Consider the following 144,179-nt stretch of genomic DNA (forward strand, 5'->3'; position numbering starts at 1 on the left):
TTTGAAGCATCATCGATAAACTTTTGAATCCTGCAATAAACTTCAACTTATTTTATTGGTCCTGCAATAAACTTCAACTTATTTTATACAATAATCAAGCTTCTATGCATCTAGTTCTCCATTATAGGTTGGCAATTCAAACTTTATATCGTTTATGGCTCGAATTTGTTGAAGCTTCCGTTTATGAGGGGGTGAATCAAGCCCCCTTATATATTAGATCACCGCAAAATAGAAACTAAATAGTTAACTGCCCGCAAAGTGCTCAAACTTTCTTGTGGGCTATCATGGAAAGCGGGAGATGGGGTCTGATTTCGCCTCTATAAATGCAACCCACGACAAATATAGATTAGCATGGATAATGCTCTGTAATGGTGGAGAGTGTAGCTCGCAGGAGAGGTTTGGGGGTTCTAATCCCCGGTAAAGAAGCAATTTGTTATAAGTGAATCCTCCTGGATCACATGACTATCATTACTATGTATTGATTTCTATTAATTTTTCAAATTGAAAGGAAATCGCCATTGTTTTATTTTGTGAACTAAAACAAACCCACATTTGACTGCTACTAAAACCAAAACCGGACTCCACAGAAGGCTCCCATATATTGAAGACAGCTTTTATTTCATGGATTTTCTTGTTTTCCTTTGCTTCCATTTCTGCTATTGCAAAGTACAAACCAAAAAAAACACTTATAGATATTTTATGTATGAATGTTTTATTGAATAAATACTTAGTCCGAAACACGGGCTTTTAAACTAAGTTAATTTACTCACCATTGGCACTTCCAGTAAGAATGAAAAATAACAAAAACACACTTCCTGAAGAAAAAGAAGGCTAATAATATTTGCAAGGAGTTAACAGAACGCACTTCGAAGAAAAAGATACACTATTCAAATACACCAGAAAGTACATTTAAGTGCATATATTTTATTTCTCTGCTGCTGTGCAGCTCACACACTCGGCTTCATATCATTCATGCTTTGGGGCAAAAGTATTTCAATACGTACAATAACCAGCATTACCTCCAGGACCTCCATAATATATATGATGCCCCCAATAGTCATCTTGTTTCACATATCCTTTTATACCATAACAATGTCTTTTACTTAGGAAGTAATTCGTTTTTCTATCAGTTATAAGAGCACCATTATTAGTAAACAATCGTATGTTCCTGACAAAAGCTGCTTTCTTAAAACCTTTTCTAGCGAAGTCTCCACTACCCATTTCCGTCTTGGGAAACGGAGTTCCTCGCTTGCCAGATCTTATCACTACTTGTCCTCCAATTTGGGCCAAATTCCCATAAAATGTCAAGTCGTGGAAAAGAATTGCAGGCCAATGACCCACTAACTTGTCTTGTAAATATACTGCCCACACTAGATTGTTTGCATTATTACCCCTGGTTTCCTGAAAATTATATATAAACATTAGTGTCAGCCACTTTGTAAAGATGTAATTTAGTATGTAAATAATGTAGTTTTCTAACCCTTTATATTAAGGAAACTACAAATATACAGATATTTGTGCTTACTCTTCTTATGCTTATGGTGCTGTCCATCTGTGTACCATCATATGCAGAAATACCAGGAATTGGCATTCCTGGATAGTATTCTTTTCCTTCTTGAATAAAATCTTTACAAGATAGGTCGATGCAGTCTTTTTCCTCGCCCTCCAAAAGACACAGATACAATTTTAGAATAAACTTAAACAACTACAAAACTATGACAAAATTAAAAATTGTAAAAAACATTTATTTTATATATTAAATTATCTAAAAATCCATTTAAATCATTACCTTACGGAAAACCCTATGGGCAACATAAAATGTAACGCGTGGACTACCATAGCGACTGGGGTAAACCTGCAGGCGTTACATACACCTTAGTATCATTTCTACTAATGGAAAGTATAGAGCTAGTAGAAATAAACAAAGAAAGTAATTATTCAGACCATCCATCCAGCTTCCATTGCTTCGTTTATTGACTCATCAGGATTCTCATGGAGAAGACGCAATATAGCGGCGCTAAAAACTGAATTACTGGTGTCCACGGAAGGTTGCCATACGTTGAAAGAAGCTTTGATCTCATGGATCTCCTGGCTTCCCCTTGGACTTATAAATGCTACTGCGCTCTACAAAATATAGATAAAAGTAGTTCAGGGTGAAAATAAATAATTTTCCTTGACGTTTCTTTACTAATATAAAAATTTCATTAGTATCAAACCTTGGCTTCTTCATGAGTTTTCTGTGTGTTATCGTGCAATCCTGTATTTAAGTATTGTCTCAGAGATCCTGCTCTTTCAACACGTTCACGTGTGATCTCCACGATGGGCACACTTCCCTCTGGGCACTCTTCTGCCGACGAATTTTTGTACGCAAAATTATCCCTTGAACCTTTCTTCAATCCACAAACAAACTATGCACTGTGAGATCGATCTATCTCATACAAACAAATTGAATTAAAACAAAAAAGGTGAAGGCTGCAAAAGCATACGCTAGTGTTTCCCGATTGAAGGGATATCTGGTCTTCATATTTTACACAAAGTACTTTTTCTCCATTGCCGTTCTACAAACAAAACAATACAAATGCAAAAAGTTTAAATAAAAATGAATCTTATGAATTTATGCACACAAATGGAAAAATTATATTTCAGTAAAAATGAAACCTGAAATTTATGCACCGCTGGAGGATTGATGTAATTTATGTACTCATCAATGGTCATAGTTTGCAGCTTAGACAGCCCATTGATGGTATCATCGTTCAAATCAGCCGCCAATATCAAGGGTATAAATATGAAGGAAATAAATACTGAAAACACAGTGCCAGACGTCATAGTTGAGGAAAACCTCCCAAGTCAGTATCACTATCTGCAATAAACTTTCACCCAAAGAACACAGAGCTTTTCCCTGAGATTGTGATAGATTACAATGTACAAATGTCTTGTTTATAAAGGCAAGAGCGAGATGTGGTATGTACAATTACCTTGATGCAAATATTAAATGGAAGCGTGAAATAGTAAATGATCTAAAAACATTATTAGATAATGTTCATCTAAAACTAAAATATTAAATATTAACTTCTTAAGTAATAAATGTAAACTAAAATATTAAATATTGGCTTCTTAAGTAATAAATGTAAAATAGGTTATTAATAAGATTTACACTTCCTTTTAGTTAGTATAGAGATTAGTGCGTGATTTTATAGAAGATATTCGAAAACTAGTCATATTTAAATAATTCATATTGAATGTTTGATGTGGTTTATCAAAACCTAAACATATATATAAGAGATATTAAATCTTTCAATTTTTTATTATTTCAGTTAAATAATATAATTTTTTAAAATAAAAAATGAAAGTCTTCATATCAAAAAACTTTCTTTTTATATATAATTTAATATATTTATAAGCTAGTAGCATAGTAAACTATTAAAAAACAAATAAAAAAAAATATTTATTAAGTTATAATTTCAATAAATTATTTTCAATTAAATTTTAGTGAACTCTTATTAAACAAAATAAAAATTGAAATGTACCCATTATTAAAACTGTAATCCTAATTTTATCATAATCTTAATGCTACTACAATGGTAGTTGTAATCAAATATTAATTGCAGCCTTTTTTGAGCTCTAACTTAAATAGAAACCTAATCATAGTTGAACTTAGAGTGATTTTGTAGCTTAATTAATGTCTAAATTGAACTGATGAAATTAGGCTTGGAGTTTAGTTTAATTATAATGTTCAATTATAGGTTTAGGGTAAATGTTGGATTTAATTTAATGTTAGCTAAAGCAGTGAATTTGCTTTAGTTTTAGGGTTCAATTTGGTTTAATGTTACGCTCAGAGTTTAATTTAGTTAAATTCTTAATTAGGTTTAGGTGTAGGGCTCAATATCGTTTAGAGTTATAGTTCAATTTGATTTAAACCTAGGGCTAGGGTTTAATTTCGAGGTTAGGGTTGGTATTAAAATAGTTCACATAATGTAGTAATGGTTATGATTGAAGTGGATTTAGTGTTAGGTTAGGGTTCAATTTGGTTTAAGATTTAGCTTTAATTTTGTTTAGGGTTAAGGTTCAATTTAATTAAGTATTCAATAAAATATAAAATTTGGATTCAATTTTATCTATTGTTGGTTTAGTGTTAAGGTTCAATATTGTTTAATGTTAGGGTTGAGTATGGTTTAGTCTTCAATTATGTTGAGGGTTACATTTTAATTTAGTTTATTGTTAGGGTTAGAGTTATATTAGGTTTAAGATTAGACTTCTTGTTTTTTAATATTTAGGTTAGGGTTAAATTGAATGTTCAAATAGGTTTAGTCTTAGTAGTGAATGAGATTTAGGGATAAAGTTGAATTAGATTTATTATTAAATTTGGTTTATTGTTCAAATTCAGATTAAATCTAGATTTATAGTTAGGGTTAGGATCATAACACTAACTCTAATTTAATAAGGGTTAGTCTTCAATTTTATTTAGTGTTAAATTAGCTTTTAGTATCTACTTTGATTTGGTTTAGCGTTAGGTTAGGGTTTAATTTGGTTTAGGCTTAGGGTATCTGATTCATGTATATTTTCATGTTTTCATGTGGTTTATTATTAAGGTTAGATTTTAATTTGGTTCAAGGTTATGTTTAGTGCTTAATCTAGTTTAGTATTCAATTAGGTTTAGTGTTGGCATTCAAATTTGTTTGCATTTATTAAGGGTTAGGGTTCAATTTACATTAGGTCTTTATAAAGATTAAAGTTAGTTTGAGTTTTCATTTAAGGTTGATTTTATGGTTTAGTTAAATTTAACCATTTGGTACTAGTTTACTATTAAGATGCGGATTTAATTAGGTTTAGCATTAGAGTTTGACACATGTTTAAGAATGAAAAATAAAGCTAATTGAATAATTTATTTCTAATTAATTATTTAAATGAATAATTTCAATTATATATAACTGGTTTAGGGTTCTTTTTAATTTTATATAATATTTAATTAGGTTTAGGGTTATCATTCTATTTATTCTAGTTTTATGGTTTAATTTATTTTAATGTTAGGTTCAAATTGGTTTAGTCTTCAATTAGGTCGAGAGCTACATTTTAATTTGTTTTTTGTTTAGTATTCAACTTTGTTTATATTTTTTGTTTAGCGAATCTTCTAGATAATTTCCAAAGCTTGCAAAGCTTCAATTCATTGTTTCCAACATTCCTTGGCATGTGGCTGACCTTCACTCACCAATGCCACTATTTTGTCAACACCAAAGTGTCTAGCTAATCCTCCAGTATGCTTCTCCTTTATCAAAATTCCAGATAAAACTTCTCTAAATAACATCCCATCCTAAATGAAGTAATCCAACTACTTAGTTCTATCCACCATAACCGGCTCTCTACATTCTTTCTAAGGTTTTACGAAATCTGGGTCATTTGCATACAAGGTCTTCAACTCCTCAAATCCTAATACTTTCACACTCATCTCTATCAGCAAATTCCTCCTTCTACTCAATGCATCAACAACAATGTTTGACTTTCCACTTGTATACTTCAACACAAAGGTGTAACTCTGCAAGAGTTCTACCCATCTCATGTGTCTCTAATTCAACTTACTTTGATAGTTAAAATATTGAAAAGATTGATGATCATTATACAACACAAACTCCTTAGGCAACAAGTAATGTCTCCATTTATTCAAGGTTTGAACTATGACATAAAATTCCTGATCATATTACACACAATATCTCCTTCTTGCATCATTCAAATTCTCACTAAAATAAGCAACTTCTCTCCCTTCTTTACTTAAGACTGTTCCAATTGTATTTCTACTTGCACCATAGTCCACTTGAAACACTTTGCTAAAATCTGGTAAAGCTAGTATTGGTTGCTTAGTCACCTTTTGCTTCAACAATTAAAAACTCTTAGTTGCTCTAACTATCCACTTGAATTCTTTTCTATCTCCCCTCATTGTCTCAGTCATAGAGCCATAAACTGAACTGAAATTTTTGATAAGCTTATAGTAGAAATTATTCAATTTGTGAAATGATCTTACCTCTCCAATGCTTTCCAGTGTAGGCCATTCAACAATTTCTTTTACTTCTTCAGGGTCCATCTTCAATCCATCCATAGATATAACAAATCCCAACTATACCAATTCTTCCTTCATGAAGCTACACTTCTTAATATTTATCAACAACTTTTCTTCTCTTAGTCTCTGCAAAACTTGTCTCAAATGCAACATATGTTCCTCCTTTGTCTTATTGAAAATAAGAATGTCATCCAAATACACAATAACAAACTTACCCAATAATTTATTCAATAGCTCATTCATTAATCTCATGAAAGTACTTGGTGCATTAATCAACCCAAAAGACATCACCAAGCATTCATACAATCTTTCATTTTTCTTGAATGTTATCTTCCATTCATCTCCTTCCCTAATTTTGATCTATTGATATCCACTCTTGAGGTCTATCTTTTTGTAGTATTTGGCTCCACTCAAACAATTCATTATGTCATCCATCCTAGGTAAAGGAAATCGGTACTTCACTATGATCTTGTTTATTTCTTTAGAATCAGTACACATCCTCCATTCTTCATTCTTCTTAGGTGCTAACATGGTTGGTACTACACAAGGACTCAAAAAATTTTTGATCAGCGTTTCTTCAACAACTTTGGCACTTGTCAATTTAGCTCCTCATTCTCTATCGGTGTCATCTAGTGTGCTGCTTTGATAGCAAAACTAGCTTCGGGAATTAGGTCCATGCAATGACTGATAGCTTGTACGTGATCAATAATAGCTTATGAATCATGATATCTCCTCACAACTCTATCCCTCTCAAGAGTGAGCACCTGTACCTATGCCTTGAGCTGATATATTTGTGCTCTAAGGCCATCCATTGTCTCCTACTATGGCTCATCCTACTGGGCTACATCCTGCATACCCTCCTTACCACCCTCCTCTTCACTTGCTAGAGTTTGCACCCGAGTAGCTTTCATAATCTACCACTAAATGAGGAGCACATGATCCTCTGAATCCTCCTCCCCCTCATCCCAACCACCCTATGCCAGCATCACTCCCAAATTTAGATGGATCTGCCCAAAATCAATCCCCCTCCCCCAACCTCTATCTAATCCTCCACCTCTTCCTAATCTAGGAGAGGTTAATCCTCTTACTAATCCAATCCCTTCTCTACCTGCACTCTTCTTGCCATAGGAAGTGGCCTCCCAACCCTACCAACCTATCCAAAAGGTCCTCCTTGGACTCTAACTCGACCTCTTCTCCGTCCTCATCTCCCTCCTTGGTCATCTTCACCCTCATCCCCCTCATCTCCTCCAGCCTCATGAGAAACTCTAAGCTCTTGTCTCTATCTCCACCATCTAACAACAAGATCACATGAATCATCTTCCTCATCTCTTGAACTAGGAGGAGAATCTGTAGGATTAGTAATGCAAAGAAATGGGTGTGCAATAAGGTAGTGTGCATAATTCGATGTAATCCCAACATCCAAAATATGTGGTCTCAAATCCTATGCCACAATGGGAACAACCAAAACCTTTGCGTATGCTATCTCAAAAGACAATGAAGGACCCCAATCTCATCTATCCTTGTATCACCGTGCATACATCACAACAGCATAAGGCATGTGTTGAATGATACCAAACTATCTCAAATTGCGACTGAATAACTATCTCTCAATAATAAATGGAGTGCGACTAATCAGATACCTACTCTCCAAAATAAAATAAAAAATACGAGTGTCATCTAACCATGACTCACAATGAATATAAGGTCTCCAAATCATAGTATCCATGGAATCTAGTACCCATCTCCAATAGTCAATATTACCAGCTTAGGCTAAGTAATAATACCTTTGTACAAATACACATATGGCTGACCATCACCACAAACTCTGTCATGTATCAAATAAGTAAAAATAATGTGCACCCAACACCGGACCTCAAGAAATGTACAACTAGTAGAGAGACTAGCTCTGCCATCATAAACAACCTAATGTAAATCATGATACAGCTGAGAAAGCACACACACACCCCATGCATACCTAGTATGATGTTGCATCATGCTCTGCAAAATGCCTCCCATCGAATGACAAATCCTTGAGACCTCCAATCAGGACATATGAATCCACCAATCAAGCTTGGAAGTATCAATGGGAGAGTCTCATAGTGCATGATCATGTCCTCCCATCGAATCTCACAACCATCAATTCTCTAATCACCAAACACTGTCCTACATGCCTCTGTCCCACCTAGATCTTGGTAGTCATACTGGACAAGCTCGCCAGTCATAGGAATGTGAAGGATCCTATAGACATCCTCAAGGGTCACACTAATCTCACCAGTGGAGAGGTGAAACATGTTGTGCTCGCTATGCCATCTCTGAGCTAATGCGGTCAATAGACCCCTATTATATGTAATATTTGGAATGTATAATAGGTGACATAATCCATAGGCATCAATATGTCTAATCTCTCAACTTTGGGACTAAATGGCACATAGTCGAGAATTTTTCCCAACACTGGAGAACATCTAGTTTCTCCTATTTAATTAGACAAGTTTTATATCAATCATCTTTCCTATCAAATCAACATTTAATGAAATATATTCTATCAAGAAAATCAGGCTATCAATCAAATGATCAACAAATTAAGCTCTTTATCAAAGTTTAAATCAGTCTCTTTGAGCTCCTAATCAATTTATCAATCAGGGAAACAAACAGATATCCTATCGATCAAAACATCTATCAAGCAATCAATCAAGCAATCAAATATATTAATCAAATTTATCAAATAGTTGATCAATCATCATCAATTGTCTATCAATCAATCAAATTCACACATCAATGATCTAATCAGATTCATCTAATTGAACTTTAACATTGCCAAAATAAAAAAAGTTCAATTTTAAACAAAAGTGTTGTACAACAGAACAAAAGTGCTATCCTAATCACCACATGTGCTAAAACAAGCATTTGCGCTAACCAATTAAACATATGTGTGAATACACAAAGAAAAGGCACTAAATTAAGCAAATGCACTAACATAACGATCAAATACACAAGCATAATTCACATAGGCGCTAACCCAACATTTGCGCTATCATCTTTGACAAAGGCATGAACATACAAGATAAATATGCTAAATCATCAAATGCTTTAACCAAAATGATAAATGTGCTAAAATACCTAACAAATGTGAGAAACTACAATGTGAAAATCAGAAAAATTTGAAAACTAGCCTAAATCATGCGAAAAAATCAGAAAACTTGTATGGAAAATTCAAACCAAAGCTTGGGATAGGTCACTCACCAATGGGCTCTACTCAACACATCTCTGGTATTCGCAGACGTACTCAAATCAATGCCTCTTATACTGTATTGCCATCTTGCCAGCTCAACACCCCAAATTCTTTTTTCTCCAAACACTAACAAATTGCAAATGAGGATAAAATTGATCTATGTTAATTTTATTATTACCTTTTTTATTTTTGAAGGGGTAGTTATTTTTTCAAAAATGGGGAAATTTTATTTGTTTTACAAAAATGAATTTAATTGAGGGGCCTCTTTTCAAATCTTTTCAATCAATTATCATGAGATCAATTGCTCAATCAAATTTTTCAACAATTTCATGATTAATCTCCCAAGGGGGCACACAATCAAGATTTTTATCTTCATTAGGGGTATTATCAAGACTTGATTTAATCTTTGAAACAATGTTGTCTCAACATCTTTTCAAAGAGGGGCAAAATGTATACACATAAAATTGGCTAAGAGTAATTAAATAAATATATTATATTTATTTAATAATTATTCTTCTATTAAATAGTTAATTTGAAAAGATTAGTTTATTTAATTCATTTCATATTCTTCTATTAATTAATTTAATTGAAACATTTTATTAATTAATTCATTTATCTTCATTTATTCTAATCAATTAATTAAATATCTAATATTTAGTTAAACTTCTATCCACTATCCTATAGTCTCATCAGTTAAATAATTTATTAATTATTTAATCTTCCTTTTCCAACTCACCTCATTTCCACATCACTTCTTCTTTTCCACCTCATCGATCATGACTAAAGATATTAATATTTTTAATATTAATATGCATCATTATCTTCAACATTCAATTTATTGTCCAAATAATATGTACGTACACACATTTCTCAACCTTCCTACATCTTTGGAGGGAGTTGAGTACACCTATCCTCTTATCCCTAAATTTTCTCCAACTATCCTATATTCTCTCTATCTCATCTCATCCTCTTGCTCATAGCCATCCAAATTGCAAGATTTAATGAGCACTGTTCATCTCTATCACCTAGGCTTATGCACTAGAAAAGCTATGAATAGAAGTCTCTTAAGCCATTTTTGGAACTAATAGCTAATCTCATAGTCAAATTAGGAGTCTTTATCTTTGCAGCTATGAGTTCATTTGGTTAGCATTTTTAGAGTTGTTTTTTAGCAATTTAGCATAAATCATTATCATAGCTTAGCTTTGCACATCGTATCAATTATCAGTCCATTAATATTACAAGCTCCATTAATATTTATTATTCCTCATTCTTTATATTAGAAGTTCCATTAATATTTAAACCTAATGGATTTTCTATTACAAGCATGCATGGGTACAATCATGTCCATTTTAGATAGGTGGACAACTTCAATGGGACTATAAATATAAAGTTTATATAATGTTAATTTCTATCTTATTCTCATAAACTAATATTAAAAATAGAATGAACATGAAAATGCCTTCCAAATACAAAATTTGCCCTCAATAAACCAACTTGATCCTCATTATAGAGAAATAAGAAGCTTGAAAGGTGGGAAATAGCAATAACCTTATAAATGTTTCTTTTACTAATCAAAAACAAAAAAAAGTTGCAATAAATTTGTAATCAAACATGAGTAAGTCAAACTTTAAAGGTAGAAAATAATGCTAACACTACAGTAGCTAAGATTAAAAATTAGATATCTAAATGTAAGTTTGAACAAATAGATAAAAGCATACCATATTGAAACATTATGCATGTAAGAGAAAAATATTCATTCTTAACTCCGAGTATCTTTCCACCTAGTAAAAATCTTTGTGTGCACATCTCATTTTGTACATTAGTAAAGCTTTTATAGAACATATCAGTAGCATAAGCACACATTATGGACCATACTCAACATCTTTAATCAAGTTGAAGTTATCTTGAACATTCACAAAAATTTACAGAGATTTACAAATAAAGCCTTATAAATTTTGTAATTACAGCTATGTAAAATTCCATGCCATTTTAATGCTCCCAAAAATATCAATCAGTTAGAGTGTCAGCACAAAAGATTATAGATATTTACAAACAAAGCCTTGTATATTTTTCAATACCCTTCAATAGGAACTTTGTGATCGCAATCATCCTTAGTAGGTTCTGACTTTGGGTTATATAGAATGGTTTTCATAATTTTGTCTAATACAAATAGGTTAGTTGTCCATTATCCATAACCACATTGCTTAGCATAGAATTGCAAACAACAAGTTTAAATATAAATAAATTTAAATAAAATTTTGGTGTAGCTTAGAGGAAGAATCGATCTTTGAAAGAGATGGTAGTTGCATGTTAAATGCAAGATCTCTTTCCTTCCAAATTGTGGGGTGAAGCAATCAACCATGCTTCATACTACAAAATGAATCTCACAAATCTTTTACAGGTATAACACCTTTTGAAACTTGTAATTGGATTGGCTTACAACTAGAAGTCACCTATTTTTGCGTCTTTAGATCATGTACATGGGCCCACATTCCTACAAAAAAGAGGAAGGTTGTGGGCCATCATATTCGGGTTATTTGTTTGATAACAATTATTTGTAGGGACCCGAGACCCCCTTTCACGGACTTCCATAGAAATGTGGGATGGGGAGATTGGCGGTTTTAATCGCCACCTTCCAATTCGCATTTGATATAGTTCAAATAAAAATTGTTCACCGATAATAGGGAGTGGCTGTTCAAAGGTTCAAAGCCCACCATCTTGACATGATATTTTTTACTTAACCGCCTGTACCACATGGCGCCCGGGCATTGCGCCATATGACATAATAGTGTCATGCCCTGAATGGATTATATACCTCCCACATGTCCAAACAAGATTGGTCCGAATCAGCCATGTCAGTATCTTAACATTAATGTCACGTATCAAGCTCTCATGATGCCATGTCAGCATGATGACATCATCATTTGACTTGATCACATGATTCTTTTTGACAACATTGACCGGCCATAACTCATATGAACTCCGTTTTGCGCGATTCAAGCGAGCGACGTCGTAATGTCTCGATGAGCACTTTCAATTTGACGCTGAGTTTGACCAACTTGGAGATGACTAATTTTTCACCTTTTTTACACCTAGTTTGACCAACTTGAAGATGACCAATTTTTCACCTTTTGAACACCTAATTGGGCTGTTTGATCAAACTTTTGACTGCAAATAACTTCTGCATACGAATTTCTTTTGAGCCCGTTCAAGTTGCGTCAAGATCGTGTCAGCGACCTCTTTCCAATGATGTTGATTCGGATGATTTCAGAGACTGAATCTTTCAGGTTTTCTGGATCTACCTGGATCACTGCTTTCGTCTGGTTTTTTAATTTTCATGGAGGCTATTTACTTTGTAATCTCTTTATAAATAATGAAAAATAGTTTTTTTCTTGGCTCCTAATTTTTTCTTATATCCACCTGCAAGCTATTCTTTTCTAGCTAGATTTATCTTGTGCAGGTTCTGAGAAAAATTTACATGCTGCGAATCAGTTTTAACATAAAATTTTAAATCAAAGGACGGTAATGCCTTGGTCATCCAAACAACAGAAGCTTTTTACCAAAGAGCAGCGTGTTTTTCTCGGCCTCGTCGACTCATCCATGAACAGAAACACGACCGGCCAGCTTGTCATCAAATTCGACACATTCTAGAATGAATCTGATCCGGACAACAATCATGTGGGAATTGACATTCAGGGCATGATACCCAACATAACCATTGGTATGGGAGATCACGACATGGACTTCAAGGCCAGGCGAGCTAATTTAGAGTGCCTTGCAAGTGGCAAAGTAAAATTGAAACCCTGTTTAGATTATCCTCTAGAGAATCGTAGATTTTGTCAGCTATCAATTGTTGGAAAGAAGCACAAAGCGGTGAAAGCGACAAAGAATGGGATAGAAAGAAAATATTTTTCACAAAACATACCCGAATTTATCATAAAATGGGATTGAAAGAAAATATTTTTGACAAAACATACCTGAGTTTAACTGTGATACCTTGCAAATGTCCTAGATGATTTCCACCATCTATTGTCTGCTTCTCTGTAATTTCCTCTCTCTTTGTTGTTGGTTTTTAACAGATGGTAGAAGAGAAACAAGCAAACTCCATTTTCATAATAACTGATTTCACCCAGTCAGCGTTTAAAGACTCAACGCTTGCATAAGCAGTGGTCATAGCAATAGTCAGCAGGTGCATATGCAAAGTGGGCAGGTGGACATACCATAGTTTGGCAGCTACAGTATAACAAGAATGCCAGCAGGATGCGTTCGTCACTCCACGACACCGGTAGAAAGCTAGCAAGCAAGCAGACAGGCTAACACTTATCCGGTGAAAAGTTGAATTTTCTGGGAGCAAAGCTCCTACTTAGAGCCTATCGGCTAATTAATAGCATGTGGTGCCTCTCCATACGTTCTTGTTGCATTTGCATTAATAGAAGGTGACATTACATCATCCTTCTGAGCTCATTTATATGGCCTTACCATAACAGTCCACTTAAAAAGAATTCAATTCTTGAACAACTATATATATATATATGCATTGATCTAAATATTTTACAAATAGATATATAGATTTATATATATGTATATATCTGTATATATATATGTATGTATGTATGTATGTATATGTATATATAAACTTCATTTAAAGAGTTAATTGGTTTAATAATATTATTCATGTTTAAATTCACTTACTCTAAATTATGTTATGTTTTCTTAATTAACAAAGATGTTAAAAGTAAAAGATCAAGGACTGCTTAACTGATTGATAAGATCATGACATAACTACCCAAGACATAAGTTAATGAATTAATCTTTCCGAAGTTCAATTTATCTCTAGGTTCATGGCTCTATAGAAATTTGTTCCTCTTCCAAGATCTACATCCCTTTACTGGATGATGCTCTTAGTCCCTTTTCATGAAGACATTAAATTTCTTTCATCCACTTAAACACCGAAAGAAAGTTAGGTCTAATCTTAACCTTCCAAGATTTCTAAATATAATAAAACATTGTTTTCAATATCAATATACATTCATGCCATTAATTACATCTCAATTAGTATTCATAATAACCACAAATGTTTAGCAATTAATTCATCTCAAATACATAGTAAAACAAAATAAAATTACTAACATAAGAAAGGGAATGTAACATAATCAAAGAAGTTCTCAATGCAATCCTCTTATACAATAAAATAATCATACAACATCAATCTAAATTGAGTTATTTTCTTTGGTTAGAAAATCTATCCAACAAAATAAAATTTCCTATAATGACATATGGGAGAAAGTTTGCATTTCTAATGAGCTTTAAGTAGGTGGAAATAAAAATTTGGAAGCACAAAATAGAGCTCTAGGAGGTAAAATGGTATGGAGAATCTACTCCAAACCACATACTGAATAGTAAGAAATCATGAGATAACAGTACTTAAACACTTTGCATAGAGAAAATATCTTCACCTTGAAAACACTTCCTAAGGGATCCAAAATTCCTTAATATGGAGAACCTCATTACAAGAATAGAAAAGTAAGTTAAAAAATAGTTGTAGCATATCTTGATTATTATCTCACAATTTGAAAAAATAAAATAAAATGTTATTATCTAAATTTACACTTGGAGAACTTAAATGTCATTTTTGACATGTCTCCAAGAAATCACTCCAAATACTATTGATTATGCAATTATCTTCTTTACAAACTATCTAGATGTACTATATAAGGATCTCCTCTTAGCTTTCAAAAAAAAATGAGAAGAAAAAGAAAATTCTGAAAGAGTTGAATGCATCATTGGAAGTCCTTAAACAAAACAAACAAACAAAAAAACCCTTAAAATTTTGCATACTTTGGACTCATATAGCTCTACAACTCAATTTATATAAATTTTGCATACTTTGGACCCATATAACTCTACAACTCAATTTATATAAATTTTACTAGTGTCATTGCTACAAGACTAACTCTCTGTCTCTTAGAAGAGTAGATAGGATGATCCACTATCATCCTTTCTATTTATATTAATGGTTGAAGCTTTGATTAAAAGTATAACCACTACGGGTCTTATAGTTTCTTGGAAAGGTACTAGTATTGATAATTATCTTGTTTCAATCACACACTCACTATTTGCATATGAAACCCCTTTTTTTTTAAGAGCATCCACGGAGCAACCAAAGGAAGTGGAATTCATCATTACCATGTAGTTTAATCTCTCAAGCCAAGTAGTAAATAATACAAAGTCTAAAATTTACTTCATCAATGTCACTCCTCAAGTAAAGAACAGGTTTGCCATATTTTGGGGCTATTCAGTGGACAGTTTTCAATGTAAAATACCAAGGCATTCTTCTCTTCTTAGGCAATAAGAAGCCAAAATTATTGCAGAACATAATAACATGAATGTCAAATAGAATCAGCTCGTGGAAAGTACGATGGCTAACTCTAGGTGGGAAAATTCTTCTATTTAAAGAAGTTCTCAATGCAATCCCCATATACAATAAAATAATTAAGGTACTTTAATCCAATGTGAGATATTTTCTTTTGGTTAGACAATCTATCAAGGAAAATAGAATTTCCGATATGGGCCTCGGAGAAAGTCGGCAAAATAGAGCTCTGGGACCTAAATTGGTATGGAGAATCTACTCCAAACCACATACCAAATGGTGAGGAATCATGAGACAAAAGTACTTAGACACTTTGGAGCAATGAGAGGAGATCGGGGTATTTTGGAGGCCGGTGTGATTTTGAGAGATGATAGCAGAAATTAGCGCCCTCAAACTTAGTCTCTATTAAATAAAATGCATTTACTTTTTAAATTCATTGGCGTAATGTGAATATAGGAAAGCTAATCTAGATAATCTTTTTGCATGCATAGATGACAATGTCATAGCGCAATATGGATAGAATTACAAATTTCTTATATGTTAATAATATTTTTTTATGTCAATATTTTTGCATGGTATTAACGTTCTTGTTCATGGTTTGAAGGATTAGTATTATGAATTCCAATCTAGATGCTGTAGTGAGCTCCATTCTGGCAAGATACAGGTCTGCGTATGTTTAACATCCACTATGTGAATATTTTTGCATGGATGAGAGGATGTCTCTTAAGAGTCTCATTTTGTTTTGTTGCTACTATGAGCTCTATTTTCTTATGTTTCAAGAACACTTATTTTTAAGTGCTCAAAAGTAAGACAGTTGATGTTGGCTGTAACAAGCCTTGGGATAGATCATATCTGAATATTAACCTTTATGTCAAATTTTGTAAATTTATGCAATTGCTCAATATAACAATGGGTTATCCTCTTTACTAAAAAAGTTATTATTGTGAAGATAAATGGGTTAAAAATATGATCACAAGTTTATCGAAGTCAGAGCCAATTTAAGAAGATATCTGCAAATCAAGAAATCTAGGAACTCAAGGAAATTGCTCTAAACATGACTCAATTGGAAATAGAGGCCCTGGAGGCTTTAAAATTTTTGTACTAGTTTCTTCCTCTTTGCTGTCTTTTTGCTGGTCTTTTGAATTGGTATATCTTTGCGCAGCTATTTATGGTAGATCTTTGTTAAAGGGTTTTCTTGTTTTTTTTTAATCAAAACATTTATCCAATTTTTTATGATTGATACTTATTGTGATGCTTTTAAGTTTATTTAGACATAACAATCAATATTAGTAAATTAAAATATTTTGATTTTTGATTTTCTCTTGTAAGAAATTATTAGATTGTTATCAAATGATTGATACATGTAGGTATTTAAGATACTTTTGGCTAAGCAACCCATATAATGGCTATAAAGATACAAATGTTTAGTTATTGACTTAAAAGACCATAAATATTATCTCTTTGATTCTCCACGCCTTATATGAGAGCTTTGAAGCTATAACAAAAAAAACAATATTGGAATTTATTGCCTTGAGCCCCCATTTGCTCCTAATGTGAACAACAAGAATGCAAAGGAGTAAATGGAGGTAGTTGAGTTTGAATTTTGAATTTAAGGGAGAATTTTTGGGTTGATAGCTCTAGGACAAAAAAGGAGAATATTCAGAGTAGAGAAAAAAATTGTAAACAACAATAGCTTGTAGGTGTGTGTGTGGTTTGTCAGTTTAGCAGAGATCGCTCTTGATTGCTACTGACTATGTGTAGATCCAATTGAGCATTTGTTTGTGTGTGTGATTTATTAGTTGAGCAGAGATCACTCCTGATTGCTACTGACTATGTGTAGATCCAATTGAGCATTTTCTTCTAGTAAGCTCTGAGAAGCTTTGTTTTGTGTGGTTGAATGTAACTCCTAATCATTGCCTATAGATTAGAACTTAGTAGTTATTTTTGAGTTATGTATTTTATGTTATTTCCATCCCTTTTTGTATAATTTTCTCATGGTATAAGAGATGTAGAAATTCAATCCTTGTGAGTTGGGAATTTTTTTTTCTCCAAGTGTTTGAGTTTTGTGTGTAGGAGACATGGCTGAAGATGAAGAAAAGAGTAGCAATAGCCACCATCCTTTAATGGACAAAATAATGATGTTTGGGCCAAGAAGATGAAAACCATCATGGTTGCAAATAATTTATGGATATGACTATTCTAGGTCAGTATGCTAACCTCTCAAAAAATTAGAAGAACCAGTTGAGGGAGAAAAGGAGGAAAGATGCTAAGGTATTGAGTTTTATTGAAGCAGCCTTGACAAAGGCGATATTTCTCAAAATAGTTGTAGCTAACTATGCTAAGGAAGCAAGAGAAATCCTCCAAATTCGCTACAAGTGGACTACTAAAGTTAGATTGGTGAAGCTTCAAATTATTATAAGAGATTTGGAAACTTTTCAAATGAAGGACATCGACTCTATTTCAGAATTTTATATAAGTATTTGGTTTGTTGAACCACCTGAGGACAAATAAAGAAACCATGGAGGAACAGAGGATTGTTGAGAAAATTCTTTGAAGTTTGCCTTCAAAGTTTGATGCAATAGTGATTGTAATAGAAGAGGCAACGGATTTTTCATTATGGACAGTTGATGAGTTGATGGGTTCTCTTTAAAGCCATGAGAAGTATCTAAATAGGTTTTCTACTTCTTTCCAAGAGCAAGCTTTCAAATCTCAAGCCAATGCAAGAGGCAGGGGGAGAGGACAAAGAAATGGAAGGAGCTCAAGAGGAAGAGGCCATGGAAATGAAGATAACTCTAGATGAGAAAACAACCAAGAGGGAGTGAGCAACTCTCAAAATAACTCCAAACAAGGCAAGAAGAACAATAGTTTGAATCAAAGATATGACAAGTGCAATGTGGAATGTTTTAACTCCAATAAATTTAGTTATTATACAAGAGATTGCTAGAAAAAGCAAGGTAATCAATCAAAGAAAAATGCTAATGTGGTTGATGTGAATGTGGGTGAAAATAATCACTCCACAACCTTCAGCATGTGCAACATTGGTGAAGAAGGTAGCCTTGAGGTGTGTTATTTGGACAGTGGTTTCAGTAGTCACATGAGTGGTAATGAGAGTTCATTTTCTTTTATTTTAACAAAAATTCAAATCTGAGATAAAATTTGGGGAACAATGGAATAGTTCTAGTTGTAGGAAAAGGGTCTATTATGATTCACACGAAGCAAGGTAAGATGAAGGAGATTGGGAATATTTATTTTTCTCCAGGCATTAAACATAATCTCATGAGTCTTGGACAACTGATCCAAAATGGATACAGAGTACTGATGAAGAAGGGTGAATGTGTCATTTTTCACAAAGATTGGAGTAAGAAAGTTGTTACAATAGTACAAATGACAAAGAACCATATGTTTCCTTTGTGAATAGAGATGTGTTTCTCTTCTCATTCCATCACTGCACCTCTTGAGTATGCATGTATAGTAATACAACAGTTAATGGATCTCAAGAGAAACAATCAAGAACCCTCCAAGCTATGGAATCTTAGGCATGGACACTTGGCTTATGTTGGTTTGAGTTTATTGTCCAAGAAAAAAATGGTAGATGGTTTACCAAGGATAGAAGATCCTAGTAGCAAGTGTGAGGCTTTTATTTTTGGTAAGTAACATAGTTTGCCCTTTGATAAAGGAAACTCTAGAAGGGAAAGAGTGCCATTGGAGCTGGTGCATATTGATTTGGTTAGAACTACATGAAAACCATATCTATTGGTAGCAGTCAATATTTTATGACATTTATTGATGATTACAACTGTAGAACATGGGTTTATTTTTTGAAGCATAAACCTGAATCTTTTGATATTTTTTAATTGTTTGAAGCCCAAGATGAAAAGGAGAGTGGACATTGCATAAAGGTCCTAAGGTCAAATAGTGGAGGAGAGTATACCTCCAATGCCTTTATCAATTTTGAAAGCAAAATGGCATCAAGAAGGAGCTAACAACCTTTTATAATTTCCATAGCAAAATGTAGTGGCTGAGAGGAAGAATAGGACCATTGTGGAGATGGCAAGGAGCATGCTCAAAGAAAAAGGACTCCCAAATGAATATTGGGGAGAGGTTGTAAAAACATCAGTATATCTGATAAATAGAATTCCAACCAAGGCAGATCATGACAAGAATCCACAAGAGGCATGGTCTAGGCACAAGTGGACAATTGAGCACCTTAGATTGTTTAGGTGTATGGCATAAGCTCATGTACTGAAGGAGAAGAGGCAAAATTTTGATGACAAGGTTAAGGAATGCATTTTTATGGGCTACAGTGTTGATTCCAAGACATATAGAATGTACAACCCCATCACTAAGAAGATCATAATTAATAGAGATGTTGAGTTCATGGAGAATGAATCATGGGATGGCTCAGTGGATACCTTTTCATCCACCTCACAAAATGTGCCCATCGATTATGATGATGAGTATGAAGATCATCAAGATTATACAATAGTAGATAGTGGAAAACATCTCCTGACATCTCCTAATGTAGATAGGAAGTCAAACATATTGTCAAAGAATTCTCAAAATTCACTTATAGTGAGCTCTCGACAACTCTGGATAACTCCTGATAGAAATAGGTAGAAATGAAAGTAGCCCAACAATCGACTCTTGAAAGGTCCTGATGATGCAAATTAGAGTCTACATAGAAAAGAAGCAATATTTTTGAGAGTTAAAACCCCACTCTTGCCTCTTTTATTCCAAAAAAGACCAAGACTCTAAGGGAAATCTACCAAGGTGGAAGGTATGAAGAAGATTTTGATGAAAATGTGAACTTTCCATTATTTTCTCTTAGTGATCCAATTTATTTTGAAGATTCTATTAAAGAGTAGAAATGGTCTAAGGCAATGGATGAGGAAATAAATATAATAAAGAGGAATTATACATGGGAGCTTATTGATTTACCTCCCAACAAGAAAGCTATTCGGCTTAAATTGGTCTGTAAGAGAAAAAGTAATGGCAAGGGAAGAATAGAGTGTCATAAGGCAAGACTGGTCATCAAAGGGTATAAATAATAGTTTGGGAGATAGTATGATGAGATGTATGCCCCCATGGAAGGGATGGAGACTGTGTAGGTAGTCATAGCTATGGCAGCCCAAGACAAATGGAAGGTGGTTCAAATGGATGTGAAGTCTACCTTCCTTAATGGAGTATTAAAAGAAGAGGTTTGGTGGAGCAGTCACCTGATTATGAGGTTTTAGGTCATGAAGGAAAGGTATATAGCTTGAAGGAAGGCTCTTTATGGGTTGAAGCAAGCTCCATAGAGATGGTACAACAAGATTGACTCATTTTTTATGAGAAATGGCTTTGGCAAAAGCAATGGTCATCCCACTCTTTACATAAAGATAGTTGATGGTAAGATTCTTATTATTGTCTTGTATGTTGATGATTTAGTTTTCACTAGGGATGATGATTTTCTCATCGCTAATTTTAAAGAGGCCATGAAAAGAGAGTTTGAGATGACAAATTTAAGTCTCTTGAGGTTTTTTCTAGGCATAGAAGTAAACAAAATGCATGATGGTATATTTGTCTATCAAGAAAGGTATGCTAATGAGTTATTGAAGAGATTTAGACTACATAGTAGCAAGGTGTTAGGGGTTAGAAATATCTTGAGCAAATACAAATTAACAATTATATGTAGATACAAAACGTTACACAAAATAACATAGATGTTTAACGTGGTTCACCTAGAATGGGATACATCCACACAACACAACCATCGAAACTTTTCTTATTATCAATTAAATAAGTACAACATAATTCCAATGCCTTATGTATTCTATCTTCTTATAACATGCAGTTTTAGGGCAACATACAAAGTTCTCTAATAAAGGATAACCCTAAGCCTAAAGGAATATTCTCTTTATCCTTTCCTTGTACTCATACTCATATTCTCATACATGTATGATATTTTTTCTAGGTGTTCTCGTATTCCCATATGCTAGTATTCATGTTTTTCTAGGTGATCCATGTTGATGAGGAGAGTAGGAATAGTCTAGCTACGTTTTTCTAGTTCCACTCATCCTCATGTGTCTATGAAAGTTATGTCTAGTTACAAGTGTATAGCATCCCATATAAGATTTATTTTCTCTCATTTCAAGCATGCTTCAACATTCTTAAAAAATGTAATGAAAAATGCCAAGGGGCGAGTTTGGTTTTCAAAACATCTCATATAAGAGTTTGGTTTCTCTGGTTTTGAGAATGTGTAACCCAATGTAAGAGAAATATAGGCTTGGTTCGAGGACATCTAATGTAAGATTTTTTTTCTCTAGTTTCGAGAATGTACACCCCATGTAATACATATATCAATGTTACGTCTAGTTTCAGGCATGAAGCATCTTGTATAAGAGTTTGTTTTCTTTGGTTTGAAGAATGAACACCTTATTTAAGACATGCAAATATATATTAAATATAATATAAATAGGGAGATATATATATATATCTATATATCCCCCCCTTAAGATGTCAACATAGCCCTATGTTGATGTCTTAAAGAAGCTAGAAACAAGTGCACCTTCAACACTAGGGAGATATCCTTTTTGACAACAATGTGAATAAATCCTACCTAGAAAGGCAGTACTCCTATAAGGAAAGATAAGATGGCTAAAAAAGAGATATCTTACAACAAGTGTAGAGATGATCCTTGGATGAGAAGAGATCTTTGCTCAAAATATATCTACATCCAATAGGATTTTTTGAACAAACATAGAATCTTTTACCCAAAGAAGGGAAGGAGAACAAGAATGGCAACCTTCCTCTTATTGCTAGGTGAAAGGGATTCTTGATGAAGAATGAGACACTATTGACCCAAAGTGAGGGTTTTTTTTACAATAGATATACATTGGCAAGTGTAAAAGAGGTTGTAGTCAAGGATACACACCTCTTGATTAAGAGAGAATCCTTGACCAAACAACAACTTCACACATGGTATGACATCAAATCATAAGCAAACACCACTCGACAAGGAAAATGTGGATCTTTAGAAAGGATAAGAAAGATCAATGGCCCCCAAGCGTAGGGACAATGAGAAGAATTACACAACCTCTAAGGAGAGATGAGATATAAGCAAATGCACAATGAAGGAATATTAAATGCAAGAAAAGACATTAACATATGTAAATTCAACTCTAAAGAAGAGACAACTTTCAAAGAGAAAGAGAATTAGAAGAAGGATCACAAACTCCCTTAAGGAGAGCTTAATCATAGGAGATAAACAATTCCATGCAAGATAGGACATCAAAGTATGAAAAATCCGACCCCTAAAGGAAATAGTGAAACCATGAAAGAAGAAAGAGATAATATAGGATAATATCATTGCTCTTTAAGCATAGAGACAAGAATAAATAAACTATTATGTTACTAAGTATGATTGCACCTGAAATTGTACCACAATGAATGACAATGAGCCCCCAATAGGTAAGCTAACAATGTCACATAGTGATGAGCAACATAATAGAGACTTGAATGTTATTTGAAATTCTAATGGTGTGGTGAAAATGTGTGAATGAAAGATCTAGAGGAAAGCTACCCTTTCCCTCCAAGGAGAGATGAGAATTTCCCTACAAATTTCCCCTCAAACACTTTTCACGTATTACATTGGAAGAGGAGAGAAATTCACCAGATTCAACCTCTAACGAAGAAGATTGAATTTTGAATGAAATGATATGAGAATGATAAGAAAACACAGGTCTTCTTGGAATGGAAAGGAATTGATTGAATTATGTATTAAGACTAAGTGAAAAAGTGACAAGAACTGATTATAACTCGAGATCGAAGTGTGCGATGAAGCTATGAACTTGGATCAGGCACTAATATGTCGAGACAAAGCCACCCTGTGAATTTGAGGAAAAGTTTCTTGGACCATGGTGAAAGTGTACATGGTCCTCCGAAAAATCCATGAAATGAAAAGGGTTTTTCCACCTTTGCAAATGAAGTCCAAATCCGTAAGTATAACTCTGTACCTATAACCTACACATAGAAAAGAGAGGAAAAGGGGTTGGGATTGGGGGTTTGTCTTCAGGTCAAACACTAGTTTTGGAATTAACCAAATGATGAAAGAAAATAATTGGAAGTAAATGTAAATGAAAGATTGAAATATAAATCACCTCAAGGGAGGTTGGGATATAAATGTTGATAGAATTGCTTGTATAAAGTTGAATGTAGGAATGGATCTCCTCTTCAATGATTGAATCCTTGACTTGAATACAACACCTAGCCTTGAAGGGAGATTTGAGATGCTCAATGCTTGAAAGGATGCTTGAATGCTTGAATTTCTAACTTATGAATACCTTCTTGTTCTTCATATCATGCAAATGGGAAAGTGAATGCAACTTATCAATTAAGGTTAAAACGACTAATTTTCGTCAAAGGCCGACATCGTGGAAGTTTTTCTTGCTTAAAGTGCAATGTTCAATGCAGAGTTTGGAAGGGTCTTGCCCCAAAATAGGGCTGGGATAGGGATGCCATGCCCTTGTCTTGCCCTTTTCTCAAAACAAGAAGTAGTCTAGGCAATGCACGGAGCAAGGCAAGATGCAGATTCAAGGGTCGACCAAGTCTCTGGTCTCTGATAAAACTTGGGAATTCAATTTTTTTTTACGTGAGGACCCTAATGTGGTAAGAAATTTCTAGGGTCACAATTTTATAACACTACAAAAGTGATCATGAAGAATATGCCATCCATCATCACCTGTTACTTTTGTATTATTTTTATCGCCCTCAGAGCTACAAACTAGAAATATAGATTTTAAAACCCCTAATCATCCTCCAAGATTTATTTTGTAAGAACTTCTTTAGTAGGAGATGGTGTATTTTTCCAAATTGGAGAGAGGAATGCAGGAAATAACAAATTATATTGTGCTTCAATTTGTATATTTTTGTCAACTTCCAAAGCAAGCATTTCATTATGATATATGTAAGGAACTATGCGTTGGCATCAAGAAACACTGAGAGGGGGGGTTGAATTAGTGTTCTACAGTATTTAACATTCTTAATATGATTCTTTAGCCACTTAGAAAAAATGCATAAAAGTAGAGTGCAAAAACACAAAGCGAAAAACCACAACACTATAATACAAGGATTTTTACATGGAAAACCGATAAAGGGAGAAACCACGGTTGGATTGAGACCCACAATATTAATATGCCTTGTTATAAGTATGATAATATTACATGAGAGGAATTCATATGCATTTCGGCACACTGCCTAGAGTTCACTACTCAAATTACAATAAGGGATACAACCCTAGAAGGATCATTACCTTACAAAATAATTACATATAGTAATTGAAATGTCTGAACTAATAAGTGGCATCTATAAATGCCAAAAACAATTTTGGTGAAGCATAAAATCCTATACTCTACAATACTACTCTGTTTTGATATTCTGCTATATTCCATAGCACAAATCCTTCAAATGCCCATGTGAAACTACACACAATCACTCATACACACTTCATAGATAACCATCAATACACCAAATGATCATATCAATCGATCTTACATATCCGCATCAATATTTTAGGTCTTCATCATCTTGACCCAAAACCTCATAACACGTAAATGAAATATGTTACCCAAAGGCTCAATCCGATTCAAAACAACCAAGAAAACCAAAATAAATTGTCCACATGCTTCCCATATATCGTATCAACATCCTCAAACACACAAACAACCACCAAAATCATTCTACCTAATCCACACAACAAATCTCCACATGTTACAGCTGATGAACACTTATAACGAGAAACTTATCTATTGGATCTTCCAACTTACTCAATTCTCAATATCCGAGGCCAAAAAATTGGAATAAGGAATATTACATGATCATAATGCATCTCCAATATTCAAAATACCACATACTCAATATAATTGAACTACCAGTCAAATTATTGTACACTCTGCCAAATGACCCATTCTTTTCACTGGACCTTAATCAATCTTTTGGTATGAATGAATTATGAACTGCAGATTGGATATTTGACTCAAGTTTCCATCAATGACAACATCTAATCATCAATGTAGTGTCTCTTTCCAACAATCTCCCCCTTTGGCATTGATGGCAATATTTGGTGAAATGTGAGGACCAAAACCAAAACAATGTACACTACAACAAGAATCTATCAACTAGACTCAAAGAATCAGAAACTCCCCCTAAGATCAACATCTTTCACTCCTATACTCTCTCCCTTTGAAATCAATGGCAACTATAGAGTTCTGAAAACCAAAAATTCAAGCCAAAAAAATGCTATATGCATATGTACACACAACCCTTACATTCTCACAAAAAAATGAATATGTCTGCATATGAATTATTCAATGTGTCTAGGTGGTTGTCCCAGCCCTCCTATAGATTCTCCAATATTGTTATGAATTCACTAAACAAATAATCTTGTGCCTTAGCTATTTTTACATCTTTCAAATCACCGCTAGCCAGAGCATCTTGAGTATCCTTGAGAGCACTCAGCGTAATGGCTAGCTTAGGAGCAATGAGACTCCTAATTTCTCCAAATCTACCAATTACTCTCATCGTGTCTTGATTCAAGCTTCTGGTTTTTTCAAGTAATGATATGACCTAATTTTCATGACTTCTCAATGATATTGATAGGGGATCAACTGATTGATATATGCATTCAAGCTCATTCTCATGTACCTTAGACCTCTTCTCAATGTATGCAATACATTTAGACTCTGATAAACATTATTTGTATAATTTTCCTCCTTCAGATAATGCATCTTCTATGCTCTTCACATAGGTATCTTGAGTGACTTTGTCCTTGGCAATCATCCTTTTTAAATTCCAGAGCCTCTTTGCATTGAATTAATTTTAGACCTTCTCCTTAGTAGACTTTTCAAAAGACTCAAAATATTCATCTATAGAATTCATCAAAATTTTCAATTGCTTTAATGGAGTATTTGAAGTATCTTTTTGGAATGAGGGCATCAACTTCTTAAAAACACTAGTTGTTGAGGTTAGCAACATACGATCATCAGTGTGAGATTTCAAAAGATCATCATTGGCTTTTTCTTGAGAAAATGATGTAAGATGAAGCTTTTGAATTGGAGACAAAGAAGCAACATTGATCAGACCTTGGATAAAATCCAGATCATTAATGACTTGCTTGCCTTTCACTGTCTCCGCAATACCTTTTGCTGTAGTCTTGACTTCAACTTTAACCTCTACCTTTTCCTTTTTAGCATTATTCTCAAGAACTAGAGGATTAGCAGCATCAACCAGAGGATTCTCAACCTTGTCATTTCCTTAATCTACATTCCTAATTTCATGCTCCAGAATGCCATTGATTTTTATTGCCTCTTGATTAAATTTTGACCCTGTTTCATTAGTCACAAGGTCATTCTGCACATTTTTTAAAGATGATAGTTCTCTGGATGCACATAATCGAGTTACAACTTGAATAACTGACTTGGCAATCTTGTGAGTCTTGTCTAACCTTATAAATTCATCTTGTACTTGGCTCAATATGAATTGGATCCATTCATATTCATAGAACATCGAAAACCTAAGGAATTGTGCAAAACCCTTGTTTTCCAATTCTTGATATTCTAGTTTCAACATCAAATTCAATCGGAAAGCTGATTATTGTATAGATTGAACATTTACAAACTTCCCAGTTCCTCAATAAAACAATGAGTATAAACCATTATGTCTTCAATATGCAATACTCTGTAGGGCACTAATGAAAACACTCTCTTAGGATCATCTTACATCAAAATGAATGGATGATTCTTGAAACTTAGATGGACACACTCGGTGACTTTAACAACCAAAGGAGTTGCAGTACCAAATGAAACCATCTTATCAAATTCAAATTTTAAACTTTCAACTGAAGGGGGTTTCATTGTTAAATACCTTTCAACAAGATGCAACATCACACACCAAATCTGGATGTCACTCAAAATCTCTACAAATTCTCCTTCACTTCTCCTCTCTTGTTTCAAATGCAAAGTGAGAAATGAAAGGTTAATTCTCTTTTTATCTTTTGCATACCTAAATTTTGAATGCAATAAATGCACATAACACTAATACTTATGGATACTATGTATCTCTCAAGAATTCTTCTCTAGATCTTCAAATCTGCTCGAATTCTCTTGAAAATATATCATAAACATTTTTGAGAATTAAATACACCTCTACAACCGATCAAAATCAGGTATAGATCTCAAACAAGGGGTTTGAAAGCTTTTCATCAAAACCTCCCCTAAGGCTGGATCCCTTAGCTTAGTTACTAGATGAGGTTTGGGTACCAAAATCTAGTAGACCCATTCACTGCATTATCATCACTCTTCTTCACCCAATTCTTCTTCATTTGTTCTCTGATCTCTTAAAATTTTGCTTTACCCATCTCATCTGCCTTCACATTCTTGTTCTTGTATTCCAAACCTCTCATATTCACATTTGTTCTTCTTCAATACTTAGAAATGTGATGCGATTTGTTGCAATCATATCAAATAATATTTCCTTGAAGGTCTAAATTTCAATTGATTTCCTCTTGATCTGCATTGATTAGCAACATGTCCAAACCCACCACATGCATAACATTTGATATTTTTCCTATTCTAAATATTATTCATCACACTTCTACATACGTTTGCCTTATGACTATATTTATTACAATTGAAACATTGACTAGTAAAAGATTATTAACCATCCTATTTATGTATTGACTATCCATATGACCAAATTTATTGCAAGCAAAATAGTTACCATTAAATTTATGAGCATTAGGTTGCCTTACAAGAGGTCTTCTTCAGTTGTTCTTGTGTTGTGCTACTTTGGAGCTTTGACCCTTGTCAAATCCAATACCTTGAGTGTCATTGGGATTATTTTGGCTTACAAGCATCTCATCAAACTTGGCTAAGCTAACCCAAAACTTCTCCTTATACTCATATGGAATATCAATATCATATCTAGTAAGAATGATCTACCTTTCAAGATCTTCCTCATGTTGTCTAGAATCTTGCAAGTCAAGCTTCAATTGTCCATTATCACTCTCAAGTTTGTAACAATCTTCATATTTATCTTTCAAGGATTGAGCAAGCTTCTCCTCATTCTTATTCCTTTCTTTAATCTCTTTTGTCAATCTCATCACAATGGCTTCCATCTCATTCTTCTGGAATGTATTAGCTCTAGCAAGTCTATAAGATGCTTCAGTATGTTCGTTTAGAGCTTCTTCATCAATGCTTTGACTTTCTTTGTGCTTAAGCTGATTAACAAGATCCTTTCTCTTCTCCCTTGACTTGTCCAACTGATTCTTCAATTATTCAATGAATTTCTCAGCATCCTTAAGGTTTACTTTCACTTGCTAGACCTCGGCTTGGGCTTGGGCTTGTTCAAGATCCTCAAGTGCTACAACAAGATGTTGTTTTAGATGATTGGAATCCATGAATTCACTTTCTTAGATCCTCCTCAAGCTATTAGGCTTTTTTCGAGGAACTAAGCTCTGATACTAATTGTTGAATTAAGGAACATTGAGAAGGGGGGTGAATTAGTGTTTTGCAATTTTTAAGATTCTTAATTTGATTCTTAAACCACTTAGAAAAACTAAAAAAAATGAAAGTGTGAGAACACAAAGAAAATAACCACAACACCATAACACTAGGATTTTTACATGGAAACTCAGTAAAGGGAAAAACCACACTGGGATTGAGACCCACAATATTAATATATCTTGTTAGAAGTATAATAATATTACATGATAGGAATGCACTTGCATTCAAGCACATTGGCTGCAAGTCACTTCTCAAATTACAATAAGGCCTACAACCTCAGAAGGAAGACTTCCCTACAAAATGATTACATATAATAATCGAAATGTCTAAAATGATAAGTAGCAAATACAAATGCCAAAAACTATTTAGATTAAGCATAAAATAATCTGCTCTGCAATAGTTCTTTGTTGTAATATTCTATTGTATTCCAGAGAATAAATAATTCAACCACGCACGTGAAACTGTTAGATTCTGTGAGAAGCGAGAACTGAGATAGGATCTGATGTCATTTGTAGATTATATGCAACTCCAAAAAATAGATGATCAAATATCAAAATAGTCGAATGAAGATAAATCTTATATGAGAAAAAAATAGAGACAAAACAATTTTGGAGAAGACTCTCACTGAGAAATCACTGAACTAGTGAAGGTGAGAGTATAATGCATTTTATATTGGAAAATAATAGCATATACATCCAACGGGTGCACTAACTCCTATTCCTCATAAAAAGTGGGAGGTTTTAAAATGTAGCTGATTCAACTTGCAATGTTTGCTGAAGAAAAGAAGAATATTTTAATTAGCTCTGCAAGAATGGAAAGTGTTCATTTCCAGCTTTCTGTCAAATATTTGTTTGCAAAAATTTGACACCCGAGGCAAAAGTTATGCAACTTTTGAGAAATGTTGTTGAATTTCCCTACTAGAAAAATGACTTAGGCCCTAGTCAACCTCAATATCTACAAAAAGTATTAATTTTTTGGGAGCACCATCAGAAACCTATAATTTTTTCAATGTTGGGATGAAAAATCAAAAAGCATTTTTCTTGAAAATGAATGAAAGTTGGAACACTAAAGACAAAATGAAAATAGCTCTAGTAAAAATGTTTCACTCTCATTTTTTACTATATCCTCCAAACTCTGATTTTGGTGAAATAAAAGTCACTTTTGACTTTCTCAAGCCCTCTTAATACTTTGGAAATGTTGATTAAGCTTCCAATATTACCAAAAAAGTACATTCACCCAGATCTCAAGGAACACATATATATAATAAACCAGATTAATTTAGAAGCTATTTTACTTTAAACTGTTTTGATTCTCCAAGTCACATGAGAATGTAGGAGAAGAGAATACTTGGTTTTTAAGGAAAATATTAGCTATATAATAGTCTCAAATCTCTCAAATAAATTAAAAAACCAATGATCTATACGAGACAAGACGGCTCTGATACCATGTTAGATTTTGTGAGAAGCGAGAACTGAGCCTGGATCGAATGTCAGTTGTAGATCACATACAACTCCAAACAACAGATGATCGAATATTAAAATAGTTGAATGAATATAAATCTGATATGAGAGAAAAAATAGACACAAAAAAGAAGTTTGGAGAACACTCTCACCGAGCAATCACTAAACTAGTGACAGTGAGAGTATAATGCTTATTATATAGAATATACATCCAAGAGGTGCATTAACTCCTATTCCCCATAAAAGGGGAGAGATTTTACCCTCTTGGTAAATGCCAAAACATGTGGCATAACCTCCTTACATGAAAACAAGAAAGGAGCTGAGAAAGTTAGCACATAAGGTCAAAAAAGGGTGAGAAACCCAACTACCCCATAACCCAAATCGCAAACAAATTATTGGTTATGAGAGGTGGCACACCAAGCCAAAAGAGGATGTGTAACTCAAATACCCATGTGAGGTGGAAAGTTACACATGTAGATGAAGTATTTTGCCCTATATCCTCATATTAACCACTCCTAATAACCTAAACAAGCTTAATAAAACAAGTGTAGGAAAAATAAATACCCCCTAACATAAGGAAAATAAAAAACCTACAGTAATAGAAACTACACACAATCGCTCACACACACTTCACATATAACCACCAATACACCAAATGATCATATCAATCGGTCTTATATATCCACATCAATATTTGAGGTCTTCATCATGTTGGCCCAAAACCACATAACACACAAATGAAACATGTTACCCAAGGTCAGCTCAATCTGATCCAAAACAACCAAGCAGACCAAAATAAGTTGTCCAAACACTTCCCATATGCTGGCTCAACATCCTCGAACATGCAAACAACTACCAAAATCACTCTGCACAATCGCACAATGAATCTCCATAAGTTACAATTGATGAACACTGTTCTAACCAGAAACCTATCTACCAGATCTTCCAACTTACTCAATTCTCAACACTAGAGGCCACAAACTTGGAATAAGGTATATTACATGATCATAATGCATCTCCAAGATTCACAACACCAAATACTCAACACAATTGAACCACCAATCAAATTACTATACACTCTATCAAATGACATGTTCTTTTCAGTAGACCTCAATCAATCTTCTAGTATGAATGCATTATAAACTATGGGTTGGATGGATTACTCAAGTTCCCATCAATGACAACATTTGATAATCAATACAGTGTCTCTTGCCAACAATATGATAATCTGGCTGACAAGTCACCCCATCATTAACAATAATTTTAGGTTCTTCAACAACATGAATAGCATTGATTAGATCTATGTTAGGTTCTTCATCTTTAGGAGAGAGAGCATTTAAAATCTGATGGAAAACCGTATTATCATATTGTTATAAATTATCTTCATGAAAAACCTAAGGAAATGGAAAATCGTGTCTTATTGATTCTCCATCTCTAGGGGGAAGGATATTGAAATGAATAGAAAGTGAAGTGTTATTAAAGGAATTCTCACTAATATGAAATTATTTTACCATAATATCATCCTCTTTCACCAAGCTACCCTGATGGGGAGGGGTTCTCAAACAGAGTCTCACCTTGCTCAATAGGAAGTTTGAATGATATGTTAGTGGGATCCTTTAACTCTGCACTAGTTTTCCAACAAACCAAAACACTCAAACTCTCTAGGAGTGCTCCCTATCAAATTATGCTCAATAGTTGCTCAGGCATGGTTGAGATTCACAAGGGTAAATCCAACCTCAAGGCTATGCAATTTTCTAACATATACTTGTAGGGGTTGTAGTAAGTTTTCTTAATGTATTCCCATGAAAATCAACTGGTTTTACAATTGGCTTTCCTTCATTTCTTCATCGCTCCCTCTTTCTCCTATTTTCTAGGCCTAGTAGCCCTAGAGCCCCAATTAGTCCTACCTAACCGGTTTTTGGGGAATTGCTCAAAAATAACTCAAAGAACCTAGAAAAATATTTTATGATCTAAATACCCTTTTGGATGAAATTTTGAATCCATCAACTGAGAAATTGAGGTCTATCCGTACAGGTACGGAACCCAAAAATGACATTTATTAAGGGTTTTGGGACTTTGTTGTCTTCTTCAAAGGGTTTATTGTCTTCTCTGATCTGTCACACCTCCAACCTTCCACATAGGCTCTTCCACACCTTAATTACTTATTCCAAACACTTGGCATCTGCATAACTGATCATCCCTGCAAGCATATGCAACTTTTCACTCATTTTCCTAATTGGCCTATAACTAAGCTCGCCTAGGAAATGATACCAAATAGCCTTTCAATGACTTCCAGGCCAAAAAAAAACAAATTTACAATGTACAAGGGTGCCATGTCTCAATTCTAAGGGATTATTGAGCAAAGCTCAAGGGATTGCAAGATGGACCCATAATTGGGCTCTTAAACCCTTGCTCAGGTCGAGAGCAATGTAAAATAAAATACACACTTCGAACTTGCACTAAAAACTATTTCAAACACCTTTTGATTACTACAATAGCACGTACAAAGCAATCAAGAAAGAATAGTATTAATATAAATCCATTAAGTATAGACTGTTGCTCAAAATTAAAGAAAATTCAAGGTAAAATCTGGAAAAGTCTTCACAATGTATTACAACTTGCTCAAGGTGTTTTCCACCATGCTTACATTCATTCTCAAAGCATTTTATATTCCGTATGGATCCTAACCAACTCTTCATCAGTTTTCTAACCACCGATATGCTCAAAGATGTAAAAATTTGCTCAAAAGTTGTAAAATGTTGTCGAGCAACAATGAGAACTTTTGCCAAAATGTGCATTTTTACATTTCATGCATTTCCACTCATCCTAAACCTCTTAAAATGACTTATAAAAACTAAAATGACATGTCTAAATGCCAAATGAGGTGTTTCAAGACATTTTACACCAAAATGCAACTTTATGCCATTTTAGGCTTACAAGGGCTCATAAGCCAAATTTGAGTAAATACATGATCTAGTTGACATCCATCCTTCAAATTTATATCCAACACACGAGTGGACCTATGAGAAATCCATTATTCACAAACCTAAACCAAAATAAAGACTAGCACACCAAAATCTAGAAAATGCACTCAAACCTAGGTGCTCCTGCACCATACCCTCATGGAGGAGGAACATATTCAAAGAATAATCAACACCATCCTCCAATGGTTCATTCCAAATAGGGAGATCATTGAGAGAAGTGTTAAAAGTATTTTTTTGCATCAGTATGTCCTCTTTAAGGAGATAAAATTTGCGAGATGAATCACCAAAAGGGTCATAAAGGGAATTTTCATATAACTTTAATCCATGCAGCTTAAGAACATCCTATTGTAAAATTAAATTTGACATTTTTATAATTTAAGAAAAAAGAAACTTGTAATGAAATATAGAGGCATAAATTGGAACTAGGGTTTCACCAAATAGGATAAGGCCACTAACGAACCAAATTAATCTTTACATTGAAAGATGGGTGAACCTAATAAATATAGCCTCAAATCAACAAGGATAGGGCTGAGAATTCTTATTAAATTCAGCTGGTTAGGGTTAATTATCCTCTTTCTAAGATGAATTGCTAAAATGTTGAAATTAGCCAAATGTGCTGAAATTGAAGAGATTATGGATAAATATCGAGCTATAGTAGTCAAATAGAGCCATGAGCATGGATCTGAGCAAGATTTGAATGTTTGGATTTGTTCTCAAAAGTTCAACCTAAATTGAAAGAGAAGAAAAATTATTGGGAAGAGGGGTTGTCCTAAGTCAAATTGTAGTATGGAATCAACCTTGAATAAAATAATATAAATACTGAAATAATTACTTAAGGGAATATACCTTAGATCTAATGACGATTCTTTGCTCTTTGGATGTAATCACATATATTGTATGAAATGGCATATACATGACAAAACCATAATCACACACACATGCTTGTATAATAATGATGTAATTTTGCTCCACAAATCAAGAATATGCAACATTGAAGATCTCTAAAAATGCTTGTTAATGCTTCATGTATGCAAGGATGCTTGCTTGCTTGTTGACATAATGGATGGATAGATAGATAGATGAAAAATGAGTTGAGAAAGATGTCTTATATAGTGATTTCATCATTGAAATCATCTCTAGGACAACTTAGAATCAATATATTTTCACACGGAGCTAAATTTGAATAGAATAAGACCGACCAATTACCCTCCTAAAATTTGGGGAAACAAGCATGGCACTAAAATGTCAGGTGCCCCTGGTCCTGACAATTGTTTTTTGAAATTGTAGAGATACAAGTTATCGTGATTCTAATGCTAAATCAAGCTCAATGGCTCAAACCAAGATGTGTAGATATGCAAAATATGATTTGATAGTTGAAATTAAGATAGGATTAAGGATAAATTCAGATAAAATGATAAAGGGCATATCTAGAATTAAGGGCCCAAATAAGATTGTGATGATGTAATAAAGTGAAATAAGACTCATAATATTGAATTAAATATTAATTCATTATAATTAAAGTCATATAATGCATAGAGAAAAGGGAAATACCAAAATAGGTGCTAGGAGAGTGTGAAATTGGATAGATTAATGAAGGGTGTATAATTAATGACACTAGACTCTACAACATAGTTTAATTTCGCCAAAGTCATTGCTACAAGACCTACTCTCTATCTTCCATCAATAGTTTGAGAAGAGAAAGGTGGATTCTTCTCCTCTACATGACACACAAAACAAAACAGGTTGATCCACTATCCTTATTTTTATTCATTCTGATGGTTGAAGCTCTGATTAGAGCTATAACACTTGTGAGTCTTAGAGGTTCTTGGAAAGTTATTTGTATTCATTATCTTGGTTAAATCACATACTCACTATTTGCATATGACACCCTTATCTTTTTAAGAGCATCCATCAAGGAGCCAATTTAATAGAAATCATCATTACTACATACCATAAAAGGCAAATAGTAAATAATAAAGTCTAAAATCTTCTTCATCAATGCCCCTCCTTGAGTAAAAAATAGACTTGGCACATTTTGCAGTTATATAGTAGAAGATATTCCATGTAAAATACCTAGGAATTCTACTCTTATTAGGCAATAACAAGCCAAAATATGGAAGAACTTACTAACATTAGTCTCAAATAAAATCAGCTCGAGGAAAGTAAAATAGCTAATTCTAGGTGGGAAAATTCTTCTAATAAATGTAGTTCTCAATGGAATCCCCATATACAATAAAATAATCAAGGAACTTCAATCTAAAGTGAGATATTTTCTTTGGTTAGACAATCTTTGCACTTCCAATGAAATTTGAATAGGTGGAATTAAAAATTGGGAAGCAAAAAGTAGATCTCTAGGAGATAAATTGGTATGGAGAATCTACTCCATACCACATGCTTAGAAATTTTTATGTCTTTTGTTGGTCATTTAAAATCTTAAATTTATTTGAAATAATCTTAAATAAATTTGAAGAAAAATAGGCGCCTCTAAAAAGATATCTCTAGGCTTATTCTATATATATTATTAAATATATATAAGCTAGTTACAAATCACTCAAATTAATAGTAGCAACATTTCAAAAACTACATATTATCTTCTATATGTTTCAATTTTAAAATTTATTCTATCAATTTATATTTTTTTAAATCTTTTAACTATATCAATTTTTAGTTTTCTTATTTATATCGCTGCCTGAAACAATCCCCTCTCCATTGTAGATGCCATTGAACTACATAAAATAGTAATAGCATTATCAACATTATCAAATTCTTCACAGAGTAATAGCTTTTTATATAAAAAACAGTACTCGTAGACAACCCATAAGGTAATCGTATAATTTAGAAACAGAGAAACTCTTAAAAGATGAAGCAAGAAATATATGCTTCAATTTTCTTCGCCATTAAAATAAGAGGGGTACTGAAAACTAACATTGTCGTCAATAAGTATAATGTTTAATTTAGTTAATGCCCGTACGTAAGGTAATGCCACTCGTATTTTGTTGTGTTGTATTTTTATATTTGGGTTTAGTAATTTTTAGAGATACCCAGACTTGATATTTTATGTTTCATCAATGATTTTCATCTCAAGCCTCATTTGAAATTGATCTAATTAGTGTGCTAAGATTAATTCACTCCTTCAGTCGATTAACATATTTATTGGTCAGCTTATCTCTTATTCTCACTGAAAGATTTATTTTCATAATATTAAAAATTATTTAAATAAAATCATTAAAGTGATTCTTTTTTATTCTTATTAATTTGAAAAATTATATTTGAAACTTTTTATAAAATCATATTGTAATATATTTTTCAATTAACTAATAATATTAATTTTTATTATTATTCAGGTATAATATTTTGTTATTTTTTCAATACAATATCAACGAAAATACTATGGATGTTTCATTCTACATGTAACTACTATTATGGCGCGGAGAGGAATTTTCAATTCTGGTGTAGGCGGGAAGTCTTGTGTTGGCCATGCTATCGAGGATGCAAGCAGTAAGGAAGGATCACAAGATGCACCTTAGACTGTAGATCCTCAGGCGGATGGCAAGGATCCATTTGTTGGGGACCCACAAGGGGGTGAAAATCCCTTAGATCCAAGTGGAGGGGGAACGACACGTGGTGGTGGTACCCCAAGACAGGAACCCAATCAAGTGGATGTTTTCCGCCCCTAGTCCTCTTTGTTTCATGTCAAACCAAGCAGAAAGTCCTCTTTCCCTAAGGTACATAATATCTTTGATCCTACGCAAGGGAGATTTGCGATAGAAATTCCTGATCCTGTGATTGATCACAATATTGCTCTGATGGCCTTTTCTTTGGTTGGTAAATTCCTGGGTCCTAGACCTAATATTGATGTTGTTAGGGCATATGCTAGAGAAAAGTTTGTTCTTAAGGGACGGGTTGAAATTACTGCTATGCCAAAAGGAACTCTTTCCCTCACTTTTTATTGTGAGGAAGACATGACTAAGAGAAGACATGACTAAGATTCTTTGTGGCAGCCCTTGGGTGATAGGGAAAAATGCTCTGATGCTTCATAAGTGGTCATCATTGATGGATCTTAATGAATCCTTATTTGCTCAAGCCCTTGTGTGGGTAAGACTCTTGGGTCTTCCCTTGGAATTCTGGGTTGAAGATGTCTTTAATGGACTGGAAAGCTCTTTTGGTGAACTCATAGCCATTGATCCAACAATAGCTGCTAGAGGAAGACTCACCTTTGCAAGAATGTTGGTGTCTCATAAGGAACAGATATGCCTCTCTCAATAGAGGTTAACTCCAGGCTCGGGAAAGATCCAATAGTTGCAATATGAGTGTCCCTTTTGCATGCTTCCACTGCAAAAAGGCAGCGCATATTGTTAAGAAATGTCCATTCTAGGATGAAAAAGAGAAAGCCAAAAAATGGAGAAAGATGTAATGGAAGGCTAAAAATCCCAGTAAGAAGGTGGAAGAAGAGATACAAAATTTTATCATTCCCAATACCTTTGATCAAAAGAAAAATGCAAATAAGGAAGGTAGAGAGGAATCAAAGAAAGAGAATAAAGAAGGAGCCTAGACTAGAATAAAAGAAGGAGAAAATCCAAGCCCCAACTATGAAGAATAGAAGGAAGAAGAACTGGAGGAAGGGGAAATCCACGTGGTTCTGTAAGTGAATGATGAGGAGGAGGATTCGATCTCAGTCATAAAGGACTCGAATAGTGACGACATTCTTCCCAACTTCGAAGATGCCCAAGAATGCAATATTCTTAGAGGGGTTTCTTCCTCTGAGTCCCAGATGTTGATTAAGAATGTAAAGTCTACCTTTTTGACGTCACCAACAACCTCTCTTCTTAACATAAGCACTAAATGGGCGGATGAAGAAGGAAAAAATGCTATTATGCATAAAGTTGTTGCCTAGATCTTTCTAGATGATGAAATCTAGCATAATGACGCCACTGAGAGAAAGCAGGAAGGGAAAAAGGGTTCTAAATCTACTCCCCAAACTACTCCTGTAAAAATGAGCGGAAGAGCCAAATCTGATGTGGGCTCAATCCTATCAATACTAGGAAGGAAATCAATGAATTAAATGAGGGAATTGGAAGACAATAAGAATATTGCGGATGGTACCCATCTGGCCATCCCTGAGGTATGCTCTCTCAAACGAATATTAAGATTATTTCATGGAACATTCACAAACTTAATTGTCTACATAAACTGGGTTCTCAAGAACCTTGTTATGGATCATAAACCTGATATTGCTTTGATTCAAGAAACTAAAATGTCTAAGGATAAAGTGGAAAAAAAAAAATTGTTTAATAATTGTGGGGCCTTGGAAGGTAGCTTGGATGGTGCCTCTGTTGGCATAGTTCTCTTTTAGAACCTCCAACATGTTTAGGGGAATCTTGTTTGGTTAGATAATAACATGGTATTTGTTAGATTTCATCATATTAAAGATTGTACATCTTGGCTTTTATCTGATATCTATGCCCCGCATACTCGACAAGGGAGAAGCAAATTCTGAAAAAAGCTAGAATCTATCAATCTCAATTCAATACTGAAGATGGCTGGTCATGGGAGACTCCGAGTACATGGGATGAGAGCTTGCCTTGTGTGCAACATAACTATAACCGTGCCCTTCAAAGTTCTACAAGGCATAGTCCTTTTGAGGTCTGTCTTGGGTATAAACCATTGGCACCTATGGATATAGCTCTCCCTACCTTACAATTTGATTGTGCATTTAATGCTGGCAAGGAAGAAGATAGGGCAGAGAAATTCATTGATAAAATCCGACACTTGCAACAACAAGTTCATGAGGTTTTGGAGCAAAGCAACAAAAAGTATAAGGGTAGACATGATCAACACCGAACTCCTCATCAGTTTTCGGTTGGTGACAAGGTGTGGTTACAAATGTAGAAGGAGCGTCTTCAAGGACCAAGCAAGAAGCTTTCGTACCTCCGTTATGGACCATATACCATTATCAAGATAGTTGGTGAAAATGCTTTAGAGCTAGATTTACTACCATTTTTAGGATTGTATCCGGTTTTCAATGTCGGGCTGCTACGTCCTTATTTTTCCCCTTTGTTGGATATTTCCCAAGTTTCTGAATACCTCAATACTACAGAACTGAATCCAACTGCCAAGACTCTACTTTAGCGTGACTGTGTCAGTGAGGTTATTGTGAAGACTCTCATGAATCAAAAGATCCCTCTTTATCGGGTCGTTCGGGCTGACCGGTCTTCTCGTTAGGGCAAGTGGTTAAGTAAAGAACAGATTGAAGCACAATTTTCTCATTTGTTGCAATAGATTAGTGTAATGGGGTCCATTGCTTGTCAAGGAGGGAGGAATGATATGAAGGTTCCAGAGATGCAAAATTAGTTCAAAATTAAAATTAAAATTTTCATATTAAAATATTTCACTCTTTTCTAATAGCCAGCTTACCATTTCGAATTCTGATGGTTGTGACTCTTGGTACTCTTGGTGTTCTTGTAGTTGTTTATATTCTGGATTTTTGAAATGAGAAGTTAGTTTTTTTTTTGCTTACAACTCTATTTTCTATTTTGCATCCTTCTTGTACTGAGAATAATACCGCAGTTTCCTACACCAGATATTATTTCTTTTGATATCGTTTGAACTCCTACCTCAATTGAGATCGTCAAATATTATTATAAGTGACCTCATGTTGAGGTCACATGTCTATCCAATTTCTAACGTGTAGATTTAATCATCTTTTACTAACATATGTACAAAAGGGTGCAATGGTCAATCAATAGTAATAAGATATGCATTAACTAACATAATAATTTCTAGTATGACACACTAATTTTAGTCTTAATATTAATTAAATCTTAGGAATACCAATTCTAATTTTAATTGGATTCTAATGCTAACCTTAATCTTAATTTAATTATAATCTTAACTCAAGTTTTATTCTAGAATGGTAATCCTATACTTGAATCGTAATGCTAACTCAAATTTTTAGTGAACCCTCTAACCTTAATTTAGATAAAACAAGGTACATATTATTTAATTTTAATATATACTATTTAATATTTATATAATTCAATTCATAAAACATCATATTTTACAAATTGTAATAAAATAATTTATACATTTTCTAATTATTTTATTATTCAAAAATCATTGCTAAGTCTTTTAAATTTTCAATATTTTAAAAATATTTAATAATTCTTTTTAATTTTATAGAATTATCAAATACAACATATAATTATAAAGTTTTTAAAAGTGGCAACAAAAAATATATCAAACGAATTTTGTGACAATAGAGTTAAAACTATTATTAATATTTACTTTTTACAACAAAATATCATTAAGTTTAATTATTACTTTAAAAAAATAGTAAGATAGTAAGATAGTTCAAATATTGTAAAGATCAATATAAAATAATTGTATTAAAAAAATTAAATTTATATATTTTGAAAAAAAATTATTATTTATTTTAAATAAAAAAATGTTAAAGATATTTTTAGAACAATTTATACACAATATTATTTTTAATATTTTTCTTACAATAATTAATTAAAAGTTAAATAACATCAACTCTAATGTAATTGAGTGCTAATACTAACTCTGTCTTAAAATTTATCTTAGAATAAAAACTTTCATTTAACTAACCCTTAACATTCACATAAGTTAGCCTTAATTAAATTGAGGATTGTAATTAAATTCATAAATATGGTAATCTACATATTTTAATAAAATATTTTTAAAAATTTCTAATAAATTTTTATTGCAAAGTAATTTTTATATGATTTAAATTCTTAAAATATTTAAGCTCCACTTCTTTATGTCTCTCTCTACCCAATCCTTCAAATGCAATCTGGAGCTAATCTAAGTTTGCAAATTACTATCTATCATATCTTGGCATTCTCTAAACATCTTAACCATGATGGAAAACATTAATGCTAAAAAGGTCGCACAATCAAATCCAGAAACAACAAAGTTAAAGAAAAACAGAAAACTAAAAAGAAAATTGTACAATAGGGGAAGAGCACCAGTAGCCGTCATAGCTAACTTCACGCACCCACACATCCTAAAGGGTACGTCGGATTTTGATTTTGATTTATAGCTATTGATCTGGCTTCTGGGTAGTAACGATGCACGTTGTGGAATCAGTTATGCGCATAGAGGTCAAAAAGTACACAAAAATGATCACCTATTGATACAAAACAAATTTATTAATAGTGTTTTCACTATGACGGCTATTGGAGGGTCAACATGACAATAAAGTGACGGTTATTGAAACTATGTTATCTATTGGTGCTCTTCCCGTAATGCAAAATCTGAAACCATAAAAATCCAATGACAACAGGAGACTCCCGCCCAAAGGAATAATTAATTAATTAAAAATTAAAATACATCAGCTTTTTTTATTTTCAAAGAACAACTGATTTTTATATTCATTTAATTAATAAATAACGTCATCTGTGAATCCAATTAAGGGCATCGAATTAAATACATAGAGTGGGTGAATCCAATCTACAAGCCAGTCATGCATGCATAACATGGATCGTGATGGCCGTGGGGAAATGATTATGTAGAAACATAAGACATTTCTACGACACCAGAAAGGAAATAAAATATGAGATAAAAAATTATGTAGGATCCAAAGTTCTTGCACAGAGGTTTGTTGGCACAATCAAGTGCCAATAACAATCATCTAGGGCTCACCCACCATTAGTAGTGTCTTCACAGCCAAGATGGACTTAACATTTTCAGTGAAGATTTCATTTTGCATTTATTTCTGTTTTTTAAAGCTTAAATTTTATCAAATTGCAAACTTAATGCTGATACACATATAACAAACAAAGCAAAAGATAATCAAATGAAGAATATTATAGAAATTTAAAAAAAAAACATTATCGAAGATTTGATAAGCTAAATTCAGGAGGAAGATCATTTCGTACTTACCCCAGATTCTCTTTCTTAATTATGTCGCCAGTAAAAAGGGAAGCTTGTTGGAGTGCCTGTTTGCAACGTTGCAGTTCTGAAGGGTATCTGCTCAGGTGGAACATAATACAAGCAAAACGCAAAAAAACTCATCTCAACTCAGCTTCGATATAAAGCCAAGTAAATCACTTTTAAAAAAATTAATAATTGAGAACATTAATTAACAAGGTGCCGAATGAAGAGCATTACAGTTCTACCTTTTCCTCTCTACATAATCAGAAAAGGCACCTTTATAAATTCCTTTTCCTTCAATCGCCCATCTTAAATCAGAAGGATCAACATGATAGAAAATGGGCATAAATTTGCTGGGGGTTTGTAGCATACAAAACAATTGGGCCAAACACCAGGGGGATTGTGCATAATGTTCAGAAAATATGGCGATATGAAGAGAAGAACTTTTGATTGCTTCTTCTATGGCTTTGGGAAAGTAATCCGCAAGATCCAACTCATCTTTATCCAGAAACACTTTCAATCCCGTGGCATCTAAGGAATCGTAGATCTTGCTGGCGAGAGTGTGTTTGACATCTTGTCCACAATGATTTATGAATATATCATAGGGCAAGAGTTTGGTTCCAGATGAGGATGCAACAAAAGTAGAAGCAGATGGCATTTATTGCATCAAAAGTACCAGCAGTGTAGGAAGAGGATACCATTAGATAATATTGAAACATTACTGCATCAAAAGCACCACTACTACGATAAGAGTATGCCATTCGATACAATTGAAACATTATTGCATCGAAAGCACGAATACTGCTAGAAGAGCATGCCACTAGATACAATTGAAACATTACTGCATCAAAGGCGCCACTACTGCTAGAAGATGTTGCCATGAGATATAAACTAAAACAAAGAAAAATGCTTCACAGCTAAGGTTGAGGCTTTGCTATAAATTAAGGCAGACAGAAAACAGACAAAGCTGGCTTAACGCAGAAATGATTGAAAGAGAAGAAGCTGATGGGAATGGTGTAGAGCAGATGGACTTGAATTGCATATTAAAAAAGAAGAAAGAATGCATAGCAGAGAATGAGTGGACAATATTCGCGCGGGAAAAGGGAACGTAACTGACTAAGCCCACCAAACCGTAGACGCTTCTTTTTAAGTTATCAGCTTTTGCTTTTGCCGAAGGCGTTTGGAAAGAGGAGACGAGTCGGTAGTGGAGAATAATTTTTTCCCCTTTTCACTGTTTTTGCCCAGTAAAGCGCGTTGAAGGCCGTAGACGATATTCTTTCCGTGTCTTCAAAGAAGAGAAAAATAGATTAACTGGTTTACTAATACGAAAGCACTCCTTAAAAGTCGCAACTTTCACTCTCACAACTCAGTCTTGTCCCCTCACGACTACACCAAACAATCCTCCAGTGAATAAAAAAACTTGCGTAGGGATGAGGTTTGATTGTATAAAGTTTTAGATTTCCTTTTTCTTTTTTACATTTAATTTTAACTTTGTTTTTTCTTTAATATACTATTTATGGCATTTATACTTTGAAATTATTTTATTTCAAAATTTTATTTTTAATTTTTATTATATACAATAATATTTTATAATATTTTGTATATTTTAAATAGAATAGTGGGTCTCATTTTGTGTTTTAGATTATCTATACTTATTGTTTAAATTTAATAATTTAAATTGGTTCATAGATTTTTAATCTAAATATTTTTTAAAGAACTTAGAATAGATACATCTAGTAGAAATAAAGATCCATGCATAAATGTTAGATCTTTTTATTTTTATATAAGGATAGCAAGGATTGGTTAAAAATTTCTTAATGTATATTGGATTGTCTTTCACCAATCTTAGTAAGGATAGGTTAAGAAACATCATTATTAGTAAGCCTATAGTATTACATGATTAAAAATAATGGAAGCAATCTTTTGGACTTGCATTTACTCTATTACATGAGAGTGCATTTACTAGGTTAGTGAAGTAAAATATGAGTCCCACTCTCACAAAGGAAAAGACTACTGAGTAGGTCACACTTCATATAAAACAACCATCTAAATCTTTCAATGAATACTTTTGCACCTCTAGAATATCTACTTTAAGTATATACATGATGGATATTAGCAAATTAGAGAGCATGAAGATGGTTAAAAAGAGAGAACTTAGGCACAACTATTATTGACATTTCACTTCACTTCAAACATGATTTCTTGTTGAGAAGATATTTCAAGTAAGATCTTATACTCAAATAATTGGACATAATCACTCCCCTCTTTACCCTATTCAAAAAAGTGGAGCTTATTCATTAGCAAAAGATATCATTGTAGGTTTCATGTGCAACATCAAATTACCCTCACCTCATCATCATTGTTGCCTCTAGAAAGTCCTCTTTTATTCATACAAATCAATATAATCCCCAAGATCCAAAAATTGAGAGTTTTGAAATTTATGCAATCAAACAAACCATCACTTCAAAAAATTTATTATATGAATAATGTCTACATTTTCTAGGGTTTTACTTGCTAGCATGAAGGGTTTTATTTGTTTTCCCTAGTCTAAACCTTAGGTGTTTAATGGTTCTATGGCTTTTGCATTTTAATTTGGCATTGACTTGCTAGCTGAAGTTGCTGATAACTTAAGTTATAATTTAAGTCCTTTGTTTCGATTGAGTTATTTGTCCCCATTCCTCAGAGACTAGCTATTGGAAATTTCCCTCATGCTCTTTAAAAATTCTTAAATCATCTTGTATGCTTTATGATGTTAGTCATTGTCTTTATCCTACGACAAATCTAGATTTTTATTTATTATTGCATTATTCAATGTTAAGTGATCATGGGTTTGGTTTTGATAACATGTCTATGTTTGTGATTTTGCAATGTTTTGCCACCTATATATGTCAATATCTCCACGTGGTTGAGCCCCTATCTAGTTAATGCATGGTATTGTCTCTCAATTATATTGCATTTTCACTCTTCATCATAGGCTCTCATCTATAAAATATCATCAATTTGCAACATGAGAGGGTGGTGATGCATGTCCCATTATGTGAGAGCATGCCTTAGAGTTTAGCTTTTCTAGCAAAACAAGTGGCCCCACCATTCTCAAGGTTGGCATCCACATGTCAAACTCTAATTTCATTTCAGAAGGATGAATGAATGAAAGATTTTAATGTTGTCCACGAGACTAAATAGTCTATGGGACCAAAGAAGATTGGTTGTTTGGTTAATTTTGTCTTCCTCAAATAATTGGTGTATGTTATCAACTTTTAAGCGGAGCATTCCATTATGAAGTGCCAAATTGTTCAGTTTATGCTACCCCCTTCTTATATAAATCACACAAACTCACTCTTCCTAAGTTTCGTTGGGTATTTTTCCTTAGAAAGACCTAAAATTATGAAACAATAAGATTTTGATGTGTGTGCGATAGAATTCCATGTGTAAAGTTATCCATGTGTCATATTCCTGCAAACCATCTTTACATCATGTGTTTGACATGAAATGAAATTAATCCACAGGTCCATGTGGGACCGTTAGGCTGAGGCATAAGTTGTCTTGTCACTTAATTAAAGAAAAGTTTTTTTTCAAATAAAGAATTATGCAACGACCATTATTTTGTTGTGATCGATGAAGATCTTTGGTCCAAAGCCAATGTTGCAAAAATAAAACTAGGTGGTTCACGTGTATAGCCTTTTATAGTGAATTCCATTAATATTTATCAAGTTTACCCAAAATTTTGATGCATCTATAATCAACTAAGTTCTATAAAGAAACAAAAGGAGTCTTGTGTAAATAATTATCAGAATTCAACCTATCTAAGTGCTTACACAGAAAATTTAGAATTGTCAAAAGCGGTAATCCGTGAGTGAAGTGCTCTTCCATAAATTGTTTTATATTCTTTTGTTAAATTATTGTAGAACAGATTATAAAAATTATAAGCCTCTATCAATTTCATATAAGAAAAGAAGTTTTTCTAGAAAACTCAAAAGCAATAGCTTTCTACTTTAAACCCATGTCTTAGCAATATGGATTTGGAGATAAACTCATGTTTGATTATTCTTGATTTTAGGTTCATTTTTAAAAACTTGATGCAATATCCTATTCATCTTTCTCCTCGTGGACTATGATGCCCAACAGCATTATTCTAGTGGAATAGTGTGCCTAGCGCTCCCATCCAAATAATTGGGCTGCAAATTTTTAATTATAATGTTTGACTTTGCAAATATTGGGAAATTCCCCCCTCGATATTAGCCTTCCCCAGATATTAAACCAGAAAAAATGTAAGTTGCATATAAATATAACTTCCTCTCTTATTTAAATTTGAAGTATACATATAAATATAACTTCCTCTCTTATTTAAATTTGAAGTATACGATTCAATTCCTATGAGCTTTCAATCAAGCTTAATTGAGTACATATTTGTATGAACAAGGAAGTCAAGCATTCAAAATTCAACAATCATGATCAAGATTTATGAATTCCTTAATAATGAAGCCATGCATTAACATTATTCAAGAAACATCAAGCCAAGGGTTTCATTTCTTTGCTAAAAATATGCAATTCAAGTATTTCCATTAAAGTTTCAATTTATATCCTTTTTAAGGATAAGCCCACTTTTCATCAATCATTGCTATAGTGGAGGTAGGAACACCAACATGAGGTTTGACTTAGTCAAGCCCCTATACAAATAAATAATTTTCTCTCATTTTGTGTGTATAGGTTTAGATCCGATCGAAGAGAGTGCTCTAGTTATGAAGAGAAGATAATGATAGATGATCCCAATTTTTGAATAGGAAAACACACCTACACTAGGGTTCCTTCCAACCATGTCCAATGCTTTTTGGCTGAATTTTGGAGAGGGAGACCTAGGGGACCTTTTGATCTTGATTCTAAAATTTTATACACCCTCCAACTATGTCAGACAATTTTGAGCCCAAATATCAACTATAGGTTCCTCTTTGAATCCTCTTTCTAGATCTGAGCTACTTTGTTATTTTTTTGTTATGTATTTCATTGTTATTGTTGAAATTCATCAATTTGTTATCATTATACTAGATTCAATTTACAATATCAATTCCATTAGAAAAAAATAATTATAGAACCTTAGCTTTTATCTCTCCTATTAAGACTGCAGATGAACATATTTCTAGTTCTAATGATATGCCATAGAAATTTGAGATTTTAGTTTACATTTATAGGCTAGGATCTCATTTCTCATCAGTATCAATATGGAAAACTTGACATCTTGCATTTATTTTGATTTGATTTTTTGAATGAAGACTCTATATAATAAATAGAATTATGCTATTTTGATCTTCATAATAAATAAAATGAGTAATAGTTTTTTTTTAAACCAAAGAAATAACAAACAATATCTTTTTTATGTGGTGAAGACATTCTATAATAACATGAATACATCCAAAAGCTACAATAACTAGAAAATAAAACTTTTAAATTATCATATGAATATACAATATTTACTATAGCTTTAAAAATAAAATCAAACAATTAAAAAATAATCAATAGTAATTTTTTTTTATCAAATTACACACAAATATAATAAAAATTCAAATAAATATAAAGTAGACAATATGGTAAAATAAAATAATCCTTAATAAAATTTAAAATTTATGTTTACTCTTGATTTTTTCTGGATTCAATTATGTATGTATTTTTTATCATCAACATTTCGAATTGCAATCCGTGATTCATCATCGGGATGAGAAATTCCAAGGAAATAAAAAATAGTGAGTTGCAGATTTGAGAGAGATTAAAAAGAGATGATGGGTAGGAGAGGGGACGGGGATCAAGGGAGAACAATAATAAAAAAACTAGAAAAATAAAGGAGAAAAAAACCAAATAGCCAAAGAGACCACCTACAAGCTAGAGGACAAACAACCTACAAAATAACAATCAAAAGAAAAAACAAATTAAAAAGGACAAGGGGAAAAAACCACAAGAAAAAATAACAACAAAAATAAAGACACTAACAAAATTAAAATATTAAAAAACCATATTAGCTTTTACTTTATTAGCTTTTTATTAGCTATAAATAAAGTAAAAGCTTAATAAAAAAGACACGAATATATATATATATATGAAAATATGAAAAAATAACAAAAAGAGAACAAATACACAAATGTAAATATAAATAAAAATAAATATAAAAAAGAGTAAAAACAAAGATCAAAGCTACACACTGAAAGAAAAACAAAAACATTGATAAAAAAGCTCCTCAAAAGAGAGAAAAACCTAAGATGAAGAGAAGAGATAAAACCCCAAACAAAGGGAGAGACACAACAAGAGAGGGGGAGAAAAACAAAAGAAGAAGAGGGGGGTGGGGAATGAGCAGAGGAAAATGACCAAAGAAAAGGGGGGAGAAGTCAAGGAGGGGTGCGGTGATGATGTTTGAGGAATGAAAGAAACGGGTGCCAAAAGATAATGAGGTTCAACCCATCATCACGATTAAGATTGGATGGATGATTAAAAATTTCAATAGCCTTTTTTAATTTCCTTTTAAAAAATTTGTCCTCCCTACACAATATCTGAGTATCCTCCAAACAAATATGATTCTTGGTGGTTGACGAATTCTCAATTAAGGTCAATTTGAGGAAATAGAACAAAAATAAAGGAGAAAAAAACCAAATAGCCAAAGAGACCACCTACAAGCTAGAGGACAAACAACCTACAAAATAACAATCAAAAGAAAAAATAAAGAAAAAACAAATTAAAAAGGACAAGGGGAAAAAACCACAAGAAAAAATAAATTAAAAACATATTTAACCTAAGTCTAACTTAACACAAACTTTAAACAGAACTCTAACTTAATCATAATCCAAACTTAATTTTTGGATTGTATTTAATATATAATGTATTTATTAGTATATCATCATAATAAATGTATAATATAATAATTAAACACAATAATATAAGAATCCTAATGTTTATCAATATGACACTAACCCTAACTTAATCTTAAATCTAATTATATTTTTAATTGAACCTTAACATATTTAACGAAAGCCTAACCTAGCACCAACTTTAAGCATAACCCTAATTTAACCATAATCTTATCTCTATTTGAAATGTGAACTTAATTTTTGTAGTGTATTCAATATATCATACATTTATTAGTATGGAATATAGAAGATAGCTAAAATATTTAAAAATATTAAACAATCATAAAATTTGAATTATTAATGTCAAGAGGCATTCTACAATGGTAGAAAGGGGTGAAGTGTAATGGTGTGAGTGTGTTAACGTTTTACCTTTTAGCTTAGATTTAATAATAATTCACATGTCAAAATATTAATATTAATTCTAAAGATAATATTTTCAAAATAAACACCATATAAAATAAAATATATTCTCATCAAAATTATAAGTTGTATATAGAAAAATTAATATAAAATAAAAACAAATATATTAAAAAAATCTATCATTTCATAGTTACAACATGTAGAAAATTTTATATTTAAAATATTTTTAAAATGATCATAAGTGTAGAATTTAAATGTAAAAAATTTGATGCCAGTTATCAAAAGAAAAATTTGTATTAGAAAAAGAAAAAAAAAATATGGATGTTGGCAATATTCTGGATTTGGTTAAGTGTTGTCATTGATGTCAACACTGTATCCTAGTTGGAGACTATCCCAGTTGGATCTATCTCAGTTAGTCTTGGTGATCATCTTGGTTTTGGCTGTGATTCTGATCAAGTATGATCAGATCTTTGGAATCAATTTTCGATGCTTATTCTGATTGTAATAAGCTTTCTATATTCTGGTGGTTCATGATTTGGTTATCGCTTTTGGTATGTACCAGTACCCAACTAGCTTTTGGCTTTACCGGCTTGCCTAGCGTTCTCGGTTAGCTTTACCTGTATGCACTATTTGGTGACTTGGTTAGTGGATTTTGGGTCCGGCTTATGGAATCCATTTCTATCAAGTTGTTGGTGCTTCTTGATCATATCTTGATCTTTTGGTGACTTTGCATTAGATGATGTGTTATTATGATGGTCCTATTTGAATCTAGTTAAACTTTCTATTATTTCACTAAGGGTTTCTACTGGTTGGTGAAGCATGTTGTATTTTGGTCTTAACAGAATTTCCGATGGATATAATTGTTTGGATATTTGATTTAGGTCTGTGTTATGTAATGAAAATCATAATATTGGTATAGTGGTATCGTGTGATGTAATTTTTATAATTATGGGTTAATGGGTTTAGGGTTTATCTGACCTTGTCAATAAGGTTGATGATCTGTATTTATAGGTAACTTATTCATGTAATTTAGGTATGCATGGTTAGGGGTGGTTATGCCTGCACTATCATAGAAAGATTATGTGCGAATAGAGTCATATCATTCTAGTGAAGGTTTGTAGGGTTTTGTATTGCAAAGAAGACATCAGTGCTTAACCGGAACTATTTTAGGCATTAGTAGATGCTACTTTCATAGTTCACTTCTTTCTAGATTGTAGTTCGATGTATATGTAAGTCAATGAGACTTCCCTTTGTGATGAGCAATGTACTCTAGGTAGTTGGCCTATTTGCAAGTGCAGACACCATTCTAATTATTCATAATACTACTGTAGAGTATTCATCTGATTGTGGGTAGGGTTTCCCGCTATGGTTTTTCCCTTTCCGGGTTTTCCATGTCAAAATATTGGTTCTATGTGTGTTTTGCATTCATGTCATGTATCTTTCATTGTGTTGTGCTCTAGTATAAGTTTTAAAATTGAATTGAATGTTGTAACTGTTAGTAAATAGATTCACCCCCCCTCTCAATTTACTACTGGTATCAAAGCAAGGTCCTCTCTACAGAAGCTTAATCACTTGAGGAGATTCGATGGCATTAGCATCTAGTTCTACATTCAATCCCTAGCAGAAGGAGAGTCCCAGATTTGATTCTACAAATTATAAAATATGGAAGGAGTGAATGAAGATTCCTCTTAGATGTCTTGGAATTGAAGTTTTCGAGATAGTGGAGAAAGGGTATATACATCATGATCCTAATTCTAGAACACCAACACTTGCTAATGAAAAGAAGAGAGCCCAAAATGATGTGAGAGAAAAATAAGAATTGTTAAGTGCCCTATCTAATGAAAAGCTATTGAACGTCATAGAATTGGAGAATTTTAAGCAGATCTGGTTGAACCTTCAAACTCTTTATGAAGGTGACCAGGCAGTGAAGATTTCTAAACTTGAAGGTTTTCGGGTAAGGTATGAAACTTTGAAGAAGAAAGAAGATGGGAAGATAATTTCTTTCATGGATAGAGTCAATGAGATTGTCATGGGTATCAAATGCTATGGTGGATTAGTCAGTGAGGATAAGATAGTGTCAAAAGTTTTGAGAGTTCTACCTCCAACTTACAAGATAAAGGCTACTATTGTCAATGAACTCTCGACAATGTCAAGTACCCCTGTGACCAAAGATACATTACTTGGGAAATTGACTGCTTTTGAACTTGAAGAACTTGGAGATCAGAGTGCTACTAAAACTAAGACTACATTTAAAGCATCTGCCTCTGGTAAGAAGAAGATAGATTGGAAAGAAGTATTAAGGAAAAGTCCCTTTTAAATATTTTTCATGTAATAAGATTGGTCATTTTGCATCTAGATGCCCTGAAAGAGCTACTAGGAATCATGAAAGATTTATGAAGAATTATAAGCCTAATCCTAAATATCAGAGCACACCTAGATTCAAAAGAAATAAGGATAAATCATGTTATTAGGTTGGTGATTATTTCAGTATTACTGATGATGATGATGATGATGATGATGACCCTATGAGTGGATCTTGTAATGGAGCCTCATCCAGGAAAGATTGGGTCTTTATTGCTATTAAGGATGATTCTCCAAAATCTGTCATTGAAACAACTCATACTGAAGAAAAGGCTTAAGCTACAAAAATTGAAGAGAAGGATGAATGGGTTATGGATAGTGGTTTCTTGCATCACATGACTGGTGACAACAGAAACTTTTTTACATTGCAACGATTTGATGGTGGATTGGTCAAATTTGGAGACAACAAGGCATGCAGGATCAAAGGCAAAGGAACAATATCATTGGATGCTAAGACAAATAGCGATAATTTTTATTATGTTTAAGTGCTTAAAGCATAAAATTTTAAGTGTAGGTCATATGGTGGATAAAGGATTTCATTTGCAATTCAAAGATGGAAAATGTAATATCGTCAATAAATTTGGATTGGAGATTGCTTCCGTAACTCAGACCAAAGTTAATATCTTTCATTTGAACTCCAGTGAGAAGGTTGCTTGATTTCTCAGATTGACGAAAGTTGTTTATGGCATGAGAGGATGTGTCATGTAAATTTTTATTGCATAGTGAAGATCAGTTCAATATCGGCTATTAGGGATTTGCCCAAAATTGTTAAACCATATAATCTGATATGTAGAGAATGTCAAATGGGTAAGCAAGTTACAACTTCTTCCAGAAGTATACATGATAAATATAATGAAGTTCTTGATCTTATTCATACTAATTTGTGTGGACTGGCAAGGGCTAAAAGTTTTCTAGGTGATAGACATTTTATGTTACTTATTGATGACTATTCTAGAATCATGTGGGTAGCATTTTTGAAAGGAAAATCTAAAGCTCTGGAGAAATTCAAAATCTTTAAATCTATGGTTGAGACTGAGATAGGATTGAAGATAAAATGCTTGAGATCAGATCACGATGGTGAGTTTACATCTGGTATGCAAAACTAAATCACTCTGAAGATCAAATCATTGGAGATAAAAGGAAAGGTGTGGTGACTAGGAGAAGGTTGGCTACTGAAGAGGTAAGTTTAATTTCTCAAATTGAACTGGAATCATTTATTGAAGCAAGTAAGGATGAAAATTGGATAAAAGCAATGGAAGGGGAATTAGATCGGGTTGAAAAGAATAAGACATGGGAACTAGTACCTAGACCTAAAGACAAGAACATTATTGGAAGTAAATGGTTTTTCAGGAATAAATTGAATGAGTAAGGTCAAGTTGTAAATAATAAGGCTATATTGGTTTACAAAGGCTATTCACAGGAAGAAGGAATTGATTATGGAGAGACTTATACCCTGGTTGCTAGAATTGAAGCGGTAAGACTTTTTCTTGCTTATGCTTCACACAAGAACTACAAAGTATATCAGATGGATGTTAAATGTGCATTTTTGAATGGATATCTTGAAGAGGAATTTTACATTGAATAACCAGATGGATTTTATTTATCAAAAGAAATGACATGGTTTGCAGATTGAAGAAAGCTTTATATGGACTAAAACAAGCCCCTAGAGCATGGTATGCTAGATTGGATAAGTATATTTCAAAACTTGGTTTTAGCAAAGGTAATGCTAATAGTAACTGATATTACAAAATTGAACATGATGATATACTGATTATTGAAGTCTTTGTGGATGATATCATTTTTGGAGGAGAAGAAGGTGTATGCATGAAATTTTCTAATGATATGAAGAATGAATTTGAAATGTCTATGATTGGTGAGATAAAAGTTTTCTTAGGTTTGCAGATTACTCAGACTGATAAAGGTATTTTCATTTGTCAAACTAAGTATGTGAAGGAGTTACTTAAGAAATTTGGACTTGAGAATTCTAAACATGTTGGTACTCCTATGATAACTAGTTGCAAATTATCAAAGGATGATGAATCCCCTAAAGTGAATCCGAGTATATACAAATCATTGATTAGTGGTTTTTTGTACCTAACTTAGACAATACATGATATAATGAATTTTGTTTTCATTAATTCTATATTTCAGGTAGATCCTAGATAAACTCATGATATTGTTGTCAAGAGGATATTCAGATCTTTGGCAAGTACAAGAGACTTTGGGTTATGGTATCCTAAGGATGATGACTTCACATTATGTGCATATATAGATTCTAATTAGGTAGGAGATGTGGATGACCGAAAGAGCACTACTAGTGGTGCATTACTTCTTGGGAAGAATTTGGTTTCATGACATAATAAGAAACAATCATGCACTTCATTGTCTACTGCTGAAGTAGAATATGTTGCAGCTACTACAAACTGTACTCATATTTTATGGCTGAAACAAATGTTAAAGGATATAACGGTAAGTTATGATGAGCCTATTGTTATTCACTATGATAATACTATTGCTATTGATATGTCAAATAATCTAATAATTCATTCCAAATCAAAACACATTTCTCTAAGGTATAATTTCTTGAAGGAAAAGGTTGAAGCAATGGAAGTCGGACTGGTTTATGTGCCTACTAAGGAACAAATTGTTGATATTTTAACCAAACCATTTCCTAAAGACACTTTCAAATATCTTAGAGATCAGTTGGGGGTTACCCACCCTCCGAAAGAGACTTAGAGATGGAGGGATGCATCAATATGGTGAGCTAGTGTTGTGATTGATGTCAATAGTGTATCCTAGTTAGTCTTGGTGTTCATCTTGGTTTTGGTTGTGATTCTGATCTGGTATGATTAGATATCTGGAATCGGTTTTGGATTCTTATTCTGATGGTAATATGCTTCCTATATTCTATTGGTTCATGATTTGGTTATCATTTTTGGTATCTACCGGTACTCGGCTAGCTTTTGGCTTTACCGGCTTGCCTAGCATTCTCGGTTAGCTTTACCGATATGCACTATTTGGTGACTTGGTCAATGGATTTTGGGTCCTACCTATAGAGTCTATTTCTATCATGTTGTTGTTGCATATTTATTGTATTCTAACCTTTTCGTGACTTTGCATTGGGCAACGTGCTGTTATGATGGTCCTATTTAGATCTGATTAAACTTTATGTTATTTCACTAAGGGTTTCTACTAGTTGGTGAAGCATGTTGGATTTTGGTCTTAGCAGAATTTATGGTTGATATAATTGTTTGGATATTTGTTTAAGGTCCATGATATGCAATATAAATCATAATATTGGTCTGGTGGTATCATGTGATGTAATTTTTTTAAATATGGGTTAATGGGTTTAGGGTTTAGCCGACCTTGTCAATAAGGTTGATGATCTGTATTTATAGGTGACTTATTGATCTAATCTAGGTATGGATGGTTATGGGTGGTTACATTTGCATTATCAGAGAAGGATTATGTGCGAATAAAGCTATATTATTCTAGTGAAGGTTGGTAAGCTTTTGTATTGCATAGCATACATCAGTGCTTAACCGGAACTATATCAGGCATCAGTAGATGCTACTTTCACAGTTCACTTCTTTCCTAATTGTAGTCCAATGTATATGTAAGTTAGTGAGACTTCCCTTTGTGATAAGAAGTACGCTCTAGGTTGTTGGCATTTCTGCAAGTGCATACCCTATTGTAATTATTCATAATACTACTGCAGAGTATTCATTTGATTGTGGGTAGGGTTTCCCAATGTGGTTTTTCCCTTTCTGGTTTTTCCCATCAAAATATTGGTTTTATGTGTGTTGTGCATTCATGTCATATCTTTCATTGTGTTGTCTTTCGGTATAAGGTTTATAATTGAATTGATTGTTGTGACTATTGGTAAACTGATTTACCCCCCCCCTCTCATTTTAATGTCGGTATTAGTGCATTCTAACAATGGACACAAGGATAAGTGCACCAAGATGGGGGACCAAAAAGTTTCCAATTTGTTTTTGCCCAAAAGTAGCCATTTAGTGCATGCCAAATAAGGTACTCACAATATTTGGCATGCACCAATAGGTTTGGCATGCCAAACCTAAGGTTTGGTCATGCCAAATATATTTGGTTTGTGCTAAATAAGGCGAGCACCAAATTTGACACTAGCTAAATAGAATTGCATTTCCATTTTGGAAAGTGCAAATTGTCTCTCTTTCACTCACTCTCTACAAATATATACATGTAATATAACATTTGATTCTAACTCAAGATGTATATATACATGAAATATAACGTTTAAGTATAAGTCAGTCACTTTCTCTTATACTTTAAGTCATATTTAATGTATATATTGGCAAGATATTTTGAGAGTGGTTTTTGATCTCTAGGAGTTACAATGTAGATTCTAGTTTTAGATGGTCATTTAAATTTTTAGACTTAGTCAAATTTCAGTAATCAAGATTCTTGTATTAGAATTTTCTCATTCTCTCTATCTCATTGTCTTTATCTCCCCTTAACTCTAAACCTATAGATTTCTCTCTATCACTCTTCCTCTATACCATTTATACCTCTCTCTATCTCACTCTCTCCTTTAAATCTTAAGATCTAACACTACCTCTTTACCTTTGTTTACTACCCTTCACTCTCTCTCTCTCTCTCTCTCTCTCTCTCTCTCTCTCTCTCTCTCTCTCTCACACACACACACACACACACACACACACACACACACACACATACACACACACACAACCTTTATTTCTTTAGCTCTCTCTCTCTCTCCATCTCTCTCACTTGGTCTCTCTATCTCTCTCTCTCCCTCCCTACCTGTCTCCCTCCCTTCCTCCCTCTCTCTGAGTTGGTTTCTCTCTCTCTCTTAACTTTTTCCTTCCTCCCTCCCTCTCTCTCACATGGTCTCTCTCTATCTCTAGTCTCTACCACTATTTCCATCAACCTCTCTCTATCTCTCTCAACCCTTCCCTTCCTTCCTCCCTCTCTCTCTCTTAGGTCACTCTCTTTCCCTCCCTCCCTCTGTCCCCCCTCTCTCTCAAGTATCTCCCTCTCTTTTTCTCAACCCTCACATTTCTCTTTCTTTCTCTCTCTTAGGTATATCTCTTTTTCTCCCTCCCTCTCTATCTTGGTTACTCTCTCTCTCTCTTAAGTCTCTCCCTCTCTTTATGAAGGGTTTCAGAGAGAGAAATAGTTCCCAAGTGAGAGAGGGAGGGAAGGATAGAGAGAGAGAGAGAGAGAGAAAGAGAGAGAGAGAAACTAGAGAGAAGAGATGATCTTGAGTGAGAGGAAGGGATGAAAAGAGATAGGGGAAATAGAGAGAGAGGGAAGAAGCGATGGAAAGAGAGGGAAATACCAAAAGGAAAGAGAAGGAGAGACTAGAGAGAGAGAGAGACTAAGTGAGAGGGAGGGAGGAAGGGAGGGATTGAGGCCGAGAGAGAGACACAATAATAGAGAGACAGAGGTAGGAAGGTAGGAATTGAGGGAAAGAGAGGGAGAGACTAGAGAGAGAGGTTGATACAAAGATAGGGAGAGACTAGAGAGTGAGAAGGGATTGATAGAGCCCAAGTGAGAGAGTGGGAGGGATGAAGGGAGGGGTTGTGTGTGTGTGTGTGTGTGTGTGTGTGTGTGTGTGAGAGAGAGAGAGAGAGAGAGAGAGAGAGAGAGAGAGAGAGAGAGAGAGAGAGCATGGGTGTGTGTAACTGAGAGAGACAGAGAGAGAGCACGGGTGTGTGTAAGTGAGAGAGACAGAGAGAGCACGGGTGTGTGTAAGTGAGAGAGATAGAAAGAGGGGCTGAGGAATGTAGGAAAAGAGAGGGAGAGATTGTTAGAATTCTCTGATATCGATAGTAAACTGAGAAGGGGAGTGAATTAGTTTACTAATAGTCCAACAATTAATTCAATTATAAACCTTATACCAGAGCACAACACAATGAAATATATGACATGAAAGTACAACACACATAACACCAATAATTTGATGTGGAAAACCTAGAAAGGGAAAAACCATGGTGGGAAACCCTACCCACAATCAGATGAATACTCTACAGTAGTATTATGAATGATTACAATGGGGTTTGCACTTGTAGAAAGGCCAACAACCTAGAGCACACTTCTCATCATAAAGGGAAGTCTCACTAACTTACATAAACATCATACTATAATCAAGAAAGAAATGATATATGAAAGTAGCATCTACTAATGCCTGATATAGTTCTGGTTAAGCACTGATCTACTCTATAACACAAAACCTTTCCAACCTTCACCCGAATGATATGACTCTATATGCACATAATCCTTCTCTAAAAATGCAGACATAACCACCCATACCCATCCATACCCAAATTAAATGAATAAGTCACCTATAAATACAGCTCATCAACCTTATTTACAAGGTTGGCTAAACCCTAAACCCATAAACCATTAATTTCAAAAATTACATCACACGATACCACTAGAGGGTATGTGCACCAAGTTGTGGTACCAAAAGGGGGTCTTAAGATGCCATTTTTTTCTAAAATCAGCAAAGTTTGAACTTCAATGAAAAATTGAAGATAGTTACACTCCAAATTTGAAGATGCATCAAGAACAAGAGTCAAAGTGCTTTGAGTCTAATTTATAAACTACTAATTTATTCTAAAAATGGTGGAGATTAAGGGATTCAAAATGGGGGGCCACAAAAAGTGGTCTTGTTTTTATGAAAAAAACATAACATAGCGTCTTTTGTGGCCCTCCTAAAATGTCAACTTTTTTTAAAAAACATTAAAAAACACTTCAATTAGAAATTAGCTAAAATAGAGAGAGAGAGGGAGGTTTCTATAGATGAAATGGACACACTAACAAAAGAAATTATAGATGAAAGCCTTAATGAAATAAAAATGCGAAAAAAATTATATGCTTGGATAGCTAAGAGACATATTGCGGTTTCTATGGTGTTTTTTTTTTAGTTTCATTGAAACATGTGCAAACTTGATGGAGAGCATGGCCAAAAATATGTGAATTTTTTTAATCTTCTGATTAAAACATGTCTCATGCCTGAAATGGTCATCCAACCCTTTGGGTTGGATGCTCAAGTACAATCCAACCCAAAGGATTGGTGGTTTCAAATCCAAACCATTTGGTGAGCGCAAAATATGGTGCTCGCCAAATGCAAAATTTTGAATTTTCACATTTGGCGCATGCCAAATTTGGCACTCGCCAAATGTGAAAAGTCATTTGTTTGCATTTGGTGAGTGCCAAATTTGGCATGCACCAAATGTTTAGCATTGTCCAATATGAAGGTTTTGTGAGTGTGTAGATTTTCCAATCTGGGCACAAGTTAAATGCACCCTCAAAGGAGAATATATACATGAAATATAACATTTAAGTATAAGTCAAATTTCAATATGTATTTTTTCAGCTCTATGGGACTTATAATGTAGATTCTAGTTTTAAGAGGATCATATTAAATTTTAGACAGTCAAATTTTAGTAATCAGCATGCTCCTATTAACATTCTTTAGCTATGTATCTCTCTCTTTATCGTCCCCAAACTCTAGACCTATCTCTATCCCTCTCTTGTCTCTCTCACTTATCTCTCCCCTCTCTAGGTAAACCCAGCCTCTCTACCTTCCATTCTTTCCTTAACCCCATATTTATCTCGGATTCCCTCCCTATCTCTTCTTCTCTCTCATTCTATTATTGTTTCACTCCCCTCCCTCTCCATTCTCTTGGCCACTACCTATCCCTTCTATCTGCTCTCTCCCCATATCTAGGTCTCTTTCTCCCTCCATATTCACCTCACTACCTTTCCCTCTCTATATTATTACCCACCTCTCTCTCCCCCTCTAGGTATCTCACCTAATTAATTGTCCACCCTCTAGTTCTCTTCCCCATCTCCACATTTCTCTCCATCTCCCTTACCCCTATCCATTTATGAACTCTCTCCCTCTATTCTCTTTCTCCAAACCTATCTATCTCCTCATTCCTTAGGTCTCTAAATCCCTCCATGTCTACCTCTCCATCCATCCCCTCTTAGTCATCTATTTTCTCTTATATCTATTCCCTCTCTCAATTGCCTAGGTCGTCACGTCTCCCTCCTACTCTCTCTACCTCCCTCTCTCAAATTTCTAGGTTTCTCCCTCATTACCTCTCCAACTCTATACTTATCCATTAATGTCTCATTAGGCACCTATCTTTAAGTCCCTCTATCTATCTCTCCTCTATCTCTCCTATCTAGTTATTTAACCTCTCTCTCTCATGCTCTACATATCACATCTCTCTATTTATCCCCTCCCTATTTCTCTCCATTCCTCTCCACCTCTCTCTCTCCATCACCCCTTACCCATCTCCCTTTTTTAACTCTTTCCTCTTATCTCTCTCATTACCTCTTTATCTACCAAAAAATATAGACCTATTACTCCCCCTTTCTTCTCTCTCCCCTCTCTAGGTCTCTCCTATACTCTCTCCCTCTCTGTCTCACCTTCTCTCCCTCCATCTCTCTTCTCTCTCTATGTGTTCTCTTAATGAATACCTCTACCTCCTAACCTCTCTTTCCATACCTATTTTTTTCCTTCTCTCCATCTTTACATATCTACATCTCCCTCTTTGTCTCTTAATCCCCCTGTATCTCCTTCACCTCTATCTTTCCACCTAAGGTATCTCACCTCTCTCTTCCTAGGCTCTAGATCTCTCACCTCTATATCTCTCTCATCTCCAATTCTTTCCTTTCTACCTCCTTACCCCTCTTTATCTCTTTGTCAACTTATCTCTCTTATTTTATTCTCTCTCCCTCACCTATCGACTCTTCCCTCTCTAGGTCTCTCAGCCACTCCCTACCCACCTCTTCCTTTCTTCGTAGATCTCTCTTTCTCTTTATTCTTCCCTCTCCCCTCCTTTTTCTCCCTCCCCTATATAGGATTTAGATAATAGTTTCCACGATATAAGGTTTACGGTATGGGGTACAAGATTGATGGAACATTGTTTAGGATAGATAGGGTTGAGGGTATTGGTTGGCTTGATGCTCATGACACCATATGACCCCTTAAGACACCATATGACCCCTTACAATACAATATGACCCCTTACAATATCATATGACCCATTAGGATACCATATGACCCCTAACAACACCATATCATGTCCTAAGGGGTCATATGGTGTCGTTAAGGGTCATATGGTGTCCTAAGGGGTTATATGGTGTCTTTATGGGTCATATGGTGTCATATAGTATTCTATGACACCTTAGGACACCATATGACCCCTAATTACACTACATGGTATCCTAAGGGGTCATATGGTGTCCTAAGGGGAAATATGGTCTTCTATGACCCCTTAGGACACCATATGACCCCTAATGATACCATATGGTGTCCTAAGGGGTCATATGGTGTTTTATGGCCCCTTAAAACATCATATGACCCCTAACAACACTATATGGTATCCAAAGGGGTCATATGGTGTCCTAAGGGGTCATATGATCCCTTAGAACGTCATATGACCCCACACGACATCATATGAACCCTAATGACACCATATGGTGTCCTAAGGGGTCATATGGTGTTGTTAGAGGTTATATTATGTCCTATGGGGTCATATGGTGCTCTATAACCCCTTAGGACACCATATGACTCCTAACGACACAAAATGGTGTCCTAAGGGGTCATATGGTGTTCTATGACCCCTTAGGAAACCATATGACTCCTAACATCACCATATGGGGTCCTAAGGGGTCATATAATTTCCTAATGGGTCAAATGGTGTCCTAAGGGGTCATATGATGTTCTATGACCCCTTAGGACACCATATGACCCCATGCAACACAATATAATCCATAAAAACACCATATGGTGTCCTAAGGGGTCATATAATTTCCTAATGGGTCATATGGTGTCCTAAGGGGTCATATGATGTTCTATGACCCCTTAGGACACCATATGACCCCATACAACATAATATAATCCATAACGACACCATATGGTGTCCTAAGGGGACATATGGTATTCTATGACACCTTAGGACACCATATTACCCATAATGACAACATATGGTGTCCTAAGGGGTCATATGGTGTTTTAAGACCCCTTGGAACACCATATGAGCCCTCAGGACACTATATGACCCCTAAAAACACCATATGGTGTCCTAAGGGGTCATATGGTGTTCTGTGTCCCTTTAGGACACCATATGACCCCATATGACACCATATGACCCCTCATGACACCATATGGTGTCCTAAGGGGTCATAGAACACCATATAACTCCTTAGGACACCATATGACCCCTAATGACATCAGATGACCCCTTAGCACACTATATCATGTCGTTAGGGGTCATATGGTATCCTAAGGGGTCATAGAACACCATATGACCCCTAACAATACCATATGACCCCTTAGGACACCATAGTGTCCTTAGGGGTCATATGGTGTCCTAACGGGTCAGATTGTGTCCTAAGGGGCCATAGAACACCATATAACCTCTTAGGACACCGTATGATCCCTTAGTACACCATATAACCCATAACGACACCATATGACCCCTTAGGACATGTCATATGCTGTTGTTAGGGGTCATATGGTGTCCTAATGGGTCATAGAACACCATATGACCCCTTAGGACAACATATGACCCCTAAAAACACCATATGACATGTCTTAAGGGGTCATAGAACATTATATGACCCCTAAGGATACCATATGACCCCTAAGGACACCATATGACCCCTTAGGACACAATATGACCCCTAACGACACCATATGAACCTTAAAGACACCATACAACCCCTCAAGACACCATATGGTGTTCTTAGGGGTCATATGGTGTCCTAAGAGGCAATAGAACACCACATGATCCCTTATGACACCATATGACCCCTTAGGATACCATAGGACCCCTAACAACACCATATGGTGTCGTTAGGGGTCATATGGCATCCTAATGGGTCATAGAATACTATATGACCCATTAGGACACCATATGACCCCTAACGACACCATATGGTGTCCTAAGGGGTCATATGGTTTCCTGAGGGGTCATATGGTGTTTGATGACCCCCTAGGACACCATATGACCCCTTTTAACATCCTAGTACATGTCATGACCACTTGTGACACCATATGAGCCCTCAAGACACAATATGTTATCGTTAGGGGTCATATGGTGTTCTAAGGCATCATATGGTGTCGTTATAGATCATATGGTGTCCTAAGATGTCATATGGTATTCTATGACCCATTAGGACACCATATGAACCCTAACGACAATATATGGTGTCCCAGGGGTTATATGATGTTATTGGGGGCCATATGCTATCATAAGGGGTCATATGGTATCCTAGTGGGTCATAGAATGCCATATGACCCCTTAGGAAACCATATGATCCCTAATGACACCATATGACCCCTTAGGATGCCATATGACCCCTAACGATACCATATTGTGTTTTGAGGCATCATATGGTGTCGCAAGTGATCATGTCATGTACTAGGATGTTAAAAGGTGTCATATGGTGTCCTAGGGGGCCATAGAACACCATACGACTCCTTTGGACACCATATGACCCCTTAGGACCCCATATGGTGTTGTTAGGGGTCATATGGTGTCATAAGGGGTCATATGGTGCCGTTAGGGGTCATATGGTGTCCTAAGGGGTCATATGGTATTCTATGACCCATTAGGATGTCATATGACCCCTGTTAGAGTTATCTTGTATTAGCTAATAAATATTTATTTAATTATTAGTCTATTATACTTTATGCTTAAGCTAAACTTAGGCATTAAATAATATTGTAGTTATTTAATAATTATTCTAATTATTAAAAATTCTTTATCCCTTTAGGGTTTCTTTTTGCATGTGAACTAACAGATAAAATTGTTTCTTAAGTGCACTTGTAAACTCAAACCAAGAAGAAATTATTTTACCATATCGGCTAAGATCTTCCTGAGTTCTGCTCTCCCACCCAATTAAGGTTGTGCCTCCGATGTCAAGAGTGGGTAACTAGATCTTTGGAGCATCATCGATAAAAGAAACTGAATCTTGCAATAAACCTCAACTTGTTTTATCCAATAATCAAGTTTCTCTCCACCTAGGTTTCCATTATAGTTTGGCAATTCAAATTTTACATCAAGTTTCAACAAAGGTGAGTTAGATTTGGACTGTACAGATTATTTCTTTTTGGGGGAAGAAGCAGAAGAAGTAGATAAAGAGGATGAAGAAGAAGTCCAGATGAAGAAGACGGGGATGGAGGTTCAGGAGAGTCACTACCAACTCCTAATCCTTTGCCTTTGTCATATTTCGAAGGGGATTCACCTTCCTTCTTCTTTTTGTCCTTTATTTCCTTTTTCTTCTGTCTATACTTGCACAACTCTTCCACCATCATCTTCATGTCTAGGAATACTTTACAAAATTGTTCTTCATTCTCAAAGAGTTTAGGACTAACATGTTTTCCTTCTTTTGTTTTTCCATGGTTGATCTTTGAGTAACTCGCCTCGATCCGATCTCTGGATTAAACTATTCAAGTACACCTTCTCCTTGCTTTCATTTCAACCTGTTTAGCATCCACCACTTACAATTTCCTCAAACTGCTCTGATACCACTTGATCTATAATTAAGGCTTACAAATTAAATTTAAATAGATTTATCCTGATCGCAAATAAAATTACGTGGTTATAGTTTTTTTATCCATTGAAATTAAAAAAGCTACATTCACTTAATTGTTGGCATAACAAAATAAAAGAAACAAGGAATCAAAACTTAAAGAAAATAAGAGAGAAGAGAAGAAGAGAGATCACAAGCTTGATAACGGAGTTCACTCAATATGAGCACAAGCTTTATTGATGACGCCAAGTATTAATCACCTTATTACATCATCCAAGATTTAAACTTGCATTAAAATATCTCCAAGAGTCTCCTCTTTCACTGAAAGACTTCTGCGTACTCCTCTGTTTGGATTAGGCTTCAATCACCTCACGACGCAATTACACTCAAAGACAATGTCTTAGGGATTACAAAAATCTGCACACAAGAGAAATTATCGAATGTGTTATCCCAAAAGAATTCTCCTCAACTCCCTATCTAATCACCAATGTCCCATTACAAAGAAATTCCCCCTTTTATATATTATTTTACATGCTAAATAGCGGATAACAATATAATAATTGACTTACCCCTAATTCAAACCTTATAATCTTTTAACTGAGGCTTAATATCGTTTATGACTCGAATTGGTTGATGTCTCGATTTATGAGGGGGTGAATCAAGCCCCCTTAAATATTAAATCACCGCAAAATAAAAACTAAATAGTAAACTGCCCACTAAGTGCTCAAACTTCCTTGTGGGCTACAATGGTGGAGCATGGAAAGTACGAGATGGGGGTCCGATTTCCCCTCTATAAATGCAACCCATGACAAATATAGATTAGCGTGGATCATGTTGTGTAATGGTGGAGAGTGTAGCTCGCAGGAGAGGTTTGGGGTTTCGAATACCCAATCAAAAATTTGCACCAATGAAACTGCAATAGCCTGACCGGTAAAGAAGTTGCCACGTCAGATTCTTTTTTTGCAAATTTGTTATAAGTGAATCCTCCTGGATCGCATGACTATCATTATTATGTATTATTTCTATTAATTTTTCAGATTGAAAGTAAATAGCTACATAGCATCACATGACTATGATTTTTATTTCTATTATGTATTATTTCTATTAATTGTTTCTTTTTGAGAACTAAAACAAACCCACATTTGACTGCTACTAAAACCAAAACCGGACTCCATAGAAGGCTCCCATATATTGAAGACAGCTTTTATTTCATGGATTTTTTTGTTTTCCTTTGCTTCCATTTCTGCTATTGCAAATTACAAACCAAAAAAAACACTTATAGATATTTTATGTATGAAAGTTTTATTGAATAAATACTAATGTGGGTACCCCGTACATCATAAAATAAATCTCCTCGTTTTATTTTTCTGCTGCAATGCAGCTCACACACTCGGCTTCATATCATTCATGCTTTTGGGTAAAAGTATTTCAATACACACAATAACCAGCATTACCTCCAGGACCTCCATAATATATATATGATGCCCCCAATACTCATCTTTTTCCATAGATCCTTGTACATTATAACAATGTCTTTTACTTACGAAGTAATCCATTTTTCTATTAGTTATAAGAGCACCATTATTAGTAAACAATCGTATGTTCTTGACAAAAGTTGTTTTCTTAAAACCTTTTCTAGCGAAGTCTCCACTACCCATTTCCGTCTTGGGAAATGGAGTTCCTCGCTTGCCAGATCGTATCACTACTTGTCCTCCAATTTCGATGAAGTTCCCATAAAATGTCAAATTCTTTGCATGATAAGCTTGATTCTAGATGACAGGCAACCATGAAACAAGATAGAGAATTTATTGAATTTATTCTTAAAAACTTGCAACCTGAAGCCACAAAGGAGGAGATAGATGAAATTCTTGCAAAGGCTTAATCATCTTTTAGATCCAAGAATAGATTGATAAGATTGTTACTTGGTGAGACCCAATAAGTTCATATGGAAACTAAGTTGATATTGAAGAAATTATTGGTTTTGATTCCTCATGAGAAAGAGCAACCAGATAAGTTTGAGATAGAAGATATTTCAAACGTTGTTGATATCAGTGATTTTACACTTGATGATATTGTTATGGGAAACCAACCGATAGACGAAGGAGAAAAGACATAACCAGTAAATGTTTAAATTGAAACAGTTATAATTCTACATGATGATACCGGTACTGATGAGGAAAGGAAAGATCATACTGAGGATATATAGGTTCAAGATGTTCTTATGACTGAACAACAAGATTTCTATTCTGTCGATAGTGAATCTTGTGGGTACTAAATCCCACCATCGTTTTTCTCTTTTGGGTTTTCATGTATAATTCCTTGTGTTATGTGGAGCTTGCTATATTGGGTGTTGGCTTATATGCTGATATTTCTCTTGTGTTTATTAAGCTCTAAGTTATTTAAAGTGGTGATCAGATTTGTGTTGTGGTTTTTGCTTGTACTGATTCACCTCCCCTCTCAGTCGCTTATAATTTTATCAATTTTTGCCCAATTGAGAAGTTTTGGACCACCAAAAGGTCCGCTTTACATGGATGTTAAGTGAGCGCATTGTCACCTCACTTGTCTAATATCATGTGTTCAATCCGCTGGAATTCTGAGCACCTAACCCATGCCAAACAAAATGAAAAAATAGATAGCGCTGCTGATACAATTAATAATATATTCATTAATATTCATTGTCGCATCCACCAACCACATAGAACTAACTAGTAGAATAATAAGCAACAGTGCTGAATAGAATGATGCCAAATTAAAAGTATCAACATCTTGGATTTCCTCAATAGGAACATCATTAGAAAATGAATCATTCAAACCCTCTTTTACCACATTGGGATAAAGTCTTAAATGTGGTTGCAACTAATCCTCACACTGTGCTTTCTATGATACTTTATCATGATCAGGGATTATTTCATCTTTATGCTTGATATCACTAGCTGTTACAGACATAAGGGTTAATGTATTGCTTATATTTAAAATAATCTTCAAATGCCCTATGTTTACAATAGATCTATCATTCTTCATGCAATGAGCTTTCACAATGAGTTCAATTCCATCTTTGAACAAATGATACATGTTATGTTCCCTATAGAAAATGACCTTTCTATCATACAAATAAGGACTTCCTAGAACCATCCCACAGATGTCAAGTGGAATTACATCTAACTCTATCTCATCTACAAACTTAGACATGATTGCAAATTAGAGTTTACATTGTTTTGATACATGTAGCTAAGCATTATCATGCACCCAACCCAATGGATATGATTTAGGATGAGGTGTTAGTTTGAATCCAAACTGCTTAACGACTTGTTCAGATATTAAGTTCACTTGTGATACACTATCTATGAGTGTATCATTTTTTCTTTGTTTTATAATATCCCTTATATGAAACAGTTCCTTTTACTTTTAACAGGGATCTCATTACACTTTATAGAAGAAGCATGGGAACTAGAAATGGCAACAAGAACAATACCTTTTATACCCACAACTATGATCTTGGTTACATCATCAGGATGCAATTTCTAACACTTTGCATCCTTGTACCCTTTCCTTTTGCAGTGTGAGTAGTAAGGTTTCTCCACATCTTTCCTCATAGAAGCTACCCGTTGTATTTTTTCCTTCTCTTTCTTGCTCCCTTTCTGTTTATCGGATTTCATTAAAAGATTGTCATGGCTATTCCTTGAGATTTTTTCCAAATGGATAGCTTGTACACTAACTTCATCAAGGTTAGTTGGATTAAACATAAGTATTTAATGTCTCAAATTCTCATGTAATCCACCTATATAATTTAACAAAGTTTCTTGAGTGTATAAAAGAATGCCCAAAATTAAAGCTCTTTTCCTAAACTCCTCTGTATATTCTTGCATAGTTTGTCCTTTCTCTTGCCTTAATGATTGTCAATTCATTATTGTTTTTTACATGTGACTTAATGGATAAAATTGTTTCTTAAGTGCAGTTGTAAACTCAAACCAAGAAGAAATTATTTTACCATATTGGCTAAGATCTTCCCGAGTTCTGCTCTCCCGCCAGATTAAGGTTGTGCCTCCCAAGTGAATAGTGGCTAACTAGATCTTTGAAGCATCATCGATAAACTTTTGAATCCTGCAATAAACTTCAACTTATTTTATTGGTCCTGCAATAAACTTCAACTTATTTTATCCAATAATCAAGCTTCTATGCATCTAGTTCTCCATTATAGGTTGGCAATTCAAACTTTATATCGTTTATGGCTCGAATTTGTTGAAGCTTCCGTTTATGAGGGGGTGAATCAAGCCCCCTTATATATTAGATCACCGCAAAATAGAAACTAAATAGTAAACTGCCCGCAAAGTGCTCAAACTTTCTTGTGGGCTACAATGGTGGATCATGGAAAGCGGGAGATGGGGTCGGATTTCGCCTCTATAAATGCAACCCACGACAAATATAGATTAGCATCGATAATGCTCTGTAATGGTGGAGAGTGTAGCTCGCAGGAGAGGTTTGGGGGTTCTAATCCCCGGTAAAGAAGCTGCCATTTCAGATTCTTTTTTTGCAAATTTGTTATAAGTGAATCCTCCTGGATCACATGACTATCATTACTATGTATTGATTTCTATTAATTTTTCAAATTGAAAGGAAATCGCCATTGTTTTATTTTGTGAACTAAAACAAACCCACATTTGACTGCTACTAAAACCAAAACCGGACTCCACAGAAGGCTCCCATATATTGAAGACAGCTTTTATTTCATGGATTTTCTTGTTTTCCTTTGCTTCCATTTCTGCTATTGCAAAGTACAAACCAAAAAAAACACTTAGATATTTTATGTATGAAAGTTTTATTGAATAAATACTAAGTCCGAAACACGGGCTTTTAAACTAAGTTAATTTGCTCACCATTGGCACTTCCAGTAAGAATGAAAAATAACAAAAACACTTCCTGAAGAAAAAGAAGGCTAATAATATTTGCAAGGAGTTAACAGAACGCACTTCGAAGAAAAAGATACACGATTCAAATACACCAGAAAGTACATTTAAGTGCATATATTTTATTTCTCTGCTGCTGTGCAGCTCACACACTCGGCTTCATATCATTCATGCTTTGGGGCAAAAGTATTTCAATACGTACAATAACCAGCATTACCTCCAGGACCTCCATAATATATATGATGCCCCCAATAGTCATCTTGTTTCACATATCCTTTTATACCATAACAATGTCTTTTACTTAGGAAGTAATTCGTTTTTCTATCAGTTATAAGAGCACCATTATTAGTAAACAATCGTATGTTCCTGACAAAAGCTGCTTTCTTAAAACCTTTTCTAGCGAAGTCTCCACTACCCATTTCCGTCTTGGGAAACGGAGTTCCTCGCTTGCCAGATCTTATCACTACTTGTCCTCCAATTTGGGCCAAATTCCCATAAAATGTCAAGTCGTGGAAAAGAATTGCAGGCCAATGACCCACTAACTTGTCTTGTAAATATACTGCCCACACTAGATTGTTTGCATTATTACCCCTGGTTTCCTGAAAATTATATATAAACATTAGTGTCAGCCACTTTGTAAAGATGTAATTTAGCATGTAAATAATGTAGTTTTCTAACCCTTTATATTAAGGAAACTACAAATATACAGATATTTGTGCTTACTCTTCTTATGCTTATGGTGCTGTCCATTTGTGCACCATCATATGCAGAAATACCAGGAATTGGCATTCCTGGATAGTATTCTTTTCCTTCTTAAATAAAATCTTTACAAGATAGGTCGATGCAGTCTTTTTCCTCGCCCTCCAAAAGACACAGATACAATTTTAGAATAAACTTAAACAACTACAAAACTATGACAAAATTAAAAATTGTAAAAAACATTTATTTTATATATTAAATTATCTAAAAATCCATTTAAATCATTACTTTACGGAAAACCCTATGGGCAACATAAAATGTAACGCGTGGACTACCATAGCGACTGGGGTAAACCTGCAGGCGTTACATACACCTTAGTATCATTTCTACTAATGGAAAGTATAGAGCTAGTAGAAATAAACAAAGAAAGTAATTATTCAGACCATCCATCCAGCTTCCATTGCTTCGTTTATTGACTCATCAGGATTCTCATGGAGAAGACGCAATATAGCGGCGCTAAAAACTGAATTACTGGTGTCCACGGAAGGTTGCCATACATTGAAAGAAGCTTTGATCTCATGGATCTCTTGGCTTCCCCTTGGACTTATAAATGCTACTGCGCTCTACAAAATATAGATAAAAGTAGTTCAGGGTGAAAATAAATAATTTTCCTTGACGTTTCTTTACTAATATAAAAATTTCATTAGTATCAAACCTTGGCTTCTTCATGAGTTTTCTGTGTGTTATCGTGCAATGCTGTATTTAAGTATTGTCTCAGAGATCCTGCTCTTTCAACACGTTCAGGTGTGATCTCCACGATGGGCACAGTTCCCTCTGGGCACTCTTCTGCCGACGAATTTTTGTACGCAAAATTATCCCTTGAACCTTTCTTCAATCCACAAACAAACTATGCACTGTGAGATCGATCTATCTCATACAAACAAATTGAATTAAAACAAAAAAGGTGAAGGCTGCAAAAGCATACGCTAGTGTTTCCCGATTGAAGGGATATCTGGTCTTCATATTTTACACAAAGTACTTTTTCTCCATTGCCGTTCTACAAACAAAACAATACAAATGCAAAAAGTTTAAATAAAAATGAATCTTATGAATTTATGCACACAAATGGAAAAATTATATTTCAGTAAAAATGAAACCTGAAATTTATGCACCGCTGGAGGATTGATGTAATTTATGTACTCATCAATGGTCATAGTTTGCAGCTTAGACAGCCCATTGATGGTATCATCGTTCAAATCAGCCGCGAATATCAAGGGTATAAATATGAAGGAAATAAATACTGAAAAAACAGTGCGAGACGTCATAGTTGAGGAAAACCTCCCAAGTCAGTATCACTATCTGCAATAAACTTTCACTCAAAGAATACAGAACTTTTCCCTGAGATTGTGATAGATTACAATGTACAAATGTCTTGTTTATAAAGGCAAGAGCGAGATGTGGTAGGTACAACTACCTTGATGCAAATATTAAATGGAAGCGTGAAATAGTAAATGATCTAAAAACATTATTAGATAATGTTCATCTAAAACTAAAATATTAAATATTAGCTTCTTAAGCAATAAATGTAAACTAAAATATTAAATATGGGCTTCCTTAGTAATAAATGTAAAATAGGTTATTAATAAGATTTACACTTCCTTTTAGTTAGTATAGAGATTAGTGCTTGATTTTATAGAAGATATTCGAAAACTATTCATATTTAAATACTTCATATTGAATGTTTGATGTGGTTTATCAAAACCTAAACATATATATAAGAGATATTAAATCTTTCAATTTTTTATTATTTCAGTTAAATAATATAATTTTTTAAAATTAAAAATGAAAGTCTTCATATCAAAAAACTTTCTTTTTATATATAATTTAATATATTTATAAGCTAGTAGCATAGTAAACTATTAAAAAACAAATATAAAAAAATATTTATTAAGTTATAATTCCAATAAATTATTTTCAATTAAATTTTAGTGAACTCTTATTAAACAAAATAAAAATTGAAATGTACCCATTATTAAAACTGTAATCCTAATTTTATCATAATCTTAATGCTACTACAATGGTAGTTGTAATCAAATATTAATTGCAGCCTTTTTTGAGCTCTAACTTAAATAGAAACCTAATCATAGTTGAACTTAGAGTGATTTTGTAGCTTAATTAATGTCTAAATTGAACTGATGAAATTAGGCTTGGAGTTTAGTTTAATTATAATGTTCAATTATAGGTTTAGGGTAAATGTTGGATTTAATTTAATGTTAGCTAAAGCGGTGAATTTGCTTTAGTTTTAGGGTTCAATTTGGTTTAATGTTACGCTCAGAGTTTAATTTAGTTAAATTCTTAATTAGGTTTAGGTGTAGGGCTCAATATCGTTTAGAGTTATAGTTCAATTTGATTTAAACCTAGGGCTAGGGTTTAATTTCGAGGTTAGGGTTGGTATTAAAATAGTTCACATAATGTAGTAATGGTTATGATTGAAGTGGATTTAGTGTTAGGTTAGGGTTCAATTTGGTTTAAGATTTAGCTTTAATTTTGTTTAGGGTTAAGGTTTAATTTAATTAAGTATTCAATAAAATATAAAATTTGGATTCAATTTTATCTATTGTTGGTTTAGTGTTAAGGTTCAATATGGTTTAATGTTAGGGTTGAGTATGGTTTAGTCTTCAATTCTGTTGAGGGTTACATTTTAATTTAGTTTATTGTTTGGGTTAGAGTTATATTAGGTTTAAGATTAGACTTCTTGTTTTTTAATATTTAGGTTAGGGTTAAATTGAATGTTCAACTAGGTTTAGTCTTAGTGTTGAATGAGATTTAGGGATAAAGTTGAATTAGATTTATTATTAAATTTGGTTTATTGTTCAGATTCAGATTAAATGTAGATTTATGGTTAGGGTTAGGATCATAACACTAACTCTAATTTAATAAGGGTTAGTCTTCAATTTTATTTAGTGTTAAATTAGCTTTTAGTATCTACTTTGATTTGGTTTAGTGTTAGGTTAGGGTTTAATTTGGTTAGGCTTAGGGTATCTGATTCATGTATATTTTCATGTTTCCATGTGGTTTATTATTAAGGTTAGATTTTAATTTGGTTCAAGGTTATGTTTAGTGCTTAATCTAGTTTAGTATTCAATTAGGTTTAGTGTTGGCATTCAAATTTGTTTGCATTTATTAAGGGTTAGGGTTCAATTTACATTAGGTCTTTATAAAGATTAAAGTTAGTTTGAGTTTTCATTTACGGTCGATTTTATGGTTTAGTTAAATTTAACTATTTGGTACTAGTTTACTATTAAGATGAGGATTCAATTAGGTTTAGTATTAGAGTTTGAAACATGTTTAAGAATGAAAAATAAAGCTAATTGAATAATTTATTTCTAATTAATTATTTAAATGAATAATTTCAATTATATATAACTGGTTTAGGGTTCTTTTTAATTTTATCTAATATTTAATTAGGTTTAGGGTTATCATTCTATTTATTCTAGTTTTATGGTTTAATTTATTTTAATGTTAGGTTCAAATTGGTTTAGTCTTCAATTAGGTCAAGAGCTACATTTTGTCAACACCACTCACCAATGCCACTATTTTGTCAACACCAAAGTGTCTAGCTAATCCTCCAGTATGCTTCTCCTTTATCAAAATTTCAGATAAAACTCCTCTAAATAACATCCCATCCTAAATGAAGTAATCCAACTACTTACTTCTATCCACCATAACCGGCTCTCTACATTCTTTCTAAGGTTTTGCGAAATCTGGGTCATTTGCATACAAGGTCTTCAACTCCTCAAATCCTAATACTTTCACACTCATCTCTATCAGCAAATTCCTCCTTCTACTCAATGCATCAACAACAATGTTTGACTTTCCACTTGTATACTTCAACACAAAGGTGTAACTCTACAAGAGTTCTACCCATCTCATGTGTCTCTAATTCAACTTACTTTGATTGTTAAAATATTGAAAAGATTGATGATCATTATACAACACAAACTCCTTAGGCAACAAGTAATGTCTCCATTTATTCAAGGTTTGAACTATGACATAAAATTCTTGATCATATTACACACAATATCTCCTTCTTGCATCATTCAAATTCTCACTAAAATAAGCAACTTCTCTCCATTCTTTACTTAAGATTGTTCCAATTGTATTTCTACTTGCACCATAGTCCACTTGAAACACTTTGCTAAAATCTGGTAAAGCTAGTATTGGTTGCTTAGTCACCTTTTGCTTCAACAATTAAAAACTCTTAGTTGCTCTAACTATCCACTTGAATTCTTTTCTATCTCCCCTCATTGTCTTAGTCATAGAGCCATAAACTGAACTGAAATTTTTGATAAACTTATAGTAGAAATTATTCAATTTGTTAAATGATCTTACCTCTCCAATGCTTTCCAGTGTAGGCCATTCCACAATTGCTTTTACTTCTTCAGGGTCCATCTTCAATCCATCCATAGATATAACAAATCCCAACTATACCAATTCTTCCTTCATGAAGCTACACTTCTTAAGATTTATCAACAACTTTTCTTCTCTTAGTCTCTGCAAAACTTGTCTCAAATGCAACATATGTTCCTCCCTTGTCTTATTGAAAATAAGAATGTCATCCTGTAGCGTCCTAAAATTGTGACACTTACAATTTTGACTGCATTTCGGTCTTCACGATGGCGACGCAACACGGAACCTGAATGGAGACCCCGAAACTTGCTCACGACACCAAAAACTGCATTTTTCAAGCACCCTGGCCTGAACCTCCTTTGCACCCTACTGGCCCGGGAGGTGGGACCAGAGCGCCTAGCGCCCTGGTCCCCCAGGACCATGGCACCCAGCGCCCTGGTCCCTAGCCCTATTTTGGGCCCGGTCTCCTATGGGACTTCGGGTCTTTTTGTTTGCAAAATGGAAAATATCATTTCCTGGTAGCCCTAAGGTCGGGAAAATCAGTCTATTAACCCTAATTGACAAGTATATAAACTACATTTTCCTCTCTCATTTGGTAAGATGGAAAAAGCGTGGAAACAATATTCAAGCATTCAAGCATTCTTTCAAGCTATTGATCATTCTAAGTCTCCATTCAAGGCTAAGTGTTGCATTCAAGACAAGGATTCAACCATTGAAGAGGAGATCACTTACTACATGCTACATACTACATACTACATACAACATACAACAAACAACAACATCTATACCTTCACACATAAGGATACAAACATCCTTACAAAAACGTATTAGTACATGTTTTACATTACAATCATTTACATTTATAGCATTTCTCATTTCTTGGTTAATTCCAAAACCGGGGTTTGACCTAAAGGAAAACCCCTAATCCCTAACCCCCCAATCATCTTCGTTTTTCTGTGTGTAGGTTGCAGGTATGCGGTTGAAATTGGAGATCTGGAATCCTTGTGCAGAGACGAACAGATCCCCCTTCATTTCGCGGATTTTTCAGAGGACCGTGTGCACGCCGGGCACCATCGTCCCGTCAACTTTTGCTCAAATTTGCAGGATAGCACCGTATCGACATTTTACTGCTAATTCCAGGTCCACAGCTTCATCCTATATCCCTATCTCAGCTAATAAGCGAATCTTTCTCACTTTCTATGCATTCCTAGCTTAATTCTTCTATCAACATTATTTACAAAAGAGGGTAGCCTTGCTGTCTTAACCCTTGAAACACATTTAGAATCCAATCTTGCATTGTGTGGGATTGGATCTTGTGGGTTTCAACCCCTCTTTTGAATGTAAAGTCTCCCCAAAGTGAAAACCGTCAACCCTAGTAACCTCCCTTCTCTCTCCTTGGAGTTGGAAGAGGCGAGAGCAACTAGGGTTCGATCGATTTTCCGCTTTACATTTTGGTGAACCTGACATGAACATCCTTTCTAATTATTCATGGTTAGATCTGAAAATTGTCTGCCTTGATTACATTTCCATGTTTAATCTTTTGCAAATTTTAGAGGTTAATTGCATAAAAACCCTAAATTTTCTTTTTAGTAATTGAGCTTGCGAAATGTTTAATTGTTAATGCTTGCTTCAGATCTGCCCTTCTATTACAAATTATCAATTCATATTTGTGCTTTAATTTTGAAAATTAAGTGGTTAAGTGTCAAAACCCTAATTTTTGAAACCCTCTTGATTCAACCTTTGTCCGACAATTTCACTGATCAAAACATCTCCAAATCAGCTGTAACTTTGGATTCCAAAATAAAATCACAATATCTTTCATCCCTGATAATTTGGAAAAAAGTTGCGAGGACCATGTGCACTCCGAGCACCATCGTCCTCGACATTTTTTCCGAAATTTCAGGAGCAAGATCTTACTGTATTTTCCTGCTAAAATCCAGAATTTTGGCTGATTTTATCAATTATAACACTTTCAAAATTATAATCAAAGTTGGTCTTGTGATTGCTTGGTTTAAGGCTCCTAATCATTCAAAAATCATTGAAATTGAAATTTTGTGTCAAAATTGTGTTCTTACTGTCTTAAATCTGAAAAGTGTGTTTGCATTCATTCGAAATTTCAGTGCTTTATTCAAATTCTTGCAATTTGTGACTTTTGAAATTAAGTACTTAATTACAACAACTTTGATTTCCGCTTTCAAAATTGAATTTTGCGTGAAATTGAGTCAACTTTTAAATTTCAAAACTTGCATTGCCTTTGGTATTCCCTCTAAAATCATAAAATTCAAAATTTCAGTTTCCCTCTCTTTTTCAAAATTCAAATTTTGCATTTTTCGACAATCTGGGTAGGGTTCAATTTTGAGATTGCAACTTTAATTTGGCCTATCTACAGATCATAAAATCACTCAATTTTTTCAGATTAGCTCTAAAATCATCATAACTTTCATCCCTGCAAATTTCAAAAAAAGTTGCGAGGACCGTGTGCACTCCGAGCGCCACGGTCCCTGACATTTTTTTTGAAATTTCGGGAGATTTTCGTGATTGCATTTAACAGCCTAAATCTAGAAGATTGGCTGATTTTACTGAAAATTGCTACCTCTAAAATTCAAAATTTTCTCTCTCTCTCTAGTGCACGAGTTTTACAACAATAAGCCCTACTTACACCATTCCCATTAGACGAAGCCATAGAATTAAGTCATTCCAAGGTTTAATTACTAAGGAGATGGAACCTAATTTGAGTAGTCTTTTTAACGAGGACATGGGTAATTCCTCTAATCCTCCTAATGATGAAGAAGCTCTCCATGAGGTTTCTGTAGAACAACTTGCGAAATTGGATAACCAATTTGACGATTTTCGACAATGGATGTCTCAATAATACCCCGATAGTCAAGCTCTTCCTTTAATTGAGGGTCTAAAACATATGCTTCAAAGTGATAAGAATGGAATTGATATTTTGCGTGGTATTGCACACATTGTGGATTCGAATGTGATGCCTATGAAGAGTTGTGCCGAATCTTTAGGTTATACACAACTTCCCACTCAAGTCAATCATTCTATTCCTTTGACAACTTCTATTACTAGCATACCTACCTTTACATCAAACATAATGGCTACTTCAATACAAGAAATTCCTCCTATGATCACCAGTCATGGGGGCAATCCTTCTTCTTCAATTAACCCTCTTCCTTCATTTAATCCGACTTCTTCATTCATTCCTTTAATGAGTGTTCCTATTACATCTCCGCAAATGAACATGACGCAAGGGGGCAATTCATTCAACCATTCCATTCCTCCTTGTAGTGTTCCTCTTGTCCAATCCTCTCCTATGACTAACTATCATAGTGTCCTGCCACCTTACTCTTTACCTTCTTTCAATAACATAACACCTCCATCTCAATCTAACACATCTAATATGAACTCTTCGACTGAAGCGACCATTAACAATCTTGCACAAACCGTCTCTTCTTTACAGCAACAAATTGCCTCTATGAATCAATCTAAGTTTAGTGTGCCCACATTTGATGTTGCGAGCCCACTTTCTCTTGACATTGTTCGAGCTATTCCCCCTAAACATGTTGAAATCCCGCATTTGGAGCTTTATAATGGTAAAGGTGATCCTCTAACACATGTTAAGACTTTTCAAACAATTTGTACCGATTTTGCCTATGACCAAAGGTTGCTTGCAAAACTGTTTACTAGAACATTAAGAGACAAAGCCCTACAATGGTATTGCTCATTGCCTTCTTATTCTATTACTTCTTTCGAACAACTTGCAAATGCTTTCATTCAACAATTTCAAAACAATATAAGTCCTAAAGTTACTTTGATTGATTTAATGCATTGTAAACAAGGTGTTAAAGAAAAAGTGACTGATTTCATTGGTAGATATAAGCATTTGTATGCTCAAATTTCTTTTCCAGTGCCTGACAATGATATTCAAAGAATCTTTATTTCTAATTTACAAAAAGATATTCGAGACAAACTTCTGATTTCTGAGTTTACTTCTTTCCAACAGTTGTGTGCAACTCTTCACAATTATCAACTGACTGTGAGTCAAATGGAACAATCACATCCTATGGCTCCGAGTGATAAGGGTGATAGTAGTCAACAACCATTTGGGAAGTTTAAACCGAACAGAGATTCCATCAAATTCAATGAAAACATCATCAACAACAATGTGAATGCAGCATCAGGTGTGCCTCCTATTGCTAAGTTTTTCAAGAAAGAAAGAAAGTATACTCCTTTGAATGAATCATTGCATAGTATTATGAATAAGTTATTGGAACAAAATGTGCTTACTCTTCCTCCTATAAGGCAAATTGATCCTACAAAGATTACTTCACCTTATTTTGATAACAAAGCTTTTTGTCAATTTCATCGTCAGCCTGGGCATGATACTGAAAAATGTTTTTCTCTAAAGGGTAAAATTCAAGATTTGATTGATAATAATACTATCTCTATTTCTGGAGTGAATGATAAAGGCAATACATCTGTAGCTCCTCCTAACCAAAATTTTCAGATTTTTACTGATCTATTACCTTCCCATACCTCTAATGCGATTGAGACTAATGATTCCTCTTTATCATCTGATGGTCTTGTGTCTATGACTCCGAATGTGATTAACTTTGTAGAGCAGCAAGAAAACCCTAAAGAACCTTCCATCACATTTGATTCTAGTGAAACTATCAGGGCACCTGATTGTCCTTTATACATAGTTGCAAAAGTTAAGGATACACCTTGCCGTGGAGTGCTTATTGATCCTTCATGCATGGTTAATGTTATTACTGAAGAATTTCTTTTTACTTTGCAATTGAATCAAGTAACCTATGACAAAACAGATGTGGTTGTGAAATTATTTGATGCATTTTCTTCTCCTGCAATTGGTTCTATTACATTACCTATTGAGGTCCATAACAAATCCCTTGATGTGAACTTTTCTATTATTCCTTCATCCGAACAATTTCGTGTGAAGCTTGGCTATCCTTGGCTATCTTCCATGAAAGCTATTGCTTCTCCTATTCACAAGTGTTTAAAATTTCCCCATAATGGTGAAGTTGTTATCGTCAATCATAGTCTCTTTAAACCAGCTGAAAGAACTTCTAGCGTTCCTATTGATTATTTTTGGCCTAAACAATTCCAGTCTCTTCCTCCGTGAAGTGATCATCTTTTCAAATCTTATCAAAAGTGGAAAATAGATATGATCTTATCTCTAAGTGAACCTAGAACACCCAAACTTGATATTCCTATCATTCTTGAGAAGGAAGTTCTTCCTTTGAAAGATAAAACTAATGTCTTTCCTCAAGAAGATTCCCAACCCATCCCTATGGATGTGACTATGTCTATGCCTAATAAACCTTCTAAAAGTAGACCTATACCTCCTCGTCATGATGGACTTGGTCTTCTTCCTAAACCAAAAATTCCTCCTTTATATGGAGTAGTTCCTCCTCCTTCCTTCTATAGAGAGAAGAGACCTTCTTCTTCTCCTATTATCCAGCCTAAGAGACCACAACCTAAACACCCAAGTGATAAGGATGAGAACATTCCTCCTCCTCAATCTTCTCCACTTCCTACTAAGACTAGACAAAATCGTTCTGCACGTGAACACCGACGAAAGCGTCATCTTAGAGCTCAGGCAGCTGCTTCTCAAACTTTGCAATCTCCAAAAACACCTTCAACAAGCATTATTCCATTTTCTCCAAAATCTCCTAAACATAAGATGCATGATGGTCTTGATCCTATGCGAGTTAAAGATCCTATTTTTATAAATCTTGATGATGATATAGATGAAAATGTTATTCATGATGAACATGTTACTCCTCTTGCTTCTGATAGTGAATATGAACTTGTTGATATTGATAACCATTTATCTAACGAATTTTCTAAAGCACTTATCCTAGCTCCTAGACAAGAACAACGCGGCTTGGAACATGAACATAGCCCTTGCTTGGATGTTGTGATAGCTTCATCTGCTGTGTTGGATGTTCCTCCTCTAGCGTGTTCCCTGCCTTCCCGAAACATTGATCAGCAAGATTGGGGGGTAGATGACTTGCTAGACTAGTTTCATTAGCATAGCAGATTCCCTCCTCCCCTCTTTCGTTACTTCTTCTATGTGTTATTCTCATTCTTCTATTTGTTGTCCTTAGTGTTGTCTACTTGAGGACGATGCAAAGCATTGAGATCTCTTTTGGTCTCTCTCATGCTGACTCAAAAGACACATGTGTTCCCTTCTTCTAGGTGACCTTCCTTGATTGGGGAATGAAGAACAATTATGCACACATACATATGATATATATACATGACTTATCATACAGCATACTGACCCCGAGGAAAGCGAAGTCACCTCGTGCTTTGTGTTTTGTGTCTATTATCCTTGGGTTTATCTCATACTTGGGGGGCTAAATCTTTGTGATAACGTGCTCCTTTCCCTTCTCATTTCTTATGTGTATCACTACATTAAAGCATTCACCCCCGTTGAGGCATGTGCGATCACTTTAACGTAGGGGGGCATACACCCCATTTATCCCTTCAGGATACTTGAAAATTTCTTGGCGAACTTAGCTTTGCCTTGAAAATTTTCGGTATTTCTCTTGCATGACTCATAGTGAGGGAACCTTACTACTGACAGTCATGGTTCTCCCTCGTGATCTTCCCTTTTACTTTGTCAATCGAAGTCGTAAGATCCTTAGTCCACTGGGGGCTTGGTGTGTCTTGCCTCCTTGACATGGTGAAAGTCTTTCAATGTTGTTTCCTTGTACTTTACTGGAAGTATGAGCATACATACTCCCGCTAAAGTGGGGGCTAAATGTAGCATCCTAAAATTGCGACACTTGCAATTTCGACTGCATTTCGGTCTTCACGATGGCGATGCAACACGGAACCTGAATGGAGACCCCGAAACTTGCTCACGACACCAAAAACTACATTTTTCAAGCACCCTGGCCTGAACCTCCTTTGCACCCTGCTGTCCCGGGAGGTGGGACCAGAGCGCCTAGCACCCTGGTCCTTTAGGACCAAGGCGCCCAGCGCCCTGGTCCCTGGCCCTATTTTGGGCCCGATCTCCTATGGGACTTCGGGTCTTTTTGTTTGCAAAATGGAAAATATCATTTCCTGGTCGGCCTAAGGTCAGGAAAATCAGTCTATTAACCCTAATTGACAAGTATATAAACTACATTTTCCTCTCTCATTTGGTAAGATGGAAAAAGCGTGGAAATGATATTCAAGCATTCAAGCATTCAAGCATTCTTTCAAGCTATTGATCATTCTAAGTCTCCATTCAAGGCTAAGTGTTGCATTCAAGACAAGGATTCAACCATTGAAGAGGAGATCACTTACTACATGCTACATACTACATACTACATACAACATACAACAAACAACAACATCTATACCTTCCCACATAAGGATACAAACATCCTTACAACAAGGTATTAGTACATGTTTTACATTACAATCATTTACATTTACAACATTTCTCATTTCTTGGTTAATTCCAAAACCGGGGTTTGACCTAAAGGTAAACCCCTAATCCCTAACCCCCCAATCATCTTCACTTTTCTGTGTGTAGGTTGCAGGTACGGGGTTGAAATTGGAGATCTGGAATCCTTGTGCAGAGACGAACAGATCCCCCTTCGTTTCGCGGATTTTTTGGAGGACCGTGTGCACGCCAGGCGCCATCGTCTCGTCAACTTTTGCTCAAATTTGCAGGACAGCGCCGTATCGACATTTTACTACTAATTCCAGGTCCCCAGCTTCATCCTATATCCCTATCTCAGTTTATAAGCGAATCTTTCTCACTTTCTATGCATTCCTAGCTTAATTCTTCTATCAACATTCTTTACAAAAGAGGGTAGCCTTGCTGTCTTAACCCTTGAAACACATTTAGAATCCAATCTTGCATTGTGTGGGATTGGATCTTGTGGGTTTCAACCCCTCTTTTGAATGTAAAGTCTCCCCAAAGTGAAAATCGTCAACCCTAGTAACCTCCCTTCTCTCTCCTTGGAGTTGGAAGAGGGGAGAGCAACTAGGGTTCAATCGATTTTCCGCTTTACACATCCAAATACACAATAAAAAACTTAGGCAATAATTTATTCAATAGCTCATTCATTAATCTCATGAAAGTACTTGGTGCATTAATCAACCCAAAAGACATCACCAAGCATTCATACAATCCTTCATTTTTCTTGAATGTTATCTTCCATTCATCTCCTTCCCTAATTTTGATCTATTGATATCCACTCTTGAGGTCTATCTTTGTGTGGTATTTGGCTCCACTCAAACAATTCATTATGTCATCCATCCTAGGTAAAGGAAATTGGTACTTCACTATGATCTTGTTTATTTCCTTAGAATCAGTACACATCCTCCATTCTTCATTCTTCTTAGGTGCTAACATGGTTGGTACTACACAAGGTACTACACAAGGACTCAAAAAAAATTTGATCAACCTTTCTTCAACAACTTTGGCACTTGTCAATTTAGCTCCTCATTCTCTATCGGTGTCATCTAGTGTGCTGTTTTGATAGCAAAACTAGCTCTAGGAATTAGGTCCATGCAATGACTGATAGCTTGTACGTGATCAAGAATAGCTTATGAATCATGATATCTCCTCACAACTCTATCCCTCTCAAGAGTGAGCACCTGTACCTATGCCTTGAGCTGATATATTTGTGCTCTAAGGTCATCCATGGTCTCCTGCTGTGGCTCATCCTACTGGGCTACATCCTGCATACCCTCCTTACCACCCCCCTCTTCACTTGCTAGAGTCTGCACCTAAGTAGCTTTCATAATCTGCCACTGAATGAGGAGCACATGATCCTCTGAATCCTCCTCCCCCTCATCCCAACCACCCTATGCCAGCATCACTCCCGAATTTGGATGGATCTGCCCAAAATCAATCCCCCTCCCCCGACCTCTATCTAATCCTCCATCTCTTCCTAATCTAGGAGAGGTTAATCCTCTTACTGATCCAATCCCTTCTCTACCTGCACTCTCCTTGCCATAGGAAGTGGCCTCCCAACCCTACCAACCTATCCAAAAGGTCCTCCTTGGACTCTAACCCGACCTCTTCTCCGTCCTCATCTCCCTCCTTGGTCATCTTCACCCTCGTCCCCCTCATCTCCTCCAGCCTCACGAGAAACTCTAAGCTCTTGTCTCTGTCTCCACCATCTAACAACAAGATCACATGAATCATCTTCCTCATCTCTTGAACTAGGAGGAGAATCTGTAGGATTAGTAATGCAAAGAAATGGGTGTGCAATAAGGTAGTGTGCATAATTCGATGTAATCCCAACATCCAAAATATGTGGTCTCAAATCCTATGCTACAATGGGAACAACCAAAAACTTTGCGTATGCTATCTCAAAAGACAATGAAGGACCCCAATCTCGTCTATCCTTGTATCACCGTGCATACATCGCAACAACATAAGGCATGTGTTGAATGATACCAAACTATCTCAAATTACGACTGAATAACTATCTCTCAATAATAAATGGAGTGCGACTAATCAGATACCTACTCTCCAAAATAAAATAAAAAATACGAGTGTCATCTAACCATGACTCACAATGAATATAAGGTCTCCAAATCATAGTATCCATGGAATCTAGTACCCATCTCCAATAGTCAATATTACCCAGCTTAGGCTAAGTAATAATACCTTTGTACAAATACACATATGGCTGACCATCACCACAAACTCTATTATGTATCAAATGAGTAAAAGTAATGTGCACCCAACACCAGACCTCAAGAAATGTACAACTAGTACAGAGACTAGCTCCGCCATCATAAACAACCTAATGTAAATCATGATACAGCTAAGAAAGCACACACACACCCCATGCATACCTAGTATGATGTTGCATCATGCTCTGCAAAATGCCTCCCATCGAATGACAAATCCTTGAGACCTCCAATCAGGACATATGAATCCACCAATCAAGCTTGGAAGTATCAATGGGAGAGTCTCATAGTGCATGATCATGTCCTCCCATCGAATCTCACCACCATCAATTCTCTAATCACCAAACACTGTCCTACATGCCTCTGTCCCACCTAGATCCTGGTAGTCATACTGGACAAGCTCGCCAGTCATAGGAATGTGAAGGATCCTATAGACATCCTCAAGGGTCACACTAATCTCACCAGTGGAGAGGTGAAACATGTTGTGCTCGCTATGCCATCTCTCAGCTAATGCGGTCAATAGACCCCTATTATATGTAATATTCAGAATGTATAATAGGTGACATAATCCATAGGCATCAATATGTCTAATCTCTCAACTTTGGGACTAAATGGCACATAGCTGAGAATTTTTCCCAACACTGGAGAACATCTAGTTTCTCCTATTTAATTAGACAAGTTTTATATCAATCATCTATCCTATCAAATCAACATTTAATGAAATATATTCTATCAAGCAAATCAGGCTATCAATCAAATGATCAACAAATTAAGCTCTTTATCAAAGTTTAAATCAGTCTCTTTGAGCTCCTAATCAGTTTATCAATCGGGGAAACAAACAGATATCCTATTAATCAAAACATCTATCAAGCAATCAATCAAGCAATCAAATATATTAATCAAATTTATCAAATAGTTGATCAATCATCATCAATTTTCTATCAATCAATCAAATTCACACATCAATTATCTAATCAGATTCATCTAATTGAACTTTAACATTGCCAAAATAAAAAAAGTTCAATTTTAAACAAAAGTGTTGTACAACAGAACAAAAGTGCTATCCTAATCACCACATGTGCTAAAACAAGCATTTGCGCTAACCAATTAAACATATGTGTGAATACACAAAGAAAAGGCACTAAATTAAGCAAATGCACTAACATAACGATCAAATATGCAAGCATAATTCACATAGGCGCTAACCCAACATTTGCGCTATCATCTTTGACAAAGGCATGAACATACAAGATAAATATGCTAAATCATCAAATGCTTTAACCAAAATGATAAATGTGCTAAAATACCTAACAAATGTGAGAAACTACAATGTGAAAATCAGAAAAATTTGAAAACTAGCCTAAATCATGCGAAAAAATCAGAAAACTTGTACGGAAAATTCAAACCAAAGCTTGGGATAGGTCACTCACCAATGGGCTCTACTCAACACATCTCTGGTATTCATAGACGCACTCAAAGCAATGCCTCTTATACTGGATTGCCATCTTGCCAGCTCAACACCCCAAATTCTTTTTTCTCCAAACACTAACACATTGCAAATGAGGATAAAATTGATCTACGTTAATTTTATTATTACCTTTTTTATTTTTGAAGGGGTAGTTATTTTTTCAAAAATGGGGAAATTTTATTTGTTTTACAAAAATGAATTTAATTGAGGGGCCTCTTTTCAAATCTTTTCAATCAATTATCATGAGATCAATTGCTCAATCAAATTTTTCAACAATTTCATGATTAATCTCCCAAGGGGGCACACAATAAAGATTTTTATCTTCATTAGGGGTATTATCAAGACTTGATTTAATCTTTGAAACAATGTTGTCTCAACATCTTTTCAAAGAGGGGCAAAAGGTATAAACATAAAATTGGCTAAGAGTAATTAAATAAATATATTATATTTATTTAATAATTATTCTTCTATTAAATAGTTAATTTGAAAAGATTGGTTTATTTAATTCATTTCATATTCTTCTATTAATTAATTTAATTGAAACATTTTATTAATTAATTCATTTATCTTCATTTATTCTAATCAATTAATTAAATATCTAATATTTAGTTAAACTTCTATCCACTATCCTATAGTCTCATCAGTTAAATAATTTATTAATTATTTAAACTTCCTTTTCCAACTCACCTCATTTCCACATCACTTCTTCTTTTCCACCTCATCGATCATGGCTAAAGATATTAATATTTTTTAATATTAATATGCATCATTATCTTCAACATTCAATTTATTGTCCAAATAATATGTATGTACACACATTTCTCAACCTTCCTACATCTTTCGAGGGAGTTGAGTACACCTATCCTCTTATCCCTAATTTTTCTCCAACTATCCTATATTCTCTCTATCTCATCTCATCCTCTTGCTCATAGCTATCCAAATTGCAAGATTTAATGAGCACTGTTCATCTCTATCACGTAGGCTTATGCACTAAAAGAGCTATGAATAGAAGTCTCTTAAGCCATTTTTGGAACTAATAGCTAATCTCATAGTCAAATTAGGAGTCTTTATCTTTGCAGCTATGAGTTTATTTGGTTAGCATTTTTAGAGTTGTTTTTTAGCAATTTAGCATAAATCATTATCATAGCTTAGCTTTGCACATCGTATCAATTATCAGTCCATTAATATTACAGGCTCCATTAATATTTATTATTCCTCATTCTTTATATTAGAGGTTCCATTAATATTTAAACCTAATGGATTTTCTATTACAAGCATGCATGGGTACAATCATGTCCATTTTAGATAGGTGGACAACTTCAATGGGACTATAAATATAAAGTTTATATAATGTTAATTTCTATCTTATTCTCATAAACTAATATTAAAAATAGAATGAACATGAAAATGCCTTCCAAATACAAAATTTGCCCTCAATAAACCAACTTGATCCTCATTATAGAGAAATAAGAAGCTTGAAAGGTGGGAAATAGCAATAAACTTATAAATGTTTCTTTTACTAATCAGAAACAAAAAAAAGTTGCAATAAATTTGTTATCAAACATGAGTAAGTCAAACTTTAAAGGTAGAAAATAATGCTAACATTACAGTAGCTAAGATTAAAAATTAGATTTCTAAATGTAAGTTTGAACAAATAGATAAAAGCATACCATATTGAAACATTATGCATGTAAGAGAAAAATATTCATTCTTAACTCCGAGTATCTTTCCACCTAGTAAAAATCTTTGTGTGCACATCTCATTTTGTACATTAGTAAAGCTTTTATAGAACATATCAGTAGCATAAGCACACATTATGGACCATACTCAACATCTTTAATCAAGTTGAAGTTATCTTGAACATTCACAAAAATTTACAGAGATTTACAAATAAAGCCTTATAAATTTTGTAATTACAGCTATGTAAAATTCCATGCCATTTTAATGCTCCCAAAAATATCAATCAGTTAGAGTGTCAGCACAAAAGATTATAGATATTTACAAACAAAGCCTTGTAGATTTTTCAATACCCTTCAATAGGAACTTTGTGATCGCAATCATCCTTAGTAGGTTCTGACTTTGGGTTATATAGAATGGTTTTCATAATTTTGTCTAATACAAATAGGTTAGTTGTCCAATATCCATAACCACATTGCTTAGCATAGAATTACAAACAACAAGTTTAAATATAAATAAATTTAAATAAAATTTTGGTGTAGCTTAGAGGAAGAATCGATCTTTGAAAGAGATGGTAGTTGCATGTTAAATGCAAGATCTCTTTCCTTCCAAATTGTGGGGTGAAGCAATCAACTATGCTTCATACTACAAAATGAATCTCACAAATCTTTTACAGGTATAACACCTTTTGAAGCTTGTAATTGGATTGGCTTACAACTAGAAGTCACCTATTTTTGCATCTTTAGATATGTACATGGGCCCACATTCCTACAAAAAAGAGGAAGGTTGTGGGCCATCATATTCAGGTTATTTGTTTGATAACAATTATTTGTAGGGACCCGAGACCCCCTTTCACGAACTTCCATAGAAATGTGGGATGGGGAGATTGGCGGTTTTAATCGCCACCTTCCAATTTGCATTTGATATAGTTCAAATAAAAATTGTTCACCGATAATAGGGAGTGGCTGTTCAAAGGTTCAAAGCCCACCATCTTGACATGATATTTTTTACTCAACCGCCCATGCCACATGGCGCTCGGGCATTGCGCCATGTGACACAATAGTGTCATGTCTTGAATGGATTATATACCTCCCACATGTCCAAACAAGATTGGTCCGAATCAGCCATGTCAGTATCTTAACATTAATGTCACGTATCAAGCTCTCATGATGCCATGTCAGCATGATGACATCATCATTTGACTTGATCACATGATTCTTTTTGACAACATTGACCGGCCATAACTCATATGAACTCCGTTTTGCGCGATTCAAGCGAGCGACGTCGTAATGTCTCGATGAGCACTTTCAATTTGACGCTGAGTTTGACCAACTTGGAGATGACTAATTTTTCACCTTTTTTACACCTAGTTTGACCAACTTGAAGATGACCAATTTTTCACCTTTTGAACACCTAATTGGGCTGTTTGATCAAACTTTTGACTGCAAATAACTTCTGCATACGAATTTCTTTTGAGCCCGTTCAAGTTGCGTCAAGATCGTGTCAGCGACCTCTTTCCAATGATGTTGATTCGGATGATTTCAGAGACTGAATCTTTCAGGTTTTCTGGATCTACCTGGATCACTGCTTTCGTCTGGTTTTTTAATTTTCATGGAGGCTATTTACTTTGTAATCTCTTTATAAATAATGAAAAATAGTTTTTTTCTTGGCTCCTAATTTTTTCTTATATCCACCTGCAAGCTATTCTTTTCTAGCTAGATTTATCTTGTGCAGGTTCTGAGAAAAATTTACATGCTGCGAATCAGTTTTAACATAAAAATTTAAATCAAAGGACGGTAATGCCTTGGTCATCCAAACAACAGAAGCTTTTTACCAAAGAGCAGCGTGTTTTTCTCGGCCTCTTCGACTCATCCATGAACAGAAACACGACCGGCCAGCTTGTCATCAAATTCGACACATTCTAGAATGAATCTGATCCGGACAACAATCATGTGGGAATTGACATTCAGGGCATGATACCCAACATAACCATTGGTATGGGAGATCACGACATGGACTTCAAGGCCAGGCGAGCTAATTTAGAGTGCCTTGCAAGTGGCAAAGTAAAATTGAAACCCTGTTTAGATTATCCTCTAGAGAATCGTAGATTTTGTCAGCTATCAATTGTTGGAAAGAAGCACAAAGCGGTGAAAGCTACAAAGAATGGGATAGAAAGAAAATATTTTTCACAAAACATACCCGAATTTATCATAAAATGGGATTGAAAGAAAATATTTTTGACAAAACATACCTGAGTTTAACTGTGATACCTTGCAAATGTCCTAGATGATTTCCACCATCTATTGTCTGCTTCTCTGTAATTTCCTCTCTCTTTGTTGTTGGTTATAACAGATGGTAGAAGAGAAACAAGCAAGCTCCATTTTCATAATAACTGATTTCACCCAGTCAGCGTTTATAGACTCAACGCTTGCATAAGCAGTGGTCATAGCAATAGTCAGCAGGTGCATATGCAAAGTGGGCAGGTGGACATACCATAGTTTGGCAGCTACAGTATAACAAGAATGCCAGCAGGATGCGTTCGTCACTCCACGACACCGGTAGAAAGCTAGCAAGCAAGCAGACAGGCTAACACTTATCCGGTGAAAAGTTGAATTTTCTGGGAGCAAAGCTCCTACTTAAAGCCTATCGGCTAATTAATAGCATGTGGTGCCTCTCCATACGTTCTTGTTGCATTTGCATTAATAGAAGGTGACATTACATTATCCTTCTGAGCTCATTTATATGGCCTTAGCATAACAGTCCACTTAAAAAGAATTCAATTCTTGAACAACTATATATATATATATGCATTGATCTAAATATTTTACAAATACATATATAGATTTATATATATGTATATATATGTATATATCTATATATATATGTATGTATGTATGTATATGTATATATAATCTTTATTTAAAGAGTTAATTGGTTTAATAATATTATTCATGTTTAAATTCACTTACTCTAAATTATGTTATGTTTTCTTAATTAACAAAGATGTTAAAAGTAAAAGATCAAGGACTGCTTAACTGATTGATAGGATCATGACATAACTACCCAAGACATAAGTTAATGAATTAATCTTTCCGAAGTTCAATTTATCTCTAGGTTCATGGCTCTATAGAAATTTGTTCCTCTTCCAAGATCTACATCCCTTTGCTAGATGATGCTCTTAGTCCCTTTTCATGAAGACATTAGATTTCTTTCATCCACTTAAACACCGAAAGAAAGTTAGGTCTAATCTTAACCTTCCAAGATTTCTAAATATAATAAAACATTGCTTTCAATATCAATATACATTCATGCCATTAATTACATCTCAATTAGTATTCATAATAACCACAAATGTTTAGCAATTAATTCATCTCAAATACATAGTAAAACAAAATAAAATTACTAACATAAGAAAGGGAATGTAACATAATCAAAGAAGTTCTCAATGCAATCCCCTTATACAATAAAATAATCATACAACATCAATCTAAATTGAGTTATTTTCTTTGGTTAGAAAATCTATCCAACAAAATAAAATTTCCTATAATGGCATATGGGAGAAAGTTTGCATTTCTAATGAGCTTTAAGTAGGTGGAAATAAAAATTTGGAAGCACAAAATAGAGCTCTAGGAGGTAAAATGGTATGGAGAATCTACTTCAAACCACATACTGAATAGTAAGAAATCATGAGATGACAGTACTTAAACACTTTGCATAGAGAAAATATCTTCACCTTGAAAACACTTCCTAAGGGATCCAAAATTACTTAATATGGAGAACCTCATTACAAGAATAGAAAAGTAAGTTAAAAAATAGTTGTAGCATATCTTGATTATTATCTCACAATTTGAAAAAATAAAATAAAATGTTATTATCTAAATTTACACTTGGAGAACTTAAATGTCATTTTTGACATGTCTCCAAGAAATCACTCCAGATACTATTGATTATGCAACTATCTTCTTTACAAACTATCTAGATGTACTATATAAGGATCTCCTCTTAGCTTTCAAAAAAAATGAGAAGAAAAAGAAAATTCTGAAAGAGCTGAATGCATCATTGGAAGTCCTTAAACAAAACAAACAAACAAAAAAACCCTTAAAATTTTGCATACTTTGGACCCATATAACTCTACAACTCAATTTATATAAATTTTGCATACTTTGGACCCATATAACTCTACAACTCAATTTATATAAATTTTACTAGTGTCATTGCTACAAGACTAACTCTTTGTCTCTTAGAAGAGTAGATAGGATGATCCACTATCATCCTTTCTATTTATATTAATGGTTGAAGCTTTGATTAAAAGTATAACCACTATGGGTCTTATAGTTTCTTGGAAAGGTATTAGTATTGATAATTATCTTGTTTCAATCACACACTCACTATTTGCATATGAAACACTTTTTTTTTAAAGAGCATCCACGGAGCAACCAAAGGAAGTGGAATTCATCATTACCATGTAGTTTAATCTCTCAAGCCAAGTAGTAAATAATACAAAGTCTAAAATTTACTTCATCAATGTCACTCCTCAAGTAAAGAACAGGTTTGCCATATTTTGGGGCTATTCAGTGGACAGTTTTCAATGTAAAATACCAAGGCATTCTTCTCTTCTTAGGCAATAAGAAGCCAAAATTATTGCAGAACATAATAACATGAATGTCAAATAGAATCAGCTCGTGGAAAGTACGATGGCTAACTCTAGGTGGGAAAATTCTTCTATTTAAAGAAATTCTCAATGCAATCCCCATATACAATAAAATAATTAAGGTACTTCAATCCAATGTGAGATATTTTCTTTTGGTTAGACAATCTATCAAGGAAAATAGAATTTCCGATATGGGCCTCGGAGAAAGTCGGCAAAATAGAGCTCTGGGACCTAAATTGGTATGGAGAATCTACTCCAAACCACATACCAAATGGTGAGGAATCATGAGACAAAAGTACTTAGACACTTTGGAGCAACGAGAGGAGATCGGGGTATTTTGGAGGCCGGTGTGATTTTGAGAGATGATAGCAGAAATTAGCGCCCTCAAACTTAGTCTCTAGTTTGCTATAAGTGGAGACATCAAGAAAAAGAAAAGGAGACTCCATGCTAATAATTAGTATTCATTCAAGAGAAAGCTCATCAAATGCCACTTTGAACGAGTGAAATAAATTCTTGAAATTTTTTGAGAATATGAAAAGAGCCAAATACTTTGGCAGATGCTCTGGCTAATTTCTAATTTACAACAATCACACCTATAAGGAATTGAGTATTCAAGAAATTTGAGATATCACTATCAATTCTCAAGTTGCATACATCTCTATGAAAGAACAAATTGTGGATTATGGAATTTCAGTGCTGCCAAAGGCTAATAATCTTTGTAAGGAGTTAACAAAACGCACTTCCCGAAGAGAAAGATACATGATTTGATTACAACAACAAGTACATTTAAGTGCATATGTTTTATTTATCTGCTACTGTGCATCTCACACACTCGGCTCCATGTCATTCATGCTTTTAATCATAAGTATTTCTTCAGATATTCTTGTTCCTGATTTATAATTATTCATTCACACATGTACTAAATAAAATGCATTTACTTTTTAAATTCCTTGGCGTAATGTGAATATAGGAAAGCTAATCTAGATAATCTTTTTGCATGCATAGATGACAATGTCACAGCACAATATGGATAGAATTACAAATTTCTTATATGTTAATAATATTTTTTTATGTCAATATTTCTGCATGGTATTAACGTTCTTGTTCATGGTTTGAAGGATTAGTATTATGAACTCCATCTAGATGTTGTAGTGAGCTCCATTCTGGCAAGATACAGGTCTGCGTATGTTTAACATCCACTATGTGAATATTTTTGCATGGATGAGAGGATGTCTCTTAAGAGTCTCATTTTGTTTTGTTGCTACTATGAGCTCTATTTTCTTATGTTTCAAGAACACTTATTTTTAAGTGCTCAAAAGTAAGACAGTTGATGTTGGCTGTAACAAGCCTTGGGATAGATCATATCTGAATATTAACCTTTATGTAAAATTTTGTAAATTTATGCAATTGCTCAATATAACAATGGGTTATCCTCTTTACTAAAAAAGTTATTATTGTGAAGATAAATGGGTTAAAAATATGATCACAAGTTTATCGAAGTCAGAGCCAATTTAAGAAGATATCTACAAATCAAGAAATCTAGGAACTCAAGGAAATTGCTCTAAACATGACTCAATTGGAAATAGAGGCCCTAGAGGCTTTAAAAATTTTGTACAAGTTTCTTCCTCTTTGCTGTCTTTTTGTTGGTCTTTTGAATTGGTATATCTTTGCGCAGCTATTTATGGTAGATCTTTGTTAAAGGGTTTGCTTGTTTTTTTTTTAATCAAAACATTTATCCAATTTTTTATGATTGATACTTATTGTGATGCTTTTAAGTTTATTTAGACATAACAATCAATATTAGTAAATTAAAATATTTTGATTTTTGATTTTCTCTTGTAAGAAATTATTAGATTGTTATCAAATGATTGATACATGTAGGTATTTAAGATACTCTTGGCTAAGCAACCCATATAATGGCTATAAAGATACAAATGTTTAGTTATTGACTTAAAAGACCATAAATATTATCTCTTTGATTCTCCACGCCTTATATGAGGGCTTTGAAGCTATAACAAAAAAAACAATATTGGAATTTATTGCCTTGAGCCCCCATTTGCTCCTAATGTGAACAACAAGAATGCAAAGGAGTAAATGGAGGTAGTTGAGTTTGAATTTTGAATTTAAGGGAGAATTTTTGGGTTGATAGCTCCAAGACAAAAAAGGAGAATATTCAGAGTAGAGAAAAAAATTGTAAACAACAATAGCTTATAGGTGTGTGTGTGGTTTGTCAATTGAGCAGAGATCGCTCTTGATTGCTACTGACTATGTGTAGATCCAATTGAGAATTTGTTTGTGTGTGTGATTTATTAGTTGAGCAGAGATCGCTCCTGATTGCTACTGACTATGTGTAGATCCAATTGAGCATTTGCTTCTAGTAAGCTCTGAGAAGCTTTGTTTTGTGTGGTTGAATGTAACTCCTAATCATTGCCTATAGATTAGAACTTAGTAGTTATTTTTGAGTTATGTATTTTGTGTTATTTCCATCCTTTTTTGTATAATTTTCTCATGGTATAAGAGATGTAGAAATTCAATCCTTGTGAGTTGGGAATTTTTTTTTCTCCAAGTGTTTGAGTTTTGTGTGTAGCCGACATGGTTGAAGATGAAGGAAAGAGCTAGCAATAGCCACCATCCTTTAATGGACAAAATAATGATGTTTGGGCCAAGAAGATGAAAACCATCATAGTTGCAAATAAATTGTGGATATGACTATTCTAGGCCAGTATGCTAACCTCTCAAAAAATTAGAAGAACCAGTTGAGGGAGAAAAGGAGGAAAGATGCTAACGTATTGAGTTTTATTGAAGCAGCCTTGACAAAGGCAATATTTCTCAAAATAGTTGTAGCTAACTATGCTAAGGAAGCAAGAGAAATCCTCCAAATTAGCTACAAGTGGACTACTAAAGTTAGATTGGTGAAGCTTCAAATTATTATAAGAGATTTGGAAACTTTTCAAATGAAGGACATCGACTCTATTTCAGAATTTTATATAAGTATTTGGTTTGTTGAACCACCTGAGGACAAATAAAGAAACCATGGAGGAGCAGAGGATTGTTGAGAAAATTCTTTGAAGTTTTCCTTCAAAGTTTGATGCAATAGTGATTGTAATTGAAGAGGCAAAGGATTTTTCATTATGAACAGTTGATGGGTTCTCTTTAAAGCCATGAGAAGTATCTAAATAGGTTTTCTACTTCTTTCCAAGAGCAAGCTTTCAAATCTCAAGCCAATGCAAGAGGCAGGGGGAGAGGACAAAGCAATGGAAGGAGCTCAAGAGGAAGAGGCCATGGAAATGAAGATAACTCTAGATGAGAAAACAACCAAGAGGGAGTGAGCAACTCTCAAAATAACTACAAACAAGGCAAGAAGAACAACAGTTTGAATCAAAGATATGACAAGTGCAATGTGGAATGTTTTAACTCCCATAAATTTAGTTATTATACAAGAGATTGCTAGAAAAAGCAAGGTAATCAATCAAAGAAAAATGCTAATGTGGTTGATGTGAATGTGGGTGAAAATAATCACTCCACAACCTTCAGCATGTGCAACATTGGTGAAGAAGGTAGCCCTGAGGTGTGTTATTTGGACAGTGGTTTCAGTAGTCACATGAGTGGTAATGAGAGTTCATTTTCTTTTATTTTAACAAAAATTCAAATCTAAGATAAAATTTGGGGAACAATGGGATAGTTCTAGTTGTAGGAAAAGGGTCTATTATGATTCACATGAAGCAAGGTAAGATGAAGGAGATTGGGAATATTTATTTTTCTCCAGGCATTAAACATAATCTCATGAGTCTTGGACAACTGATCCAAAATGGATACAGAGTGCTGATGAAGAAGGGTGAATGTGTCATTTTTTACAAAGATTGGAGTAAGAAAGTTGTTACAATAGTACAAATGACAAAGAACCATATGTTTCCTTTGTGAATAGAGATGTGTTTCTCTTCTCATTCTATCACTGCACCTCTTGAGTATGCATGTATAGTAATACAACAGTTAATGGATCTCAAGAGAAACAATCAAGAACCCTCCAAGCTATGGAATCTTAGGTATGGACACTTGGCTTATGTTGGTTTGAGTTTATTGTCCAAGAAAAAAATGGTAGATGGTTTACCAAGGATAGAAGATCCTAGTGGCAAGTGTGAGGCTTTTATTTTTGGTAAGTAACATAGGTTTCCCTTTGATAAAGGAAACTCTAGAAGGGAAAGAGTGCCATTGGAGCTGGTGCATATTGATTTGGTTACAACTACATGAAAACCATATCTATTGGTAGCAGTCAATATTTTATGACATTTATTGATGATTACAACTGTAGAACATGGGTTTATTTTTTGAAGCATAAACTTGAATCTTTTGATATTTTTTAATTGTTTGAAGCCCAAGATGAAAAGGAGAGTGGACATTGCATAAAGGTCCTAAGGTCAAATAGTGGAGGAGAGTATACCTCCAATGCCTTGGTCAATTTTTGAAAGCAAAATGGAATCAAGAAGGAGCTAACTGTTGGGAAAAATGGTGTCTCAACCTTGCATTTATGCGAGGTTACTATTTATAGTAAGTTTTCATTTGAGCACGAAATGGTGCGAAACTCTCCCTAAAGCTTCTGGTTGGTTAGATAAGCATTCCAGTAAAGTTGCGTCGCAAGGTCACAGCTAGTTTTGAAGATATTAAAGTTTTCGTCTTGGAGGGGTGCGATAAAATGTTTAAACTTAATTTTGGGGACTTTAGAGGCTCCGAAACGCCCTGAAAAGTGGTCATAACTGGCGCAGCAGGATACAAGGTGATAGAGCACTTCGTGAGCTTTCCGGCGCTTCAAACGGTTCGTCAATTGGACACCCGGTTCGCAAGTTATGGCCTCCAAAAGTTTGTACTCCTGAAATAGGAAAAATAATTTGTATCGGATACATAAATGAGCTATAAAAGGGAGAGACACATGTTGATGTGTGCTTTAACATGTCATAGGGCATCTAGAAGGGAGATAAGGTCGGCTACACCTTATTGGGTGGTTTTAGCCCATGGTTTTGTAATACCGTTTGACGGTTTCTTGTATTGTATCTCCTATTTATGAGGTGTGTGAGATAGAGGTTGTGTGTAAGAGTCTTATGGCTATTGAGTTGCCTCTGAATCTCTAATTAGTGGTACTCCTGTGAAGAGCTTGCTCTGCAAGTATGTTGTAATCTATTTTTGATTGCTGAATAAAATATTGAGCTGCTTTTGGAGGGTGGGGTTTTTCTCCCGAAAGGGTTTTCCCCACGTAAATCATTGTGTTGTGGTATGATTGCTATTATATCTATTTCTATTTTCTGTAACTGTTGTAACAGTCTGAAAAAGTTTTGCATTACCCTCCTCTCAAGGTTAGTGTAGGAAGTTGTTTCCGCTACTTAACTTCCTTACAAGTGGTATCAGAGCCTGATCACCTTTGGTTTCAATTGTGGGCAGTTGGGTTTTTTGAACTAATCCAGATTTGAGTGGGAGCTTGTGCAGAAGACACTTTTGATCTTGTTGCAGGAATATTCAGATGGCGAGTTCGTCAGGGAGAATAGAGGTGGAGAAATTTAATGGAAGTAATTTTGAGATGTGGAAGCTGAAGATGGAAGATCTGCTAATAGATCGAGATCTTTGGGATGCTGTTGATGCGAATGTCCAAAGGCCCTCAGATCCTACTGCGACAGCTCAGTATGATGTTATGGACCGAAAAGCCAAGGGTCTAATCAGACTGTGCCTGGCAGACTCTGTTCTAATCAATGTCCATGAAGAAAACTCTGCAAAGAAGCTATGGACTAAGCTTGGTGAGATGTATCAAGTGAAATCTTTATTAAATCAAATTTGCTTAAGAAAGAAATTGTATTCCTTAAAGATGGAAGAGGGTGGACAAATTGCAGACCACCTGGAAGCATTCAATATGTTGGTGGCTCAATTAGTATCCGTCGGTGTTAAGATGGACGAGGAGGAGAAATGTCAGATCTTTCTTTGTTCTTTGCCTGATTCATGGGATTCTCTTGTTATGGCTATCGGTAGTACTTCTGTTGTTTTGAAATCTGAAGATGTGGTGGGTGCCCTACTCGGTGAAGAGATGCGAAGGAAGGTATCCATCAGTTCAAAGGAAGCCCTAACTGTTCGTGGAAGACCTAAGGAGAAAGGCAAGAAGAATGAGAAGCGCGACAAGTCCAAATCCAAAGGGAGATCAAAATCTCCTGGAAAGTCCAAAGTCATTTGCTGGAATTGCGGTAAACCGGGTCACATCCGTAAGGGCTGCAAAGAAGAAAAGAAGAAGAAGAAAAAGAAAAAGTTTGATTCTGATTCTGAGTCCGATAAGGAAGATGACGATGCATTTATTGCGGCTTTGGCGACTCATGCAGGTAATGATGCCTGGCTAATTGACTCAGGTGCATCTTTTCATACGACTTCCAATAGAGATTGGTTTTCTGAATATGAAGGATTTAATGGAGGTAAGGTGTACTTGGGTGATGATTCACATCTAGACATTGTTGGTCGAGGTAAAGTTAGAATCAGGTTTTCTGATGGTAGAATAAAAAAGATTAATGGTGTGCTGCATATCCCTGGATTAAAACGAAACCTGTTATCTGTGAGCAAACTGATAGATGCGGGTGTGCAGGTAGTCTTTTCTGAAGCAGGATGTAAGATGATTAAGGGTGCTATGGTAGTTGCTAGAGGTGTCAGGTTTGGCACTTTGTATAAGCTTGAAGCATACACTGTTGAATGTAATAGCACTTCTGTAAAAAGCAAATCTGCGGATACTTCACTAGAAGATTTGAAGGTTTCACCTTCAGCAGATGGAAATGGTTTTTGGGTACCTAAGGGTGCTCTTTCGTCTGAAGCAAAGTTACCTGCAGAGAAGACTATGTTATGGCACCAGAGACTTGGCCACATTGGAGAAAAGGGTCTAAGGACCTTGAAAAATAAAAACCTTGTTGAAGGTTTGAATGATTGTAATCTTGACTTTGATTTCTGTGAGCATTGCATTTATGGAAAACAAAACCGCGTTTAGTTTTACTCGAGTTCTCATAAAACTTGTGGTGTTTTGGATCTTATCCATTCTAATGTGTTTGGTCCAGTAGATGTCTCTTCGATTGGAAAATCCACATATTATGTTTCATTTATTGATGATTTTAGTAGAAGGACATGGGTTTATTTTCTAAAGAGCAAATCTGAAGTTTTTAATCGTTTTAAAGAATTTAAAGCAATGGTTGAGTTGAAGACTGGAAAGAAAATAAAATGTTTGAGAACTGATAATGGCAGTGAGTTTTGCTCTAATGATTTTGATAGATTCTGTAAAGACTGTGGAATTAACAGGCAGAAGACAACTTCGTATTCTCCACAGCAGAATGGAGTTGCAGAAAGAATGAACAGGACACTGATGGAGAAGGCTAGGAGTATGTTGAGTGGTGTTGGTCTTGAACAAAAGTTTTGGGCTGAAGCTGTTGCCACTGCTTGCTACCTGATTAAGAGGTCTCCTACATCAGCTCTTGTTGATAAAACACCTATGGAAGCATGGTCAGGTCACAAGCCTTCATTGAGACATCTTAGAGTTTTTGGTTGCGAGACATATGCACATGTGCCAAAGGAGAAGCGAACAAAGTTGGAGAACAAGGTTGTGAAATGTATCTTCATCGGGTATAGTTATGGTGTGAAAGGATACAAGCTTTGGGACCCTGTTGCACAAAAAGTAATTCATAGTAGAAGTGTTATTTTTAGAGAAATTAAGTCTCCTTCTGTTACATTGCAGCCAGAACAGACTAAAAAAGAAGATGTGATTCAACTTCCTTCTACACCTGAAAGAGTTGAATCGAGACCCCTAGATAGGCAAGAAGTTGAGGAGAGCTCGTCTAGCTCTGAATCTTCAGAAGAGGAGGAAGAACCTCCAACTCAGCTTGTTCAAAGGTCTACAAGACATAGACAACCACCTGAAAGGTATTCACCTGATGATTGGAGATGTATTTTTGCTCTGAATACTAGTGTGGATGAACCGAAATCTGTAGAAGAGGCATTAGGTATGAATGATGCAGAATCCTGGAAGATTGCTATGGAGGAAGAAATGGCAGCTTTGAAAAAGAATGATACATGGGATCTTGTACCATTGCCTAAAGGACGAAAACCTGTTGGTTGTAAATGGGTGTTCAAGAAAAAGATTGGTTCAGATGGAAGCATTGAGAAGTATAAATCAAGGTTGGTTGCAAAAGGCTACTCTCGAGTTGAGGGTGTTGATTACGGTGAGATATTTTCTCCTATTGCAAAAATGACGTCCATTAGATTTTTGCTTTCTATTGCTACTGCTTATGATTTAGAGGTTGAGCAAATGGATGTGAAAACTGCTTTCCTTCATGGTGATTTGGAGGAAGATATTTATATGACACAGCCGGAGCACTATGTGGTGAAAGGCAAAAGTAATTTGGTCTGTAAATTGAAGAAATCTTTGTATGGCCTCAAACAAAGTCCTAGGATGTGGTACCAGAAATTTGATACATATGTGTTGAGTTTGGGATTTGAACATTCTAAATCAGATCACTGTGTTTATTATAAATCTGATGGTGATCATTTCTTATTCATTGCATTGTATGTTGATGATATGTTATTCATTAGTAAAGGGAAAGGTATGATTTCAGAACTGAAGTCTCAGCTCGCTGCTAAATTTGAAATGAAAGATCTTGGTGCAGCAAAGCACATTCTTGGGATGGAAATTAGAAGAGATAGGGTGAACAGAAAGCTATGGCTAGGCCAGAGTAAGTATGTGAATTCAGTGTTACAGAGGTTCAACATGCAGAATTGTAGACCATTGAGTGTTCCTTTTACAGTTGGAACGAAACTATCTGTTTCAGATTGTCCTACATCCCCATTGGAGATGGAAGACATGAGTAGAGTGCCTTACCAGAGTGCGGTTGGAAGCTTGATGTATGCTATGGTCTGTACTAGACCAGATATTGCCCAAGTAGTGGGAGTACTTTCTAGATATATGTCTAATCCTGGTAGAGTTCATTGGGATGCAGTCAAAAGAGTCTTTAGATATTTGAAGGGTACTTCAGAGTATTCTTTGTGTTATCATGGTAATTCAGTTGGAGACATGACTTCCCTTGATATCCATAGTTATGTGGATTCAGATTGGGCAGGTGATATTGATAGCAGAAGATCCACCAGTGCTTATGTGTTTACTTTGTTTGGTGGTGCAATTAGTTGGATGAGTAAGCGACAGGCTGTGGTTGCTTTATCCACTACTGAAGCAGAGTATATGGCAGCTACTCATGCTTGTAAAGAGGCCATTTGGCTTAAGAGACTGTGTTCGGGTATTGGAATAAAACAAGGTACAATGATAGTTTACTGTGACAGTCAGAGTGCAATTAGCCTAGCTAAGAACCCGACATTTCATGCTCGGACCAAACATATTGATGTTCAGTATCATTTTGTTAGAGATATGGTCGAAGATGGTAGGGTGAAGCTGGTTAAGGTGGAAACTTTGATGAATGTTGCAGATGCTTTAACTAAGGCTGTGAGCACAGAGAAGTTCAGATGGTGTTCAGAGTCTATGGGCCTTATGGCCCCTAGCAATTGATTCATTGTGTTGACATTCCCTTCCGCTCTTGCAAGGTGTTCGACAAGTGGGAGATTTGTTGGGAAAAATGGTGTCTCAACCTTGCATTTATGCGAGGTTACTATTTATAGTAAGTTTTCATTTGAGCACGAAATGGTGTGAAACTCTCCCTGAAGCTTCTGGTTGGTTAGATAAGCATTCCGGTAAAGTTGCGTCGCAAGGTCACAGCTAGTTTTGAAGATATTAAAGTTTTTGTCTTGGAGGGGTGCGATAAAATGTTTAAACTTAATTTTGGGGACTTTAGAGGCTCCAAAACGCCCTAAAAAGTGGCCGTAATCGGCGCAGCAGGTTACAAGGTGATAGAGCACTTCGCGAGCTTTCCGGCGCTTCAAACGGTTCGTCAATCGGACACCCGGTTCTCAAGTTATGGTCTCCGGAAGTTTGTACTCCTGAAATAGGAAAAATAATTTGTATCGGATACATAAATGAGCTGTAAAAGGGAGCGACATGTGTTGATGTGTGCTTTAACATGTCATAGGGCATTTAGAAGGGAGATAAGGTCGGCTACACCTTATTGGGTGGTTTTAGCCCATGGTTTTGTAATACCGTTTGACGGTTTCTTGTATTGTATCTCCTATTTATGAGGTGTGTGAGATAGAGGTTGTGTGTAAGAGTCTTATGGCTATTGAGTTGCCTCTGAATCTCTGATTAGTGGTACTCCTACGAAGAGCTTGCTCTGCAAGTATGTTGTAATCTGTTTTTGATTGCTGAATAAAATATTGAGCTGCTTTTGGAGGGTGGGGTTTTTCTCCCGAAAGGGTTTTCCCCACGTAAATCATTGTGTTGTGGTATGATTGCTATTATATCTATTTCTATTTTCTGTAACTGTTGTAACGGTCTGAAAAAGTTTTGCATTACCCTCCTCTCAAGGTTAGTGTAGGAAGTTGTTTCCGCTACTTAACTTCCTTACACTAACAACCTTTTATAATTTCCATAGCAAAATGTAGTGGCTGAGAGGAAGAATAGGACCATTGTGGAGATGGCAAGGAGCATGCTCAAAGAAAAAGGACTCCCAAATGAATATTGGGGAGACGTTGTAAAAACATCAGTATATATGATAAATAGAATTCCAACCAAGGCAGTTTGTGACAAGATTCCACAAGAGGCATGGTCTAGGCACAAGTGGACAATTGAGCACCTTAGATTGTTTAGGTGTATGGCATAAGCTCATGTGTCGAAGGAGAAGAGGCAAAATTTTGATGACAAGGGTAAGGAATGCATTTTTATGGGCTACAGTGTTGATTCCAAGACATATAGAATGTACAACCCCATCACTAAGAAGATCATAATTAATAGAGATGTTGAGTTCATGGAGAATGAATCATGGGATGGCTCAGTGGATACCTTTTCATCCACCTCACAAAATGTGCCCATCGATTATGATGATGAGTATGAAGATCATCAAGATTATACAATAGTAGATAGTGAAAAACATCTCCCGACATCTCCTAATGTAGATAGGAAGTCAAACATATTGTCAAAGAATTCTCAAAATTCACTTATAGTGAGCTCTCGACAACTCTAGATAACTCCTGATAGAAATAGGTAGAAATGAAAGTAGCCCGACAATCGACTCTCGAAAGGTCCTGACGATGCAAATTAGAGTCTACATAGAAAAGAAGCAATAGTTGTGAGAGTTAAAACCCCACTCTCGCCTCTTTTATTCCAAAAAAGACCAATACTCTAAGGGAAATCTACCAAGGTGGAAGGTATGAAGAAGATTTTGATGAAAATGTGAACTTTCCATTATTTTCTCTTAGTGATCCAATTTATTTTGAGGATTCTATTAAAGAGTAGAAATGATCTAAGGCAATGGATGAGGAAATAAATACAATAAAGAGGAATTATACATGGGAGCTTATTGATTTACCTCCCAACAAGAAATCTATTGGGCTTAAATTGGTCTGTAAGAGAAAAAGTAATGGCAAGGGAAGAATAGAGTGTCATAAGGCAAGACTGGTCATCAAAGGGTATAAATAATAGTTTGGGAGAGACTATGATGAGATGTATGCCCCCATGGAAGGGATGGAGACTGTGTAGGTAGTCATAGCTATGGCAGCCCAAGACAAATGGAAGGTGGTTCAAATGGATGTGAAGTCTACCTTCCTTAATGGAGTATTAAAAGAAGAGGTTTGGTGGAGCAGTCACCTGGTTATGAGGTTTTAGGTCATGAAGGAAAGGTATATAGCTTGAAGGAAGGCTCTTTATGGGTTGAAGCAAGCTCCATAGAGATGGTACAACAAGATTGACTCATTTTTTATGAGCAATGGCTTTGGCAAAAGCAATGGTCATCCCACTCTTTACATAAAGATAGTTGATGGTAAGATTCTTATTGTTGTCTTGTATGTTGATGATTTAGTTTTCACTAGGGATGACGATTTTCTCATCGCTGATTTTAAAGATGCCATGAAAAGAGAGTTTGAGATGACAAATTTAAGTCTCTTGAGGTTTTTTCTAGGCATAGAAGTAAACAAAACGTATGATGGTATATTTATCTATCAAGAAACATATGCTAATGAGTTATTGAAGAGATTTAGACTACATAGTAGCAAGGTGTTAGGGGTTAGAAATATCTTGAGCAAATACAAATTAACAATTATATGTAGATACAAAACATTACACAAAATAACATAGAGATTTAATGTGGTTAACCTAGAATGGGATACATCCACACAACACAACCATCGAAACTTTTCTTATTATCAATTAAATAAGTACAACATAATTCCAATGCCTTATGCATTCTATCTGCTTATAACATGCAATTTTAGGGCAACATACAAAGTTCTCTAATAAAGGATAACCCTAAGCCTAAAGGAATATTCTCTTTATCCATTCCTTGTACTCATACTCATATTCTCATACATGTACGATATTTTTTCTAGGTGTTCTCGTATTCTCATATGCTGGTATTCATGTTTTTCTAGGTGATCCATGTTGATGAGGAGAGTAGGAATAGTCTAGCTACGTTTTTCTAGTTCCACTCATCCTCATGTGTCTATGAAAGTTATGTCTAGTTACAAGTGTATAGCATCCCATATAAGATTTATTTTCTCTCATTTCAAGCATGCTTCAACATTCTTAAAAAATGTAATGAAAAATGCCAAGGGGCAAGTTTGGTTTTCAAAACATCTCGTATAAGAGTTTGGTTTGTCTGGTTTTGAGAATGTGTAACCCAATGTAAGAGAAATATAGGCTTGGTTCGAGGACATCTAATGTAATATTTTTTTTCTCTAGTTTCAAGAATGTACACCCCATGTAATACATATATCAATGTTACGTGTAGTTTCAGGCATGAAGCATCTTGTATAAGAGTTTGTTTTCTTTGGTTTGAAGAATGAACACCTTATTTAAGACATGAAAATATATATTAAATATAATATAAATAGGGAGATATATATATATATATATCCCCCCCTTAAGATGTCAACATAGCCCTGTGTTGATGTCTTAAAGAAGCTAGAAACAAGTGCACCTTCAACACTAGGGAGATATCCTTTTTGACAACAGTGTGAATAAATCCTAGCTAAAAAGGCAGTACTCCTATAAGGAAAGATAAGATAGCTAAAAAAGAGATATCTTACAACAAGTGTAGTGATGATCCTTCGATGAGAAGAGATCTTTGCTCAAAATATATCTACATCCAATAGGATTTTTTGAACAAACATAGAATCTTTTACCCAAAGAAGGGAAGGAGAACAAGAATGGCAACCTTCCTCTTATTGCTAGGTGAAAGGGATTCTTGATGAAGAATGAGACACTATTGACCCAATGTGAGGGTTATTTTTACAATAGATATACATTGGCAAGTGTAAAAGAGGTTGTAGTCAAGGATACACACCTCTTGATTAAGAGAGAATCCTTGACCAAACAACAACTTCACACATGGTATGACATCAAATCATAAGCAAACACCACTCGACAAGGAAAATGTGGATCTTTAGAAAGGATAAGAAAGATCAATGGCCCCCAAGCATAGGGACAATGAGAAGAATTACACAACCTCTAAGGAGAGATGAGATATAAACAAATGCACAATGAAGGAATATTAAATGCAAGGAAAGACATTAACATATGTAAATTCAACTCTAAAGAAGAGACAACTTTCAAAGAGAAAGAGAATTAGAAGAAGGATCACAAACTCCCTTAAGGAGAGCTTAATCATAGGAGATAAACAATTCCATGCAAGATAAGACATCAAAGTATGAAAAATCCGACCCCTAAAGGAAATAGTGAAACCATGAAAGAAGAAAGAGATAATATAGGATAATATTCTTTCTCTTTAAGCATAGAGACAAGAATAGATAAACTATTATGTTACTAAGTATGATTGCACCTGAAATTGTACCGCAATGAATGACAATGAGCCCCCAATAGGTAAGCTAACAATGTCACATAGTGATGAGCAACATAATAGAGACTTGAATGTTATTTGAAATTCTAATTGTGTGGTGAAAATGTGTGAATGAAAGATCTAGAGGAAAGCTACCCTTTCCCTCCAAGGAGAGATGAGAATTTCCCTACAAATTTCCCCTCAAATGCTTTTCACGTATTACATTGGAAGAGGAGAGAAATTCACCAGATTCAACCTCTAACGAAGAAGATTGAATTCTGAATGAAATGATATGAGAATGATAAGAAAACACAGGTCTTCTTGGAATGGAAAGGAAATGATTGAATTATGTATTAAGACTAAGTGAAAAAGTGACAAGAACTGATTATAACTCGAGATCGAAGTGTGCGATGAAGCTATGAACTTGGATCAGGCACTAATATGTCGAGACAAAGCCACCCTGTGAATTTGAGGAAAAGTTTCTTGGACCATGGTGAAAGTGTACATGGTCCTCCGAAAAATCCATGAAATGAAAAGTGTTTTTCCACCTTTGCAAATGAAGTCCAAATCTGTAAGTACAACTCTGTACCTATAAACTACACATAGAAAAGAGAGGAAAAGGGGTTGGGATTAGGGGTTTGTCTTCAGGTCAAACACCAGTTTTGGAATTAACCAAATGATGAAAGAAAATAATTGGAAGTAAATGTAAATGAAAGATTGAAATATAAGTCACCTCAAGGGAGGTTGGGATATAAATGTTGATAGAATTGCTTGTATGAAGTTGAATGTAGGAATGGATCTCCTCTTCAATGATTGAATCCTTGACTTGAATACAACACCTAGCCTTGAAGGGAGATTTGAGATGCTCAATGCTTGAAAGGGATGCTTGAATGCTCGAATTTCTTACTTATGAATACCTTCTTGTTCTTCGTATCATGCAAATGGGAAAGTGAATGCAACTTATCAATTAGGGTTAAAATGACTGATTTTTGTCACAGGCCGACATCGTGGAAGTTTTTCTTGCTTAAAGTGCAATGTTCAATGTAGAGTTTGGAAGGGTCTTGCCCCAAAATAGGGCTGGGATAGGGATGCCATGCCCTTGTCTTGCCCTTTTCTCAAAACAAGAAGTAGTCTAGGCAATGCACAGAGAAAGGCAAGATGCAGATTCAAGGATCGAGCAAGTCTCTGGTCTCCGATCAAACTTGGGAATTCAATTTTTTTACGTGAGGACCCTAATGTGGTAAAAAATTGCTAGGGTCATAATTTTATAACACTACAAAAGTGATCATGAAGAATATGCCATCCATCGTCACGTGTTACTTTTGTATTATTTTTATCGCCCTCAGAGCTACAAACTAGAAATATAGATTTTAAAACCCCTAATCATCCTCCAAGATTTATTTTGTAAGAACTTCTTTAGTAGTAGATGGTGTATTTTTCCAAATTGGAGAGAGGAATGCAGGAAATAACAAATTATATTGTGCTTCAATTTGTATATTTTTGTCAACTTCCAAAGCAAGCATTTCATTATGATATATGTAAGGAACTATGTGTTGGCATCAAGAAACACTGAGAGGGGGGGTTGAATTAGTGTTCTGTAGTATTTAACATTCTTAATATGATTCTTTAGCCACTTAGAAAAAATGCACAAAAGTAGAGTGCAAAAACACAAAGTGAAAAACCACAACACCATAATACAAGGATTTTTACATGGAAAACCGATAAAGGGAGAAACCACAGTTGGATTGAGACCCACAATATTAATATGCCTTGTTATAAGTATGATAATATTACATGAGAGGAATTCATATGCATTTCAGCACACTGCCTAGAGTTCACTACTCAAATTACAATAAGGGATACAACCCTAGAAGGATCATTGCCTTACAAAATCATTACATATAGTAATTGAAATGTCTGAACTAATAAGTAGCATCTATAAATGCCAAAAGCAATTTTGGTGAAGCATAAAATACTATACTCTACAATACTACTCTGTTTTGATATTCTGCTATATTCCATAGCACAAATCCTTCAACTGCCCATGTGAAATTGCACACAATCACTCATACACACTTCACAGATAACCATCAATACACCAAATGATCATATCAATCGATCTTAAATATCCACATCAATATTTTAGGTCTTCATCATCTTGACCCAAAACCTCATAACACGTAAATGAAATATGTTACCCAAAGGCTCAATCCGATTCAAAACAACCAAGAAAACCAAAATAAATTGTCCACATGCTTCCCATATACCGTATCAACATCCTCAAACACACAAACAACCACCAAAATCATTCTGCCTGATCCACACAACAAATCTCCACATGTTACAGCTGATGAACACTTCTAACCAGAAACCTATCTATTGGATCTTCCAACTTACTCAATTCTCAACATCCGAGGCCACAAAATTGGAATAAGGAATATTACATGATCATAATGCATCTCCAATATTCAAAATACCACATACTCAATATAATTGAACTACCAGTCAAATTATTGTACACTCTGCCAAATGACCCATTCTTTTCACTAGACCTTAATCAATCTTTTGGTATGAATGAATTATGAACTGCAGATTGGATATCTGACTCAAGTTGCCATCAATGAAAACATCTAATCATCAATGTAGTGTCTCTTGCCAACAATCTCCCCCTTTGGCATTGATGGCAATATTTGGTGAAATGTGAGGACCAAAACCAAAACAATGTACACTACAACAAGAATCTATCAACCAGACTCAGAGAATCAGAAACTCCCCCTAAGATCAACATCTTTCACTCCTATACTCTCTCCCTTTGAAATCAATGGCAACTATAGAGTCCTGAAAACCAAAAATTCAAGCCAAAAAAATGCTATATGCATATGTACACACAACCCTTACATTCTCACAAAAAAATGAATATGTCTGCATATGCATTATTCAATGTGTCTAGGTGGCTGTCCTAGCCCTTCTATAGATTCTCCAATATTGTTATGAATTCACTAAACAAATAATCTTGTGCCTTAGCTATTTTTACGTCTTTCAAATCACCGCTAGCCAGAGCATCTTGAGTATCCTTGAGAGCACTCAGTGTAATGGCCAGCTTAGGAGCAATGAGACTCCTAATTTCTCCAAATCTACCAATTACTCTCATCGTGTCTTGATTCAAGCTTCTGATTTTGTCAAGTAATGATATGACCTAATTTTCATGACTTCTCAATGATATTGATAGGGGATCAACTAATTGATATATGCATTCAAGCTCATTCTCATGTACCTTAGACCTCTTCTCAATGTATGCAATACATTTAGACTCTGATAAACATTATTTGTATAATTTTCCTCCTTCAGATAATGCATCTTCTATGCTCTTCACATAGGCATCTTGAGTGACTTTGTCCTTGGCAATCATCCTTTTTAAATTCCAGAGCCTCTTTGCATTGAATTAATTTTAGACCTTCTCCTTAGCAGACTTTTCAAAAGACTCAAAATATTCATCTATAGAATTCATCAAAATTTTCAATTGCTTGAATGGAGTATTTGAAGTATCTTTTTGGAATGAGGGCATTAACTTTTTAAAAACACTAGTTGTTGAGGTTAGCAACATACGATCATCAGTGTGAGATTTCAAAAGATCATCATTGGCTTTTTCTTGAGAAAATGATGTAAGATGAAGCTTTTGAATTGGAGACAAAGAAGCAACATTGATGAGACCTTGGATAAAATCTAGATCATTAATGACTTGCTTGCCTTTCACTGTCTCCGCAATACCTTTTGCTGTAGTCTTGACTTCAACTTTAACCTCTACCTTTTCCTTTTTAGCATTATTCTCAAGAACTAGAGGATTAGCAGCATCAACCAGAGGATTCTCAACCTTGTCATTTCCTTAATCTACTTTCCTAATTTCGTGCTCCAGAATGCCATTGATTTTTATTGCCTCTTGATTAAATTTTGACCTGGTTGCATTGGTCACAAGGTCATTCTGCACATTTTTTAAAGATGATAGCTCTCTGGATGCACATAATCGAGTTACAACTTGAATAATTGACTTGGCAATCTTGTGAGTCTTGTCTAACCTTATAAATTCATCTTGTACTTGGCTCAATATGAATTGGATCCATTCATATTCGTAGAACACCGAAAACCTAAGGAATTGTGCAAAACCCTTGTTTTCCAATTCTTGATATTCTAGTTTCAACATCAAATTCAATCGGAAAGCTGATTATTGTATAGATTGAACATTTACAAACTTCCCAGTTCCTCAATAAAACAATGAGTATAAACCATTATGTCTTCAATATGCAATACTCTGTAGGGCACTAATGAAAACACACTCTTAGGATCGTCTTACATCAAAATGTATGGATTATTCTTCAAACATAGATGGACACGCTCGGTGATCTTAACAACCAAAGGAGTTGCAGTACCAAATGAAGCCATCTTATCAAATTCAAATTTTAAACTTTCAATTGAAGGGGGTTTCATTGTTAAATACCTTTCAACAAGATGCAACATCACACACCAAATCTGGATGTCGCTCAAAATCTCTACAAATTCTCCTTCACTATGCTGTTCTCCTCACTTGTTTCAAATGCAAAGTGAGAAATGAAAGGTTAATTCTCTTTTTATCTTTTGCATACCTAAATTTTGAATGCAATAAATGCACATAACACTAATACTTATGGATACTATGTATCTCTCAAGAATTCTTCTCTAGATCTTCAAATCTGCTCGAATTCTCCTAAAAATATATCATAAACATTTTTGAGAATTAAATACACCTCTACAACCGATCGAAATCAGGTATAGATCTCAAACAAGGGGTTTGAAAGCTTTTCATGAAAACCTCCCCTAAGGCTGGATCCCTTAGCTTAGTTACCAGATGAGGTTTGGGTACCAAAATCTAGTAGACCCATTCACTGCATTATCATCACTCTTCTTCACCCAAGTCTTCTTCATTTGTTCTCTGATCTCTTAAAATTTTGCTTTACCCATCTCATCTGCCTTCACATTCATGTTCTTGTATTCCAAACCTCTCATATTCACATTTGTTCTTCTTCAATACTTAGAAATGTGATGGGATTTTTTGCAATCATATCAAATAATATTTCCTTGAAGGTCTAAATTTTAATTGATTTCCTCTTGATCTGCATTGATTAGCAACATGTCCAAACCCACCACATGCATAACATTTGATATTTTTCCTATTCTAAATATTATTCATCACACTTCTACATACATTTTCCTTATGACTATATTTATTACAGTTGAAACATTGACTGGTAAAAGATGGACCATTATTAATCATCCTCTTTATGTATTGACTATCCATATGACCAAATTTATTGCAAGCAAAATAGTTACCATTGAATTTATGAGCATTAGGTTGCCTTACAAGAGGTCTTCTTCAGTTGTTCTTGTGTTGTGCTACTTTGGAGCTTTGACCCTTGTCAAATCCAATACCTTGAGTGTCATTGGGATTATTTTGGCTTAGAAGCATCTCATCAAACTTGGCTAAGCTAACCCAAAACTTCTCCTTATACTCATATGGAATATCAATATCATATCTAGTAAGAATGATCTACCTTTCAAGATCTTCCTCATGTTGTCTAGAATCTTGCAAGTCAAGCTTCAATTGTCCATTATCACTCTCAAGTTTGTAACAATATTCATATTTATCTTTCAAGGATTGAGCAAGCTTCTCCTCATTCTTCTTCCTTTCTTTAATCTCTTTTGTCAACCTCATCACAATGGCTTCCATCTCATTCTTCTAGAATGTATTAGCTCTAGCAAGTCTATAAGATGCTTCAATATGTTCGTTTAGAGCTTCCTCATCAATGCTTTGACTTTCTTTGTGCTTAAGCTAATTAACAAGATCCTTTCTCTTCTCCCTTGACTTGTCCAACTGATTCTTCAATTATTCAGTGAATTTCTCAACATCCTTAAGGTTTACTTTCACTTGCTAGACCTTGGCTTGGGCTTGGGCTTGTTCAAGATCGTCAAGTGCTACAACAAGCTATTGTTTTAGATGATTGGAATCCATTAATTCACTTTCTTAGATCCTCCTCAAGCTATTAGGCTTCTTTTGAGGAACTAAGCTCTGATACTAATTGTTGAATTAAGGAACATTGAGAAGGGGGGTGAATCAGTGTTTTGCAATTTTTAAGATTCTTAATTTGATTCTTAAACCACTTAGCAAAACTAAAAAAAATGAAAGTGCGAAAACACAAGGAAAATAACCACAACACCATAACACTAGGATTTTTACTTGGAAACTCAGTAAAGGGAAAAACCACACTGGGATTGAGACCCACAATATTAATATATCTTGTTAGAAGTATAATAATATTACATGACAGGAATGCACTTGCATTCAAGCACACTGGCTACAAGTCACTTCTCAAATTACAATAAGGCCTACAACCTCAGAAGGAAGACTTCCCTACAAAATGATTACATATAATAATCGAAATGTCTAAAATGATAAGTAGCATCTACAAATGCCAAAAACTATTTAGATTAAGCATAAAATAATCTGTTCTGCAATAGTTCTTTGTTGTAATATTCTATTATATTCCAGAGAATAAATAATTCAACCACGCATGTGAAACTGTTAGATTCTGTGAGAAGCGAGAACTGAGCTAGGATCTGATGTCATTTGTATATTATATGCAACTCCAAAAAATAGATGATCAAATATCAAAATAGTCGAATGAAGATAAATCTGATATGAGAGAAAAAATAGAGACAAAAGAATTTTGGAGAAGACTCTCACTGAGAAATCACTGAACTAGTGAAGGTGAGAGTATAATGCATTTTATATTGAAAAATAATAGCATATACATCCAACGGGTGCACTAACTCCTATTCCTCATAAAAAGTGGGAGGTTTTAAAATGTAGCTGATTCAACTTGCAATGTTTGCTGAAGAAAAGAAGAATATTTTAATTAGCCCTACAAGAATGGAAAGTGTTCATTTCTAGCTTTCTGTCAAATATTTGTTTCCAAAAATTTGACACCCGAGGCAAAAGTTATGCAACTTTTGAGAAATGTTGTTGAATTTCCCTACTAGAAAAATGACTTAGGCCCTAGTCAACCTCAATTTCTACAAAAAGTATTAATTTTTTGGGAGCACCATTAGAAACCTATAATTTTTTCGATGTTGGGATGAAAAATCAAAAAGCATTTTTCTTGAAAATGAATGAAAGTTGGAACACTAAAGACAAAATGAAAATAGCTCTAGTAAAAATGTTTCACTCTCATTTTTTACTATATCCTCCAAACTCTGATTTTGGTGAAATAAAAGTCACTTTTGACTTTCTCAAGCCCTCTTAATACTTTTGAAATGTTGATTAGGCTTCCAATATTACCAAAAAAGTACATTCACCCAGATCTCAAGGAGCACATATATATAATAAACCAGATTAATTTAGAAGCTATTTTACTTTAAATTGTTTTGATTCTCCAAGTCACATGAGAATGTAGGAGAAGAGAATACTTGGTTTTTAAGGAAAATATTAGCTATATAATAGTCTCAAATCTCTCAAATAAATAAAAAAACCAATGATCTATACGAGACAAGACGACTCTGATACCATGTTAGATTTTGTGAGAAGCGAGAACTGAGCCTGGATTGAATGTCAGTTGTAGATCACATACAACTCCAAACAACAGATGGTCAAATATTAAAATAGTTGAATGAATATAAATCTGATATGAGAGAAAAAATAGACACAAAAAAAAAGTTTGGAGAACACTCTCACCGAGCAATCACTAAACTAGTGACGGTGAGAGTATAATGCTTATTATATAGAATATACATCCAAGAGGTGCATTAACTCCTATTCCCCATAAAAGGGGAAAGATTTTACCCTCTTGGTAAATGCCAAAACATGTGGCATAACCTCCTTACATGAAGACAAGAAAGGAGTTGAGAAAGTTAGCACATAAGGTCAAAAAAGGGTGAGAAAACCAACTACCCCATAACCCAGATCGCAAACAAATTATTGGTTATGAGAGGTGGCACACCAAGCCAAAAGAGGATGTGTAACTCAAATACCCATGTGAGGTGGAGAGTTACACATGTAGATGAAGTATTTCGCCCTATGTCCTCATATTAACCACTCCTAATAACCTAAACAAGCTTAATAAAACAAGTGTAGGAAAAATAAATACCCCCTAACATAAGGAAAATAAAAAACCTACAGTAATAGAAACTACACACAATTGCTCACACACACTTCACATATAACCACCAATACACCAAATGATCATATCAATCGGTCTTATATATCCACATCAATATTTGAGGTCTTCATCATGTTGGCCCAAAACCACATAACACACAAATGAAACATGTTACCCAAGGTCAGCTCAATCTGATCCAAAACAACCAAGAAAACCAAAATAAGTTTTCCAAACACTTCCCATATGTTGGCTCAACATCCTCAAACATGCAAACAACTACCAAAATCACTCTGCACAATTCGCACAACGAATCTCCATAAGTTACAATTGATGAACACTATTCTAACCAGAAATCTATCTACCAGATCTTCCAACTTACTCAATTCTCAACACTAGAGGCCACAAACTTGGAATAAGGTATATTACATGATCATAATGCATCTCCAAGATTCACAATACCAAATACTCAACACAATTGATAATCAACACAGTGTCTCTTGCCAACAATATGATAATCTGGTTGACAAGTCACCCCATCATTAACAATAATTTTAGGTTCTTCAACAACATGAATAGCATTGATTAGATCTGTGTTAGGTTCTTCATCTTTAGGAGAGAGAGCATTTAAAATCTTATGGAAAACCATATTATCATATTGTTATAAATTATCTTCGTGAAAAACCTAAGGAAATGGAAAATCGTGTCTTATTGATTCTCCATCTCTAGGGGGAAGGATATTGAAATGAATAGAAGGTGAAGTGTTATTAAAGGAATTCTCACTAATATGAAATTATTTTACCATAATATCATCCTCTTTCACCAAACTACCCTGATGGGGAGGGCTTCTCAAACAGAGTCTCACCTTGCTCAATAGGAAGTTTGAATGATATGTTAGTGGGATCCTCTAACTCTGCACTAGTTTTCCAACAAACCAAAACACTCAAACTCTCTAGGAGTGCTCCCTATCAAATTATGCTCAATAGTTGCTCAGGCATGGTTGAGATTCACAAGGGTAAATCCAACCTCAAGGCTATGCAATTTTCTAACATATACTTGCAGGGGTTGTAGTAAGTTTTCTTAATGTATTCCCATGAAAATCAATTGGTTTTACAATTGGGTTTCCTTCATTTCTTCATCGCTCCCTCTTTCTCCTATTTTCTAGGCCTAGTAGCCCTAGAGCCCCAATTAGTCCTACCTAACCAGTTTTTGGGAAATTGCTCAAAAATAACTCAAAGAACCTAGAAAAATATTTTATGATCTAAATACCCTTTTGGATGAAATTTTGAATCCATCAACTGAGAAATTGAGGTCTGTTCGTACAGGTACAGAACCCAAAAATGACATTTATTAAGGGTTTTGGGACTTTGTTGTCTTCTTCAAAGGGTTTATTGTCTTCTCCAGTCTGTCACACCTCCAACCTTCCACATAGGTTCTTCCACACCTTAATTACTTATTCCAAACACTTGGCATCTACATAACTGATCATCCCTGCAAGCATATGCAACTTTTCACTCATTTTCCTAATTGGCCTATAACTGAGCTCGCCTAGGAAATGATGCCAAATAGCCTTTCAATGAATTCTAGTTTTAAAAAAAACAAATTTACAATGTAAAAGGGTGCCATGGCTCGATTCTGAGGGATTATTGAGCAAAGCTCAAGGGATTGCAAGATGGACCCATAATTGGGCTCTTAAACCCTTGCTCAGGTCGAGAGCAATGTAAAATCAAATACACACTTCGAACCTACACTAAAAACTATTTCAAACACCTTTTGATTACTACAATAGCACGTACAAAGAAATCAAGAAAGAATAGTATTAATATCAATCCATTAAGTATAGACTGTTGCTCAAAATTAAAGAAAATGCAAGGTAAAATCTGGAAAAGTCTTCACAATGTATCACAACTTGCTCAAGGTGTTTTCCACCATGCTTACATTCATTCTTAGAGCATTTTATATTCCATATGGATCCTAACCAACTCTTCATTGGTTTTCTAACCACCGATATGCTCAAAGATGTAAAAAGTTGCTCAAAAGTTGTAAAATGTTGTCGAGCAACAATGAGAACTTTTGCCAAAATGTGCATTTTTACATTTCATGCATTTCCACTCATCCTATACCTCCTAAAATGACTTATAAAAACTAAAATGACATGTCTAAATGCCAAATGAGGCGTTTCAAGACATTTTACACCAAAATGCAAGTTTATGCCATTTTAGGCTTACAAGGGCTCATAAGCCAAATTTGAGTAAATACATGATCTAGTTGACATCCATCCTTCAAATGCATATCCAACACACGAGTGGACCTATGAGAAATCCATTATTCACAACCCTAAACCAAAATAAAGACTAGCACACCAAAATCTAGAAAATGCACTCAAACCTAGGTGCTCCTGCACCATACCCTCATGGAGGAGGAACATATTCAAAGAATAATCAACACCATCCTCCAATGGTTCATTCCAAATAGGAAGATCATTGAGAGAAGTGTTAAAAGTATTTTTTTACATCAGTATGTCCTCTTTAAGGAGATAAAATTTGGGAGATGAATCACCAAAAGGGTCATAAAGGGAATTTTCATATAACTTTAATCCATGCAACTTAAGAACATCCTATTGTAAAAATAAATTTGACATTTTTATAATTTAAGAAAAAAGAAACTTGTAATGAAATATAGAGGCATAAATTGGAACTAGGGTTTCACCAAATACGATAAGGCCACTAACAAACCAAATTAATCTTTACATTGAAAGATGGGTGAACCTAATAAATATAGCCTCAAATCAACAAGGATAGGGCTGAGAATTCTTATTAAATTCAGCTGGTTAGGGTTAATTATCCTCTTTCTAAGATGAATTGCTAAAATGTTGAAATTAGCCAAATGTGCTGAAATTGAAGAGATTATGGATAAATATTGAGCTATAGTAGTCAAATAGAGCCACGAGCATGGATCTGAGCAACATTTGAATGTTTGGATTTGTTCTCAAAAGTTCACCTAAATTGAAAGAGAAGAAAAATTATTGGGAAGAGGGGTTGTCCTAAGTCAAATTGTAGTATGGAATCAACCTTGAATAAAATAATATAAATACTGAAATAATTACTTAAGGGAATATACCTTAGATCTAATGACGATTCTTTGCTCTTTGGATGTAATCACATATATTGCATGAAATGGCATGTACATGACAAAACCATAATCACACACACATGCTTGTATAATAATGATGTAATTTTGCTCCACAAATCAAGAATATGCAACATTGAAGATCTCTAAAAATGCTTGTTAATGCTTCATGTATGCAAGGATGCTTGCTTGCTTGTTGACATAATGGATGGATAGATAGATAGATGAAAAATGAGTTGAGAAAGATGTCTTATATAGTGATTTCATCATTGAAATCATCTCTAGGACAACTTAGAATCAATATATTTTCACACGGAGCTAAATTTGAATAGAATAAGACCGACCAATTACCCTCCTAAAATTTGAGGAAACAAGCATGGCACTAGAATGTCAGGTGCCCCTGGTCTTGACAATTGTTTTTTGAAATTGTAGAGATACAAGTTATCGTGATTCTAATGCTAAATCAAGCTCAATGGCTTAAACCAAGATGTGTAGATATGCAAAATATGATTTGATAGTTGAAATTAAGATAGGATTAAGGATAAATTCAGATAAAATGATAAAGGGCACATCTAGAATTAAGGGCCCAAATAAGATTGTGATGATGTAATAAAGTGAAATAAGACTCATAATATTGAATTAAATATTAATTCATTATAATTAAAGTCTTATAATGCATAGAGAAAAGGGAAATACCAAAATAGGTGCTAGGAGAGTGTGAAATTGGATAGATTAATGAAGGGTGTATAGTTAATGACACTAGACTCTACAACATAGTTTAATTTCACCAAAGTCATTGCTACAAGACCTACTCTCTGTCTTCCATCAATAGTTTGAGAAGAGAAAGGTGGATTCTTCTCCTCTACATGACACACAAAACAAAACAGGTTGATCCACTATCCTTATTTTTATTCATTCTGATGGTTGAAGCTCTGATTAGAGCTATAACACTTGTGAGTCTTAGAGGTTCCTGGAAAGTTATTTGTATTCATTATCTTGGTTAAATCACATACTCACTATTTGCATATGACACCCTTCTCTTTTTAAGAGCATCCATCAAGGAGCCAATGAAATAGAAATCATCATTACTAAATACCATAAAAGGCAAATAGTAAATAATACAGTCTAAAATCTTCTTCATCAATGCCCCTCCTCGAGTAAAAAATAGACTTGGCACATTTTGCGGTTATTTAGTAGAAGATATTCCATGTAAAATACCTAGGAATTCTACTCTTATTAGGCAATAACAAGCCAAAATATGGAAGAACTTACTAACATCAGTCTCAAATAAAATCAGCTCAAGGAAAGTAAAATAGCTAATTCTAGGTGGGAAAATTCTTCTAATAAATGTAGTTCTCAATGGAATCCCCATATACAATAAAATAATCAAGGAACTTCAATCTAAAGTGAGATATTTTCTTTGGTTAGACAATCTTTGCACTTCCAATGAAATTTGAATAGGTGGAATTAAAAATTGGGAAGCAAAAAGTAGATCTCTAGGAGATAAATTGGTATGGAGAATCTACTCCATACCACATACTTAGAAATCGAGGCCAAGAAGATCTAAAGAGATACTTAAATGTGAATAGGTGAAAGCTAATCTAGATAATATTTTCACTTGTATAGATGCCAATCTCACAACGTAATATCTAGAATTGAAAATATATTATATGCTAAGAATGTTTGTTATGTGAATATTTTTGCATGGTTCAGTTGTTGTTTGTTTTCTTGCTGCAATGAGCTTTATCCTGATAAGTTTCAAGAAAATAAGTGCTCAAAATCAACATAGTTGTAATAAGTCTTGGGATTAGGATTTATTATATTTGAATATTAATTTATATAATCAATTTTGTAAATTTATGTAATTTTTCAATATAATATTGGGTTATCTTCTTTACTTCAAAAAAATTTATTAATAAAAATGGGATAGGCTCATGTCACTACATAACCACAGATTTATTCCAAAAGCACAAAACGACATCAAGAGGGTAACTAGAAAATCAGTAGAGAAAAAAGAACCAAGATTACCAGAAAACACAAAACAACCACCCAATACAAAATGATGGTCTATTGTGTGAGGGTACCCTTGTCCTCCCAATTATGGCACTAACTAAAGCTTTATAAAAAAACAAACTTTCATAGTGTCAGAGCTCATGGATAACCTATTGTATTTGTTAGCCACATCCATTGAAGTGTTATTGACCTCCTCAATTTTCTTTTTAAGGGCCTCCTCGGTTTTCTAATCTCTTCCATCTCATTCTTAGTACCAACATCTTTGATCTTGGAGTCCATGTTAGCAATCTTTCTATCCACTGTTTTCCACTACCTTATTAAAAAGTTTATTATTGTAATGAATAATTAAGTAAAGTATGATTATAAATTTATGCAAGTTCTTATGGTTAATATTTATTTTGGCACTCTTAATTTTATTTAGACATAAGAATCAATATCACTAAATCAAAATATTTTGAAAGTTGAATTCTTTTTTATAAGAAATATTTAAGATCGTTATCAAATGGTTGATATGCATAGATATTCTATAGACACCTTTGACTAAGAACCCAATATAATGGCTACAAAGTTACAAATGTTTATTATATGACATTAAAAAAACTATAAATCTCATCTTTGTGATTCTCAACACCTTCTAAGCAAGATTAAGGGGGATTTGAAGCTATCAAAAGTATACAACCCATTTATAAAGGAGCATCTCACAAATTTCTAGCCAAATTGACTTAGTTTTTTATCGATTTTTTTAAATATCTACATCAAACTGTCATCACAAAGCACATTCTCATATCTATAGCTCTATATAAAAATATATTGTATAAATTAGATGTTAACTTTAAATATAAATCTATAAGATTTTTGTGCTAGTTGATGAGGGTTCGAAGTAGAAAATAACTATTTAATGATTATATAATACAATGACACATATACTACAATATAACAACCAGCTTTAAACGTTCACAAACATTCTAAGAAAGATGATGCACCTAATAATGTGTACCATGAGAAATACAAGTTTATGAATTCTAAAAGCATAAAAAATATACTTTATAATTCATTTTTATTAAAAAATATTTTAAAAACTAGTAACAACATCTAAATGTCCTATCAAATGACCAATTCATATAAATATTTATAAGATTAGTTACCAAACAGTCCACATTCCCATAAAATTACTAATAAAATTTATCTAAATACATAAATAATAAAAAATATAAATTAAAAACAAAAAAATATATAATCTTTTACTAGACATTAATATAAATAACCTTTCTTAACTAACTATAAATTATTTAATAAAATACTTTAATATTTACATTGAGAAACATAACCTCCAGGACCTCCATAATATATACAGTATCCCCAAGGGTGATCTTTTATAAAATATCCTTTTACATTATAACAATCCTTTTTAGCTGAGATATAACTCCGAGGCATGTCTGATATAAGAACACCATTAGTAGTAAACAATTCTATATTCCCAATATAACCTGCTTTTTTATTCCTTTCCTCTGCAAAGTTTCCACTACCCATGTTCGTCTTTGAGAATGGAGTTCCTTGACTACCAGATAGTACAGCTACTTGTCCTCCTAATTGAACTAAATTGGCGAAAAATGTCGAAGTCCTGGAAAAGCCCAGCACGCCAATGACCCACTAACTTGTCATCTAAATATACTGCCCACACTAGATTGTCTGTATTGTTACCTCCGGTTTCCTAAAACAAATTACCAACATTAGTGTCAGCCACCTTGTAAAAATGAATAGATATTTAAACTAGTTTCTCTAATAGCACTTGGAAGAAAAATTAAGTAACCAAAGGGAATGGAATCGAGTTTTATAGGTAGAAAGGTAGTCTGATTTGTAAATAATCTGGGTCTTTAAACATTTCTATTAAGAAAACAGGGAAAAAAAATTTAAATAAACAAATATTTATACTTACTCGTCTTATATTTACAGTGACCCCCTTTGTGTGCGATCATATACAGAAACAGCAGTCATTGGTATTCCCGGATGTAGTTCTCCTTCTTGAATAAAATCTTTACAATCTAGATCGAGGCAAGATTTTTCCTCGCCCTCCAAATTCACAGACACTATTTTAGAATAAACTTAAACAACTACAAAAGCTATAACAGAAAATAAAATAAAAATTATCTATCTAAGATCCTTCAATTATTACCTTACGCATAACCTGACGAAGAACAAAAGAATCTAACACGCGCATTCCCATAGTATCATTTATACTAATTGAAAGTATAGAGCTAGTGCAAATAAACAAAACAAAGTAATTACGCAGACCATCAATCCAGCTTTCATTAATTCGTTTATTGAATCATCAAGATTCTGACGCAAAAGCCGCATAAAGACGGCACTAAACTCATCACCGGTCTGCACGTACGGTTGCCACACATTGAAAACCGATTTCCGGGTTTTCCCCTCTTCTCATTTCTACTCCTGCAAACTACAAAATAAAGATAAAACTAGGTCATGCTCAAAAACCTTCATCCATTCCACTTATCATTGTTATTCGTATAGTGTAAAATAAGGATGACAATAAAATTAGGTAATTTAAAATTTCATTTTGAAGACTGTGATTTTTAATTCCGGTTTTTTCATAGTAAATTTATATTATATGTTTATTGTTTTTATTATATTAAAGGTATTAGTTTTCTACAATTTATAGTAATTCTTATTGTTGTTTCTGATTCAGATTGTGTGTGGTTTTTTGTTTACATCAAGGTTTAAGATCACACATTGTAATTTATCAGGATGATGATAGGTAGATTAGAGTGTGATATAAAACGTCAATGTAAACAATCACACAATTTAAATCAGAAGCAAAGATAAGGATAGATTTTATATTTAAAAAATAAATATATAAGACTGTTGCTCAATCTATGTTTTTGATAAAATCAACAAATGATAAATTCGTAAGTTAATTTATTGGAATAACATTTTAATTTGAGACAAATCCATCTAACTGTTTCTATACAAGTTCAACAAGTCATATTTTCTAAATTGATTGAGCACATTTGGTGACGATGATGGTATGTGATATAAAAAGTCATCCATCAAGATCCAAACTCTCAAAGGTGTGTTTGGATCAGATTCTACCCTTGAGTGACTCTAATAGACTAAATCCCTCTATATGACTGTCGAGACATAATGACTTACTATTTAAATATATACTTAATCAAATTATTATATTTCACTTTATAAAGATACAAATACCTACACCTATATATTTGAACTTGTTTCCATTAAACTATTTATTTAATGAAAAAAAAACGCAATAGCAAACCTCATGATGATAAGTAATGTTGTTAGATGCATCTGAGTCGGCGTGCAATCCTGTGTTTAAGTATTTGCTCAGAGATCCTGCTCTTTCAACACGTTCAGCTGCCAATATCAATGGTATAAATATTAAAAAAATAAATATTGAAAAAATATTGTCAAACGCCATAGTTGAAGAATAAATATGAGAGGAGAGACAGAGTCAGATGTATATCACTGAATCAATGTAGGATAGTTTAGATATTTATACAAATTCTTTGATTCATATTAGTGTTTTTTAGAGTAGCTTTCAGGATTTATAGGAGATTAGCTTCTAAATTATGAGATTAGTTTCTAAGTTTTGGGATTCTAGGAGATTAGGATATGATTAAGAATAATTTTTAGAACAGATGTTTTATGGGATTAAAAATAAATATATTATAGAATTAATTAATATTTATTTTTCTGTTAGAAGTTCTTATTCTATAGGTTTTAAATTTTAGTGGGTTAATTTATAGAAAAGTTAAAAAAAATTTATTAGTTAATGAAATTTTTATGTCTTTTGTTGGTCATTTAAAATCTTAAATTTATTTGAAATAATCTTAAATAAATTTGAAGAAAAATAAGCGCCTCTAGAAAGATATCTCTTGGCTTATTCTATATATATTATTAAATATATAAGCTAGTTACAAATCAATCAAATTAATAGTAGCAACATTTCAAAAACTACATATTATCTTCTATATATTTCAATTTTAAAATTTATTCTATCAATTTATATTTTTTAAAATCTTTTAACTATATCAATTTTTAGTTTTCTTATTTATATCGCTGCCTGAAACAATCCCCTCTCCATTGTAGATGCCATTGAACTACATAAAATAGTAATAGCATTATCAACATTATCAAATTCTTCAGAGTAATAACATTTTATATAAAAAACAGTACTCGTAGACAACCCATAAGGTAATCGTATAATTTAGAAACAGAGAAACTCTTAAAAGTTGAAGCAAGAAATATATGCTTCAATTTTTTTCGCCATTAAAATAAGAGGGGTACTGAAAACTAACATTGTCCTCAATAAGTATAATGTTTAACTTAGTTAATGCCCGTACGTAAGGTAATGCCACTCGTATTTTGTTGTGTTGTATTTTTATATTTGGGTTTAGTAATTTTTAGAGATACCCAGACTTGATATTTTATGTTTCAACAATGATTTTCATCTCAAGCCTCATTTGAAATTGATCTAATTAGTGTGCTAAGATTAATTCACTCCTTCAGTCGATTAACATATTTATTGATCAGCTTATCTCTTATTCTCACTGAAAGATTTATTTTCGTAATATTAAAAATTATTTAAATAAAATCATTAAAGTGATTCTTTTTTATTTTTATTAATTTGAAAAATTATATTTGAAACTTTTTATAAAATCTTATTGTAATATATTTTCCAATTAATTAATAATATTAATTTTTATTATTATTCAGGTATAATATTTTGTTATTTTTTCAATACGATATCAACTAAAATACTATGGCTGTTTCATTCTACATGTAACTACTATTATGGCGCGGAGAGGAATTTTCAATTCTGGTTTAGGCAGGAAGTCTTGTGCTGGCCATGCTATCGAGCACGCAAGCAGTAAGGAAGGATCTCAAAATGCACCTCAGACTATAGATCCTCAAGCGGATGGCAAGGATCCATTTGTTGGGAACCCACAAGGGGGTGAAAAACCCTTAGATCCGAGTGGAGGGGGAACAACACGTGGTGGTGGTACCCCAAGATAGGAACCCAATCAGGTGGATGTTTTCTGCTCGTAGTCCTCTTTGTTTCATGTCAAACCAAGCAGAAAGTCCTCTTTCCCTAAGGTACATAATATCTTTGATCCTATGCAAGGGAGATTTGCGATAGAAATTCCTGATCCTGTGATTGATCACAATATTGCTCTGATGGCCTTTTCTTTAGTTGGTAAATTCCTGGGTCCTAGACCTAATTTTGATGTTGTTAGGGCATATGCTAGAGAAAAGTTGGTTCTTAAGGGACGGGTTGAAATTACTGCTATGCCAAAAGGAACTCTTTCCCTCACTTTTTATTGTGAGGAAGACATGACTAAGAGAAGACATGACTAAGATTCTTTGTGGCAGCCCTTGGGTGATAGGGAAAAATGCTCTGATGCTTCATAAGTGGTCATTGTTGATGGATCTTAATGAATCCTTATTTGCTCAGGCCCCTGTGTGGGTAAGACTCTTGGGTCTTCCCCTGGAATTCTGGGTTGAAGATGTCTTTAATGGACTAGAAAGCTCTTTTGGTGAACTCATATCCATTGATTGAACAATAGCTGCTAGAGGAAGACTGGTGCAAGAGCACCTAGCTCATTCTCAGCTTCTTTTTCATCTCAGGTTTGATTTGTGTTATTTTAAGCTGGAAAGTTGTTTAGCATTCTTTTTGAAGTTGTTCTAGGTTGTTTGGATGAGTTTTGAACTCATTGTGTGGTTTTGGTTTCTTGTTTTCAACTTTTGCTCAAAATTGCCAGTTTTGGTGTTGCTTGGCAAAATGTTGTAAGAAGTGAGTTTTTAGTGTGTTTTTGTATTTGAAAGGTTTTAGACATGATTTATGTTTGGATTTAAGGTATAATAAGTGTTTTTAGATGATGGTTAGTTTTGGAGGTCCATCTTGCATTTTCTAGGCACCAAAAGTTGTCATTTAGGCATCAAAATGTCAAAATTAAGTACCTTTGGACATGTACTTGTCCATATAGGAGGTTAACCAACTTGGAGAGGTATTTAAACTATTGTTTTAACTTTTTTAGGGGTTGATCATTCGAAGTTATGAGAAGTTTTGCAAACTTGCACTAGTTTTTAATTGGTTTTCTCTAGTTTTTGGCTCCATGTGAACAGCAGTCTGTACACTTGTTGTACTTGTCCATACTGTTCTTGTATTTTCTGATTCTAACATATTTTCCTAAACTTTTCCCTTTGGTGGCATTAAAGTTGATTAAGTTTTAAAGTTGTAGCAAAATTGTTTTGATTTCACAGTTTCACTGCCTAGTCTAGGAATTTGGGCAAGAATGCTTGACCAACTTGGTTTCTTGGAGTCTTAAAGTGTTCATGGCTTCTCAAGAACTAGTTGGTCAATTTGTACATTGTGTAAATATGAGTTTTGGTTTCAAGAGTGCAGGTACAAGGTGTTTTGTGGCCATGGAGCCCTAGGCAAGTAAGCCATTTGGCTAGGGTCTTTGCACAAGTATGATGCTTTGCTCTCCCATAGCTCATTTGCATCCTTTTGGTGAACAAACATATGTGTTGTCTAAGTGTTGTGAGAAAGAAAAGAGACTTCATAAGTCTAGAAGAGGAAGGTTATATGTTTCGGTTTCATGAATTGTAAGCCAAAACAGTGAGTCACTGTTTGGTAGTTGTTTTCTTTCCTAGTTTGCTCTCCACCATTCATTGGTGTGAAAACCTCTGTCCATACCTTGTTTGCTTGTAAACAAGTACAAGAAAGGAGTAATCCCTGCTCCTGGGTAATGTAAAAGCCAAGATCAAACAATGATCTCCTTAGGCAAAAAAAAAAAAAATGTAAAACGCCCAGCAGGTTGCCACAGTCAAGTATGACTGATTTTTGCATATTATTGAAGTTGTAAATGGATTTTCTCCTCTTCAAATTGCAGGTATGAAGGACTTCATGTATGAAGAAGATAGATAATTTCTTATAGAGCACAAACAAACCTTCAAATATGTGTTTTAACATTGCAAAGTGCAAGTCCAAAATGGAAAAACAGTGAAAAGAGGAAAAGTGCAGTCCCATTTACTTGGCAGTGAACTATTTACCATTTGTACTTGCCTAATGCCTTTTGTGCAGGGAAAATTGGATTCCTTCTTGTCTCTAATGTCATTTATGTTCATATGCTTCTATTATAATTGGAATTTTGGAAAAAAAAAGTGCTTGTGGAAGGCAAAAGTGTAAAATTGTCAAATGTTGCATTTCCTTTGTATGCATATCATGAAAATCTTGGTCTTCACTTTGTGAGGTTTAAACCTTTTTGGTTATGGTCTTGTTAGCCAACAAAAAGGTAGAAATAGGTGTCTTTGAATCATGTTAAGGTTCCCAAGCTTGGAATGTGGTTTTTGACAACAAACCCTTCCAAAACCCTCCTTTTATGCCCATTTTTGGGACAGTCATGGAGAAGGACTTAGGGACCCCCAAACTTGATGAGTCTTCAAGAAATCCAAAAAGGGTATCCAAAAATATAAACCTTTCAGTCTGGAAGTCCATCGCTTGAACAGGGTGAGCACAAAACCCCAAAAGGAGGGCTAATTGCTTGTAGCCTTTTTAGGCCTAAAAATTGAATTTTGGTCAAATCGGGTACACGAATGGTGAATGAAAAGCACAACAGACATCAATGCCAGTTGAAACAAGTTGTCCTCACATGAATTTGACACCTTTTGTGGGACAGACCACATGAACATAGTTTTGGCAAGCTAGAGTGGTTATGGGGTTGAAGCCTTTCAGCATACAAGAGGTCTTGACTTAGGGAGGTGAAACAAGAGGAAGTTTGAGATGGTCTATGAACCTTTACACTCTGATTACAGTAACAAATCCTTGAAAATAGTAAGGTCCTATACTTAGTGAACATATAAGTCACTTGAGCATTCCACTTGCACTGCCTCCCTATCATAGTGGTATCAGAGCTCAGCTACACTTGGGATGAAGTAGCAATTTGACAACCATGGTGACAAATGTAGAATTAGCAAAGAAAGTGGAAGACTAGGAAGAAGAAAATTGGTTACTCAAAGAGAAGTTAGATCTCTTAGAGCAGAAGTTGGGTGAAGTAGAAGTGAAGGCAGATGAAGCCAGCAATAAGATAGAGGGAATAGAAGGTAAGGGTAAGCTATTAGCTATAGAGGATGAGACCCCTATACCAGACCCTGTGATAGAGAATGAGCCCTTTTTGAAATCCTTGAAGGCTATGAGTGGGAGAACACTAGAAGGAGTCCCACTATTCAGTGGTAAAATGGACCTAGAAGTGGTCATGGAGTGGATTGAGGGGCTTGAGAACCATTTTGAGTGTGATGGTGTGACAGAGGCCCAGAAAGTGAAGGTGGCTAAGTCCAGGTTGAGAGTAGCTGCCTTAACATGGTGGAAGTTCATTCAGGATGAACGTGAGAAAAAGGGCAAAAGGCCCATAGCAACCTGGAAGGGAATGTTGTCCAAGATCAGAGAGGCTTACATTCCAGAGGACTATGAAATACAGCTCCATAGGAGAAGGCAAAACCTTAGGCAAAAGGAGTTAGATGTCAGCACCTACATCGAGGAGTTTTAGAAGTTATGCCTTAGGTCAAAGATTCAAGAGGATGAGAATGTCAAGGTGGCTAGGTATCTCAATGGTTTGAGATGGAACATATAGGAAGAGTTAAGTTTGTTGTGCCCTACAACAGTCCAGAAGTGCTATCAACTTGCACTCAAGGTAGAGGAAAGGAGTAGGAAGAAGCAAGAGCAGCATAACAGAGGTAGAGGAAGAGGTAGAGATGGTCGAGGCCATCGAGGCAGTTTTGGGGGAAGACACATAGACCAAAGGTCCTAGGGGGAATCTAAGCTTATTGAGCAAAGTGGGGATTCTCAAAGCAAACCTAATTTTAGGGGAAGGGGATCAAGCAACCCAGGAAGGGGTAGGTCTAGTGGCCCAGGTAGAGGGTCTTATTTCTCCACAATGAAATGCTACAACTGCCAGAAATTGGGTCATCCTACTTATAGGTGTCCTGAAAAGCCTAGTTCTTCCCATGGAGGTGAAAGAAAAGTGAACTATGTTCAGGAGGAAGGGAGTAGTACAAGAACTCCAACAATGCACCTAGCACCCGAAGATGGTGAGAGTTTAATGATAAGGAGAGTATTGATGCAAGAACCTCATAAGTGTGAAGTGTCTCAGAGAAGAGCCTTGTTCAGGATAAAGTGCAAAATCTTGGGCAAGGTATGTAAGGTTGTTATTGACTCGGGCTCCACAGATAATATCATCTCAGAGGAGGCAGTTGGCAAATTGAACCTACCTAGAATGAAGCACAGTGAACCCTACAAGGTAACCTAGTTAAACAAGGGGCAACATGTCCTAGTGAATGAACAAGCATGGGTAGACTTCAATATAGGTGAGTACAAAGATAGGATTCTATGTGACATCCTTCCCATGGATGCTTGCCATCTACTATTGGGTAGACCTTGGCCATTTGATAGAAAGGCACACCATGATGGTGAAAAAAACACATATTCCTTTCAAAAGAATGGCATTGTCTACAAAATTCAGTCCCTTAGTGAAGAGACAGAGAACAACAAACCACAGGCACCTAAAGTGCTATTAGTCAAGGAAAAAGAGTTCATCCAAACCATGAAAGAGGGAGATGGGATTGGCTATGCACTTGTAGTAAAACCTAAGGAGGATAAGAAAGAAAAACAAGTAGAGATCCTACAAGAGGTGCAGAAAATTCTTGATAGTTTTAAGAACATCATCAGTGATGGACACCCAACAACATTACCTCCTCCTAGAGCCATTAGTCATCAAATTGACTTTATACCAGGAGCTTTTTTTCCAAACAAAGCAACATACAAGATGACTCCTGAACAAAACAAAGAGGTAGCTAGACAGATTCAAGAGTTATTGGGTCAAGGATTAATCAAAAAGAGTATAAGTCCTTGTGCAGTGCCCACTGTGTTAGCACCTAAGAAAGGGGGCACATGGAGATTGTGTACAGATTCAAGAGCTATCAACAAGATCACAATAAGATACAGATTCCTCATTCCCAGGATAGAAGATGTGATGGATTGTTTAGGGGGTGCGAGGTATTTCTCCAAAATAGACTTAAAGAGTGGTTACCATCAGATAAGAATAAAAGAGGGTGATGAGTGGAAAACTGCTTTTAAAACAAATGAGGGTCTTTATGAATGGTTGGTTATGCCTTTTGGACTCTCTAATGCTCCCAGTACCTTTATGAGGTTAATGAATGAAGTATTGTAGGATTTTCTCAGTAAGTTTGTGGTAGTCTACTTAGATGATATTCTCATCTTTAGTAAGACTAAAGAGGAGCATTTGAAACACTTAGCTATTATTTTACAAAGATTATCTGATGAGCAGTTAACCATAAATCTTGAGAAATGTGATTTTATGCAGCAAGAGCTAGTCTATCTTGGTTTTGTTGTGTCCAGTGGAGATCTTAAGATGGATCATTCTAAAGTTGCAGCCATAACAAGTTGGCCAACCCCACAATCAGCCAGTGAGGTTCGGAGTTTTCATGGTCTAGCCCAGTTTTACCAAAAGTTTATCAGAGGATTCAGTGAAATTTGTGCACCCATGTTAGATACAATAAAGGGTGGTCATAAGGTTAAGTTTCAATGGACCAAAGCAGCCAATAAGGGGTTTGAATTACTCAAAACTAGAGTTGCTACACAACTAGTGTTAATCCTTCCTAGCTTTGATAAGCTTTTTACCATAGAATGTGATGCTAGTCATCTTGCAGTAGGTGCAGTCTTGAGTCAAGATAACAGATCAATTGCCTTTTTTAGTGAAAAACTGAATGATGCAAAGAAAAAGTATTCATCTTATGATTTAGAGTTATATGCATTGGTGTAGGCACTCGGGAAGTGGAGGCATTACTTGCTTCCTAAAGAATTTGTTGTGTATACCGACAACCAGGTAGTCAATTTCTTGAATTCTCAGGACAAACTCAACCATAGACATGTGAAATGGGTAGAGTACCTACAAGCATATACCTTCACTCTTAAGCATAAGAAAGGCCAATGTAACAAAGTAGCTGATGCTTTAAGTAGGAGATTGTTGACTATCCAGGAGATCCAAGTAAAGAGTGTTGGGATAGATTGCTTTCGAGATTTATATCCTAATGATGATGATTTTGTTGCTGCTTATTAAGTTTGTCTTGCTTTTGAGAATCATTTTCATAGTGAGTATGTTGACTATACATTGCAGAATGGTTTGTTATTCAGGGGAGGACAACTATGTGTTCCTAAAGGCTCCATGAGAGAAAATCTCATTCAAGAGAAACACAATGGGTGTTTGAGTGGCCATTTTGGTCTCAACAAGACCTTAGAGTTGGTTCAACATTTTTATTACTAGCCCAAGATGCAGAGAGATGTCCGGAGGTATGTTGAACAGTGCATGATATGTCAGAAGGCCAAAGGACATAGCACTAATGCTGGTTTATATCAGCCACTTCCCATTCCTTCTAGGCCATGGGAATGCATCAGTATGGATTTTGTTGTAGGCTTACCAAGGACAAAAACAAGGCATGACAGTATGTTTGTGTTTATGGACAGATTTAGTAAAATGGCTCACTTTATTCCTTGCAAAACTACTAATGATGCTAGTCATATTGCTTTTCTTTTCTTTAAAGAGGTTGTCAGAATACATGGTTTGCCATCTAGTATTGTATCAGATAGAGATGTTAATTTTTTGGGTCATTTTTGGAAGACTTTGTAGAAGAAATTGGGTACTAACTTGTCTTTTGGCTCAGCTTACCATCCATAGACAGATGGCCAAATAGAGGTGGTGAATAGAACATTGGGTAATCTACTCAGATGTCTCACCAAGAAGTATGGACAAAGTTGGGATCAGCTTATCCCACAGGCAAAGTTTGCCTACAATGATAGTATAAACAGATCCACTGGTAAGAGCCCATTTTGGATTTTTTATGGTATGCATCCAAGAGGTGTTTTTGAGTTACACGATGTGACTAACTTGCAACATGTTAGTGGGATAGCAGAAGACATGGCACAATCTCTCAAAGAGATACACGAATAGGTTAAACAGTCTTTGCAAGATACCACAACAAGAGTCAAGGAAAGGGTGGATGCTTCAAAGAGGGATGTCCAATTTACAGTTGGGGATTTTGTGATGGTGCATCTCAGCAAGTCTAGATTACAGAAGGGAGTTCCTACCAAGTTACAGATGAGAATAATTGGACCTTGCAGGATTTTGGCTAAGTATGGTCCAAATGCTTATAAAATTGATTTACTTGCTGATGTTTCTTTATCTCCTATCTTTAATGTTGCAGATTTGGTACCTTTCAAGGGGTAGCCTCCAGCAGAGAATCAAAAAGTTTCAGACATTTCAAATTCCCTTTCTGATCTACCTCTCCCCTCTTCTTCTTCTCCCATTCCTGAATAGGTACTTGATTCGAGAATCATCAAGAAGACTAGAAGGCATGACTACTTTGAGCATTTGATCAAATGGAAAGATCAACCAGTTTCTGAAGCCACTTGCATACCTGAAAGTGACTTCACCAAGGCTGGTATTCCTCTCTCTATTCTGCCCAAAGGAGTCACATGACTTCTTTGTCACCGGGGGAGTATGGTGCAGGAGCACCTAGCTCATTCTCAGCTTCTTTTTCATCTCAGGTTTGATTTGTGTAATTTTAAGTTGGAAAGTTTTTTATCATGCTTTTTGAAGTTGTTCTAGGTTGTTTGGATGAGTTTTGAACTCATTGTGTGGTTTTGGTTACCTGTTTTCAACTTTTGCTCAAAACTGCCAGTTTTGGTGTTGCCTGGCAAAATGTTGCAAAAAGTGAGTTTTTAGTGTGTTTTTATTTTTGAAAGGTTTTAGACATGTTTTATGTTTGGATTTAAGGTATACGAAGTGTTTTTAGACGATGGCTAGTTTTGGAGGTCAATCTTGCATTTTCTAGGCACCAAAAGTTGTCATTTAGGCATCAAAATGTCAAAATTAAGTGCCTTTGGACATGTACCTTTCCATATAGGAGGTTAACAAACTTGGAGAGGTATTTAAACTCTTGTTTTAACTTTTTTAAGGGTTGATCATTCGAAGTTATGAGAAGTTTTGCAAACTTGCACTAGTTTTTACTTGGTTTTCTCTAGTTTTTGGCTCCATGTGAATAGAAGTCCGTACACCTGCTGTACTTGTCCGTACTATTCTTGTATTTTTTTATTCTAACATTTTTTCCTAAAATTTTCCCATTGGTGGCATTAAAGTTGATTAAGTTTTGAAGTTGTAGCAAAATTGTTTTGATTTCACAGTTTCACTGCCTAGTCTAGGAATTTGGGCAAGAATGCTTGACCAACTTGGTTTCTTGGAGTCTTAAAGTGTTTGTGGCTTCTCAAGAACCAATTCATCAATTTTTACATTGTGTAAATATGAGTTTTGGTTTCAAGAGTGCAGGTACAAGGTGTTTTGTGGCCATGGAGCCCTAGGCAAGTAAGCCATTTGGCTAGGGTCTTTGCACAAGTATGATGCTTTGCTCTCCCATAGCATTTACATCCTTTTGGTGAACATACATATGTGTTTTCTAAGTGTTGTGAGAAAGAAAACAGACTTCCTAAGTCTGGAAGAGGAAGGTTATATGTTTCGGTTTCATGAATTGTAAGCCAAAATAGTGAGTCATTGTTTGGTAGTTGTTTTCTGTCCTAGTTTGCTCTCCACCATTCATTGGTGTGAAAACCTCTGTCCATACTTTGTTTGCTTGTAAAAAAGTACAACAAAGGAGTAAACCCTACTCCTGGGTAATGTAAAATCCAAGATCAAACAATGATCTTCTTAGGCGAAAAAAAAAAAAATGTAAAATGCCCAGCAGGCTGCCACAGTCAAGTATGACTGATTTTTGCATATTGGTGAAGTTGTAAATGGATTTTCTCCTCTTCAAATTGTAGGTATGAAGCACTTCATGTATGAAGAAGATAGATAATTTCTTATAGAGCACAAACAAACCTTCAAATATGTGTTTTAACATTGCAAAGTGCAGGTCCAAAATGGAAAAACAGTGAAAAGAGGAAAAGTGCAGTCCCATTTACTTGACAGTGAACTATTTACCATTTGTACTTGCCTAATGCCTTTTGTGCAGGGAAAATTGGATTCCTTCTTGTCTCTAATGTCGTTTATGTTCATATGCTTCTATTATAATTGGAATTTTGGAAAAAAAAAAGTGCTTGTGGAAGGCAAAAGTGTAAAATTGTCAAATGTTGCATTTCCTTTGTATGCATATCATGAAAATCTTGGTCTTCACTTTGTGAGGTTTAAACCTTTTTGGTTATGGTCTTGTTAGCCAATAGTAAGGTAGAAATAGGTGTCTTTGAATCATTTTGAGGTTCCCAAGCTTGAAATGTGGTTTTTGACAACAAACCCTTCCAAAACCCTCCTTTTATGCCCATTTTTGGGACAGTCATGGAGAAGGACTTAGGGACCCCCAAACTTGATGAATCTTCAATAAATCCCAAAAGGGTATCCAAAAATATAAACCTTTTAGTCTATAAGTCCATCGCTTGAACAGGGTTAGCACAAAACCCCAAAAGGAGGGCTAATTGCTTGTAGCCTTTTTAGGCCTAAAAATTGAATTTTGGTCAAATCGGGTACACGAATGGTGAATGAAAAGCACAAAAGACATCAATGCCAGTTGAAACAAGTTGTCCTCACATGAATTTGACACCTTTTGTGGGACAAACCCCAAGAAAATAGTTTTAGCAAGCCAGAGTGGTTATGGGGTTGAAGCCTTTCAGCATACAAGAGGTCTTGACTTAGGGAGGTGAAACAAGAGGAAGCTTGAGATGGTCTATGAACCTTTGCACTCTGATTACAGCAACAAATCCTTGAAAACAATAAGGTCCTATACTTAGTGAACATATAAGTCACTTGAGCATTCCACTTGCACTGCCTCCCTATCAAAGACTCACCTTTGCAAGAATCTGTGTTGGTGTCTCATAAGGAACATATATGCCTCTCTCAATAGAGGTTAACTCTAGGCTTGGGAAAGATCCAATAGTTGCAATATGAGTGTCCCTTTTGCATGCTTCCACTACAAAAAGGCAGCGCATATTTCTAAGAAATGTCCATTCTAGGATGAAAAAGAGAAAGCCAAAAAATGGAGAAAGATGTAATGGAAGGCTAAAAATCTTAGTAAGAAGGTGGAAGAAGAGATACAAAATTTTATCATTCCCAATACCTTTGATCAAAAGAAAAATGCAAATAAGGAAGGTAGAGAGGAATCAAAGAAAGAGAATAAAGAAGGAGCCTAGACTAGAATAAAAGAAGGAGAAAATCCAAGCCCCAACTATGAAGAATAGAAGGAAGAAGAACTGGAGGAAGGGGAAATCCACATGGTTCTGTAAGTGAATGATGAGGAGGAGGATTCGATCTCAGTCATAAAGGACTCGAATAGTGAGGACACTCTTCCCAACTTCGAAGATGCCCAACAATGCAATATTCTTAGAGGGGTTTCTTCCTCTGAGTCCCAAATGTTGATTAAGAATGTAAAGTCTACCTTTTCGACATCACTGACAACCTCTCCTCTTAACATAAGCACTAAATGGGCGGATGAAGAAGGAAAAAATGCTGTTGTGCATAAAGTTGTTGCCTAGATCTTTCTAGATGATGAAATCCAACATAATGACACCACTGAGAGAAAGCGGGAAGGGAAAAAGGGTTCTAAATCTACTCCCCAAACTACTCCTATGAAAATGAGCGGAAGAGCCAAATCTGATATGGGCTCAATCCTATCAATACTAGGAAGGAAATCAATGAATCAAATGAGGGAATTGGAAGACAATAAGAATATTGCGGATGGTACCCATCTCGCCATCCCTGAGGTATGCTCTCTCAAACGAATATTAAGATTATTTCATGGAACATTCACGGACTTAATTGTCTACATAAACTGGGTTCTCAGGAACCTTGTTATGGTTCATAAACCTGATATTGCTTTGATTCAAGAAACTAAAATGTCTAAGGATAAAGTGGAAAAAAAATAAGTGTTTAATAATAGTGGGGCCTTGGAAGGTAGCTTGGATGGTGCCTCTGGTGGCATAGTTCTCTTTTGGAACCTCCAACATGTTTAGGGGAATCTTGTTTGGTTAGATAATAACATGGTATTTGTTAGATTTCATCATATTAAAGATTGTACATCTTGGCTCTTATCTGATATCTATGCCCTGCATACTCGACAAGGGAGAAGCAAATTTTGGAAAAAGCTAGAATCTATCAATCTCAATTCAATACTGAAGATGGCTGGTCATGGGAGACTCCGAGTACATGGGATGAGAGCTTTCCTTGTGTGCAACACAGCTATAACTGTGCCCTTCATAGTTCTACAAGGCATAGTCCTTTTGAGGTCTGTCTTGGGTATAAACCATTGGCACCTATGGATATAGCTCTCCCTACCTTACAATTTGATTGTGCATTTAATGCTGGCAAGGAAGAAGAAAGGGCAGAGAAATTCATTGATAAAATCCGACACTTGCAACAACAAGTTCATGAGGTTTTGGAGCAAAGCAACAAAACGTATAAGGGTAGACATGATCAACACCGAACTCCTCATCAGTTTTCGGTTGGTGACAAGGTGTGGTTACAAATGTAGAAGGAGCGTCTTCAAGGACCAAGCAAGAAGCTTTCATCCCTCCGTTATGGACCATATACCATTATCAAGATAGTTGGTGAAAATGCTTTAGAGCTAGATTTACTACCATTTTTAGGATTGTATCCGGTTTTCACTGTCGGGTTGCTACGTCCTTATTTTTCCCCTCTGTTGGATATTTCCCAAGCTTCTGAATACCTCAATACTACAGAATTGAATCCAACTGACAAGACTCTACTTTAGCGTGACTGTGTCAGTGAGGTTATTGTGAAGACTCTCATGAATCAAAAGTTCCCTCTTTATTGGGTTGTTCGGGCTGACCGGTCTTCTCGTTAGGGCAAGTGGTTAAGTAAAGAACAGATTGAAGCACAATTTTCTCATTTGTTGCAATAGATTAGTGTAATGGGGTCCATTGCTTGTCAAGGAGGGAGGAATGATATGGAGGTTCCAGAGATGCAAAATTAGTTCAAAATTAAAATTAAAATTTTTCATATTAAAATATTTCACTCTTTTCTAATAGCCAGCTTACCATTTCGAATTCTGATGGTTGTGACTCTTGGTGTTCTTGTAGCTGTTCATATTCTGGATTTTTGAAATGAGAAGTTAGTTTTTTTATTGCTTACAACTCTATTTTCTATTTTGCATCCTTCTTGTATTGAGAATAATACTGTAGTTTCCTACACCAGATATTATTTCTTTTGATATCGTTTGAACTCCTACCTCAATTGAGATCGTTAAATATTATTATAAGTGACCTCATGTTGGCCACATGTCTATCCAATTTCTAACGTGTAGATTTAGTCATCTTTTACTAACATATGTACAAAAGGGTGCAATAGTCAATCAATAGTAATAAGATATGCATTAACTAACATAATAATTTCTAGTATGACACACTAATTTTATTCTTAATATTAATTAAATCTTAGGAATACCAATTCTAATTTTAATTGGATTCTAATGCTAACCTTAATCTTAATTTAATTATAATCTTAACTCAAGTTTTATTCTAGAATGGTAATCCTATACTTGAATCGTAATGCTAACTCAAATTTTTAGTGAACCCTCTAATCTTAATTTAGATAAAACAAGGTACATATTATTTAATTTTAATTTATACTATTTAATATTTATATAATTCAATTCATAAAACATCATATTTTACAAATTGTAATAAAATAATTTATACATTTTCTAATTATTTTATTATTCAAAAATCATTGCTAAGTCTTTTAAATTTTCAATATTATTAAAATATTTAATAATTCTTTTTAATTTAATAGAATTATCAAATACAACATATAATTATAAAGTTTTTAAAAGTGGCAACAAAAAATATATCAAACGAATTTTGTGACAATAGAGTTAAAACTATTATTAATATTTACTTTTTATAGCAAAATATCATTAAGTTTAATTATTACTTTAAAAAAATATTAAGATAGTAAGATAGTTCAAATATTGTAAAGATCAACATAAAATAATTGTATTAAAAAAATTAAATTTATATATTTTGAAAAAAAAATATTATTTATTTTAAATAAAAAAATGTTAAAGATATTTCTAGAACAATTTATACATAATATTATTTTTATTTATTTTCTTACAATAATTAATTAAAAATTAAATAACATCAACTCTAATGTAATTGAGTGCTAATACTAACTCTGTCTTAAAATTTATCTTAGCATAAAAACTTTCATTTTAACTAACCCTTAACATTCACATAAGTTAGCCTTAATTACAATTACAAGATAGTACATATTATTTATTTTGGTGTAAATTATTTAATATTTGTATTAGACTGAGGATTGTAATTAAATTCATAAATATGGTAATCTACATATTTTAATAAAATATTTTTAAAAATTTCTAATAAATTTTAATTGCAAAGTAATTTTTATATGATTTAAATTCTTAAAATATTTAAGCTCCACTTCTTTATGTCTCTCTCTGCCCAATCCTTCAAATGCAATCTGGAGCTAATCTAAGTTTGCAAATTACTATCTATCATATCTTGACATTCTCTAAACATTTTAACCATGATGGAAAACATTAATGCTAAAAAGGTCGCACAATAAGAAAATTGTACAATAGGGGAAGAGTACCAGTAGCCGTCATAGCTATTGATCTGGCTTTTGGGTAGTAACGATGCACGTTGTGCAATCAGTTATGCGCATAGAGGTCAAAAAGTACACAAAAATGATCAGCTATTGATACAAAACAAATTTATTAATAGTGTTTTCACTATGACAGCTATTGGGGGGTCAACATGACAATAAAGTGACGGTTATTGAAACTATGTTATCTATTGGTGCTCTTCCCCTAATGCAAAATCTGAAACCATAAAAATCCAATGACAACAGGAGACTCCCGCCCAAGGGAATAATTAATTAATTAAAAATTAAAATACATCAGCTTTTTTTATTTTCAAAGAACAACTGATTTTTATATTCATTTAATTAATAAATAACGTCATCTGTGGATCCAATTAAGGGCATCGAATTAAATACATAGAGTGGGTGAATCCAATCTACAAGCCAGTCATGCATGCATAACATGGATCGTGATGGCCGTGGGGAAATGATTATGTAGAAACATAAGACATTTCTACGACACCAGAAAGGAAATAAAATATGAGATAAAAAATTATGTAGGATCCAAAGTTCTTGCACAGAGGTTTGTTGGCACAATCAAGTGCCAATAACAATCATCTAGGGCTCACCCACCATTAGTAGTGTCTTCACAGCCAAGATGGACTTAACATTTTCAGTGAAGATTTCATTTTGCATTTATTTCTGTTTTTTAAAGCTTAAATTTTATCAAATTGCAAACTTAATGCTGATACACATATAACAAACAAAGCAAAAGATACTCAAATGAAGAATATTATAGAAATTTTAAAAACAAACATTATAGAAGATTTGATAAGCTAAATTCAGGAGGAAGATCATTTCGTACTTACCCCTGATTCTCTTTCTTAATTATGTCGCCAGTAAAAAGGGAAGCTTGTTGGAGTGCCTGTTTCCAACGTTGCAGTTCTGAAGGGTATCTGCTCAGGTGGAACATAGTACAAGAAAAACGCAAAAAAACTCATCTCAACTCAGCTTCGATATAAAGCCAAGTAAATCACTTTTTAAAAAATTAATAATTGAGAACATTAATTAACAAGGTGCCGAATGAAGAGCATTACAGTTCTACCTTTTCCTCTCTACATAATCAGAAAAGGCACCTTTATAAATTCCTTTTCCTTCAATCGCCCATCTTAAATCAGAAGGATCAACATGATAGAAAATGGGCATAACTTTGCTGGGGGTTTGTAGCATACAAAACAATTGGGCCAAACACCAGGGGGATTGTGCATAATGTTCAGAAAATATGGCGATATGAAGAGAAGAACTTTTGATTGCTTCTTCTATGGCTTTGGGAAAGTAATCCGCAAGATCCAACTCATCTTTATCCAGAAACACTTTCAATCCCGTGGCATCTAAGGAATCGTAGATCTTGCTGGCGAGAGTGTGTTTGACATCTTGTCCACAATGATTTATGAATATATCATAGGGCAAGAGTTTGGTTCCAGATGAGGATGCAACAAAAGTAGAAGCAGATGGCATTTATTGCATCAAAAGTACCAGCAGTGTAGGAAGAGGATACCATTAGATAATATTGAAACATTACTGCATCAAAAGCACCACTACTACGATAAGAGTATGCCATTCGATACAATTGAAACATTATTGCATCGAAAGCACGAATACTGCTAGAAGAGCATGCCACTAGATACAATTGAAACATTACTGCATCAAAGGCGCCACTACTGCTAGAAGATGTTGCCATGAGATATAAACTAAAACAAAGAAAAATGCTTCACAGCTAAGGTTGAGGCTTTGCTATAAATTAAGGCAGACAGAAAACAGACAAAGCTGGCTTAACGCAGAAATGATTGAAAGAGAAGAAGCTGATGGGAATGGTGTAGAGCAGATGGACTTGAATGCATATTAAAAAAGAAGAAAGAATGCATAGCAGAGAATGAGTGGACAATATTCGCGCGGGAAAAGGGAACGTAACTGACTAAGCCCACCAAACCGTAGACGCTTCTTTTTAAGTTATCAGCTTTTGCTTTTGCCGACTAAAGCCTGTTGATGGCCGATGGCGCGTGGAAAGAGGAGAATAATTTTTTGTCCCCTTTTCACTGTTTTTGCCCAGTAAAGCGCGTTGAAGGCCGTAGACGATATTCTTTCCGTGTCTTCAAAGAAGAGAAAAATAGATTAACTGGTTTACCAATACGAAAGCACTCCTTAAAAGTCGCAACTTTCACTTTCACAACTCAGTCTTGTCCCCTCACGACTACACAACTATTACACCAAACAATCCTCCAGTCAAGAAAAAAACTTGCGTAGGGATGAGGTTTCATGGTATAAAGTTTTAGATTTCCTTTTTCTTTTTTACATTTAATTTCAACTTTGTTTTTTCTTTAATATACTATTTATGGTATTTATACTTTGAAATTATTTTATTTCAAAATTTTATTTTTAATTTTTATTATATACTCTAATATTTTATAATATTTTGTATATTTTAAATAGAATAGTGGATCTCATTTTGTGTTTTAGATTATCTATATTTATTGTTTAAATTTAATAATTTAAATTGATTCATAGATTTTTAATCTAAATATTTTTTAAAGAACTTAGAATAGATACATCTAGTAGAAATAAAGATCCATGCATAAATGTTAGATCTTTTTATTTTTATATAAGGATAGTAAGGATTGGTTAAAAATTTCTTAATGTATATTGGATTGTCTTTCACCAATCTTAGTAAGGATAGGTTAAGAAACATCATTGTTAGTAAGCCTATAGTATTACATGATTCAAAATAATGGAAGCAATCTTTTGGACTTGCATTTACTCTATTACATGAAAGTGCATTTACTAGGTTAGTGAAGTAAAAGATGATTCCCACTCTCACAAAGGAAAAGACTACTGAGTAGGTCACACTTCATATAAAACAACCATCTAAATCTTTCAATGAATACTTTTGCACCTCTAGAATATCTACTTTAAGTATATACACGATGGATATTAGCAAATTAGAGGGCATGAAGATGGTTAAAAAGAGAGAACTTAGGCACAACTATTATTGACATTTCCTTCGCTTCAAACATGATTCATTAGCAAAAGATATCATTGTAGGTTTCATGTGCAACATCAAATTACCCTCACCTCATCATCATTGTTGCCTCTAGAAAGTCCTCTTTTATTCATACAAATCAATATAATCCCCAAGATCCAAAAATTGAGAGTTTTGAAATTTATGCAATCAAACAAACTCATAACTTCAATAAATTTATTATATGAATAATGTCTACATTTTCTAGGGTTTTACTTGCTAGCATGAAGGGTTTTATTTGTTTTCCCTAGTCTAAACCTTAGGTGTTTAATGATTCTATGGCTTTTGCATTTTAATTTGGCATTGACTTGCTAGCTGAAGTTGCTAATAACTTAAGTTATAATTTAAGTCCTTTGTTTTGATTGAGTTATTGGTCCCCATTCCTCAGAGACTAGCTATTGGAAATTTCCCTCATGCTCTTTAAAAATTCTCAAATCATCTTGTATGCTTTATGATGTTAGTCCTTGTCTTTATCCTACCAAAAATCTAGATTTTTATTTATAATTGCATTAGTCAATGTTAAGTGATCATGGGTTTGGTTTTAATAACATGTCTATGTTTGTGATCTTGCAATGTTTTGCCACCTATCTATGTCAATATCTCCACGTGGTTGAGACCCTATCTAGTTGATGCATGGTATTGTCTCTTGATTATATCGCATTTTCACTCTTCATCATAGTCTCTCATCTATAAAATATCATCAATTTGCAACATGAGAGGGTGGTGATGCATGTCCCATTATGTGAGAGTTTAGCTTTTCTAGCAAAACGAGTGGCCCCACCATTCTCAAGGTTGGCATCCACATGTCAAATTGTAATTGCATTTCAGAAGGATGAATAAATGAAAGATTTTAATGTTGTCCACAAGACTAAATAGTCTATGGGACCAAGATTTTAATGTTGTCCTTCTACTGATTTTGACTAGAAGACTGGCTATTTGGTTAATTTTGTCTTCCTCAAATAATTGGTGCATGTTATCAACTTTTAAGCCATTTTCATACTAACTACGAATGTCCTCATAAGCAGAGCATTCCATTATGAAGTGCCAAATTGTTCAGTTTATACTACCCCCTCTTATATAAATCACACAAACTCTTTCTTCCTAAGTTTCATTGGGTATTTTTCCTTAGAAAGACCTAAAATTGTGAAACAATAAGATTTTGATGTGTGTGCCATAGAATTCCATGTGTAAAGTTATCCATGTGTCATATTCTTGCAAACCATCTTTACATCATGTGTTTGACATGAAATGAAATTATTCCACATGTCCATGTGGAACCGTTAGGCTGAGGCATAAGTTGTCTTGTCACTTAAATAAAGAAAAGATTTTTTTCAAATAAAGAATTATGCAACGACCATTATTTTGTTGTGATCGATGAAGATCATTGGTCCAAAGCCAATGTTGCAAAAATAAAAGTAGGTGGTTCACGTGTATAGCCTTTTATAGTGAATTCCATTAATATTTATCAAGTTTACCCAAAATTTTGACGCATTTATAATCAACTAAGTTCTATAAAGAAACAAAAGAAGTCATGTGTAAATAATTATCAGAATTCAACATATCTAAGTGAAGTGCTTTTCCGTGAGTGAAGTGCTTTTCCGTAAATTATTTTATATTCTTTTGTTAAATTATTGTAGAACAGATTATAAAAATTATAAGCCTCTATCAATTTCATATAAGAAAAGAAGTTTTTCTAGAAAACTCAAAAGCACTAGCTTTCTACTTTAAACCCATGTCTTAGCAATATGGATTTGGAGGTAAATTCGTGTTTGATTATTCTTGATTTTGGGTTCATTTTTAAAAACTTGGTGCAATATCCTATTCTTGATATTTGTTTTGACTCAAATTGCTAGGATTACAGCACCCATCATCTTTCTCCTCGTGGACTACGATGCCCAACACCATTATTCCAGTGGAATAGTGTGCCTAGTGCTCCCATCCAAATAATTTGGCTGCAAATTTATTAGCCTTCCCCAGATATTAAACCAAAAAAAATGTAAGTTGCATATAAATATAACTTCCTCTCTTATTTAAATTTGAAGTATACGATTCAATTCCTATGAGCTTTCAATCAAGCATAATTGAGTACATATTTGTATGAACAAGGAAGTTGGGCATTCAAAATTCAACAATCATGATCAAGATTTACGAATTTCTTAATGATGAAGCCATGCATTAACATTATTCAAGAAACATCAAGCCAAGGGTTTCATTTATTTGGTAAAAATATGCAATTGAAGTATTTCCATTAAAGTTTCAATCTATATCCTTTTTTAGGATAAGCCCACTTTTCATCAATCATTGCTATAGTGGAGGTAGGAACACCAACATGAGGTTTGACTTAGTCAAGCCCCTATACAAATAAATAATTTTCTCTCATTTTGTGTGTATAGGTTTAGATCCGATCGAAGAGAATGCTCTAGTTATGAAGAGAAGATAATGATAGATGATCCCAATTTTCGAATAGGAAAAAGCACCTACACTAGGGTTCCTTCCTTCCAACCATGTCCAATGCTTTTTGGCTGAATTTTGGAGAGGGAGACCTAGGGGACCTTTTGATCTTGATTCTAAAATTTTATACACCCTCCAACTATGTCAAACAATTTTGAGCCCAAATATCAACTATAGGTTCCTCTCCGAATACTCTTTCTAGATCTGAGCTACTTTGTTGTTTTTTTGTTATATATTTCATTGTTATTGTTGAAATTCATCAATTTGCTATCATTTAACTAGATTCAATTTACAATATCAATTCCATTACAAAAAAAGAATTATAGAACCTTAGCTTTTATCTCTCCTATTAAGACCACAGATGAACATATTTCTGGTTCTAATGATATGCCATAGAAATTTGAGATTTTAGTTTACATCTATAGGCTAGGATCTCATTTCTCATCAGTATCAATATGGAAAACTCGACATCTTGCAAATATTTTGATTTGATTTTTAGAAT

General features: G+C 34.6%; 4 protein-coding genes and 1 long non-coding RNA gene across 9 annotated transcripts; all 5 read right to left on the reverse strand.

Moving 5' to 3' along the window:
- Nucleotides 1–865: 865 nt before the first annotated feature.
- Nucleotides 866–43,571, reverse strand: LOC131041485 (protein neprosin). 2 transcript variants are annotated; one of them, XM_059209059.1, is made up of 9 exons: nucleotides 42,771–43,571; nucleotides 42,535–42,621; nucleotides 2,659–2,860; nucleotides 2,487–2,558; nucleotides 2,217–2,390; nucleotides 1,945–2,124; nucleotides 1,790–1,855; nucleotides 1,526–1,663; nucleotides 866–1,401 (listed from the first exon to the last, which is right to left on the reverse strand). In XM_059209059.1, the coding sequence occupies exons 3-9, from the start codon at nucleotides 2,824–2,826 to the stop codon at nucleotides 994–996; spliced, it is 1,206 nt and encodes a 401-aa protein (XP_059065042.1). In that variant the 5' UTR covers nucleotides 2,827–2,860; nucleotides 42,535–42,621; nucleotides 42,771–43,571; the 3' UTR covers nucleotides 866–993. The 2 variants fall into 2 exon arrangements, with proteins under 2 accessions (XP_059065042.1, XP_057830586.2); XM_057974603.2 differs by lacking the exons at nucleotides 42,535–42,621; nucleotides 42,771–43,571 and having other exon boundaries at nucleotides 2,659–3,009.
- Nucleotides 42,392–43,183, reverse strand: LOC131856444 (probable 2' cyclic ADP-D-ribose synthase BdTIR). The gene is made up of 3 exons (XM_059208242.1): nucleotides 42,771–43,183; nucleotides 42,535–42,621; nucleotides 42,392–42,410 (listed from the first exon to the last, which is right to left on the reverse strand). Exons 1-3 carry the CDS (start codon nucleotides 43,181–43,183, stop codon nucleotides 42,392–42,394), a joined length of 519 nt encoding a protein of 172 aa, XP_059064225.1.
- A 26,090-nt stretch (nucleotides 43,572–69,661) lies between the features above and the next one.
- LOC131041506 (protein neprosin-like) lies at nucleotides 69,662–70,453 on the reverse strand. The gene is made up of 2 exons (XM_057974623.2): nucleotides 70,322–70,453; nucleotides 69,662–70,197 (listed from the first exon to the last, which is right to left on the reverse strand). The coding sequence occupies exons 1-2, from the start codon at nucleotides 70,385–70,387 to the stop codon at nucleotides 69,790–69,792; spliced, it is 474 nt and encodes a 157-aa protein (XP_057830606.2). The 5' UTR covers nucleotides 70,388–70,453; the 3' UTR covers nucleotides 69,662–69,789.
- A 672-nt stretch (nucleotides 70,454–71,125) lies between these two features.
- LOC131856322 (uncharacterized) lies at nucleotides 71,126–71,553 on the reverse strand. The gene is made up of 3 exons (XR_009358427.1): nucleotides 71,455–71,553; nucleotides 71,283–71,354; nucleotides 71,126–71,186 (listed from the first exon to the last, which is right to left on the reverse strand). It is a non-coding gene; the product is annotated as an uncharacterized LOC131856322 (long non-coding RNA).
- A 49,132-nt stretch (nucleotides 71,554–120,685) lies between these two features.
- Nucleotides 120,686–140,104, reverse strand: LOC131041519 (toll/interleukin-1 receptor-like protein). 4 transcript variants are annotated; one of them, XR_009358588.1, is made up of 6 exons: nucleotides 139,256–140,104; nucleotides 139,020–139,106; nucleotides 122,730–122,827; nucleotides 121,608–121,889; nucleotides 121,371–121,504; nucleotides 120,686–121,145 (listed from the first exon to the last, which is right to left on the reverse strand). XR_009358588.1 is itself a non-coding variant. In XM_059209388.1 (5 exons), the coding sequence occupies exons 1-3, from the start codon at nucleotides 139,666–139,668 to the stop codon at nucleotides 122,824–122,826; spliced, it is 504 nt and encodes a 167-aa protein (XP_059065371.1). In that variant the 5' UTR covers nucleotides 139,669–140,094; the 3' UTR covers nucleotides 120,686–121,145; nucleotides 121,371–121,889; nucleotides 122,730–122,823. The 4 variants fall into 4 exon arrangements, 2 of the variants coding, with proteins under 2 accessions (XP_059065371.1, XP_059065370.1); XR_009358589.1 differs by having other exon boundaries at nucleotides 121,727–121,889; nucleotides 139,256–140,102; XM_059209388.1 differs by having other exon boundaries at nucleotides 121,371–121,889; nucleotides 139,256–140,094.
- Between the last annotated feature and the right edge of the window lie 4,075 nt (nucleotides 140,105–144,179).

This window comes from Cryptomeria japonica, chromosome 7, assembly GCF_030272615.1.
Source record: "Cryptomeria japonica chromosome 7, Sugi_1.0, whole genome shotgun sequence".
NCBI classification, from domain to species: Eukaryota; Viridiplantae; Streptophyta; class Pinopsida; order Cupressales; family Cupressaceae; genus Cryptomeria; species Cryptomeria japonica.

Bases quoted from the DNA above. Each gene is read 5' to 3' on its own strand.
- LOC131041485 (XM_059209059.1), bottom strand. From the start codon at position 2,826: ATGACGTCTGGCACTGTGTTTTCAGTATTTATTTCCTTCATATTTATA. The intron at 2,391-2,486 runs GTATGCTTTTGC...TGTGGATTGAAG, and splicing joins TTCAATCGGGAAACACTAGC to AAAGGTTCAAGGGATAATTT. The intron at 1,402-1,525 runs GTAAGCACAAAT...TATAATTTTCAG, and splicing joins GCACCATAAGCATAAGAAGA to GAAACCAGGGGTAATAATGC.
- LOC131856444 (XM_059208242.1), bottom strand. From the start codon at position 43,183: ATGCCATCTGCTTCTACTTTTGTTGCATCCTCATCTGGAACCAAACTC. The intron at 42,622-42,770 runs GTAGAACTGTAA...CCACCTGAGCAG, and splicing joins GATTATGTAGAGAGGAAAAG to ATACCCTTCAGAACTGCAAC.
- LOC131041506 (XM_057974623.2), bottom strand. From the start codon at position 70,387: ATGCCAATTCCTGGTATTTCTGCATATGATGGTGCACAAATGGACAGC. The intron at 70,198-70,321 runs GTAAGCACAAAT...TATAATTTTCAG, and splicing joins GCACCATAAGCATAAGAAGA to GAAACCAGGGGTAATAATGC.
- LOC131041519 (XM_059209387.1), bottom strand. From the start codon at position 139,668: ATGCCATCTGCTTCTACTTTTGTTGCATCCTCATCTGGAACCAAACTC. The intron at 139,107-139,255 runs GTAGAACTGTAA...CCACCTGAGCAG, and splicing joins GATTATGTAGAGAGGAAAAG to ATACCCTTCAGAACTGCAAC. The intron at 121,505-139,019 runs GTAAGTACGAAA...GTGAATTTGGAG, and splicing joins ATTAAGAAAGAGAATCAGGG to GGCGAGGAAAAATCTTGCCT.